This window comes from Zosterops lateralis (genome assembly GCF_965231275.1).
Source record: "Zosterops lateralis genome assembly, chromosome: 6".
In the NCBI taxonomy this organism is placed as follows: domain Eukaryota; kingdom Metazoa; phylum Chordata; class Aves; order Passeriformes; family Zosteropidae; genus Zosterops; species Zosterops lateralis.
Genome location: NC_139761.1, coordinates 5,171,546 through 5,315,724, shown reverse-complemented (window position 1 = coordinate 5,315,724; position 144,179 = coordinate 5,171,546). Strand labels below are relative to the sequence as shown.

At 44.4% G+C, this 144,179-nt stretch overlaps 2 protein-coding genes across 3 annotated transcripts in view; one reads left to right on the top strand and one right to left on the bottom strand.

Moving 5' to 3' along the window:
* Positions 1-900, bottom strand: part of LRRC9 (leucine rich repeat containing 9) — a gene marked incomplete at both ends in the record, with an annotated part of 12,502 nt that extends 11,602 nt beyond the window's left edge. The window contains 1 exon segment of the mRNA XM_083863984.1: positions 895-900. Within this exon segment, the coding sequence (XP_083720110.1) occupies positions 895-900 (6 nt within the window).
* A 25,808-nt stretch (positions 901-26,708) lies between these two features.
* RTN1 (reticulon 1) lies at positions 26,709-143,203 on the top strand (the record flags this gene model as incomplete). Of its 2 annotated transcripts, XM_083864123.1 has the most annotated exons (9): positions 26,709-26,898; positions 91,770-92,507; positions 96,188-96,973; positions 138,301-138,508; positions 140,111-140,249; positions 141,096-141,165; positions 141,555-141,601; positions 141,694-141,752; positions 142,535-143,203. In XM_083864123.1, the coding sequence occupies 9 exons, from the start codon at positions 26,709-26,711 to the stop codon at positions 142,575-142,577; spliced, it is 2,280 nt and encodes a 759-aa protein (XP_083720249.1). In that variant the 3' UTR covers positions 142,578-143,203. The 2 variants fall into 2 exon arrangements, with proteins under 2 accessions (XP_083720249.1, XP_083720250.1); XM_083864124.1 differs by lacking the exons at positions 26,709-26,898; positions 91,770-92,507; positions 96,188-96,973 and adding an exon at positions 125,559-125,801.
* Positions 143,204-144,179: the final 976 nt, after the last annotated feature.

Genomic DNA, 144,179 nt, shown 5'->3' with positions numbered 1-144,179 from the left:
TCTCTCCCCTTGTCTTTTTTGTTGTTTTTTTTTGGTTTTTTTTGGTTTTTTTTAAGGTTCACAGTGATTTGATCTCATTCACCCTTATCAGCATCCCCTGCTCTGACTGCTTTTGTTTTGGTATCAGTATCTCCCTCTGCTTTTTTTCCCACGTTCTCTCCCAAGGGAAGATGGACTGAGCTGCAGCAATTCCATCTCCCTGTTGGGGTGTGAAGAGTCAGGGAATCCAGAAAGCCATATGGTCTTTTCTAGGAAAAGGCATTTACACATTTCTTCTCTTTTTATCTGCCAAATTATTGATCACAGAGCTCTCCCTGGTTCTGGACCAGCTTCTAATTCAAAGGTTAGCGTGGGGGGAAAATAATTCTTCATAGGAGATTATTTGATATATAAGAGCCTAAGAAAAAGACAGGATAAAACTTCCTTCTGAAAAGGAGTTTATGTCTCCAAGTTATGCAAGAACAAAAAAAAAAAAAATTCCAAACAGACATAAAAACCCCCAAACCCAACAAAAAAACCCCAAAACAAAGCAACCAAAGAAAACAAAAACATCAACAAAAAACCACATAGCAATCTTTTCACATAATATTGAAACTGAGACAAAATTCTGCAGGTACAAGAGAAGTGAAAATTCTTCCTTTTTATTAGGAAGAATCTCAGAAAATATTTGGAAATGAACTGCTTATGTATATGCAGAAAACTTTGACAGCCGAGCAAATCCAAATAATACTCGGCCTTCATTCTTATAATTTAAAGTTACAATTTTTCGTTGTTGTTGTTCAACAGTTCTATAAGTTCCCTAATTATTAGACACATTTATATGCCATATTATTTAAATACCATACATTATAGCAGTTAGAATAAAAGAAATCTTAAGGAGGACATGAGGCTCACCTCCATATTCTTCATCAGGTTAATTTTCAACCAAAGTAGGTTGAACATTTTAGAGCTCCCAGATTTTCAATCCTGGAAATTTCACTGCAATAACAATAAATCTTCTGCAAAATTACACATTCTTGAAGACTATCTATTTTCTGTTTTCTCAGAAGAACTATTACTTTTCAGCACTAAAAAACAAAATGTCACTTTTTAAATCAAAATGTTAATAACTTTCACAGTAAGTTGTTAGGTAGTTCCAAATAATATGGAATTCCACCCTCTGTGGAAAATTCTGAGAAAAATTTTCAATTAAGGCAACAAAGTAGTAGAAGCTACAACTATTCAAGATAAGTAATTATATGCTTTAAAATAAAGTATTATTTTCCTTTAAGTGTCTTGTATCTAACCAGTTTCCTGCAGAAGGTTTCAAAAATATTGTTTCAAATGAGAGGGAAAAAAATTCCAAAAAGAGGTTCTAAATTACAGAATCCTCTAGTAAGTAATATTTGATCCATATATAAAATGGGATTTTTCAATACTTCAGTGAAAAAGTGTCAGATCCTTTGAACTGTGCCTTCTTCCTTGAGCAGAGGAAAGGAGTGATTGTGAAAGAATATGATTATTGTTGTAAGGTGCTGGAAATTGTATAAATTTGTCTGGAAAGGAAACTTATATTTACCTTCCCATTAAGCAGCACAGGAATCCGCAGCTCCTTGGGCAACAGGCGGGTCTGAAACCTTTGGAATACTTTATCCAAAAGTATATATTAAATATATATTTTAAAAAATTATAGACATATATATTTAAGGAGGATTTTGTGCACACAAACTTGGGATAATCTGAGAACACCAATTCTCTTTTTAGTCCCTCTTGATTGATCCTCGTAAGACAATCCATTACATCCGTACTGGAAATGCAAATATTATTCTATTTATGTCCATGATGTAAAGAATGCATTATGCAGTAGAACGTCTTAGTGCCATTACACCAATCAAAGGGAGATGATTAACATCAGATGTGTCTTTTAAAACTTTCCCTGCACTAAAATGTGCAGTGTTTGCAATTTTGGCCCCTGTTTAGTATACAGCAATTAAGTAGCTCTTTTTCTGCTCCCAAAGCACATTTGCAAAGTATTACAGGAGTTCTTTATACCTCGTCCCAAAATGCACCTTCCATCTAAAATAAATTATTTTACAATTATTTTGAAACATTTTTCCAAAAAATAATTTTTAATTATTGCATTGCAGAATCTGTATTTGTAATAGAATTACAATGGGGATTGCAATCAAAGAAATTTGACATTGGTTGTAATACTCCACTGCCTTTTTAATTAACTTTATTTTTCTTTTTTAGATTCCAAATATCCAGAAAATAATGTAGTAAAACCTCTTCTGACTGCCTTCATAAGTAAGGGTGAGGAATTGCACTCACTGATGGTTGGACTCAGTGAGATGTATTTACACAAAACATAAAGATGAAGTAAAAACAAACCAAAAAAAGTTCATAATTCCCAAAAAAACCTCAATAAAACCCCTCTGCATGTGTGAAAAAATCTACCAGAACATATTTGAGAGCATAAAAACTACTGTCAGAATGTTTTGAAGTAATCACACAGCTGCTATGGTTAATCTTCAGTATTAACACTTATTAGCAATAAGTGGGATCCTTAGATGAGGTGGTTTTTTTTCCTTTTGCTCCACTTTCATGGTGTATTACCCACACTACACGTAAACTACACCCTGAATAAACCTTCCACTACATCAGTGTCCTGGGTTGTAGTGTAGGATGTACACAAAATATTTATTCTATCACCATCTTCATGAGCTGTTAAACCAGGTGGGGCAGTGTTTTCCCAGGCCCCTCCTTTGGGCTCTTCTGCTCATGGCCCATCAATGCCTTGCCCAGGACTCACAGGGAACTCCCTCCAGGAGCTCTCTCTGTTTAATGGGCCATCAAGGACCCACTGCATGACTCCTCATCCCATTGGGAGATGCTCTGCCCAGGGGGAGGAGCCAAGCATTCTCACCTGGAGAGAATCTGGGATTTGGGACAGGACAAGCAGCCCTGACCCACTGGATTCCCAGAGGAGCAGAGCTACCAGACCCTTCTACAGGATCACTGCTTCAGGAAGAGCCCCTCACCTGGACTGCTCCCACCACCCTGCTCAGGTTGTGTTCTGACTCTGTCAGTAGTCTTTTGTGTTATTGCATTTATTTTATTTTACCTTTTTACCTTTCTTCTTATTAAATTCTTTTTCTGATTTGGAGCCTCTGACTCATTTTGCTTTCAAACCACGACAATCAGGTTGTTCCAAGCCCCATCCAACCTGACCTTGAGCACTTCCAGGGATGGGGCAGCCACAGCTTCTCTGGGCACCCTGTGCCAGGGCCTCACCACCCTGACAGTAAATTTCTTCCTAATATCCAATATAACCCTGCTCTCTGTCAGTTTAAAGCCTTTCCCTCTTGTCCTGTCACTCCAAGCCCTTGTCAAAAGTCCCTCTCCAGCTCTCTTGTAGGTCTCTGAGACACTGAAATGTTGTTTAAGATCTCCCTGGAGTTGGATATGGTGGTGGGTGGTGGCTGGGAGATTAAAAACATCCAGAGATTTGTATAACATAAGCTATTCTGACCACCTTCATGAGGAAAGATGAGGAATTGCACCTACTTCTCCATCCATTGTACCCAGTAAATAACAGAGTAAATAAGTCAGAGATAACTCTCAAAGCCTGTCTCATATTTCTGCACACATCTTCTCTGTATCTTCATTATTATAAAGTGAATTTTCAGTTTCCAGATTCTTCCTCCTCACAGATTTATTACTCCATATTTTACCCAACATTTGCAGATTGGCCAGTTCACGTTGCTCTCCCTGGGGCCTTCTCTTCTCCAGGCTGAAGTGCCCCAGTTCTCTCAGCCTCTCTCCATAAGAGCAGTTCTCCAGCCCTAATGGGACAGTGAAAACTGCTGGGTTTTTTAGCTCCTCAGCCTTGCTTGGCCAACAGTTTGACAGCAACACCTTGGAGACCTTCCCCACCCCTTTGCTGGGCTGCAAATCTGAGCTGCAGTGACATCTCCTCCCAGAGTGGTGGAGAGGGGCTGGAAAACTGGGTTGTGGAGTGTCAAAAAAAGAGTTAGGGAGTTTTCCTCTGTCTTGTGCCATGGGAGGGTGTCCTGTCTGTGGGGCAGGTTATCCTTGGGGGAAAATGGAGATTAAACTGCAGGAGTTTACTGAAGCTGAAATCAGTGACCAGTGTGAGCCTCAGCTAAAATAAGCCATTGCCAAACCAAAAAAAGAAGTTCTCACTGAGCCATTTATACTGGAATAATTTTATCGATGTAAGATCAATTATAATTAAATCACTATGTGTTTCGTTGGGATCTTTTTCCTCCCTCATTTTCTTGCAGTGAGACCAGCTGCACATTTCCCAGGGGTGGAATTGCTCAGCAGATTCTCACTGAAACAAAAGTCATCACAGATGCTCTGGTTTGCGAGGAGGGAGGTTAAATTTATTGAAAATTGGGAAAAAAATTTTTAAGTCTTTGCATTATTTTTTTTTTTAACATTTAAGCTGCTCAAGCAGTTCTTGCCGTTCTGCCAAGGTGGATCCTCTGTGTGCAGCTCATTGCTTGTGCTGCTTTTTCCTGTCACAAGATGTCCCTCCAAGTCTACATAAAGCAGAACCTTTCACATTTCTACCTTGCAGAAGCCGTTTCAGCTTGATCTTGGACTTTGCATCTACAGGTGCCTCATTTCACTTACTCAAGGACATATATATATATATATTTATGTTGAAAGGCATTGCTTCTTTTAGCAAAAGTCTGTAACAAGTCTTTGAGTCCAGATATGCTCTCTTGAATTAATACATCATGGCAAGTACAAAATGGAACAATTTTAATTTATTTTTTTTTAAAGGAAAAAGTTAATCATCTGAAAATTGTGCACATTTTCTAATTCAAGAAAAACAGCACCAAAACAATCTTCTACTCTGAGCGTCCTTTAGAGATATTTTTATGTAATTTTGCTTAAGTATTCTGTTCCCTTTCCACCACCTTCTGCAAGAAAGAGGATCTCGCCTGGCAAATAGCAAATTCTTTTTTTTTCCTTTCTCCTTGAAAGCAGTTTACTCCTTTTTTATTTCTTTTCTCATTGACAAAGAACCTTAGGGACGACCTTCTCTCTAAATTAGTTTTTGCAACAAGGCCAGCTGATATCTTTTTGTGGTCTGATATTTTTAAACAGTAATTGAATGAACAAGCATTAAAAGTGGACATGGCATCCAAATTCAGAGATTCATTGGTACCATCAGTAGCAAATTGGAACTGCTTTTGTTTCTGAGTGTCTGAGGGGATGACTCAGTACTGGCAGTGAGGAAAGCCAAGTGATCTAATTTGGGTGTAGGGATTTCTGCTTGACTGGAAAGCACTCCTGTCTTACCAGAAGGGAATTATTGCACAAATCAACACCTTGGCCCTTTCTAGGTAACTGAATCATCTCAGAGCGACCTGCTCTGGCAGCCTCAAACCTGAGTGCCTAATATCCTTAATCTCTTTAGCTGCACCAAACATACAGGGCAGCATTACAATATTAATAATTAACCCTGCTCATGGAAAGCTTGTAATGTTACTGCTAGATAATCTTGGGGTGGTTTATAAAGCCATTAAAATATATATTTGCATGGACAGTATTTTTAAAATGTCTGGCAGCAGTTGCTAGGTTTCTCTTCCAATGTAAAGGATTTTCAAACCTATCTCAGGCTGAATTAATCACTTTGAGTGTTATCTTTCACCTTCTGCTGCGGCACATTCTGCTTTAATTCTCCTAATGCCTCTTACTATAATTTGAAATCATTTCATAGCAGTGAAAGCAGCTGCTCAAGTGCTGATGGTGCTTTGCTGCTGTATACTTACTTTTGGAATTGTCCTTGTACTTCTGCTGACTGCCATGGAAACTTTTGAAACTGATGTTCTCCAGATTCTCATGGATCACTGTGTGTCACAGACAAGTGTTTCTGTCTCTGCCTTCTATTGGTGTTGATATTTGATGGTTTCACTGACATTGCTAAACCATCATCCTTGCATTTTTTTTGTAGAAGGGTCCCCCATCCTTAATAAAATACTGTTTGTAATCTATGTGTGGTTTTTTATCTGCTTCTGCTTTGTGTCTCGGGGGTATTTCTGACAGTGCTTCTGGAATCATCTCTGCAAACCAGTGTGTGTTTAGATGAAATGTCAGATTAAATGGCAAGAAGCAGTCATGATAGAGCTCATGTTAATGTTTAAGAGAAATTACATTTCAGAAGCTGGGCTCTCTGTGCCTTAGCCTTAATAGCACTGTTATCATTTAGCTTTTAGTATCAGGTAAGATATACGAGACAGTTTTTGGATTGGGTGGTTTTTCCCTAATCATTTTAGCAGTAGAAGTATTTTGGTATGAAATGAGATTATATCTTATAAGCATTTAAAATAATAGATTTACAGACACTACCTGGGCAATGTCACCCCTTCAGCTGTGACTGGAAGCAGGATGAGCACAGGCAGCAATTGGAAAACTGATTATTTACACTGATGCCTCCATCTAATAAAGCAGAGCCATTACTCCCACTGAGGTCGAGAAAAATATTACTCAAACTGATGCTGTGGAGTGGCTACCTAAAACAGAGGCTAGACAAAATTAAGAGAATAAAAGTGGTTATTTATTGAAGGCCTTCACCAGGTACACCTTGGGCAGTCAAAATCCTCTGAGAGGCTACACCCAACATGGACAACAGTCACCAGTTTTTCATAGAGTTACAAGTTTGGTCCATTTACACATCAGGGGTTAATCCTCCAATTACAGTTTCAGGTAATGAAGTAATTTATTCCAAGTTCACCCTCCCAATTCACTGTTGTTTCCTTCTTTCAGGGCCTGAGACAATAAGGTGTCCTTGAGTTTCAGGCCTAGAGAGGAATTGTTTTGTCTGGATAAAATGGGAGAAGAGTAATTGGCAGGCTATGGAGTTTTAGAGTCATGCAGGATCTGAAAAATATAAAAGCTAAATGCTAAGGCAACAAAACAAGACTTTGAGGGTTTGGTGCAGGAGTGGTGATGCACTGAGTGTGTTCACAAGGATCCCATGAGCCACAGGCACGGATGTGGTCAGAGGAGGAAAGCACTTGCTTGGTTTTGGCACTGCCAAAAATAGATATTATTTAGGGAGCACTGTGGCAATATCCCAAGGGAGTTACAGCCTCATCTTCAGGATTCCATGGGGTAAAAGTGTTTTGTGTCAAGTCTGTCACTTGCCCATGTAGAATGGGGCTGCTTCTTGTATTTGCAAAAGCACACAGGAAGGGTGAGTTATCTCAGATTACTTTGGGCATAGCTGTTGGGAGTCTGTAAGGAGATTAAACCCCCCTCTGAACAAACCAACAAAGCTTCACTAGTGCTTCTAAAAACAATAGGTAAGACATCACTTATAGAATGTTTTATTATTGCAGTAACTTCTTCAGCCAGCTCTGGGCTGGGTGTCGGGCTCACAGGCAGAAATGAGATCAGCATTGATCTATAAATTAGCAGTTGCCTAGTGACTCATGGTCCTGGCATGCTGGCTTTATGCAAACAAAAAATATCACCATGCAGTGATGGATGGATGCCAAGTTTTTGTTAGGGTCACTGTCCCAGAGCTCACAGCAATTTTCGACATAAATTTTGACAGGGAGAGTAGCTTGAAAATGGAAAATGTCAGTGGAAGCAGGGAATTGTCCAGAAACCATCAGCTAGGTAGCTACAGAGGAACGTTTCTATAAACAGACTGCAAGGGGAAAAGAACACACACACACAAATTATGAACCCAAATGTATGAAAATAAGCAGTGGAGAACACAATAGAATTTGCAGGGCACAAGTTAATGGTATAGGAAATTGACTTCACAGCATATCTCGAAATGGGGAAAGATAATTTTAAGGATTATTGATCAATTAAATAAAGCTATCTAATCATCTTATTGGCCATCCAAATGGGAGCATAGGTCCCTGCCAATTAAATCTGCAAACGGCACAGACTTCTTGAGTAGTAAGTAATGAAGTTATGCCCACAGAATTATTTGAATTACCTAATTAAAAGCTGATGGTCCAGCAATATGCACTTTAATAGAGCTAAAAGCTCTGACACACCAGGGGTGTATGGGCTACAGCTGCACAATGGGTATTCCCATCTTGGAATCCTTTGGCTCAGGAGAGGGATAAAGGGCCATCCACAGCAAACTGCTTCAGCCTGAGCTCCTGCTGTAGTGCTCTGCTTAAATTAACCAAAGTGATCCATGGGCTTATCAAGTAGATGAAGACACAGAAAAAGCCCAAGGAAGGGATTTTTCTTTGCTGTGCAGCACTCATAAAACGCTGTGATGGTGTGATCACTTATTCTGTCTGAGATCCAGAAAAGGACGCCACAATCTTGGCTATGAACAGCAAACCAAAGCTGATTGTTCACTGCTGACAGACCCTCACTGATGGATGCTGAAATGAATTGAACAGGAGCATATAAAAAGCTACAGAAAATTACAGCTGGTAGCAGAGGGCTTTTGAGTATGACAAGGAAAGGTGCAGCAATGTCCAGCAACTGCAGTTTGAAGTTGGCCAATGTACTGAAAAAGGCATGGGAAGTATTGTCAGCATCAGTGGGGTTGTGCTGTGTCAGTGCACCATTAATCATCAATTAATGATTATATTATATTAATAAATAGAATTATTTATAATTATATATAATAAATATACACAATATAAAATAATTATATTATAGTAATTGTATTAATTAAGGATTATATTCATTAATAATTAAACAATTAATTAGTCCTTCTGCACCATTAAGTTAGTGAATGCAAGAGAAAAGAGTGGTATTCTCAGTGGCCCTTTGATAATACATTAACCTGTGGATTTTCTATAGGAGAGCAAGAACCTGGAAGTTTCAAAATCTCATCTGACTGTGTCAGCTTTCTGAATTAATTGTGCAAATTATTTTTCCTTTATGTTGCCCAAGGAATACATTTCTTGTTCAAAGTCATTAGCTGAAGACTGATAGCAGGAAATGGAATAAATTTGCTTTTTGGCTTATAATTGTGATAGAGGAGAAGCCCTCAATTTAGAGTTTTGAACAGCTTAATATCAAAAAGCTTTTTAATCAAAACCTTTCAAAATATAAATATTGAAAACTTCCAAAACACAAAGCCATTTTTTAAATAATCTAACAAGAAATAATATTTAGATGTCACCAAGTCTCCACTGTAAAACAGTTGCAATACAGTCTAAAGAACTCAAAATTACTAGAAATATAGAATTAATAATCTAATTTAATATTGTGAATGAATCAGTTAACATCCTGAAGGCTGCTAAACAATGTTATACTTTAGGGAAAGGAAGACTGAGAGATGATTAGCTTGTATTACTATAAAATAACTTTATTTTTAAAAGAAGAAATTAAGGTTCTCTCTCTGTGTTATAGTTAAGTTGAAAAAAAACCCAGAAAAAAATAAAAGAAAGTGAAGAATTGCAACCCAGTTCTGAGGACCACAATTGATGTGTTTCTTTTGAAAAGGAGCAGCAAAGGGACGTGTGTCTTTGATTCCTCTTGTACAGCCATAGGTAAAAATGTTCCAGGACAAAAGGATTGTGTGTGAGTTTCTGTTATGAAGTGCTCTGACAGTTTGGGGTACTGATATTGCCAAGGCAAAGGAGGATTTTGAGAAGCCCAAGTGACTGAGTCCATCTGAAATGGGGAATGATTCCACCAGGAGAGGTGTCAGCCAGTGGAGCCCTGAGTATCAAGAGTCCTGACAATTCTCTTCAGTTGCTCTGGGAGAGAGATTATGATTTCAGAAGTGTGGCTGAAAGGCTGCAGTCACATTTCTGGGAAATTATTTTAGCTATATAACACACCAGTCTTTCTGGGCAGAATATAGAGACTAAACACTAAGGCTCAGGACACCCCAGTGTTTCATTTTTGGACTGAAGAAAATGCTTTTCTCTGATGCTTCTACTGTTTGTGTGACATCTGATGATGAAAAGTTCATGTACACACCTTTTCCAGACCTTCATCTTACCCCTTCTCTCATTATTTATAAGAAAATAGAAGAGAATGACAGAATAAAATTATTTAAAAGATACAATATGATAGAGTGATAGAACAAAATCATAAAAATTCATTGGAAAAAACCTTGAAGATTATCAAGCTTCAGTTCCCACTGAAGAATATTGTGACCACGACACTCATTTTGTGAGCACTTCCAGCCATGGGGCTCCACCATTTCCAGGACAGCCTGTTCCAATGCTTAACCATTCTTGAGGTGAAGAAATTATTCCTAATATCCAACCTCATATATAATATCCAATTCCTCACCTTCCCAAGGCATCTTTTGAACCTGAACAATTGGACATCTTTGATTCTGTAAACGTGACTTTTTTTCCTTGCCAAATTTAACTATAAAGGGAAGGATCAGTCTCTGGTCAAGGATGTTTCTCCCTTCCACTCTGCATACAAAAATCAGATTAATTGGTGTATTAATTATTATACTTCTTTAATTCAGTCTGGAGTTAATGATTTTTCTTACTAGCACAGGGACATGGGTGTGGAGATTTTGAAGGGGTGTGTTGTATGAATTTATTTGATTACTCAGAATCTATTAATAAGAACATGCAACAACTTAAGGAGGGCATGTCAAAAATTAGAATTGATGATGAAAATGGTCTCTTGGTGCAGCTCAAGACCATTTCCCCTTGTATTATCAAGAATCAGAGGTAGACTTGGATCTCTTGTGCTCTTTTAGATGCAACTGGAGAAAGAGCAGAAACCAAACATCTCCATCACCCCCTGCAAAAAAAGCAAAACAAAGCAAAAAAAGCTTGCAGAAAAAGAAAAATCCACACATGAGGTCCACATGGCCCGGTGCCAGTCTCTGTTCATTCCCAGAGTGGGGTAAGTCGTGGGTGTCTCAGCAGGGAATTTCCAGCCAGTACAACAAAGAGGAGAATTTCTCTCTTGGAAGAAACACAAACACTGACAGCATCAGGTGCTTGGCTTCCTGCAGAAGAAGGGAAATCTGGCTCCCCCAGAACATTGGTTGTAGTACAGCATCATATTCTTGGGCCAGCTGTGCTTCAAATCGTTTATTTCACTGAACTAAACTCTTAATAAAACCCAGTGGAGCAACAGCAGCAAAGGCTGGTTCGCTATCGACAGCAACACTCACATGTGAGCAGAGAAAATGCCTCCTGGGGCTACGAGGGACAGAAGACTTAATGAATTCAGCTGATGAGACTTTTTTTCTTGCTTGTGCTTCCCACAGACCAAATTAATTCCAACAGATGAGTAAAAGATGGAAAGACATGCTAATTAGCAGCTTTTTTTATGAACCAGTTCTCTGCTTCAGAATCTAATTAGCTTTCTAGATACAGCTTTGGGTGAAGTTTGTTTCTGCAGTGCAAGGATTATGTTCCTGTTTTTCTAGTGTTTGAAGAGAAATGCTTGGGATTGATGGATTTTTTTTTTTTTGTATATTCCTTATTTATATATTTATGAATTGTATATAAAGTTATATATAGTGCCTACATGATGAGGTTCCTCTTGGGAATTAAACAGCACAATAGATTCCTCCAAGACAGAGAAGGCAGAGGGAACACAAAGCATTACAAATTGTGGATAAATCCCTTTTACCAGAGTGATGGAGAACAGTTGTGGTTGTGAGACAATAAACTGAGGGAGAACTGAACAGGAGGAATCTGAGGGGAACCACAGTAAGAGAAAAAAAGCCAAAAGGAGCCCCTAAAATCTATTTGCTTTTCCTACATTTTATATGTTGAAGGAAGAAAACAGAAAATATTTAATGGAAAACAAAGATAGAGGCAAATGTGAAATCTAAAGAAGAATAATAAAAAAAAATAACTTAGCTGTTTAAATTCAATTGTCTATGAGGATAAGACAATCTCCTGACAAAAGTTCTGTATGTTTAGAGGGAAAATATAGCTATGATAAATAGTTGTGCCGGAAGAAATAAAGTCATAACACTCTGCTGTTTGCAGCCCAGAACACTGGACAAGCTCTGAGCCTCAAGACTACAAAAGCAGAGGACTGAGATGAATTAATTTGCTACTTGGTGTTGGTACAGGTCAACCACTAAGGATAATTTACAAAAGGCACCCAATGGCCCAGCAGCTTCTTGCAGTGTGAGAGATCTAGGGCTGTGCTGCCACAGAGGTAATAAAGACAGATTCAGGAGTCTGCTTTTCCCATCCAAAACTAGCTCACATTTCTAGGGACATACTGAAAAAAAAAAAAAAAAAAAAAAAAAAAAAAAAAAAAAAAAAAAAAAAAAAAAAGAGGAGAAACAATGAGAAAGATGTTAAATTTGGCTAATGAAACTCTGCATATTGAACTAGGATCAAGTTAGACTGATTCTCTCTTGCCAGGGAAATTTGATTGCTTTTTAAATAGAATTATAAAATGTGATGGAAAGAGGGAATCCAAAATTTCCCTTGTATTTGATGGAATGTGTATTTGAAACATCTCAAAACTTATTTCAAGGGGATTTAGAGGGGGGTGGGGTGGTAATACCTGTGTGAGACCCGGTAATGAAACCAGTCGTGATCAAGTGAAGTCTTCAGCTTTGCAATGAAACAATGACATCTCAGAAGCCTTTATAGGTGTTAGAGAAAACACAGTGCAGTGCTGCCTCAATCACATCAGTGACAGAGGGCACAGGAGTGTTCAGACAGTGCTGCTCCTGCTGCAGGGGAAGGAATGGCCATGGCTGATTTCCATACCTGGATCCATCAAACACAGCCCACACTGTCCTGATCTCTTCCATTTAAAGTTATGGCCAAATTAATCTGCCTGCACTACGTGTGTCCCTGAGGACTGTTTATGAGATTATGGTGCGAGAGACAAATCAGAAATTGGTGATGGGTGGATGGGAAGCAGCAAACTGTGCAATGTGCTTCTAAATTCTGGTGCAATGGTCAAAACACTCCCTTCTCACTGACTGTAGTGAGGTCTGGTATTGACAATACCCTTGGAAAACCAATTTGGTCTTTCTGTGTGATTTTAATGCCTCTGGACTCTCAGTCACCACAGGAGACACCAGAGGTCCAAGCTGGGTGGAAGCCAGGCAGAAAGCAACAACTTTTTTCAGCATTAGTTTACACATCATTTTAATCTCTAGAGTTTTGGGGTTGCAGTTGGATTAAAAAGATTCAAAAGATGGTTTTGTGGGTTAGATCCTATTGCCTTTTTTTTTTTTTTTTTTTTTTTTTTTTTTTTTTTTTTTTTTGGTCTGGTGTTTCACCAGGATTGGAGGAGATGGATGAAGCTCCTGTAAAGACAGTTGTGACAAATCCAGGCAGCCTCCACACTCCCCTGAGGAGCAGAGCCTCAAACCCAGAGCACACGAGTGGCTGGAAGGATCTCTGTATCTCTGTCACAGCAGAGCTGCAGCACAGACTCAGAGTTGTGAGAGGAATCAGCAAGCTGAGGGAGGGAAGTGGGGGGAGGCTCAGTGAGCTGTAAAAGAGTGGGAAATGATGGCTGGAAAGAGGAGGCAGAAAGGGCAGAGTGTTCAAAGGATGGATCCTCTCAGTAACAATCAGGGGGAACAAGTGCTGGCTTTGTCCTGCTCATCAGACCCATAAATGATGTGGAAAACAGAGAACAGTGACAAGGACTACAAATTATGTGGAATTAGGTTAGTAAGAACTAAAGCTGTCTGCAAAGAGTTGCAGAAGGGACCTCATAAAATCTGAGTAACTGGATCATGGAACTGTAGATATCAAACTCCACGTTGATAGCTGGAGGAGGAACAGGCATGAGTAGATATGCACCAATGAGCTCCAAAATAGCTATCACATCTCAAGAAAATTCATCTGAGTCATTGTGGGTAATTCAATGAAAATATCAGGTCCATATTTGGGAGCAATAAAAAAAAAAAAAAAAAAACCCAAAGAAACAGATAAAAAATTAATAACCAATGAACGGTGAGAGAAAAAAAAAAACAAACCAAACATCCCACTGCAGCACCAAATCTCCAGTGTACCAACACCTTACATTGTGCAAGCAGCTTGACCTTCTTCCTACTTCCTCATTGACAATTTTGGTTTTTTTTAAATATAGCTAGAAAAATCTCAGTGAAGAGTACTGAAAATGATCAGCAGCATGGAATATTTTCCATACGAGGAGAGGCTAAATAGAAATGCTCCCCTTGGAAAGGAGAGGAGTAAATCACAGAGGTATATAAAACATACAAAACATTTGTTATATAAAAATGTATTTTATATATAAATATTTAAAATATAAAAATATGAAATATATAAGATATAAGATATAAATATATATCTATCATAAAAGATATAAAAGATGTAAAATAAATAAATATATAAAATATGCTCCATACATGGCATGGAAGATGTATGGAGCATATTTTATGTATGGGGAACTATGGGCATTATTTCTTACTGTACAAGCACGTCATGAAATCGTCAGCAGGTCCTGAACAAACAGAAGGAAGTATTTCTTCAAGCAGTCTCTAATGAAATTGTGGAGCTCATTGCTACAGGATGCCATGGAGGCTGAAAGCATAAATGAATTAAAAATGTGATTAGACAAATTTATGGGTTTGCCTCCATCATGGCTGTTAAACAGAAGGATGTGGTTACAGTGTCTGACTCGGGAAATCTTTCAGCAAAGATTGCAGGAAATCTGCAAGGATGTACTGAGGAAGGAGGGCAGAGGATTTTCAGCCCTTGTGAAAGGAATCATTTTTGCTCCTGATTTTCCCCTGTGCATGTTCTCTAAACAGCTGAAACTGGATTGTCTCAGACACAAAATCCTGAAAAATCCTTTGGCTTGACTCACTATGACTCTTCATAATTCTTTATTTCATTTCTCCTTTCCCTGTATCTGCCTTCAGTTTTTATGACCAAGCCATTGGATGAACTAAGCCCCTCAGTAGCACAGCTGCTGTCTGACCAGACTTCACAACCCTTTTAGACTTGTGGGGCTGTTGGACAGTTTACCTGTGCCTTGTCTTAATGCTCAGCACCTGGAAAAAGCAGGAAGGATTTTCAATTATCTCCTGGGTACATGAGTCATAGAATTAATTTTCCTTGATGCACACTGGAGATGTTTTTGAAGACTCTGCTAGGCAAGACTGGGCAGATGTCTGAGGCACACCATGGACTAACTGAAAAAAATCTAATGAATTTCCATTATCTAAAAGAGTCCTTAAAAGCACAACTTGGGGAAAAAAAAGAAGTGTAAATGATCCAGCTCTGGAACAGGATGCAAATACCAACTGGGGGAAATAAATAAAGCAACTAGGAAATGGAATCTGGAAATTAGTTTTTAAATATTACTTCTTTTGTAAACTGATACATCTGGGAATCGTTCTGCCTTTCCTCTTCCCCACACTCCTATTCTCAAGGGGAGGCAGAAATGTAAATGTAGGTACATAGCAAAGCAGAGGTTAAGTGAACAGCAGCAGAGAAGTGAAATGACAGTGATATATTGAAATGGAAATGGGGGTGGTCGATTTGATCTGCTCATACAGGGGCATTATGGCAAGGAGCCTCTTGATTTACCACAGTACAAGCACATCTGTGGCACTGCAGCTTGTTTCAGAAAACTGTGAATAACAAAACCAGAACGAATTGCACCAAGTTTAAAACTCACAGCAAAATGAAAATAGGGAAAGACTGTAACAAAGCCATGAATGCATCAGCAAACAGGAGGGGGAAAAGTGGTTTAAGCTGAAGTACACTGTTGGCACAAGAACAAATGGCTGTAAACTGCTCATGAATAAATTTAGGCTGGAGATTAGAAGAATTTGTCTAGCCCTGAGAGGAGTGAGTTTTTGGAACTGCTTTTTAGTAGAAACAAGAGAGACAGAACACTACTTTATTTTCAAATGACAGTGAACAGCTTATATGATATTGTTGCCTGAAATAGAAAAGGACTGCGTCTGGCAAGCCAGGAAGCCCCTTATAGCTTCATATTTTAAGCAATTCTGTATTATGAGATGAAAGTAGATTTGAGATCATAAACATTTGAAGGGCAGGGAGAGAATTACTTTCTTGAGAAACTTCTGAGAGTGGTTATGCAATATTTTCTCAAAGGGACTCACGGATGACTCATCATTTGGGTTGTCTAAAATAAGGCTGAATAAAGCTGCAATCCAGGTAATTTCAAGATGTGCCAGCATGATGAACAAGTCAGTCTTAATTGTCACTCTCCATCAGGAGTCATGTCATGGGGCCCTGATGGTGATGCAAACCTTGGAGCTCAATGGCAAAAGTACAAAACACAGAGAGGTGGATTCTCTGAAAGCTGCTGAAAAGGAGGAGATGGTGGCCATAAGTTGTGAATGTTGGGCTGGGGATTCTTAACTGCTCACCCCAAGTGGTGTTAGGTTTGCATTTTGTTGGCATGAACAAGATCTGGATCCTAGAGGGGATCATGCAGGAGGAAACATTTCATGTGGAGGATGCTCATGGACCCTGAGGAGCCTGGTCTGGAGGAAGGTGTCACTGCCCATGGCAGGAGAGGATTGGAACTACATCATCTGCAAGGTCCTTTCCAGTCCTAGCTCTTCTCTGGTTCTGTGATTTCAGAAGGAGGGTCAGGACCACCAATTCCAGCTACACAGTTCAAAATGTCATAGAAGAACTTCATATTCTGAGGCCACTTTTCACTTTCTGAAAAGTTCACAAAACTAAGGCAGTAGCCATGAAAGTCAGAACCTTTAAGATCAGACCTCAGCTATAAGAACTGGCCAGTGCAGACTGCAAAATTAGCTACTAATTTTAGTTTTATATTTAAACACCTTACTACTCTCTGAATATGGCTTGTTGTTTTTTGTTTCTTTGTTTGTTTGGGGGTGTTGGTTTGTTTGTTTAAATATTAAGCTGTCATTTAACTTTGTGTTTTGCTTTGGGATGTTGGAAATGTTCAGTGATCCCCTCTCCTCTTTCTCAGGCACACAGGAGGATGTTCTGTTATCAGAATGACAAACATAGCAGAGGGTTTCTGTTCAGAGCTCATGGAACTTTCCAGATCAGTGGTGAAAATGATGGCCTGGAGATGCTGGAACAGCAGGCCAGAATGTTTTTCTCTTACAAGAAGAGTCACTGGTGCTTAGATTTAGTGCATTTTTGAGATAACCTGGAGCCTTTGTAACATATCACTGTGGCACTAGGACAAGGAATGCTTTAGGTAAATAATCACAAGGTAATGACTTCACAGTGGTGTTTTTAGCAAACTAGAACAGATCTGTAACAAGATGAAGTTCTAACTTCATTGATTGGCTGTTTCAATAGAAAAGAAGCCAAAGTTAAAGTAGACATGCTTGGGAAATTAAGCTCTCCCAATGAGTTTTGTGATTTTAATTAAAACTGCAGTTTTGGTTCTTTGCATTGTAAGCCTCATTTCCATATCACTACAAGGTCATTTAATTGTTCTCAGAGATATCTTTTAATCTACTCCCTTGAGACTTACATTCCTTGATTAAATAAATATGCTCTGGGAGCATTTATTATCTGACCATGCCCACTTACACATCAGATGCCAGGGCATTACCCTTTATTCTTAATATAAAATCAAATTGATAAAAGCATTGAAGTTCTGGGCTCTGTCCAACACCGACAGATGAATAATTAAAGTAAAAAAAGACTTCAAGTTCTCACATTTCTCTTTCATGATCTCACTTGATGCAGCTTTCAATACTGAGAATACCAGAGCTGGACAAAACTCTGACAGCAATACTTTCACCACCAAAAATGTAGGTTCAGAATCATTAATTATTTCCTACCAACTCTCCTAAACTGCTTCAGCTGGGAGATGGAAATGCAAATCCAGAATCCAAGGCAATGCTTTGAGATAGTGTCATTCAACTTCCACAAAAATGAACATATTGACCAAAATTATTTCCCAACTTATTGTATATAAAATGAAGAACATATAAAAATGTTCAGGAAAAGCCTCTCCCATGTGTCCAACATTAATGAGCACAAAGGGAAAAAATCTGATAGTTTGATACAGCTGCAAGTAAGAAATGCTAAGAAAGCTCTGAAAAGTCAGATAAAAAATGGAATGGCAAATAATTCCTCCCTGTTTCCACAAGTCAGGCCTCAAGCAGCATCATGCAGCTTTTAAGTTTTCAACTCTATCTTGAATCATGTAGTCACTTATTACGTGTTCATCTCACTTTGATTCATCATCCCTGGCTGGAGAGTCAGACTTGCCAAGATTCTGCCTTTTTTCAGAAGCCTCTTTGGGAATGTCACAGGAATTCTGTTGTGTGGCTTCCAGGCTAATTTTGTCCAGAAAAGGCTTGTGAAACCTGTTTTACCAACAGCTGAACAGAGACACTGCTGACCTGAACTGTTTCCTTTTAACATCACAACCCTTCTTTCATTTGGATTTAGCCTTTCTGTCCTGCAAGCCCAATTATCTCACTGTTTTCCCCCCCACAGAGTCCATCTCCATTTTTCTGTGCTGACTGAGGTCCTGGACCTCACAAAGCTCCTGCTGCCAAGGGTAGAGGACAGAATCCTGAGCCATGTGGCCTTTCCATCCCTTGGGGAATCTTTGGGGAAGGGTTGATAAGATTTTCCATGTATAAAATGCAGAAAATATTCAACTTCTTCCACTTGCTTGAATTTTTCTCAACATTTCCCCAAGCTGTGTGAAGGTCAAAAGCTCATTTGCTCTTAGAGCATCTTTCACTGGTTCTGGTCTGTCTCTGTCTTCTTGTCTATTTCTCTACCATGTTCAGCTGTAATGGGTTCAGATAGACTCAGATAAATTCAGATAAGAATTCAGATAAAGAAATTACAATGAATGGGGTGTTGTTTTTTTTTTCTTCTTGGACACAAAAAAAGGACAGATTCTCTGTGCTTTACTCTGGGAAACCTTCCCTGCATTGTTGCTCATGAGTTGTCACAGAGATGAGCTGTAATCTGCAGTTCTGTTTTCATAAAGATAATGTTAAAGGCCAAAGGTTTCATATTGTTGCAAACTCTGAACGTTTCAGGGCAGCTCTTCATTTCAGCGTTTTGAGGAAGATAAGGATTTCCTCACAATCCAGCAGAGGGCTCTGGATCTGATTTCATTTTTTTTTTTTTTTTCTTTTTTTTTTTTTTTTCTTTTTTTTTTCCACAATGGAGCTGTTCACAGGAAACCAGCTGAGCTTTGCTTTCAGTTCAGGTTTTGAGTTTTTTTGATAAAAGTTAAGTTACATTATGAAAAGAACATGGCACAAGTTAAAATAAACAAGTAATCAGACTGACTTACTTAACTACCAACTCCACTGGAAAGCACAGAGAATAAAAAATGATGATTTTAGAGGTTATTTATATCAGGGATTAATCCTGCCTGGCTTTGCTTTTTCAGCACTGACATCAGCTAGAATTTGGGGAATGTGGGCTTGTGTTCATTGCAGGAATTTAATTCACAAAATGAAGCCAGAGATGAGTAGAGCTGGTGAGAATTTGCAGGTTGTTCTCCCCAGTTTGAATATTGTGATATACAGAATGCACTACAAAGTGATTTTGAAATGCAAAACATTCATGTTCCCTTTGAAGGGCTGATGTCAAGTGCCAAATGATATATCAATTAAATGGAAAACAAATCCCAACCCTGCAAATATTGTACAAAAACAGCTGCTTTGAAGTCAATGGGACTAATTACAAGTGTAAAGTAGAGCCTGGTTGTACAGCACTTCTGTTAACTGGAGTTCAATCCCATCAATTTAACAAAAATAGATCTCAGAACAACTCCAGCTTGGCTTCACACTGACAAAGTGCAATTCCTGCCTGGCTCAGCCATCTGTGGGTCTCTGGCACCCAAATCCTGCAGGACAGGGTGTAACATTGCACTGCAGAACTCCACAATTCCCATCTCAGAGATGAAGTGTGTGGGCACCAAGTGGAAAAGGGTTGTGTCCAGTATTCCCAAATCCTCTCCTATCACACCCAACCTTCAGCTCCAAAGGGCAGCTGGACACATCCAGAATTTCCTGGTTTGAGATGGACTTGCCTTGCTCGGGCTTGACTGGGCAACAGGCATCAGCCTCTACCTCAGGTAACTCCTTCCCGTGAGCAATGTTCAAATGAAAAGTGAGAAATGGGGAGTTCTGAGCTGGATTTTGATTTATGGATTAGCCCCAGTGGATGCTGTAAAGCTGTTCTTAGTTCTCATTTGTATACAAAACAAGAAAATTAGGCCTGTGCTATGAAAATGGGAGAAAAGACAAATATGTAGCTCACATATTTGGGGGAATATGATTCCCAGCTATCAAGGTTACACCCAGGCAGCAATTGCAATGTTCATTTTTTTTTCCTTCTCCTCAGACCACTTAGATTAAATTTGATCTCTCAGGTTACCTATGAGCATTATATCTTTAGATGAACCAATGTCCTGCACATCAAAATCCTCACAGCAGCTCTTGGGAGCACACTGCTGATTATCCTCAGGTGATTATTGCTTAGAGGCATCTCTGGGCACAAAACACTGCTTTTACCAAGCATGTGTTCCCTTTCCCTGAAGTTTTGTCAATATTTTAATATTCTGGGTTCTGGGTCCTAGGAATGGAGGCTGTGCCTCTCAGTTACACCAAAAGGAGCAATCTCTTGGGTTTTGGAAGGGATTGTAGGTTTTATCTCCACAGGCTGAGCCTCTGGTACCCTCTGTGCCATGACAAATTATAAATGGAAACCATTTGAATCTCCTCCAGCTCACAAGCTGTAATCTCCAGTGTCCATGGGTTTCCAGGGATGTGCAAATGGTGCATCACCAATGCTCAGAGCCTGATAAAGGCACGGATCAGCATAAATCAGGTCTCAGAAGCCAACCCTTAATGGACTTGCCGAGGAGCTGTGGAAGTGTACAGAGCACTCTGTGCACAAATACCTCCTGATGTAATGCAAGGGGATGAGAATTCATTTTAAAAAATCTGTTTCTGCATCTCTGGCTGTACCTTTGGAGCACCAGCCTAACTGTCCTATAACTGACACAATTCTGGCCAAACCTTTGTCTCATTTTTTCAGCTTCTCCCTAAGCAAATTTGTGGATATTTTTATTGTATTTATCTTTTTGTTTGCTTTCACTGTTTTACCAGCACCAAACCATTGCCCATATAAACTTCTGGGATGATCTGCTCAGGGCTCACATGGACTGTGTTGTCTCATATTTTCCTTTCAGTTGGAGCATTAACAGTGCAATTAAATAGCACCAGACCCATTGGTGTCACTCTGAACATTTTCCTCAGTGAGGATTGGCCTCTGAAACTTCTCAAAGAAGGAAGTCCTGTTCCATGCAGCTGGGAATCTCCACAGGACAAATTCTAATGCTTCTTCTTTCAGTATTCCTGGACTGGGCTCCCAGGATGAGCACTGTAAAAGGAGGAAAAAGGAGTTATTGTTCTGAAGATGCTCCTGAGCAGCACTTGCAGTGGCATGCAGAGATCCTGCTGCCACATGGAGGATGTGCTTGCAAACAATATCCTCAGATAAGACCATGGATTCAGATTCAGACTCCTGGGCTCCAGGACAAGGAGTCATTTCAATAAATGTGCGTTTAGAGGGGAGTGCAGAGCCTTTCAGACACTTGGGTGGTAAATGCAGCTGAAACTAGGCCAGCACTGGATGTATCTTGGATATCCCACCTACTCACCTGTCTGCTCTGCTCAGCTCTCTGTCTCTACAAAGAGGCTGAAGCTGGGAAGGAGGGAGAACTGGCCATGTTCATCAGAGGCCTGTTGGGTTTCCTCCTCTCTGACACCTGACAAACTCAGCTCACAGGTTCCACAGTTTTGCTGTTTAAGCCTCTGTCAGTGGATTTCCCTGCAGAACCCTCTCTCCAGAGAAACAGAGGTAATCCCCAGTGCTGCTGATGTGCAGGGGATGAAGGGCAGAGCAGTCAGTCAGGCTTACCCAGGGCAAGCACCACCTTTAATCACATTGCATTACAACTGCAGGGCTGGAGAAAGCTGCGTGATGTAGGGAATTAAAGGGCCAGGCAGGGTCTCTGTGCACTGCTGTGATGCACCCAGCAAACCTCAGAGCAGTGAAAGTGAAGGGAGGTGAAATTACACAACATGCAGTGAAGATGCTGCTATTTAGACTCTGGTATATTTAAAATTGCAGTTATTAAAGATTTAGGTTGAACCACTCTCCCCATTTTACAGCAGGTGGTAAGAGTTGGACTATCCAGGAGATAATTTTAGAGAGCTGCAGTTTGGGACTCAGTACCTGTCTCATCTCTGAAGTTGTTCCTCTCAAAGGGAAGCACTCCCCACACAGCTATTTGTCTAGGAAAGGTGGGATCACACCTGCACTTTCTGTCTTTCCTGGGCTTGGCCCATGTTCCTGGCACTGAGATGTTTGTGCCGTCAGAGCAAAGTTGAGTCTAAGACCCACAGGCTGGTGCAGACATCCCAAATTCTAAAGCAGTCTGGAATTGGAGCCTGTGGTGGGTCCCAGGAGGGCCATGGGGAAGGTGGGGAGGTGGGGGATGCCTTGAGGCTCAGGAGTTTGGGGTACCTATTCCCAGAAAGACCTAAAACATTGTCACAGTTGTGGCAGTAGGAGAAAAAGATGAAAAGGACCTTGGAGAGGCTGCCTGGCCCTGATTCATTGCCAGAGCTTGTGGAGATGGAGAGGGAGAAGGTGTGAAGACCAAAGACCCAAAGGGTTCCCTGGGAAGGGTCTCTGGGGCTGAAAGGTGATGGATGGTCTTTGCTGTGGGGAGAGCCAGCAGCACCTAGAGGTCACCTTTCCTCTCAGGCCTTTTCCCTCCCTGTAGTGACAGTTCTGGGGGGTTTGGCTTGCCCAGGAGGAGTTGTTATTCTCACTAAGTTTCCAGACCTTCTTTGGGTGTTCTACTACCTCTCTATGCCTTGTTAGGTGGGTGTGTGGCAGATTAACCCCACAGCACTGGGGCTCCCTGGGCTCCTCCCTGGCTGTGTCCAGATGGGATCTGACATGCTGCAGAAGGGAATTCCAGCATGCTGGCCAGCCCAGGGCTGACACACACTGCCAGAGGTTTGCCCGTGGGAGGGTGAGGATGTGAGACACATGGAAAGCAGGTGGGCTGCAGTGCAGATGTATTGAACTGAAAAAGAGACTGTTGCTGCTTCAGTGTTGAAATCTTTTCTGTGGGGTAGGGGAGGTAGTTTTACTTATCTTCATTTTCCTATTTATGTCAAAAGCCTCTTTTTTTTTCCCTTTCCTTTTTCCTATTGAAATTCATTTATTCTAAAACCTCAAGACTAAATCCTCAAGAAAGAGGAGATGATTTTTTTTTTCATTGCTGAATCCCTTGATATACACAGGACCTGCCAGATCCTGTGCTCTTTGCTGGTAATGTTACATCTGAGACCACAAATCCCCTCGGGGTTCAAAGTCACTTTGTCCCAGCATTGTGCAGCATCCCCAGAACACAAAGGGCTCCAATGGAAAGAGAAACAATTTGTGTGTCTGTGTTTTCAGACTTCATACATTCAGAGGTTTATAATGTCCAAAGGGTAGATCAAGATAATTAAATACCAATAGGCAGAGATGGATGAGCCCTGTGCAGGTCAGTTTGCTACACAATACAATACAAACTACCAGCAGCTTTTGTAAATGCACTGAAAATAGAAAGAATTAATTTTTGTTCCTTGTGCCACTTAAACTCACACCTCTCTTAGACAGGTATTTGATTAAATCTTCATCCAGCCTGATCTTCCTGTGGGGACCTTAAAAAAAACCCTGCAAATTAACTTCATACAGGACAGCCCAGGTTGAGCCAAGTTCGAAGTTTTCTCTACAGTGTGAAAAATGGACTAATCAAGATTTTTGGGTATTCTCTTGTTGCTCCTGATGATTTTTTTTTTCAGTCATCCTGGCAAAACCAAAGCTTTGCTATCAGAAGTGTATGTACCACATCTGTGATGGTCAGTAGGAGCTCAGGGTTTGTGTCCAAGGTTTGAGATCAGACTTCTGGTTTCCCTTGCAATAAATACTTGCAATATTGCAATTAATTGCTCTGGTGATGAGCAGAGCTGATTGTATTGCATGAGACTATTCCAGGTCACCTGAGGACTGTACAGGAAATGGTGAAATAAAGTCTTGGGTTGCATTAGATCTCCAGGCGTGGTGACTCCACCACCTCCCTGGGCAGCCCCTTCCAATGCTTGACAACCCTTTCTGTGAAGTTGTTCCTGATGTCCAACCTGAGCCTCTCCTGGTACAGCTTGAGGCCATTTCCTCTTGTCCTGTCCTTTGTTCCTTGGAGCAGAGCCTGACCCCCACCTGGCTCCATCCTCCTGTCAGGGAGTTGTAGAGAGTGAGAAGGTCCCCTCTGAGCCTCCTTTTCTCCAGGCTGAATCCCCCCAGCTGCTCCTCATCAGGTTTGTTCTCCAGGATCTTCCCCAGCTCCTTTGCCTTCTCTGCACCAGCCCCTCAAGGTGTTTCTTGTCATGAGGGGCTCAAAACTCATCACAGGATTTGAGGAGCAGCCTCAGTAGTGCCCAGCACAGAGGGACAATCACTGCCCTGGTCCTGCAGCCACACAATGTTTGATGCAGCCCAGGATGCCACTGGCCTTCTCAACCACCTGGGCACACTTCTGACTCCTGCTTGTCCCCATTTCTATTCAATAAGCAGAGCACACACTCCTTCTCAGTCCTTTCCTGTAGCAGCCCTGCCTGTGCTGATGGCAGCAGCCTCAGAGCACGCTGACCCCTTTGGTGTGTGGAAATGAATCATCCCTGGCAGCAGCGGGGTGTGCACACATTCTGATGATGCTGCGTTATCACAAGGGCTTTGTGATGGCCCAGTGCTCACACAGCAGAGCTGCCAGGGGCTCAGTGCTCCCACAGGCTTCTCCTGAGCACTCCAGTCCACTGCACACTCACACAAAGGGACTCGTGGGACAGCCCAGAGAGAGCTGTGGATGCAAAAGAAAACTGGGAAACCCAAAAAAGGATGGGAATTAAGAACTAAGGGAAGACACATTTTTAAAAGCAAAACATACTGTATATTACTAATTTTATTAGTATAGTGTTGACATCATCAGAGTCTTCATCATCTGAAATCATAATCAGACACTGTACATGTCAAAGGGGGGACCATGAATTTGGAAAACTGATCTTCTTTGCAACCTGATGGGATGGGATTTGGCATTATAACCATGATGACTAAAGTCATTGCTGCTGATCTGCAGCAAACATGTCCTGTCTTGAAATATAGAAAATCTGATTAGCCTGGGCATGTTCTTGACTGTGAGGGGGCTGAGGCCCTGGCACAGGGTGCTCAGAGAAGCTGGGACTGCCCCATCCCTGGAGGTGCTCCAGGCCAGGTTGGACAGGGCTTGGAGCAACCTGGGATGGTGGAAGGTGTCCCTGTCCATGGTAGTGTGTTGGAAGTAGATGGTCTATGGCCTTTTAGCTTCTTTTCGTTCCAAACCATTCTATGATTCTCAGGCAGCAGCAGGACAGAGTGAGGACAAGGATGGCAATTCCCTGGGAAGATAACACAAATCCTCAAGGCCACTTTTGAAGGCTTTTCTTTTTGTACTGTGGTCTTACCCTGGATTTCCTCCCACCTTGTGTGGAAAAAGTGGAAACATGTTGAGTTTTCAAACCCAAGCATAAGCTTGCTGGAGCTGGAGAGGGTCTGAAGCCTGCCTAGGGATGCTGTGACACACAGATCCCAGCTGGAGATCCATGGCTGTGGCAGGCAGAGAGCCAGGTGGGAATGTACTCTTCTGGCTGGGGCAATTACACTGCCCTGTGTAGCTTGACCTGCCACATGACAAGAGAGAGGCCCTTCTACAAGGCAGGGGATTTGTTTCCTTGACCTGTCAGTGCCAGGACTCTGTGCAATGCAGGAATGATCCCATACCCTTCACCTGAGTCCATTTCCTCCTCTGTAAAAGAACAGCAAGGAAACTTGTTCCTAGTTCACCTCAGAAGTGGCCCAGATTCTGTGAAAGCGCAGATCCTGCCCTGTGCTTTCACCTTTTGCTGTATCTCATTCTGCTGCTGCTCTCACTGACAACAAAAACCCCCTGACATTTCTCATCGCTTCTGTACACACACACACACGACTTTCCTGAGGCAGTAAGCAAGCAAATATAATGGCACAAATAAAGAAAAAAAAAAAAAAAAAAAAAAAAAAAAAAAAAAAAAAAAAAAGAAAGAAAGAAAGAAAGAAAAAAAAAAAAAGGCACACAGACACCAGCTGTGAGTTTATTTTGACAAGTGCCAATAAGCTGCGATCATGTCTCCAGAGCGGCTGCAAACAGAGACTGGGAAAACAAACCCAGGGGTAGAGCGCGGCGGGTTCAGGGGCTGGCGGAAAGGGGCAGGAAAAACGGGGCGATTTTTCGATTTTTGGCTGGGCTGGCTGACAGCTCTGTGCCCCCTCGGTGCGGGAGGAGCCGTGCCCGCCTGCGGCGCCTGCGGGATGCTCCGGAGCGCAGGGATGCGGAGGAGGGGGAGCTGCGGGAGGGGAGCTGCCTGTGCCCGCCTGCCGGGGGGCATCTCTTCCTCCTCTCCCCGCAGCAGCCGAAGCGGTTAAACAAACGGGGGAGAGAGCGGCAGCCCGGCTGGCACATCCCTGCCCTGTGATATGCCAGCCACAGGGTGACGCAAGGGCTGGAAGGCTCCGACTAACCAAGCCATTTTCACCTGCGTAATAAGCGCTAGTGGAGAAGAGATTCAGCAGCAGCGGCGGCGGCTCCCGGAGCCCGCAGGCGGCCAAACACAGCGCGGCCGCAGCATCGCCCCCGCAGCCTTTCCCCGCTGCATCCGGAGAGCGGCAGGCAGGATGTCAGCCCCGCCGGACCCCCAGGACCTGCTGCTGGCCGGCCCTGGGCTGCACTGGGCTGCGGACGGGGCCGAGCAGTGCCCGGCCGGGGCTCCGCTGCGGGATGGAGATGGGGCTCAGCAGCGGGAGCAGCTGGGATTCGGCTCCGCCAGGGAACACCCGCCCGTTGCCATGGCGACTGCATCCCCAGGTAAAAAGGCGAGGGGATGCTCAACAAAAAGGGGCCCCCTTTGGCAGCAGCATCTCTCGGGTTGTCTCATTCCCGAGGCTTCCTCTGGTTGTTTTTTATTTTTTCTCCCAGCCTGGCTGCTTGGAAACATTGCTAACGAGTTAGTGAGTGCGTGTAGGGGAACAGAAAATAACCAGGGATTGCGGCCTTTGCAAATAGTTATTTTTTGCTGATGTGGGGGAGGGGGGATGTGCAGGAGCCGGCCAAGTTCCCTAAAGCTCTGAGCACTTTGTTGGGCACGAGAAAACCGGATTTCAGGCAAATGTTGAAAGGGATTTGATTTCACCTGGCTCGATGTGGATCGGTCCTCATTTGTCATACACCTGTTCACATCTGGAGTGACAGATCTCAACAGAGTTACTATTCCAGTTATTCCCTGCGCACCTGGAATTCCTGCCTGGCCCCTGATGTTATTGCAACACACAGATTTTAATGGAGTGCCTGTTCTGAAGTGTTTGTACATTTTGTGCATGCTTTTGGGACTTGTTCATTTATTTGTGGACTTCTTGCTTGCTGTGTTTTCCACCTTTTGAACACTGAGGTGTGTTTGACTTCAGGTGCAGTTCAGTTTAGGGGCTGCAGGTTCACTGATTTTCAGTTTCTTTTTGGGATGTGTTCAATTTCCCTTGGTTTAAAGTTGCTTTCTTTAGTAGGTGTATCAACAGCAGGTGTATGTCTGGTAATGAACCCCAGGAGGCTTCAGCTCCCTGTAGCTTCTGGTAGAAATGTTTTGGGGAAAATTACTCTCTTTCCTTCTTGGTGACAATTCCCTACTTTCTTTCCCATTGCTGTCTGTCAGAGAACCCAAACAGCCAGAAAACCCAGCTCTGAGGGAGCTGCTGCATCCCATCTCCCTGGGAAGGAGATGTTTCCATTACAGAGCCTGAAGTATTCAACTTGTCTTGAGTGAGCTGAGGGTCAGGGCTCGGGACAGGGATCGATCTCTGTTATGCAATAGCTGCAGGAGCATTAGGAGCTGCGTTTTTGGGCTGAGTCCCTTCTAATCCCCTCCAGTCAATCAGCACAGAGAGGAGCTGGCCAGGAACAGCACAGTCTGTGTGGCTGCTCTGCTCATACCCACACGCGTGGCCTGGCTGTGCCCCTGACACAGACATGTCCCTGCTGCCTCCCTGTGCCCGAGTTCAGGGGTAAAACAGGCTCTCTCACACCCCTCGGCTGATGTGGGAAATGTTTTGCTGTTTTGTAGCTCTGGGCAGGCAGCTCATCTGCTGATGTGCTGCTCATTCGCTGAGCCGAGTGTTGGGTTGTGGAACGTGACTTTGTGCTGGAGGCAGAGGGCTGGGGATGTCAGCCAGGCTGCTCCAGTGTGTGCAAAGAGGGGCAGGATTTGGGTCTCCAGGCAGGGCTGCCTCAATGTAATGACACAAAAAATTGGGGGAAAAGAATCTTGCAAGGTTTTTTTTGTTCACTGATGAATAAAAATATGGCCATGCTGAATCTTGGTGTACAGAACAAAGAGGGGTGGTCTCTTAAACTGTGTAAATCACCATTAAATGTGAATCTGCTTATATTTAATGGAGGCTTCTTCAGGCTTGACATAGCTGTATATTTACACTTAGAGAATGCAGAATAGAAAGAAAAGAAAAAGAAGGAAGAAAAGAGAAAAAAAAGGAAACAAAGATGAAAGGAAAAAAAAAAACCGCAAAGAAATTTTTCAGCTTTTGGAATCCTCTGCAAAGGGGTTTTAGATGTGTTTGTTGATGTCAAACTGTGGCAAGGTGGAAGCAAAGTGAGCGATACAGACCTTTCCTTTTGGTATTTGCTGGCTGGTGGGCTGTCAGGCTGTCAGCTCAGCAGTACCAGGAGAGTCGTAACGTGCTTTAAACATTTCCCATTTCGTTTTCTCTGCTCCATAAAGAGCCGTTGTGTGGCTGTGAGCCTGTCTGGCCGGCCATGGCAGACAGAGCAGCATCCCAAGCAGTGCAGCCCTGTGTGCACGCAGCCTCCCTGTGTTTGTGGCTGCAGCAGCTGTATTTCTGCTCCACGACTACCTAGAGAGCCACGACTCCCGCCCCCTTCACCGGGGGAAGTAAATAATTCCCTTGTTCTCTCCGTGTGACTAAGTATTCATAAGTTTCTGAATAAGAAGACTGTCATGCTGTTGAATATCTGAAACTGTCAAGCTTTTCTGAAAACTCTTTATTTCTCCTGCTCGGAGAGAGATTCCTGCCTGCTCCTGAGCCATAGGAATGGACCCAGCAGGAGATGCACAACTCCAGCTTTTTTTACAACACTGCCATAGTCTGCCATAAACTCAAACACTCCTGACACAATGGGCCATCTGGGGACACTTTAGACAAGGAGCAATCCATCCAAACAAGAGTGAACTGGACAGAATAATTTTCAGGTAGCTCCCCAGCACATTCTCTATCTTCCTCCACACCTGTCAGATCAGTCTTTTTTTTTTGTGAAAACCATGGTTATGCTCTCCGAGGTAAGAGCAAGGTTTGGAGTCTGGGAGATTCTCTCAGCATGAAAATAACTGAAAACAAATGGTGGGAATTTATCACAGGTTGTGCAGATATTTGCTTATACAACCTAAACATTTGCAAACTCTCCCTGATCATGGCTTTTGTTTTAAGTTTGAAAACCAGCCAGGGATTGTTGAAAGGTTCAGGAATATTTTCAGGCTGGCCGTGGGCCCGGCTTTGAGCCAAGCTGGCTTTGTGTCAAAACCTGGTGAGTGGTTTCTGAATGATGAAAAGCAATGGATTTCAGTCCCCATTCTTTGGATCAACCAAAATCGGCAGTGATTGAGACTGCAGGAAAAAATTCCCACGAGGAGTGGAAAGCTCAGAGATTTCTCAGGCAAAGTCAGGGCAACAGGGAGCTGCAGATCCCACTTCAGCCTCTCCTCTTGCAGGGCTCCAATGAAGATAAACTCCAGTAGCTTCTGGGCAGGGATAAGGCTGTTTCTTTTGTTTTATCCTCGGCCCCTGAATTTTACTGAAAATGTTTCTATTCCTCAAATGCAGAGTTTTCCTCCTTCCCAAAAATGAATTTGGTTCAGGGCTGAGAGGACCTTGCAGGCAGCTCTTGCAAGGACTGGTGAGCAAAGCAGTCCTCAAGGGCTGGTGAGCAGTTACACGTTGGTGAGGAGAGCTCCATGTCACCCAACACACCATCTGGTCACAGATTCTGTTATTTTATTTTTATACACCAACAGTGATTAAAATCCCTTGACAGGAATTATTTCCAAAAATATTACACACAGGCTAACAGGCGTTCCCCAGGATAAATACATATGGTTTCCTCCAGAGAAATGGCTAAATGGAGGAATGGACTGTACCTCCATGCTGGACACGTTCTTCAGGGAAAAAAATAGCAGGGAAAGGGCAGGAACTCATACAAGTGGTGATTCCTGTGTGAGGATCTGGGAAATTTCATGCAGCCTGGTGCATGGGTGGGTATTGATAGGGTGATACAGTCAGTGCTGTTATTCCCCCATTTCCATGCAGCTGAGATTGAGGGAGCTGTCAGCTCATGCTCACTCCAGGCCTTCAGGCAGGACATCCCTGGCAATCTTGGCCCATTTCCAGCTGCCTCCAAAGCCAGCTCACATGTGGGGTCCAAAGGAGAGGAGGCCAGTGCCACAGGGGGTGGCATTAATAACTGGGACACGTCTATGGGGACACAATGGGATGGTGAGTATGGCCCGTGGGAACTCTTCTGGAGCAGCATCCAGGGGTTGGTTGGGTTCCCTGGGGTGCCTCAGTCGTGTGGAAGCCCTGTGCTTGTGGGAATAACAGCACCCATTTGTGCTAGTGAGGGACACAGGGACTCAGAGCTGCTTGGATGAGGCAGATGAGTTGAGGAACAGCCCCTGAGGAGCAGTGGGAGATCAAATCCCAGGAGTGTTTCATGCTCTGATAGGTGCAGATGTAACACAGAAGACTGTGAGGGGTGTTGGCTCCCAGTGCTCTGTGATGAGGACAATCTCTAATGTCAGTGCTTTAACTAAAGCACCTTTTAAAAACCCTTTCTAAATTCACATGGCTTTCAGAGGCTGGGTTTGAAGATTGTGCTGTGTATGTTCTCACCATGAGCTAACCCACCACCAACCCACCCCTCTGCCTGCAAGGGGCTGCAGTGAGGTGCTCCTGCCATAAGCCTGAACTTGCACTGATGATGCTGCACCAGCAAATCTCAGTTTATGGTCTCTCTCCAGTTAGTGGCAGCTTTGCACCTCAGCATGAAAAAGATTTCTGATGGTTTTCAGGCAGGTTGAGAGCCCTGTGGTTCACCTGGGTGGAGAGAAGTAGACATGGACACAAAATGTCTGCACTGCTTGGGTTTGGCACTGACATCTCACTTTTTGGGATGTCAGATCATGGACAAATGCAGCAGATTCCCCAAGACACCTGGCTCTTTGTGGCCTTCCCACCCCTTCCCAGGTGTTGCTCTAGAAAGGTTTCCCTCTCCCCAGGTATCCATAGCAATTGTGCTGCTCAAAGCCACCACCAAGATCCAAACACTGATTTTTCAAGTTGCTGTAGAAAAGTGTTGACATGGTGGATTCACTGACCTAAGAATGACACAGGAGAGCCTCACCAGGTGTTTGGAAATATGTCCTGAACTGCCAGGCAATCCTGCTCAGATTGAACCACCTGAGGCCAGATTCAGTCTCACTTTGGAAGAGCATCTATTCATGCCAATTCTACTATCAACATTTTTAGTCCTTTCTGATGTAGAGAACTGAATTTCATTTCTCTCTGCTGTCTGGATTAGTCACTCCAAACTTCTTATCTAGTGCTGTGAGTGAAGGGGACAGGGATCATTTGGTGTTCTCCCCATTCCCTGGTGTTTTGTTAGTGCAAGCAGATTTTGCAGAGGGACAGAAAAAAAAAAAAAAAGCGGATTTCTTCTTGGATCTTTCTGTTCTTGTAATCCTCATGAAGCTCGAAAAAGTAGCCCAAGCCCACAGTTAGCAATAAAAAAAAAAAAAAAAAAAATAAAAAAAAAAAAAAAAAAAAAAAAAAAAAATAATATCATCCTGTTGAGCTACCATCCTTCATTCTCACTTGGGTAAAGTCAGAGCAATGGCTCCTGCTGGGCTTCTCTCCAGAAATGCTCATACATTTGAGGGGCTCTCAGAAGTGCCTAAAACTCCTGGTATAAAATCTGTGCAGCAGTGCAGTTCTCAACTCCATACAGATCAAAATGCAGCTGGTTTTCCCTTGCTCCTCACAGGGATGCAGATAGCTCTGTCTGCTTTTACTGCCACACTGATGAATTTTCTTCAGCCTTCAGAGTTGCAACTGGGTTGAGGAAGAGGATGAGGCAGATGAAAGAGCAAAGTAGTACCAGAGAGGGTGACTCACCTACCTTATTTTAATCTTCATCACTCAGTAATGAAATGTTTTATTTATAGGTGAGGAACAGAGGGGGAGAGTTTGGGGAGGAGGAGAATGGTGTGGAGGGGAGAGGCTTTGGATGTCCCAGTTACTGCAAGTGTTGGGTTTTGTGAGTTGCAGTATTTTCTGGGCTGTGAGTCTCCCCTGAGCTGGGTGGTTCATTATCTCTCACTGGTCCAAGGGTCCCAGGAGGCGCATCTGTCTCCTTTTTACTTCAGCTCTGGAAATGCCACTCAACGACATGTTTTATGCTTCTTTTTTTTTTTTTTTTTTTTTTTTTTTTTTTTAAACTAAGAAACTTGCATTGTGCAGGCATCAGTCTGTCTGGGAGCAGCAACCCCATAAAATGCTTGCATGTTGTCTCTGTTTCAGTCCTCCCAGAAAGGTTCAGGCAGATCCCACAGTGTGTTTATCATGTCCTCACAGATGATTCCATGATGGGATCCTGGCCCAACTGCATGTCCTGGATTGGCCCAGGATGCTCAGGATTAGAGTTAGGCTCTGCTTCCAGTCCTAAGGCCTGAGTTAGCCTTGAGACCTAATTATTTTCTGCTCAAGTGTTTTAGCTCAAAGTTCCTGAAACAACCAAGGAGTTGTGCTGCAGGTCCCCATCATCAGCAGGGAATGGAGTTTTTAAAATGTGTGACTTCTTAGGAATTTCCCTCACTCTCCCTCCTCAGTAGCTGGTACCTGTAAAATGGGCCAAGCATGCAATGAGATTTTTAATTTTTAATGTAGCATTTATGTCTATTCTTCATGTGCTATTCTCTTACTTATAAATCAGGAATGCTTACAAAATTCTGAGGGTTCTTGTTTTTCTTGAGTTGTTTGTTGTTTGTTTTTGGGTGGTTTTTTTCGAAAGAGAAGGTGGCCTCCACATAGCAGACCATGTTTCAAATAACAAAGCATTATTTGTAATTAGTTTTCTAATTTAGGAGGAGCTGTAGAGTTGGCATGATTCAGCACTCAGGAGCACACCTCACATTTAGTGTTCTTGTTTTTTTAAGACATTTCTTATTTATGGTCAGTCTATTCCTCCAAGAAACCTCGTACCTTCAACAGTGAGAATAAATTCTTGGCACTCACCTGCAAGACAAGACTTGAAATAGAGAGGACCTAAATCACCTATTTCAGTCCTCTTTGTCTCAATGAAGTATTTAAGATTCTAATTTTATGGAACATAAGTGCATTCTTAACTGCTATCAAAATTAGGATGGTCTTAAGCATATGCGTAAAGGTGAGCATGTTTTGTTTAATTTAGGGATAAATGAGGTAGAAGATATATCATGTATAAATTGGCTTTATTACCCATTAGACCAGACTGCTTCAGGACACTTGCATGTAAAATGGAAGCGCCAGCACTTACCCATCTCATTACAGCACTGTGAAAATTAACCTTTAAAGGGGTGGAAAGCTTAGAATGAAAATCATAATCATGTTGCTGTTGTTCATTTTGATCTATTGTGTGCGTCTAGGTGAGAATAAAAATTGTCAGAAATGACTACATCCTTCATAAGCCTGCCACTTTCAAATATTGAGGTGTTGACCTCACAAACATTGCCTTTGTACATGAATATTCTTTAAGAGCAGGCTTTCCCATCTTTATTTAAGGAACAGCTGATAAAAGAGTTATTTGCATGTTTCTTTCACTGCTGTTACGAGTTGCCTGCCCTTGATGCAGCCTCCTGCTGCCATGAGATCTTGTATGAGAAAAGGTAGAAAATTGTGATGAAATCATCTTATTTTTCAGAGATAAGTTCATCACAATTGCCAATTAACAGCTGCAGCATTCCCAACATCTCCCTCACACAGCAGTGCCTCCCCTCCTGGATGCAGTGCTGCAATGGGGTGTTTGCTTGGGTGCAGACGATGGAGCAGGGAAGATTCTGCACTGGGTTGGCTCTGCAGACCTGCAGAGTTTTGTCAGCTCAAGGCTTCTCTGAGCCATTCAGGACGTGAGTTATGTCTTATTTTTCAGCGGTGCTGAATTTATTAACTGCAGCTGATTTATTGCTGGTAGCTTTAAAGACATTGGAGGGAGTTATTAACTGTGGGCAGTAAAAAGCGAATGCATGGGGCAGCCTTGTCAGGCTGGAAACTTCCCTGCTTTCCAGGATCTTCTGTTTCTCATCTCTGAGGGTTTTTTTTTTTTTTTTTCTGTCCAGATTATCAATCCATGTCTTGGATGCCCATGTGGGTGCCCCTGGGTGAGCCCTGTGGCTGAGAAGGAGGAAACACCAAGTCAGGCCAGGGCTTTGTACCCCAAACCGCCCTGGGTGCTATCACTCACCCCATGGACATTTCAAAGGCACAAAAGCAGAAGTTACAGATCTCGATGACATCCCCAGCTTTCCCTGCACTGCATTAGTCACTGGCTGCATGATCAAACAGCAATCCTCAGGCTGGTCAGGTTCTGCAGCACAGCTGTGCAGAGAAGGGCTGCAGACAGCCTGAGCCATCTGAGTCTGTGCTGATGTTCTCCTGCTGAGCCTGGGTGCCTCCACACAGCTCCCAAACACTCAGGGGCACCTGTGAGAGAACTGCTGGAGGGACAGACTGCATTGAAGGGTTGTGATCAGCAAGAGAGTTCTGCCATTCACAGGCCTGATCCATCCCCTAAGTAGGTCCATATCCCCCACCCCCCAAATATTATTTTACATCTCAGGAGAGTTGAGACTCCCTCACCTCACACAGGTTTTAGTGCACACATAACCAGCAGAGCAGCTCTGCATGGGAATTGTTCTAATGCCAGGCTCCTGGGCAGCCCCAAGGGCTGGATCCTGAGCACAGCCTGAAGTTTGCCCTAAATCTGCCACCACCGTTCAGGTGCTCACCTGTATCCAGGTCAGCTGCATCCCCCTCCTTGTGTGAGGCACCGAGGCCAGGGCAGGGCTGGGAGGTGAAAACCTGCATCCAGCAGAGCTGGGCATCAGTGTCTCATCTCTGCTCTGAGCTGTGGAGCAGCATCCCATGTGCTTTGTGGGAAGAGGGAATGAGGTTTCACATTCAGCTCTCCACTGGCTGGGGGGTCTGAACTCCAATCACTCTTAATTGGGTCTTTCCCTTGATGTCCTTAATGCAGGGGCAGGAGAGATGCACTCGCTGCTCATGTGCACAGAAGATGTTTTGCATCTCATATTTTCATTCCTGTTGACTTCAGCACCGAAGCACGATGCAACACGCTGGAAATTAATTGTGCACTTCAGCTGGGCTGGAAGCTGAGCTGCTCCGTGCAGGTGGAGCTGTGTGATAGGAGCAGCAGTCATTTGTTATTTGCAGACTGATTCCAGTCTTCTAAAATCAGCCTGCTGATCCTGCTCCTTGCAAAAGTTACAAAAATGTGTATCACAGTTTGTTCATCTTCTGGTTAGTGCTATCTAAGGATGTAGCATGTTTTTCATTTTGCTGGGTTGGTTTTTTTTTTGTTTCTGTATTTTTTTTTTCCTTTTATTACAAAGGTTTATAGCTTTGGTAAACATCATTGAGCAAATGCTCTAAACTGCAATATTGCTGTGCACTAAATTTTAATTGAGAGTGTTGTCTTTGATGTAGGGCTAACCTAAAGCTGAGGCTGATTCCTCTCTTTGCAGCTTTTGCAGTTCTTTAAAAGAAGACATAATGCAGCATTTCTGTAGTTGCTGATTTCTCTGCTGCTCTAGCAAATTATCACTGGAGTGGAATATAGAATTGATGCCTCAGAACTTCCTGGTTATCCTGAAAATTTCTGTTTATAATTTGTGATTCTCAGAGTGTAATTAGTTTGTAGGAAAGATGTTAGGCCCAAAGGTGACACTTCAAGATGATATGTGAGAGTTAAAATCCCAGGGGAGTCCCCTCCTCTGAGCACATTGTTTATGGGAAAAAATTAAATTAAAATAAAATAAAACAAAACAAAATGGGTTTGGAACCTCTGGGCAGTAACTCTGTTTATCACTTTAACTAAGAAATCCTTATAGCAGATTGGCTGGTAAGTGGCATCGTTGTTGCTTGAAAGAAAGGATTTTTGTAGATCCCTCAGAGTTTTAGGTGGTATCTATTTTCCTACATAAAAAGTTCTGTGAGTGTTTAATGAGGGTACATTGAACACAGGACTGAAAAGTCAAACAAGCAATTAATTGATTGCATGGGCAGATGTGGAGTCATTAAGTCCAACCTGGATTACTTTTACATGGCTGAAATAGGAACTCTGCCTATGAAAATGCTTACCTATCTCTGCTGCCAGGAGAAAGGACTGAATATCCTGAAATTTAAATTATTTTAGAAATTTGTCATCAGGCCAAAAAAAAATTCTGCAAGAGATACATGCACTAAAATAGTATTAATAAAAATAGTGAAATCTTAGAAATAAGTGCATATATTTTCAAATTATCCTCAGATCAATTAATGTTTCACCTTATTTGGCTGTCAGCAGTGTTTAGAAAAGTACCTTTCCTTTCATAGGAAGACATTTATTCCAAATATACATCAATTCCATTTCAAAAGCACTAATTCCTGCCTGCAAAGTTCTTTATTCTGTTTTAGAATTGCCATGTCATGTACGTTTTTTTCTATTGTGATAATTTTTATTTATTTTTTTCTACTCTAAAAAACAGCGCTGGAGATTATGGAGGATTATCTGAGCAGTTATCATAGTAAAAACCAGTTGCCATTTTGGGAATATTTTTTTTCCCCCTCTCTCAAAGTCCATTTGACATCAGCCTTTATAATTTGGTGCTGTGTAGTAGGAGCTCAGGTCAGAGCTGAGGAGACAGGCCTAGGGATTAATGCTGTGTGAAATATCTGCAATCTCCTTCCACTCTGAACGTGCTAAGCAGACCATGTGTAATCCCTGGAATATTTGGTAGATCTGCCAGGCCTTGAAGATGGCATTTGTAATATTTCTCCAGCTACATGTATTTTTTGTCCCTCCCTGTGTCATCCAAACTCTATTCAAAAGTGAGGAGAAGGGGCTGAACAAAGACTGAGGAGTAAATGAACTGTTCCCAGGAGGAGATTTTAGAGTTTGGGTTTCTTTTTTTCCCCCCTCTCTCTGCTGTTGATTTTTAATGAATCGTTCTTCTAACCTACTTTAAATTGAGATTTTTAGCATGCTGGATGTTTTGCAGATGAATCATACTGTGCAATGCACTTTATGCATATCTGCTGTGCAAGTACATTGTCAGCTTGTATTTGGTAACCTACCAGCAAGCAGGATCCCTTTTTTCTTATGGAAGCTTGGGATGCTAACATCATTCTCCAAGTGAGAATAATGCAACTACTGCTAATAAATCAGCCTGGGTCTGGGGGTGTCTCACCACTCTGGCTGCATCCTTGATTAGCATTATCCTCAGGGGTATAAATTAAAGAGGAAAATATATAATCTGGGAAGCTTTCCAGCATCATCTTTGAAAATGAGAGCTCAGTGCTTTGCTGGGATTTCTTTGGTGGAGGAATGCTAATAGCAATGCTGAAGATGTGCCCTGATTGCACCCTAAAGAGCAGGAAGACGCACAGAATAGCTTATTTTTTTTCTTTTTTCCTTTGTCATCAAGATAACTTCTGATGTGATCTGCACTGGGTGAACAATTTTCTACACGGTTCTGTGAATTGATCCCAAAAGTGCAGCTTCAGTCACTCCCTTTTTACTACTTATTCTTTTTGTCTGACATCTACATAGAATCTGGTGCCTGTTTTCCCACCTCAGCCTGCAGACAACTGTTAGAGAGAGGGCACAGCCCCTCTGAGACATTGGCCAAAGCCTGAGCTTCAGCAATCAAGATCTCAGGAATTTCTTCTGACTGTTCCTACAAGGTGTCATCACAGCTGGATGGTAACTCCTGACACCTCCCTCCCCACCAAGGGGAAAAATCTGTGCTGCAGAATGTGCTGATTTGCAAAAAAAAAAAAAAAAAAAAAAAAAAAAAAAAAAAAAAAATTCACAGGGAGAGTTTGATTTTTGCAATGTTCCAGCTGTGCTAAATGAGCAGAAAGGGGAGTTTTCAGCAGATCAGCAACATCTTGGAAATGGAAATGCCACATCTTCCAGCACTTTTTGAGTAAGTTTTCCCCTTCCCTGCCCATAATCCACTCGGGTCTTTGGCATTGACTGGAACTTGGAGTTTGGCATGACTTGTACTTGGAGTCTTGCTGTCTATAATGTCTGCGTTTCTGTTTGCTTTCCCTGGGCCAGCTCTGTGCCAGCATCTTCTTTTGCTTTCCAAGAGATGGCAAAAAGCACAGAATGCAGGACAAAGCTGTTGTTCCTCAGGTTGCCTTTTGGGGAGGCATAAAGTACCTTTATTACTATTTTCTTGATGGAATATCTAACCCACAGGAGGGTGGAGGGTCTCACAAACAGCCCTCTGGAGCTGCATTTGAACTTGATCTGGGTCTGATGAGCCCTGGGCAGTGCCAGGCTCCTCCAAAGAGGTTTTGGCTTCACCATCAGTGACTCAGTTTACAGGGCCTTTCAGGCTGGAGACTCCAAAAAGCCATTCCTCTCCCCTGAAAAAAATGTAGGGCAGTTATTTTTACTCAGCTCCTGAAGATAGTTATTTTTTTCCTGCGTGTTATCACTTTTAAATTAATATTGAGGATCTCTAGTTATGTTTTATAAAGGCATTCACCCTTCTAGCTCAACAAAATAGAGGGAACACCATGTATTATTTGCCAGCCCTACTGACATTGGTAGATTTGCTGAAGCAACGTGTTTCAACATTTCCAGACATTTTTTTCCTGTGGAGCTTTCTCTTCCATAGAATGGTTTTCTGTTTCCCCTTGATTTGAGATGAAAAGAAAATTGAAAATAATATGAAATTTTCCCACAGGACAGAATTTCTTTTGCAGTAGCTCAGCTTCTAGGTAATGTCAGGCATAACACAAACCACTGTGATCAGTGTGCTTAATTTCAACCCTGCATTTATGACTTACTCCTTGACATTTCTCCCTGAAGAATAACCATACACAACCACACTTCACTCCCAGCTTGAAAATACCCATTAAAACTGAGAGCTACTGCAACAGCAAGTAGGGTTTGTGAGCATCTGTTTAATGCAGTCAAGAGGGTTGTGACCTGGGTTTTCTGTCACTAGAAATGAAATTCCCTCCTGGTCCAGCCCATCTCATTGCTGCTGTAACACCAAGCAGGTTATTTTCTCTTTATGGCAGATGACTCTGCCAGCACTGTGGTGAAGAAGGCATGAAGTGTTCCCCAAGCCAGCAGCTGCCCAGGGTCCTTGGATTTAAATATTTATCATAGAATCATAGAATGGGTTGAGTTTTAAAGACTACCCAGTTCCAGCCCCTGTGCTGTGGGCAAGGACACCTTCCACTATCCCAGGTTGCTCCAAGCCCCATCCAGCCTGGCCTGGAACACTGCCAGGGGTGCAGGGGCAGCCCCAGCTTCTCTGGGCACCCTGTGCCAGGGCCTCATCACCCTCACAGGAAAGAATTTCTTCATAATAACCTAAACCTACCCTCCTTCAACTGGAGGCCACTCTCCCTTGTCTCATCACTGCATATCCTTGTCCAAGGTCCCTCTCCAGCTCTCTTGGAGTCCCTTCAGACACTGGAAGGGGCTCTAAGATCTCCCTGGAGCCTTCTTTTCTCCAGGGTGAGCAGCCCCAGCTGTCTCAGCCTGTCTTTATAGATGTATTCCAGACCTGTGGGAGCTCTCTGCTGGACTCACTCCAACAGGTCAACATCACTGTACAGTGCTCCTTCTGCACTCACTTAAAAATGTGACTTGCCTGTTGATGCCAAGCAAGGGAAGGAAAGTGAGGGAAGACAGCAAATGAAACCCTTTCTTCTTAGTCTCTATACAAGAGTTTCCTTTTGGGAAAGCCCTTCCTTTCTCAGACTGTGTGAGCAGGAAAGCAATGCAGCTCCCCATGAGTGGGAAGTGAAGCCTTAAGGAGCCCATCAGGTTCCCTTTCCCAACCCTGAACTTGGAGCTGCAACCACAAGTGCTCCCTCAGGTTTGCTGTGCTGCTTGCTTTAGTCAGCTTTTCAGGAAAAAAAAAAAAAAATGGTCTGTTCCAGAAGTTTTCAACCAATTTCAGTCTCATTCAGCTGGATGGCAGCAATTTTAGAGCAGGTAAAATCCAAATCTTACCTGGAGTCTTCTGCTCCTGCCTGCTTCCAGCACCAAGGTTTTGTAACTTTTAGAAACAGAGAGCCAGATGTGAGCAAAAAACCACGTTGAGCATGAATTGCTCACTCAGATTTCTGGTTACAGTTGCTCTGCTGTGCCAGGCACAAGTTTCTGAGAGGATTAATCAAAGAAACTGGTTTCTAACCTTGTCCAACATAAAGTTGAGAGGGAAAAGGATGTTTCCTCCTGGTGCTCAGTGGAACTGACAGGAGAAATGAGCTACATTTAAAATCAGTGTAGGCAGACAGGTAAAATTGTGTAAATTACACAGAAGTGTCAGTCCAGGGAGGAGAGGAAGTCAGCACAGAAGGGAAAATGGATAGCAATAAAAGAAATCTCAGCTACTCTCAAGAGTTTGGATTTCTCAAGCAATGGATTTCTCACCAGTTTATGAAGGGATGCAGTGATGGGGGTTAAGCTTATAAATTCAGCAGATGCCTTTTGGTCCACGTCCCCTGTGCTCACAAGATCTGGAGGCGAAGTTTGCCTGCAAAACCATCTCCCTCCACCCTTTGTTCAGTTGGAGCAATTAACATAATTGCATTTGAGAAAAAAAAAATCTTTTGAATTGCATTTTTTGCTTCTCAGTTATTTCTTTCAGTCAGTTGAAAGGGCATGAAATCCCCATTCTTTAAAGCAGAGACAGATCTGTTGAGCCTTTCACCGTGTGAGTAGTACCTGGAGCAGTGCTGTGTGTTTTGCAGGGAAAGCCTGTCTTTCCTTAGGGGGAGTGGGTGAATTGACTCCTGCAGACAAATTTCAACTTCATATTCAATAAGTTGGACAAACAGCAAACTTCAGCACAAAATAACAAGGATTTTTAATAAATGCAGCCTTGCCAGAGAGAAATGATAGAAGATAAATTGTGCAGTGATAGTTGGATACCAAGAGCATCCAAGGAAGGAGGAAATGGAAAGAGATACAGCAACTACAGCCTTATTAAACTGATTTAATTAGCTGTGTTGCAAACATAAAGGTAAAGGGAAAATGGGAAGAGTGCATCATTGATTTATAAATGTGGACTGTGAAGACAAACTTGATGAGTTCAGTAAGAGATTGATTGTTTTCTGACAGGGTTTCAGTGAAGTGGAAACCCCAGCACTGCTGGGGAGACAGGCTGAGAGATTTGGGGTTGTTCATTCTGGAGAAGACTCCAGGGTGATCTCATTGTCACCTTCCAGTACTTAATGGGAGCCTGGATAAAACAGGGACAGTGACTTTTTATGTGGGCAGATAGTGATAAGACGAGGGGGAATGGGTGTAGCCTAAAAGAGGGGAGATTCAGACTAGATCTTAAGAAGAAATTCTTCACTGTGAAAGTGATGAAACCCTGGCACAGGTTGTCCAGAGAAGCTGTGGCTGCCCCATCCCTGGAAGTGTCCAAGGACAGGATGGATTTGGCTTGGAGCAACCTGGGATAGTGAAAGGTGTCCCTTATGTACCTGGGATGAAGCAGTGAAAGCACTAAGAGCAACATCAGAGAAAAAAATAGTTGAAATGTTAAATAACTAACTTCATTCTGATGTTTTTTGATTTCTTTTGAAACAGTTTTAATTCACTTAATTTTATGGGTTTTTTTAAAGGAAAAAGGTCCAGTATTATAGAAATCAATTTTCCCAGTCAATTCTTTTAAGTAAAAATTTTCCATGCTTCTGTAAGGGTGAGGAAATAATCAATGAGCATTGTTTGGAGAAATGTAGCACCTCTTCCCAGCTGTGCTAATATTGGTGAGAAAACAGCATTTCCTCAGACCAGCTCGTGGGTCAAATTTGGAAATTATTCCCTTAATACTTGGGCTCTGCAGACTGCTAATGAATATTAGGAGTGTGAGCTGTGCTGCTTAATTGTAGCTCCTTGTAGGAGCCACATGATTATTTAATGAGGATCCTTGATTGGAGGCAGGAGCAAACGCATCTCTTACACACACTTGATTGTGCCAATTTCAGGGCTCGTTTTCTCTTGGTGCTGATACGTAACACATTTGTCATTGGCCTGGACAAACATCTCTTTGCCAGAAAAAAATTAATTTCTCAAGTATCAACAGAAGATGATACATGGATTTAGCTAATATAAAGTGGGTAATAGAACAATAGAGTCATGGAATCATGGGAATTATTTAGGTTGGAAAAGACTTTTAAGATCATTGAGCCCAAGCATTGCCAAGGTCACCATTAACCCGTGTCCCCAAGTGCCACATCCATATTTCTCTTAAATCCTTCCCTTCACCACTTCAGTATCATCTCCCCTGTAACAAAATTAGGAAAAAACCATTAAGATTCACTTGTGAGATACACTTGGGTGGCAGCACATGTGTCCAGCTGTGGCAATTCTATAGGTGAAGTCAGAATTCTCTTCAGCAAAAGCTGATCCATTTGCTTTCTTGGCTCTGCTGTAAATTGAGATCTTAGTTTGGGGTGTGTTTTTTTGTGTTTCTGGTATGTTTAGGTTTCTCCTGGGCATGAGGGTGGTTGTAATTCTCACCTCAGAACATGAGTGGGTGTTGCAGCTCCAATATAGCTGCTCCAGTGCCACCCCTTCTGCCCATCTCCGGGTCTCATCCTCATCCAGCATTAATGGGGAATCACAAAGTCCTCAAAAGGTCTCCAAAAATCATAGAAAGGCTTGGGTTGGAAGGGACTAAAAATGTCATCTAGTTCCAGCCAGAGGAGATGGGTCGTTTTTTACCATTTGTGGTTCACTGCTTGTGCAACAATTTTCTCATGAAAGTTTGTTTGTTAAGTTTGGGTAAAAAAAACCCCTTTGTGTTTCCTGAAGACTATGTTAAAGCACACAGCTACAGCAGATTTCAGGAGAGCCTTCTCTGAAGTACCTCTTCACTGGATTTAAAGCTGTGTTTCATGAATATAAAACATGACATGTGTGATCTTCCCTCTGCCTAGCAGCAAAGGCTGATGCTGATGTAAGACAGAGTCAATGACCTGCCTGGAGTGAAAAATAATCTTCATTTTCTTCACTCTGTAAAGGTCAGTACAGTTGCATCAGGCCAGGATCCCTGACCTACTTGATTGCTGAAGTTACAGATTTATTTTTTTTTAAGAGTACAAAAATGAGATTATCTTTTTGGAAAGTGACTCCACAGGTACAATACTGTCATTTTCTCTTCCAGCTATGATTCCACCATTCCAAACACTGATGATTGTTTGCCACCTCAAGTGAATGTTGTAAAGTCATTGTGGTGGCATGGTTATTTCCAAATTTCCTTGGTCTACGTGTTGGTTTAAATTACCAACAAACTGTCATTTCAAACTCACTGCCAAGCCAGCCACAGCCCCTTGAACAACAAACATAATTAAAATCAAATTCTTTCCAAAACACAACATTGTTTTTTGAATAGATTCACTGACCAAAGGAATGACAGATTAGGGAAGAAAAAAGAAGAATAAATAACAGGATTTGAATTCTTGTTTATCCATGGATAGAGATAAACAAGAGGGATCATGGTAGTCCTTTGAGTATACAGAAAATTCACATTTGGGAATAAAACATGGAGAATGGTTAGGAAAACATCTGGAAGGAGTGGTGCCAGCTGGTCGTTCCCTTTTTGATCAGACCAGTATTTTCCTTATAAAACATGAAGACCCAATTTTCATGTTCTTCAATATTTACAGACCTCAGTCTGTCTATAAGGAGAAAAATAAAGTCTTAAGTAGAACTCTGTGCATGCTTAAAATAATCTTGATATTCTCTGCTTTGCTGACTCAGCCTAAATGACCTGAGATTTTGAAGTGCTGGGAATGCCCAAATCTTTTACCACTTGCTGGGGTGGGAATGCTACACTCCTATTACAGGAAGGATTCTATTTAGAGAGACAAACTCTGACCCTTTCATAATTAGAAGATTTTAGCTTATGTTCCCACCACAGCAAAATCTTGTTGAGCTGGCAGCAGGGTGGCAGTGACTAGAATATTTTTTCTTGATTTCTGCTTGTGGCTGGTGGTGCAGCACTTGCTTGAGAGATTTGATATAACATCAAAGATATTTTCAGCTGCAGGAATACACTTTCCCCTATCAACCACCATGAAATGCCAAGGACAAAATCAATTTTTAAAATAAAACCTCAGACTTTTGTTAGTGGCTTTGAGGTAGTAGCATTGTTTTCCCCACTTAGAAGGGAACATATGCATTTTATGTAACCTTGAGTAGCAATAACAGCAAATTATTATGTTTTCTGCAAAACATTTGTGTTTTCTTTCACAGGCCAATGGTCTTAAACTTGTTAAACCTGGTGTTAAAGGGGTGTTGAATTGTGGGTAGTTTTTCATTTCATTGTGTGCGATGCTGAAAATGTAAATGCTGGGATTTGTGTGGGGCTATAGTCAACATCATTATCCCGTGGGTCAAAAACATGATTGCTGAGGAATTTAGAGAAGTTCTTTTGGCATTTTCCACCTGGGGGTTTCTTGAGGATACCTTGAGGATGCTCCCATCCAGCTTTAATTTTGGTATTTTAAAACACATCAGAACTTGGTAGTATAACCTGAATAATGCATTAGTTCATGCAAATATTCTTGGGTACATTGAAAACACACAGTGCAATTGTTTTGCCTGAATGATGTGCAGAGGTTCTGGTGGTCAGTGAGATGGGCTGGAATGAGCAGTGTGGGCTCAGGGAACTGAGAGAAGAGGTTATTCCCTTTATTCAGCCAAGGGTGGATAGAAGGGAAATTGAGCTACCTGAGCTCACTTTAAAATGCCTCCTTTGAGCAGGGTTTGGGCTGGAGCCCTCCAGACGTCCCTTCCAGCCTAATTTTTCCTGTAATTCTGACTTTTAAGACTTGGTTTTATCATCTTTTTCTCTGCTCTTCTTCTGTCTGACTGTTCCTGACCACTTCCACCTGTGTTCCCATTATAGCTATGAAGGTAATTAGGGCTATTTTAAAAGTTGGCTGCTGGGCCTGGAGGCACTTCTGCACCAACAAAGGGCTTGGGTTGCTTCTCAAACCCAGCTGTGTGTCTTGTGGCTCTGCTGTTTAAGTCTCTTCACTCTTTCTGGTTCACAGACTGAATTAATGAAATAAAATATATGTATTTCTGCCTGAGACTAGGAATTTCCACTTTCCTCAGGAAAACAAACAAACAAACCAAATAAAAAGTTGTTTGTATTAAATCCCAGGTGTTCAATTTTTCTCCCTGCCAGTTCCTTTCATTTTGCTTTGGAAACTACTTATTACTTTTAGGAAAAGTCAGCTTGGGAAAAGACACTGCACAAAAATTGCAGTGCAGTCTGCCACAACCACTGTGCAACAAAATCTTTCTTCTTAGCTAAAATATTTGGCTGAATTTGGCAGAAAGTTCCAAAAGCTGGAGTTGATCAAGTTTGAGCTTTTTGACCCAATCACCTATCAAGACCCCAAATCTCAGAAATTCTTCAGTTCTGGCAGTGCAGCAGGGAATTCCTGCATCCCTTATTTGTCCTACAAAAGCCAAATTTTAACAGTGTAAAGCAGAGATCTCCACTGGTGAAGTTGCTGGTGGTTTCAAGGAAGAATAATCTGGCAATTGAGTGTTTTTTTCTTGTTTTATAGGAGTGAAAAGCCAGGCTGAAACTAAGGAGAAAGGTGAAGGTGCAGGGATGAGTTTTCTGTGAGGTGATTTGACTGGGCAGCTGGAATGGGGGCAGTCACCCCTTCTGTGCACATCTCTTTTCCTGTCTTTGTCCCTCTTTTCCCCATCCCCAGAGATGAGGGATGGTTTCCTCTTGGAGCTCCACTCTTTGCCAGCAGCGTTGTGTGCAGAGGTGTGGTGATAACAGAATAAAGGCAAGGTAGTGACAAAAGTGCTGATGTTTGCTCGTGTGCTGTGCTATCAGCCCATGGGTGGAAAGCCTGATTAACACTCGAAGTCTTGATTCCTCCAGGGGGAAAAGTGTTTGGCCATGAATCTGCTGCTCTGTTGCACAGTGGAGAGACCCAGCTCACAGCAGCTGGTTTGGGCCAAGGCAAAGGGATGAGAGCAGGAGTGTCTGGCCATGTCTCTCCTGCTGTGGGCTGGCTTGTTTGTTTTCTGGCCTAGTTTCCATGGGCAGTGAGCACTTTTCCTGCTGTTCTGCTCACTCCAAGGTTGTTACAACTCTTGAGCAAGGCAAGGAAGGAAAAACAAAGCACCATTATCCATTTCAGTCAGTAGGTGCTGACATTGACGGCATGCTGGAGCAAGAAGTGGTGCTCACTTTGCATTCCTCAGGGCCTGAATTTCTCAGGAGAAATCCCCTCTGCTGAATGCTGTGGTATGAGGACAGAGTGTGATGTGGGGTGGGAATTCCCAGGGAGACCAGAAGAAACAGCACAGTGGGGATGTGAGAGCTGCAGATGATGTGGTGGCAAAGCAGGATGTTCACACAGACAGAGAATGGGAAATTGCTGGGAGAGATGCTGTGGGCAGTTGAAAACAGGGCATAGCCAGCAGCTCACTGTGGATGAGCCACCCCTCCAACCATCCTGGGCAGTGCCACGCTCTGTGGAGGTGCCACCCTGGCCTTGTGAGCTGCAGTCTGTCTGTCTGTCTGTCTTGTGCTCTGCCTGTCTGCACAAAACAGGCCTCTCAGCAGGGCTGAGCAGCTGTGCCCAAGGACAAAGTGACATGGTGACATCTGCCACCATCCAGGCTGTAAAAGGTGGATGGGTTGGAGAACAGTCAATCTCCAGCCTGTTATGGTGACTGGCCTACAGAAGGCTTGGGAAACCAGAAACTCATCAGGATGTTCAGTTGTAGAGGATTACATGGAGATTGTAGTCAAGTGGAGGGTGGAATGGCACACAGAGGTTTGTAGGGCAGAGGGGTGAAGGTGTTGACAGAAAACTCTGCTGTGCTTTGCTGTTGGTTTATAGAAGCTGTGAGGTGTGCAGCCCTGCTAAATAATGTTTATTTCCTAAGTGTGGTTTTCCATAAGTCAGACTATGCTGCTGAGCCTTTATTCCTAAGTACTCTAATACAGTCTGCCCCAAATATAATCTGCTGTGCCGTTTATCTGCACAAAATAGTCTTCTTTCACAGCAGAAACTCCAGCAACCCTTAACTGGGTGGGGTGGATGAAAACATGTATTTGAATCCTGGAAAAATATGAAGCCTATTGTTAAGGCCTAAATGTATTTTGAAAGGAGGTCTAAACAAAGCAGAAATATTTACCACAGGTATTTACTACCTCTTTTTTTGCAGAATTGCCTCTCTGTTGTTCCTTTGGAAAATCTCTGCTGGAGTTCCTCCAGTAAGAGCAATGACATCCACACCACCTCTGTCACCCCTGCATGGGCTGTGCCCTCCTGTGGGGTCAAAGGTGACATGTGGGGTGGCAAACCTGGACCTTTGGCCACTGAAGCCAGCAGAGCTCCACTGGAGTCTCTTCCCTGGTTCTTTGAGTTCAGGTGGGCCATGGATTTGCAAAGGCCCATTCCAAACCCTTCTCTGCCCCAGGACTATCCTTGGGAAGGGTGAATCTAATCCCTCCCAGTTTGCATTTGGTTGAATTTTCCCTGCTACATTCCTATCTTGATTTTTCCAAGAACAAATTTGGCAATTTCTTGAGGGCCTTTGGGACTCCCTTTTCTGGATTTTTTTTTTTTTTTTTTTTTTTTTTTTTTTTTTTTTTTTTTTTTTTTTTTTGATTGCAGGCATGAAAAACTGCATGCACAATATGCTAAATACATTAATTTCACACTGCTTACGAGTTACTCTGTCTCCTGACCCCTCCCAGCAGCCGATTAAACTGGAGTTGACCTTCCTCTAATCTACAAACTGAGAAATGTGTCAGCTATATCCCTTAGTTATGAAACTGGGATTATTCCAGCATGGATAAAATCTGAAGGCCATCAACTGCTCTAGTTCAGCTTCTCTCTAGCTGAGAGCAGGAATACATATCCCCCCTACTATAAAACCAGCTGGGTGGGTGCATTGTTTTAAATGCTACACTTTAAGCCAGAATGTCCTTTGTTTATGTTCTGAGCAGGAAAATATATCCCTTGGCACTGTGCTGTGTTACAGTAGGAGTTAATATGTGGTCTGGTATCCAGGCCATTTCCAAGGAGATGTGATGTTTGCAGGCCATCCCCAGTATCCAAGCTTGTCCTACTTGCAAGCAACCAAGCAGTTCTGCTCCTGCTGGGGAATGTAACCTCATCATCCTGCTTGGTTTTCCTCCCTTTCTCTCCTGAGCAGTAGCTGGACATCCCTTTATTTCCTCCTGGAACTCCCCACACAGGAGCTGAATCACAGGATTGGTCCCTGTGGTTCCTGCTGATCCCCATGGTCCCTGTTGGTTCCTGCTCATCCCTTCTGGTCCTCATGGTCCCTGTTGGTCTCTGTTGGTCCCTGTGGTTGCTGCTTGTCCCTGTTGGTCCCTGTTGGTCCCTGTTGATCCCTGCTGGTCCTTGTTGGTCCCTGCTTGTCCTGTGATTCCTGCTGGTCCCTCTTGGTCCCTGCTGGTCCCCATAGGTCCTGCTGGTCCCTGTGATCCCTGTTGGTCCCTGTTGGTTCCTGCTGGTTGCTGTTGGTCCCTGCTGGTCTCTCTTGGTCCCTGTGGCTCCTGCTGGCTGGCACAGCCCTGGTGACAGACAGGCCCCTCTCCACCATCCCCTGCTGACACGGCGACAGCACGTCTGGGATGCCTCCCGCTCCCCTCCTTCCCATCTGTCTCCTGGGGAACAGCACAAGGAGCAGCCTTATCTGCTCTGACAGGCAGGCTTGTGCAGAGGAGAGCTCCTCCTGGAAAGCAGATGGGGCCAACTGAGAGTGGACAGGGAGATGTGCTAAATAAATCCAGACCAGCCAGTGCTTTGGGCAGGTGGTGGGGACAATACGTGTGCCAGCCATGGAGAGGTGACCACCATGCACAGGCCTGACTTTTGGCTGTTATAATCTGGTAAAACTCCCATGCAGGAGCTCAGGGACATTGTTGTAAGCATAATATTTACTGCTGTCTCTACTGAATGATAAAAAACCCTCCAGATCATCCTGTCGGATGGTGTTTCCCTTATGGGAGTGGCTCCAGCTGAGCACATGTGCTGCTGGGTGGGATGTCAGGATTTGCTCTGCAGCTGTGAATGTGGTTTGTGTGGCCTTCCTGGCCCATCTAGGCAGACACCTGTGGCTCAAGAAACAGTTAAATGCATCTTCAGGATAAAGCAGGAAAAATGAATAGTGCTATGAGCAAGTTTCAGAAATATTTCTGCTTCTTCCTTTAATCTGTTCCAAAGAGGAATGAGCTGCCATTTCTGTGTTTGGAAATAAACTGTGAAAAGGGGCATCCTTCAGAAGATGCTGAGCTATAAAAGGTGGACTCACACTGGGGTGCTGAAATTGAGGGAGAAAACCAAACCCCAATATGGCAAAATTCCCACAGGTAGACCCAAAGTTCTGGAGAAGGATCATTTTCCTGTCCCTGCTCTTAGTGAAACCAGGGAGAGTCCCAGGATGGTACATGGCAGTACCTTGTAATGTGCACTGGGTTGCTGACCTGGTAATCTTTGAAGGCATCAAAAAACATCCCAGTAAACACAGCAAGGGAAAGTTTTATAGGGAAAGCTCCTGGAGGTGTTTGAAGAAAGTGGTATATTTGCTATAACTTTGTTTTGACATTTTCCAGAACATTTCTCATGTTTGCAACCAGAAGCAAAAATCTCCAGGTAGTTATTGCTACCAAAAATTGAAATTCTTTGATCTAGGGCTGTTCAAAGCAACAGAGACACAATGCAGGACAGGGAGAAGGAGGAGGGTCAGGAAGGGGGTCAGTCTTCCTGGAACAATTTCCATGTCATCAGATAGCAACATTTTCATGCTCGGAATGAAAAACAAAAGGCTTTGACCCAAGAAAAAACTTTAAGTCCAGCCTGGAATAGTTTACTTTATTTTCTGTGTCAATAGGTTCTTGTCTCCATTCGTGTGTCCAGAGAAGGGCAGTGGAGCAGGGGAAGAATCTGGAGCACAAGTCTGATGAGGAGCAGCTGAGGGGGCTGGAGGGGCTGAGACTGGGGAAAAGGAGGCTCAGGGGGGACCTTCCCACTCTCCACAACTCCCTGACAGGGGTGTGGAGCCAAGTGGGGCTCAGGCTCTGCTCCAAGGAACAAAGGACAGGATGAGAAGAAATGGCCTCAAGTTATACCAGAGGGAATTTGGATTGGAAAATAAGAAAAAATGTCCACTCAATGCCTAGGGGTGGTCAGGCATTGGAATATATTGCCCAGGGAACTGTTGTAAATGCCATTCCTGTAAGTGTTAAAAAAGATGTGGATGTGGCACTTGGGGACCTGGTTTAGTGATGATCATGGTGGTGTTGGGTTAAGTGTGTGACTTGATGATCTTAGAGGTCTTTTCCAGCCTCAACCATTCTGTGATTCTGTTCCTGCTAGACTTTGAGCAGCTGAGAACAGCCACTGCATGTCTGTCTGCCCATTCCATGTCCAGCTGCTGCTCCATCACTGGGATGCACAAGAAGGAAACTGCAACAACCAGACCTCACAGGTCTGCTGGGGCTCAGCCCTTATTGCCCCATCCTGCTTTGGAGTCAAATGGTTCTAGCAGCCTGTGGAAACCTCTCATCCTTTTCCTTGTAAATCTGCTTCTTTATAAATAGCCAGGCATCTCAAGGCAGACAGGCAAACCCTGCTGGGATGCTGCTGTTTTCCCAGTCCTCTGGATTTGAAGCATTTGCTTTGTGGATCACCTTTAAAAGGACAAAAATGCTGATGAACCTGAGATCAGGCTGACCCCTGGTTACACTCTGGTTGAGTGGTGTTGATAATGAGAATCTTGCAAGAAGAACTAACAGAGTCCAGGGCTGCACCTCTCTGGGAGAATGGATCTCTGGGAGCACAGACAAGGATGGGCATTGCTATCTGCCTGTGGACATGAACCTGCAGTGATGGCCACTGACATTTATTCTGAGCACTGCTCCTGTTAAGGTCAATGGGAACCTCTGAAGGAAAATTTTAAATACCTTTTTAAAAGGAGTCAATTTTAGATCAACTGTTTTTCATTTGCCTTTTGGGCTGGTTTCCTGACATTCAGTGGAAAGAGGTGAAAATAGGAGGGGACTTGTCCCCATGGGTTATAATCCTGCTGATTTTAACACATGGTGGGGTTGCCAGGAATGGGGTGAATTATGTGAAAATAAAAACCAAAAAAACCCAAACAAACCAAAACACTAGCATCAATCACAAAATCAGAACAGATGACCACGAAACACAGGGAGGAGTTTTTTTCCACTCTTTTCAGTAGGAAAAGTGTCTTTTCCAGCAGCAGTTCTGCCAGATCCCCTGCAACCTGCAAGGAGCTGAACAGATGTAATAAAACAGAGATCAGTGGAAGTACATCCTGTACTTTTGTTGTGGTTTTGCCCTCATGGTGCCTTTGGACAACCACTCCCGTTGAGGTGAGAGTTCCAGTGCAGCTCAGGGACTGCCCAGCAGGGCTGGGCTTTATGGTCCCAGTGCATCTTCCCTCCTCTCCCCTCCCCACACGCTGTGTCTGTGCAGCAGGCAGGCTCTGACTGCTGCCTCTGTGTGGGCTGGGGGTTTCCAGAGGTGTCTGACATTCCTGACTGGCAGCTTCTTCTCAGCAGCTGAGCACGCCAGGCATTTCCATCACATTCCTGTTGGCAAACCCTTCAGTTGCTCTTCCATAGGATGGGCAGAGAAGGCTTAGGAGGTCAAATCTGACCCCCCACCACCCTAGCCCAGGTCTGAGGGGACAGGGAAATTGCAGAACTGTTCAGAGCTGGAGAGTGGGCAGTGGCAGAAATGAGCACAAAGGGGTTTTTTTGCGCTGTGCCACACAGGGGACTTTGTGCTGTTAGGAGAGCATCCTCCATGGGCAGTGGTGCAGGGAGGTGAAGCCTCCCTTTACTCATCAGGAGAGCTCAGCCCGGCAGGTTTCCCTGCCTCTGTGATACCCAGGGATGGCCTCTGCACCTCCAGCTCGTGCAATATTCATGCAGGTGCTCTGGTAAATGGCATGGGTTTTACTCTTTATTAGGTGGATGAGTGACCCCCCAGCTGTCCCAGCCACCATGGACCCTCCAGAGAGCCCTGTGGCTGCCTAAAGAGAGCTTGTGAAGCATCATTTCCACAGTCTTGTGCAGATGAATTGGGTTGCAGATGAATTGGGTTGCAGAGTTGCATGGTTTATGATTACATGAATAAATGCAATCTTGGGGCACACAGGTTAGCAGTGTTGATTGAGGCCTCATAAAAATCCTTTTGGGGCAAAGACACGAGTGTTTGCTGAAACTGTGCAGGGAGTCTGTTTAAGCACCAAGGAAGAGGAAATCCATGGTGAAAAGTGGCAGATATCTCCCAAAGCTTGGAAAATACCCGAGGAAAGAGGAAGGCATGGCTAGCAGGACAAAACCTTGTCTCCAAGCCATGATCTGCTGCAGGACTGGGGTGTCCCCTGAAAGCCCAGGCTGCTGCAGCCCTGCAGGGAGGAGGATGAGGAGGAAGAGGAGAAGAAGAAGGAGAAGGAGGAAAAAAATCTCCGAGGACTTCCTTGCAATGCAGTGGGAGGTGTGGGGAGGCCCTTCTGCAAGGGGATGTCCCCAGACTGCCAAAGTGCCTCTGGCACTTCCCCCTTCCTGTGCCACACTGACACCCCAGTTACAAACCAGTGCTCAGTCCCAGGCTGCTCCCTGCAGCAGCAGCAGGAAACTCATCTTTGCCCCTGCCAAATGTGGATGTGGGAGAGCCCCTGCCTGCACTGGCTGGGCAGGGACTGAACTGCTAATTAGGAGCCCAGGCTGAGGCTGTCAGGGCCACCCCAAAGAGGGATTTGGAGACATGCCCTGCAGTGGTTCTAATGCTGATAAAACCAATAACTACCTGAGCCTAACACAAGATTTCTGTCTGCATCCTAATCCTGGAGCTGGCTGTCTCAGGGCTGCCTCTCCTCTCTCTTGACAGATTTTCCTCTCTAGCATCTTGCAGGCTGCACCAAACACCTTCCAATCCAGCTTTCACCCCTGGGGAAATTCCTGGGGCTATTTGGTGTTGAGCAAAGTGACACACAGAGACCATGGCCCCCCCAAACATCCCATTTAACAGTGCACCTGAGGGGAAGGCAAGGAAGAATGCTGGATTTTTACTTTTATTTATTACGGTTCACCCATGGAACTACAGGCCATGAACCAGTTTTTTGTGTAGGCATTCTCCCATTTTTTTGCAGCCTGGTTTCATGTGACAGCTATAGCACAGATAATGTTGCTGCAATAACAATTTGTTGGATCCCAAACCTTTGGTAGTGACTCCTCTGGCAGTGGGGAGAGCCCCTTTTTAGCAGCACATGGAGAAATGTTGTCAGAGAATTTCTCCCCAGCAAGCAGAACCCTCTGAACCAGAACCCTTATGCAATTATGTGTGGTTTTTTGACTCCAGATCCCAAGAATGTCTCTCTTGAATAGCATGTTTCTTGCTGGTTCGTTCATCTGTGAATTTCCCTGGCAGGTAGCGTATAAATAGCTCTGAGACACAGGCGATCCACGAGTTCTTTTCAAAATACACCATTGAGTCATTTTAAAGCCTCCTACTGTAGCTCTTTTAAAGATTAACTCATTATTTTAAGTGTAAGATTTGTGCCTGAGGAAGAAGGATAAAACCCTGGTTTAAGATGTTCTTCCAACAAAGTTTAAAACCCACTAAATAAAACGTTGTGGGAGCTGGCCTGTGAAGTGAGCAGGGGACATCTGCCCATCCCCACCAGGCTGTTCATCAGCCAGAGGCTACACTGCTTTCTAGAGCCAGGAATAGAAACCAGAGTTCCTCATTCCCAGGAGCCCTCTGCCATGTAGGGCAGAGCAACCCAGCTGGTTCCCCCCAGCCTTTTCTCTCTGCCTGACCCCAGGCACTGCTCAGTTTTGAGTAATTAGGGCAGAATTAGGGCAAGATCCCAGGGGACAGAGGCTGCTGGAGCAGGGCTTGCACAGAGGGCAGAGCTCTTCTATATATTGAGCTGAGCCTCCTTTACCACCTGGAGATGTTGTCCAAAGAGAATTGGATGATTTGACACACTTGTACAGGTCTGGCATCACAGTAGGTTATAGCAACAGCTCTGCCCCTGGGTATCCAGAAATACCAGCTGTGTCTGCAGTGCAGATTCAGATAAACACCTGCTGTCGGTGCACTGGACATCCAGAGCTTCCACTGGCACACCCTGGAACAGCAAACAAAGCAGGAAAACCAAAAAGACATAATTTCTGTCATGCCATTGCTGGAGGTGTGCAGTGTTAGCAGCCTGAGGATCAATAGAATGTGCCTGGTGCTGACTGCACACATCAGATAAATAACATTTCATTCAAGCAATAGGAGAGCTCCCAAACAGACTAAAGTATAGTGCCCTGCTATGGAAACAGCCCAACACTCTTCTTCTCATGTGCAAAACACCACAGCACTGCCTGGGCCTAATTAGTTAAGGACTGTTTCATGCATTGTCTTTCACATGGATGTACCCCAGCACAATTTTTCAAGAGCTGGGTCAGGATTTACTTCCCCATTAAGTTAGACCAACTTTTTTTTTTTTTTTTTTTTTTTTTTTTTTTTTTTTTTTTTTTTTTAAGGGAGTTTCAGCAGGAGGGGCAGCTCTGGCACTGTTTGTAGGTCTGAAGTGGGATATTCGACCCAGATTAAACCTGCAAAGAAAGAGAGTTTCAGTAGGATACCTGGCTGGAATTTTCCTTTCTTTTACCATCAAAACATGCCTGACTGCCCTGCCCAGAGCTGCTGCCTTCTTTGCTAGATGCACTGTGCACATGTATATTGGAATTAGTTCTGTGCCTTCAGTCCATCCTCCTGCAGTCTGGCATCAGGATTCTGCCCTCAGCACGAAGTGCTGTAGCGACTTGTCCCTCCTGCAGGGTCCAAGAAACACAGGCAAATTCTGTAAACCATCAACATCTCTGACGTCTCTAAAAGTTCAAGGTGAAAATCAAAAATAGCTGTTTGATGCCTGAGACTTGTGATGCATCTTTAGCTTGTGGTTCTGCTGACAGGAGCTCTGTGAGTCACACAGTCCATCAGCATCCTGCTGTTTCCCAGAGCACTTTTAGGGGTCCTCCTTGGGACACTTGTGCCACCTCTGCTGTCAGCCAGGACCCACAGAGCAGCAAGAAGCAAAGGTGATGCCCACAGGGACAGAGTTTATTTGGGGCTCTTGGGCTGGGACAGACACTGTCAGTGGGAATAATCTGCTGAAGCTCAGGCTTTGTGCTGTGTTACAGATGGACCATGACAGGCTGAAGTTTGCAGCCTGAATGGCTGCTGATGCTATGATAAAGTCATATATCAAAGTCAACAGTGTTCCTGCTTAAAAACCATGAATACATTTGAATCCATCTATTATTGAAAAGGCAATAAGCAATATGCTGTGCTGGGTCTCTTACAGAGGCTCCCTAATGCATTAGTGCATTGCTCCTTGGCACAGGAGGTTGCACAACTTGAAATTGTAGTTACAGTCCTGGAGAGTTCAAGGATCCATAAGGGCTGAAAATACATAGGGAATTGTGGTGCATGTGTGTGGGCACTTGGGATACAGCAGAGTTGAGATGGAAGTGCAGGAGGAGGAGCACGTGGCCTTCTCCATTCACTGGAACAGTTTAATGTGAAAAGAGAAAAAAAAAGAAAGCAAAGCTAAAGATCGGTTGCACTTCATGGATGGAGGGTTACTGGTGGAAGAAAATGGTCCTCCTTGGATTTAAATCAGAATTTAAAATTGCATCATTTAATCTGACATCCTGCAGAACTCATGCTTGAAGATTTTATCTTATAGTGCTATGGCAAGGTCAAACTCACTCTGTCAGTAATTACTTTGGAAGTCAGAGTGTGTTTCTGTGCATGTCCACATTTAAAAGGGATGGGAAATAGAAGAAGCCTTTCCATCTCTTCCTAGCCTTTGGTATATTTGAAATAAGTGATTCCCCTATGTGCTGTGGTTCTTCAACACTTTTGATGGGTTCTAATTCACACATGCTGCCTCTTCCCATAGTGGGTGTGGAAATATCAAGGCCAAGTGAGTAAACAGATGGAGAGATTAAGTGGAGTGCCCAAAGGCACAGTCCTCTTCCCAGATGAGGCACAGCATGAGAGTTTGCAGCCCTGTGCTGTGTGCAGGCTGCCTGACCTCTGATCTCTCTCTTCTGTACCATCCACGAGCATGAAAACAAACAGAGATATGTTTATCAAATCCTCTTTTGCTCTGTGAAATGATTTCACAGCATTTCTTTTAATCTTCTTTGACAGCATTTTTGTTTTTTAAAAAAGGGGCTATGACAGTGGGATGAAGCATCTCTCACAAGTGTTTGCTGGAGTTCTGATCAGTTGCTGGGTGGCTCATCCAGCAAAGCTCCTCTTCATTTCTACGAAGCTGTTCCTTGATAATGTGGATATTTGTTATTCATAGTCTGCTGCTGGTGACTCTCATCGGCTGCTGAAGGAGACAACATAATGTGAGTTAATTGTTTAGTTCTGCAGCGTCTAATGAGTAGTGTATATATTCCAATATAACAATTTTCCATGGCTCCATGGGAGAGAGTATTAAGTGTTCAGCGACAACATGCAAATAATGAACGTACTTATAGAAAGCAGAACCGAGGGACAATAAAAGGGCTCAGGTTTATGGATCATTTATTCAAAACTAACAATGTGATAGTAAAGGAGATCCAGATTAAAAAGCTAGATATGCCATTTGGGAACTCAGATGTAATTCCTAGCTTTTTAAAAGTTCAAGCCTTTTACAGATCTTATTGAAAGCAGTGGGAGGACATATGAGAAATATGTGCTGTTCAGTGTTTGGTTAAAAGCAATCCAGCCTTTTTGTCTGGCACTGGTGATACAGTTCCCTACTAGAAAATTTCTTGCCAACCTGTTTTCAGCAAGGCAGTGCTTGATTCTTGCTCCAGCCCTCAGAAAACCACAGATCTCCGGTAAGCACACTCAGAAAAAATCTGTCTTATTATCACATCCATCTCATAATATCAATCAAGGTCAAGGCACTATTGAGATTGGTATTCTATGGATATGTAATAAGACAGATCCTCCCTCAGAGATGCACAGAACCAAAATAGTAAATGGTCCCAGTTCCACTGACATGACTTCCTTGTGTTCCCCATTTCTCCTTCACGTTCTGTCTCTGGCTTTTCTGTAGCCATTTGGGGCAACACTTTTTTCTTTTCTCAGCTTTCAGCATATAGAAGTACAAATCACTACTGGGGCTCCTATTTCAATTCACTAAAATTCAAATAATTGATAATAATAGTACATTAATACACAATAATGATGCACAACAGTAATGAATTTTGTTCCTGTGTGTAAGGTTCCTAGAGCCCTAAGGTACCAGGGCGTCAGATGTGCACCAGAGAGCCAGGTGACATTTTTAAGAACATCTCTCTTTGGAAAGTATGGCTTGAAAGTCAGGCTTGAACCTGTTTTGAAACTATTTTGGGCACCCTGCACTTCTGTATTCTAAGAACAGTGCTGTGTGGAGACACTGTAGGAGACAATAAACCCACCTGCAATGCAGAGTGACTGAGCATGAGTGGGGAGCCGTTGTATCTCCTCATACAGAGCAGCACCAGCAGTTGCTACTTCTCCACCTCTGCTTTTAGTGAGCACGACAGAGCCTTTGAAGAGCTCTCGAAATTCCCATGTTGCTTCTTCAGAGACAGGCAAGTCTTTGCAGGCTGGCTTTTTAAAAGGATATTTCATTGTAATTGTCTGTTAAATCTAGATTATTAGAGGTTTCACTGACCCCTCGGTGCAGTGATCAAAGCACATTTGCCACACTTGCTGGCAATGACAGCCACTGACTTCAAATAGAAGGACAAATGAATTAGTTGGGTGATAGATTTCTGTCCTTTAAACACCCAAGCCAGAAATCAATCCTTATAGTGACAAGGCTTAGTGTGCTAAATTCCCTTGGCATTACAAACTCTCTCTTTCTTTCCCTACCCTTAAAAAAAAAATAAATAAAAAAAAAAGAAAACAGGCAGCTCTAGCTGGTGCTGTGTCGCATCCCACGCGCTCGTGTTGCTCCTGCAGTCTGTTGCTTTTTGGGATTCACACACACATTTGCATTTGCAAGCGCCACTATGGCTCTGCAGTAAACACTGCTCACAGCTCTCTCCTCAGAGGATCCAGATGTCTTCCTCTCTGCAGGACTCTGCATTTTATCTTTAGGTTTCTCATCCCATCGCTGCACCCACTGGATGTTCTTTGCTCCTGTACAGAAACCCCGATCCTCATGTTAGGAAAATTAATCTACAAATGCAGAGGTTTGTGTCTGAAAAGAAGACAAGAGAAGTCTTTTTACTTTATTTGAATAAAGGGAGAGGCCATGGGGCATTTTCCCTGGGGTGTCTCAAATTTTGGAGGATGCAGCCTCCTATTTTATCCTAATTTCCCATCCACATTTCCCTCTCTCTTTCCCCACTGGCTGAGGTACTTGAGAGTTGCAGACTTCCCAGAGTGCCTGATACCTAAAATTCCCCTTTAATGTATAAACCCCCCTTTTAATTTTTAATTCTCATGGAATTTATGAGTTTTCTCCATTGTTTCTTTCATCTTTTAATATCCAATTTTATTTATCAGCAAACCTACAGTTTCTTCTTCTCTTCCATTTATCAATCAGTGGAATCCTTCCCATTGTTAATTTCTCTGTGCTAGTTTTATCTACCAGCAGACCCACTGCCTGTTTGTAGAGAAAATTCTCTCATTCCTCTCACTCATCGCAGAAATTGCATTTCGTGGCAAGGACGTTGATTGGGAGGGAAAGGTATTTATCTTCCAAAAAACCCAAGTTTCAATTTCATTCTCCTGATTCCATCAGGTCCCCATGGATAGGTCTGTGCTAGGAGCACTTTTCCCATGCAGCCAACTCTGCCTCCATCAGTTGTGTGCTCTTTGATTGCACATGGTACGTGCAGGAATTTGCTGGCTTTGGGGAGATGAGTAAGAGAAGGATTTTATTTTTTCAGTAGTTGAATTGGGAGGGTGGAAGGGAGTGAAGACATTCAGCTCATTTTTTTTTTTTTTAGCAAAGGAAAAGCAATCTGAATAAACAAAAGGGTCAAACCCCCCTGGTTGGTGAAAAAATGAGGAGCCAATCCTGAGCACACCCTGAAGCCTGGTGGAGTTTCCAGTGAGTGCAATGATCAGGATTTCATCCTAAAGTGAAATATTGCTGCAAGTTCAGTGAGATCTGGAGAAGGGTTCATGTGTTTACTGTCCCTCCCCCTTCAGCCCAATCTTGGTGGTGTTATAACACCACAGACTTGGCCTTCAGAGCTGTTTTTCTGTCAGAGCAGCTGTGATGGCCTGGGGACACATGAGGCACAACTGGTAAGGAGAGATAACAACTTCTAATGGACCAGCTAATGTTGGTAGGGAAAGCAGACAGCTCCCAGGCACCAGTGCTCCCTCATGTCTCCCCCTGTTTGCCAGGGGCTGTCTCCAGCAGTGTGGACATTCAGAATGAGGATTTGCATCTCCAGGGCACAAAGTTCCTGCTGACCAGGATAAGGGAGCAGCTCCTCAAGCTCAGCACAGGCAGAGGGTGATTGTTATAAGTGGGAAATTCTGTAATTCTGTTTGTATCCCTGGGTAGAAACCTTTTCTTTTATTTTTCCACATGATTTCACAAATCAGGACACAAATCAGGTTCAGATGGCTATTGGGAGCAGAATCATAAGCTGCCTCTTTTCCCTGTTTTGCTAAAGGAAAGGAGAGGGGTTTTAACAATCTTTAGGCTTTTACTAATCCTTCAAGGTGAGATGTGCAGGAACTGTATTTTCCCTCACCCCACTGGTGTGTCATCCTGCAGGACTGCAGTTATCACAGAAGAGTGGAAGGTCTAACGAAACAATAAAAACAACAGCATTATAAAAAGAAGCCAGATGAGTGATGGCATTGTGTAGTAGTCTGTACATTGTGTGTAGTCTGATGTATACTTGAAGAAGGTTATAAATACATGTTTATGAATGTACCAGAATTAATGTGTGAGAGACATGAGTAAGGAGAGGATCAAGCCAAGAGATGGCTGCACTCAAGGACATGGTTTTCATACAGGAGACATCTGCAGAGAAGGAGGAGGAGAGTGAGGAAAAAATAATATGTCCCTATTATAAGATTTTTGGCTGCATGCAACCACAGGCAACCTCAGGGAAAGCTCTGTGGAGCCACCAGGGTGATCCAGTCATGGAATGAGAAGAGGCTTTTTAACAGCCTCCTCTGTGGCTGGGAACAGTCCATGGCACACCCTGCTGTGCCCTGTGTGCTCCCTGACTCCAGCAGTGCCCCTGGGGCATCTCTGTCCCCTCCTGGGCTGCTCCTCTTGGCCCCCACACAGCTCAGCACCAGCCATGGGGTTGGCCATGCCACCAGCACCTCCCCTGCCTCACTTGGACCCTCTGCCTCCTCTCTCCAGAACTTCTTGCAGGAGGGAAATCATCTACCAGAGCTTGGCATTTTGCTGTCTTTTTTTCCAGATGTGGGTGGAGATGGGAAAACAGAAGTAAATTGATTTTTGATGCTCTTTCACCTTTTTTTTTTGTCTACTTTATAATCTCAATCTGCAGGAGGGGGGTTCCTGTAGGAGGAAAACCAGGATGACTATGATCTCCAGCACCAGGACTGTGTCAAGGGGAAATAGTTTAACCTGTAATTCAGGGAGGTTTTACTCGGAAAATACTCAATATCACACTACCAGAGGCCACTGTTTTCCTCCCTGCACAGGCAGTGACTCAGCTGGTCTCATGCATGTGGAAGATCAGTGGCTCTAAGGGGATTTGATTTAGCACGACCTGCTGTTTCAGCTGGTCCAAACAGCTTCCAGAAGCTCACAACTTATCAAAACATGTGCCCGCAACTGAGCAGGGAATTCACATCTCATCTGTCACTGCATTGCTGCTTTGCAGATGGGGGATGCTGTTGAGGCAGAGTGGCTTTGGGTGAAGATTTATTACAGGACAAAAATGCTGAAAGGGTAAAAAAAAAAAATGGGGAGGTGAGGTTTTCAGTGCATTACCTGTGGATGGGGCTGCTGACAGATAAAATGATCCATTTCATTGCTTGTTGAGCCAAAGCAGAGGGAGTTGACCTGCTTTGGCTCTGCCCTACAAAACCCTGTTCGTGCACAATGTACCTCAGTTTTGGTGTAGACTTACATCTTTATGTCTTAAAACATGGAACTTTCAGCCAGTGAATTTGAGATTTGAGGTTTGCATTAGCATTCTCACTCATGCTGCATTCGGAGGGTGGATTCCATACCCAACAGCAAGGATTGAGCTCTGGGTTATTCCAAGCCCCCCAAAACCATTCTGCCTCCTGCACTTACCAGGAGAAGCAGCTTCTTTAATGCCTGAAATGGCTGACTGCAGATCTCACTCTTCCCCCCTAACAATTACAGAGCCCAGGTGTTTCAAAGCTAAAATTTGGAAATTAAAAAAGCCTCTCAGATCCTTTACACCCCCCCGCCCCTCCCCTTTCTTAAGTGGTATTGAGGATTACCACATATGGTTATATAATAATTTCCCCTCAGCCTGAGCTTTTTAGTAATTAATTAGTCAGGGATTTGAGAGAAAATATGTCTAAAATGGTTGAATATTCGCTTACTGGTCCACAAATGTGCCCTATTTTTTTGCAGCTGCTGTTCTAAAAGCCTGAAAAAGAGAATTTTTTAAAAATGGAAAAAATCTACGACAAAATGTTTTTGCTTTTATTTTATATATCTTTATTAAGTGACCACAGGTAGGGAGGATATGGAAAGCTAACACACAGCAGGGAGAACATCACTGCTTGTGCCAACAGGTTATGCAGAGCCTCATCCACCCAGCCAAAGGTGATTCAGGTACTCCTCTTTCTCAAAATGCTGTTTCCTCGCTGTGTCTCTCAGACAAAACACTTCTGCAACTCCCAGCGTGGCTCGAAAAATTGCTCAGAGCAGAGGAGTGTGAGATCTGCTCCTTTCAGTGCCCGAGATCAAAACCATCCAGGTTGTTAACACCATCCTCTGAGCCGGGACCTGCTGTGTCAGCCAGAGCCTTTCAAAGCTGCTGGTTCCTAAAGAGCTTTGTAAGACCTTGGGCTGCTCTGAGGTCTGTGGGTGAAGAGTGCAATGTAAGGGCTGGTTTATTTACTGCTGTCTCCCCACCAAAAACCTTCTGGCAAGGAGAGGAGAAGTCACTGGGATTGTTTGGCTCAGAGGGGAAGTTTTCCTGTGAGCTGAACATAGAGGGTGTGCCCTGTTGCAGGTATGTACAGACACAGCTTTCAAAGCATAACTGTGGGGTTTTTCAGCCCTCCATATGCTTTGTTGAGATGCTCCTTATCATTTGGAAGACACCACTGCTTTTTCCTGCAACCCCTCTCCTTTCCCTGTGCTAAAAAAGGGCTGTTAGAACATCTTTGTCCCTAATAAAGATCCCACCGAAGGAGTGTTTCCAACTTTACGGGCTTCCCTTCTCATTTTCTGCCTTCAGACAGCAGCTCCCAGCAGTGCGACGAGTGGGTGCTAATTATGGAGAGCCACATTCGACAACAGAGCCCTGCTGCTGGTGAATACAGAGAAATTGCTCATTAGAGCAGCATGGTATTTAGTCAGATTGGCTTCCCTAGATATTAACATCCTGGCGTTAATGCAGCCTGGCAGCGTGGTACTGGAATAAAACCATCTCAGGGTGAGATGTGCAGGAGGGGCTGGTGGAATGTTTGTCCCACCTTGGGGGGTTTGCAGGGCATTTCTCCCATGTGCTGCTTTAGGAAAAAAAAACAACAACCAACCAACCAAAAAACAAACAAACAAAAAACCAACCAAAAAACCCCAAACAACCCCCCCCCCAAAAAAACCCACACAAAAAAAAACCAAAAACCCAACTCCCCCAAACCCCCCAAAAAACCCCCAAACCCCAAAAAAACCCACAAAAAGAAAAAAAAAAAAAACCCACACACAAAAAACCAACACAAAAAACCCCCCAAAAACCCAAAAACCAACCAAACAAACAAAACCCCAAAACAAAACAAAACAAAAAAACCCCAACGCAAAACCCCTGAAAAACAACCACCACTACCCTTGGATTTCATTATCTTGCAGTGCAGGTACATCCAGCTGATGTAAAAAAACCCAATAACCCCCCCAAAGACCCAATAACTCCCCAAAAAAACCCAAAAAACCACCCCAAATCCACAAAAAAACCCACAAAAAAACCCCACAAAACAAACCAACCAACCGACCAACCAAACAAACAAAAACATAAAACGAAACAAAAAAAACCCAACACAAAACCCCCAAAACAACAACCACCACCCTTGGATTTCATTATCTTGCACATACAAATTCCTTGGTGGTTTTTTCTTGCCTCACAGGACATGGTGCATCATACACATGATTTATTTTGCTGGAATCAAACAGGCTGTACTTGATTCTCTTTCTGGACATCCAACTTTTCAATGTACTGTTTGGTGTGACAGTGCTGTGTCCCTGGTGCAGGTGACAGAGCTCAATGGCCCTCTGTGCACAGCACAGTGTGTGTGACACTGAGGCCACCCTGGAAAATGCATTGTTTGTACCTGTTGTGCAGAGCAACTTCGTGAAGGAGGCTCAGCCAAAGCTGGTTGGAACACAAAAAGCTTCAGTCTGACTCTGTCCTCTGTGTGTGTTGGCCCCATCCTGGAAGGGTTTATTCCCTCAGAAATCCCTGGGTGCTCTCCTGCCACAGCTCTGGGTGTGCAGTCTGGGTGATGCTGCACAAACACCACTGTGCTGTATGCCATGGTGCTTGTGTTCAAAGATTTAAAAAAAAAACAAAACTTGTTTAAAAACCTTGTTCTAATGCAGGGAGGCTTTAGCATGAGGGTTTTCCCCTGCTGTTTTATAACCAGCAAGAAGCAAAGCTGGGGGGTGTGTGCTGCAAGCAGAGGTGCCTTTTCTTGTGCAGGGCTCCTTGTTCCTCCCTCTGCAGCATCAGGACACCTCCAGCTTGGCTTTTTGACTGGTTTGCAGAGCTGCCCACTCCTCCAGAGCAGCGTAGGGAGAGCCAGGGCTCTGGGCTGGTGTTGGGCTGTGCAGCTGTGGGAGCTGGAGCTGCTGCTGGAGCCACAGCCACAGGGAATTCTTGGATCCCACCTCCTGCCCTTTTCCACCTCCAGGCTCCCATCAGCAGTAACTGCTCCAGTGCGCAAATCCAAGTGCTATAAACACACAGAAAGAGGACAGAGCTGTTCAGCTCAGCCAGCAGCTCACTCTGACAGTCACACACAAGGCAGAATTTCCCCTTCCACAGCCCCTCTCCTCTCCACTTCGACTTGAACACCAGAGCTTGCTAATTAGCTCCGCTTTATCTAATTAGTACCCAAATGGGGGTGCCTCCCTCAGCTGCCTCTGCGCCTGCAAAGAAGCCAGAGCTGAGGATTTCCCTGGGGTTTGTATGGTGTGTTCTCTCCTCTGTGTCCTGGGGAGGTTTGTGAGCCTGTCCCTGCCCTGGTGGTACCTTGTTGGTCACTGCAGGAGCTGGATGTACCTGCACTGAATTGTCCCTCAAGTGCCAACCTGTTTCTTGCCTGTGACTTTGCTATATGGTTTTTTTTTTTTCCTTCTTTTTTTTTTTAATAATGGTCATGGTATTTTGCCTGTAGTTTGCCTTGGGAAATAGAGTGTGCCCTACATCTGCATCTATTTTAAGACTCTGCTCTATTGCCTGCTACCAGCTGGGGACATGGCTGGAAGGAGTAGTGGTTTTGTGTTATGAGAGGGAATACTGGATATTTCCAGGAGCCTGTAACTATGAAATGTGATTCTAGCCCAAGATATTGTGCTCTTAAGGAGAAGACTTATTTCACCTGGCTTTACTATTTTAAAAACTGGCTTATCTTGATGGAATAAGATCTATTTAGATGATGGAGAATAAGACACACCCAGAAAGCAAATTATTTTTTCTAATATTTGTATTTAATTAAGAAGAATATTCTTTTCATTTGTGTTAGTCCTGCTCTGATGTGTTTGGGTTTAGGGAAGCTGGTAGAGATTTTGTTATGGAAACTTTTAATTTTTGTGGTCTGTCCAGATTAAAGAATCTGGGGGCTACAGCAATTTCTTCCAAAATTAAAGCAGACAGAACCTCTGTTTGCCAGAAAAGCATGAGACTGTTTCCACACAGCTGAAACTCAAAGATTTGGAAGTAGATGCCTTAATGTTTCACATCTTATGTTTAATGCCTGTGAAGGTCCCCTAGTCCACAACTCTTTAGTTCCAAACATTGGCTCATTTTTATCCTGTCTGCTTTGTTGTGTGTTTTATTCAGTGAGTTGAGCAGCACAGTTTTAACTAAATCTCACTTTAGGCAGGGATGTGGCTCAGAACCAGTTCCATGTGGGAGTCCAGGGGTCTGACTCTGTCCTCTGTGTGTGTTGGCCCCATCCTGGAAGGGTTTATTCCCTCAGAAACCCCTGGGTGCTCTCCTGCCACAGCTCTGGGTGTGCAGTCTTGGGTGATGCTGCACAAACACCATTGTCGTGTGTGCCATGGTGCTTGTGCTCAAAGATTAAAAAAAAAAAACAAACTCAAAACAAACCCCAAATGGACCAACCAAAACAAAAAAAACTTCCAATAACCCCTAAAAATCCCTCTACATCCAGAGATGGCCAAGAGGAATCCCAGGGCAAGTTGTTTTGTGGTCTTTCTGGGTTTTTTGGGTGGTTTTTTTGTGCTTTGGCCTGAGTGAAAAGAGGGATGAGGGTGGATAAATGTGACCTTTTAACTCAAAGGTGAGGAGCTACTTGGTAAACCTCTCATAAACTGTTCCATGGTTCAGGGTGGCTTTCTCTGAAGTGCTTCTGTTGTGGTTAAACAGCTCTTTGCTTCACAGAGCTGGATAATTGGTGGGTCCATGTGCTGTTTGTGAATTCCCAGGTAACAGTCAGTTTTCTGAAGGGTCTTTCACTGCATTCAGTGCTTCTCCAGTTTTTCTTCTCCAGGGAGGTCCAAAACCACTTGTAAACCTGCAGGTCACCTCTGAGATTGAAGAAGAGCAGAACTTTCTCAGTCAGAGTTTTCCAGCCACTTCCATCTAATATTTAAGACGCAGCATAAAAGTTACAGTTTATGCAGTAGTACCAGGGAGTGAATTTTGTATTGATTTTAAAATCAGACATTTTTAGCTTACTGTTTTATGCATCAGAAAGTGGCCTCAGCTTCATTAAGAATGCTGTATATTATTAATATACATCATTAATTTACTCTTGGCACCGGGCTAGTAAAAGCACTTAAATCATAGCCCTGTCCTTAAAGTTGGACAAGGGAGGTAGTAATAAATGTGATGGGGAGCAAAGCCATTTCAGAAAAGAGCTGTTGGTCCCAGCCCTGCTTCCCTCTTTTTTGGGGAGGGGTCACTTGCATCTCCACCTGGGACTGCACAACAGGTGAGTCTGGGAGGTGCTGAACTCACCATCTGCAGGGCTGATTTTTTGGCACCCAAGCCATTGGTTCAGAGGTTGGGAAGCCCAAATAGTTGCTAAAGCAGCTGATTTGGGTTGAGGAAAAGGGATGGAGAGGGAATCTGTCCTTCCCTAGGACATTAGTGCCTTATCCTTGTTTTTAGGAGGGCTGAGCACAAGCTGCACCCCAGCAGGGTGAGTGCAGGAGTCTCTGTGCAGCCAACTGGAGATGGAAAGTACCAGTGCTACAGGCAGCCCTCCAAGGCAAAGGACCCAATTTCAGTCCCTGTTCTTGTGCTGCTTTATTTATAAGCTGTTAAAGATGTATAAAGTGATTTTTTGGAGCAGGCAGTGGAGCCTGTGCCTCTCTGCTTCCAAGTGGATGGTCTGGTTGACTGGTTACAGACTCCTGCTTGCTTTCCCTTGTCCTCTTTTTGGTGTTAGATTTTCCCATACTGGACGCTGCTGTTTCTCAACTGGCATAAAAATTGAACTTTTGCAGGGTATGGCCCCATCCTGGTAACCAGCAGCCCTTCTGTGGAGGGTGTTTCATGTGAAACTTCCCACCAGAATTACTGGTAGTTGAATTCCTGCTGACTGGACGTGGCTCCATCTTCTTTGACAGTTCTGTGGGCAAGTGGCACTTGCTAATTTAAAAATACTTTTGACTGAGGTCTTGTTTGGAAAAGAGCAGGAACTTCAGCATTAGATGTACGTTGATGGAATGGTTTGGGTTAGAAGGGACATTAAAAACCATCTTGTTCCACCCCTCTGCCATGGGCAGGGACACCTTCCACTAGACCAGGTTTTTCAGAGTCCCATCCAGCCTGGCCTGGAACACTTCCAGGGATGGGGCATCCACAGCTCCTGTGGGCAGCCTGTTCCCCATCACCATCTATAATTTTTTCTCCTAATACTTATTCCTCTGCTCTAAAATTGTTTTGCTGCTCACAATCTGCTCGCTTTTATGGTATCCTTAAAATGAACTTCTTTATCATTGTTCTGCTAATGCAATTAAAAGAAAAAATGTGGAAAGAGACCCTGCTGCATCTGATGAGTGCACTTGTTCTTCTCTGGCAGTAATCTATTTTACACAAATGTGTCATTTTGTAGCAAGGCCACCTTAAATATGAAATAAACAAACAAAACCTGCTCAAAAGCACTTTGTGGGCATCATGGTTCACCCAAGCTATTTGCTGAGGTCTTTTGTTGCACAGATATTGAAGTGTGACATCTGAGCTGGACTGATTCTGCTTTCAACTATCCCATCCTTCTTGGTGTTAGTTCAAGAAATACATTGTGACAGATGGCATTGTTTTAAAGCTCAAATGTGCTGTGCAAAGCACTGAAAAGCCCTGAACCTTAGAAAAAAGCAATTTTGTAAATTGGCATTCTAGAGGCTCTTTAGCCTCCTTAGCATCGCGTACAGCTGGACACATGACACATGGAAACCCTGTGGATGTGCCTTTAGGAACAGAAAAAGAGATCATTCTAAGCTCTGGGGTATTTGAGGATGTATGAGGCAGAAGGTATTGTCATCGCATGGTTTTATTGTTTTAAAGGCAATTGTAGTGAAAGTTATGGTAATCCCTGGTGTTCTGCTTCAAAGCCCCTTGAAGTCTGCAATAATGGCTCCATGAAATCCTCTGAGCCAGTGTTCCCATTGTGGAGTGGCACTGATCAAACCTGGAGCTCCAAAGCTCTCCTCAGAAACGCTCAAACTGTGCTTTCCCTGTTCTCCAGGCGCTCACAGACCCCGATACAAACCAGCATTTACAAAGTTTTCTCAGATCTGTTGATGAAAAGGACTCTGTAAGAGCTCAGTATTATTCTGCCATCACATGTCAGGTTAGTGGGTTACAAAGTCTGTGCTGCAGTGAGGAGCTTGTTGCCTTGGATGTCTGCATGAACCCATTTGCCTCCACTTTCATGCTCTGATGATGAAGCTTTCCTTTTGGGACCAAAATCTATTATGATCAGTCTTTGACCAAGCTCAATAAATGCCTCTCCATTGCTGCTGCTTTGTCTGAATGCAAGAGTAACGCCCTAAAAGAGGTTTTTAAATTTGAAAACATGCTTTTTTGGAAGACTTTGGCTCTGTTCTAACCATGGTGCTGCAGCAGGGCTGTGTGAGCCCCAGTGGTGTTTGCTGTGGCTGTAAGGAATCCAGACACCCATTTTGTGGGGTGAGCAGTGACCTGAGGTGGTCATTCACTTCCTTAACCCCTCATTGTGGCTTTGGGAACATTATTTAAATGTTCAATCTCACAATTTGTCACCTGTGGCCTGGGAAGGGTATCTCCTCTCCTAGACTCTCCTGGGATGTTCTGCCCAGGAACTGCAGCCCTGGAGGAAGCAGGTTGGAGGCTGTCCCTGCTCTGCCATGCCTGCAGTGCTCCATGCCTTAGGAAAATGGGATACAAACCTGCAGCACTGCCTTGCAGAGCTGTGAAATTCCACGCTCTGTTCAGTGCAGTGCCTAAGCTTGTGAGCAGCCCAGTGGAGAGCTTTGCTGCCTGTAGCTCCCTCAATGTAATTGTTCTGACAAACCCCATTATGGACTGATTGGGGAGCTCCTACTCTGCACTTAGAGATGCAGCATTGATTCAGTGCAGATCTTCCTGAGAGTGAATTTAAAACTGCTCTCAAGGAGCAGTTCCTCTCCTTGTTTAATAATGTCTGTAGGAAAATTCCCAGCACTTGGCACAGTCTTCCTGTCTGCCTGTGTGCTGCTCAGATCATCCCAAAGGGTCTTGTAGCTAGAACGTGTCTTTTTACCAGTTCTGGGCTGAGTTCTGTAGAAACTTATTAATTCCTCCTCTGGTTTGTTCCTATAGGGGATGGAGGTGACCTGCCTGAAAGCTTTATGTAAGTAGATACAATTCAGATTGGCTTTATTGAGCTTTCAGCTAGGTCTCAAATACATGAATAGCTGCAAAACTGGGATATCCATTCCTAAAAAACTCTACAGGTAAAAACGTAAGCTTTGTGGCAGACCAGGACTCAGTTTGCTGTGATCGTGCAACTGAATGTGGAGAGCAGTTTGAGTACATGGAGAATTGTCTGTTATCAGCTAAATATTGTGCTGAGGTCCTGCACTTACACCCAAGCCTGTGGCATTTGCCTTTCCATGTTAGAGACCTGCTGCTCCGGTGGTTCTGCACAAAAAACATCCCCAGACTGTCTGTACTGGGAGCAGAGGCCCTGGGGACTCATGGGCTGCTTTGGAGGACAATGTGGATACAGATGATACTGTGAGCAGCTTTTTATTTACAGCTGCTCCCAGCACAGCAGAGAGCATGTAATGAGAGCAATTAGGGGAAGAGGGGCCAACCTTGTTGAAAAGAATGTCAGAAAGGTGAGACTGTCCATGTCTGATGGGCTCCAGAAAGAGGAGATGAGGCTCTTGGAGAGAGAAGCAGGATGTATTTGCATCTTGCCTTTATTATGCATGGAAGAGAAAATACTGCATTAATGGGAAGGTATTGATCTGCCTCTAGCTGAAGCTTTTTAAACTGAGATAGGAGGAGAACTGGCCAAAGAGAATTTTGGGAATGGGGAAAGCTGAAATTGAATCCACTCCGGAAAGCAGAAGACAGAAAGGACTGGGGAATTGAGCAAACACTGTTGTGCTACTTGTAAATAAGGTAAATGGAGAAGGATTAGCCTACAGCTGAATGGAGTGAATGCTCTGAAAATCCACAGGGAGAGGTCACAAACTTGCTCTGAATTTTTACAGGTGATTCCTATCTCTGTCTTGTCCATTATCCCGTGAAGAAAGAAAAGCTGCCTCTCTTCTGGAGGCAACTCTCCTGGGTCCGCATCCCAGTGACTGTGTCTGCTCTGTTTGGCTGGTTTGCAGCTACTGCATTTGGGCAGGTCAGTATTTGGCTGGCAGCCTTTGCAAGCCTTTTGTTTAGGGATTTGTTTAGGATTTTTTAGGGCTTTGTTTAGGACTCCAGCTCCAAAGGTGGTTTCCAACAAAAAGACCTATGGATGCCTTTGAACATGAGGTTAGTGGCAAACATGTCAGTGAGCCTGGGGACCTCTGGAGCAAGAGAGCAGTGAAAATGGCTTAAAAAATAGTTTTTATTGAGGCTTGCTAGGGGAAGAAATAGCAGAGGAAGAGAGAACTTCAGAGAAGGAAAATTCTCTGGGTGGGCTGGGAGCTGGAGAAGGAAGAGCCTGAGTAGGACTGAATTATAGACAGTGAAGATGTGTTTATAACTCGTGAGTTGCAGCTTTTTGTATTTGCTATGATTTAGCAAAGCATGGGCTTGTATTCTGTCTATTCCTGTGTTTGCTGTTAAACATGTAATTAAGAGGTCTGAGTAAGAACCTGTGGGCTCTGCAGAAGGAAGCAAGTTGGTGCAAATGAAGTCAACAGAGGGAGAAACTCCAGCAGAAAGATTGGAAGCAGGAGCAGGATAGCACAGGCTGGGAACTGCAGCACACATCCACCTCCTCTTCCAGCCAGGGCTGCCACAAAACACTGAAAGCTTTCTGGGCTCTGATCTTAACATTTAACCTGTCTTGAGTTAAATAATCATGACAGGGAAAACCACAAAGTGCTCAAATCCAGGGATGGTGATAAAATAAACAGTGCCCAGAAGATGAGGGTAGTGGGTGGAGCTTGTGGTGCCCAGCAGAGCTGAGGGCCTGATTCCTGAGCTCCTCCTGTGCCCTGGATCTCATCAGGGTGTTGAAGTGACTCTCCTGGATGTGGGCTGGGCTGCTTGGGAACCTCCTAAAGTTTGAGATGTGAGAGATGGTGAGAAACACAGCCCACAGCTGGTCATGGTGCTCCCCAGCCACCTGCTGCTGGCTCGGAGCTGGATATGGGCTGGAGGGAATGACTTGTCATGGTGCTGGTGAAATCCTGTCTAACATGACAGTTCATCCTGAGATGTGTTTAACAAAATATGGCTGTGAATGTTGCACTGATCCCCTCTGCCCTCTGGAAATGGGATTAAAGGGAGCAGGGTGTGGGAGTGTGCAACAGTGGATGGGCTCCTGGGATCTCCAGGGATGCAGTGAGGGTGACAGGAGGCTGTGTCCCCTTGGGGTGAATGTCCCCCGCAGCTCCTGAGGAGGTGTGTGGGGCTGTGGAGCTCATGCGCCCCACTGCTGCCTTCCCTCCACGTCCTGCCTTCTGGAGAGCCAGAAGAGAAAACTCCTCCTCCACACACCTCAGGAGGTGACACTGGGGTCGCCGGGCCTTTCCCTGCAAATTAGCTCATAGCTTTGCCAGAAATGACATCATTTGTTAGGCAGATTTCTTCATTAGGAAGCTTTCTAATCTCAGGCATGAGTGGCACAGGAACCCTCCCTGCTCCCCAGGCGCCGAGGCTGCACTGCCAGTCTCTGCAGCACACTCTGCTTATTTATCATTCATGGCATCGTGTTTATTTCATGACAAATGAACTCAATCACCATTTTCACAGTGGAATACACAGGGAAAACACGCAGGATAACCATAGCTGCAGGTACAGAAAACCAAACTTAATTTAGAAAAGGACGTACAGGAGCAGTCTGAGCAGGCGAAGAATTGAATTAATCTAATAAAAAGATTCAGCTACACGTAATTCTTCATGCTGAAACAAAAGCCCCGTGAGATAGGATTGTGCTCAGGTTCTGCATTCAACTTTTTTTTTCTTTTGTGCTTAATGCTCAGCCAAATCATTATTTGTTGCTGAAAAGTGCATTTGGGTGTTGAGAATTTTTTTTTTCCTGCCTATGTCTTAAAGTGGAGGAGGGCAGGAATTGCAGATCATTTATTGATGCTCTGCTCCACTGTGGTCTTAATCTCCAACAGATGGGCCAGGATACTCTGGCTAATGTTCAGTGTGAGCCTGCTGACTTGCACAGAGCTTCCCTTTTCAAGCACAGTGATGCAGGGACTGGAAAAGGCACTCAGTGTAGTGGTCATCCAGAAATGCGATTCCAGCAGTTTCTGAGGCTGAGAATTAATCCCTATGCTTGAGAGAGAAGGAGATGTGCATGTGGGTGTGTGTGCACACATGGATGTGCCTTCCTATAGATGTTTTGGAGTAGCTGGGGTTTGATTTTTTGATACGGCATTTACTATGTGGCCATGCTTGCCAGGGAAACTCTGAGAACTTCTTCCTTAACTCTGGTAATACTTCCAATTTCAGCACCATTTCTGATCAGTATCAGTGTTTCCTCTTCCTTTCGAGATACCAGAGCAGAAATTATTAAGGTTGAGCCAGAAAGAATAACGCTTCAGAAACCACCCTACTGCTGTCAGTGGGTTTTCGTGCTGCTCCAGCCAACTGAAATAATGGTGTGAGCTGCCTGCACTGCAATAAAACACATCTCTGTGTCTAGAAACATCATTAAAGAGTGGCTTAAAGTACACAGCATTAAAGAAGAATTTAGGACAAAAAAATAAAAGAAACTTTCTAGAGTGTAGCACCAGGCATCCTAAAATCTCCAGGAGATTAAGTGTCCAAGGGTGGAGAGCTTTCCTTAGGAGAGTGGTGACAGTGATTTGTTCAGCCTGGCAAAATGAGAGCTCCAGGGGAGGGATTGCTTCCTATGAATATTTTCAAGGGGCAAGAGCTGGTGCTGACAGAATAACTAATGGATGTAGGTTGGTGATGAATAAATTTGGGCTGGAAATTTGGGAGACTTCTCAATATCGGTCAGGTTGTGTAACAACTTCCTAATGAGTGTAAGGAATCAAAAGCCAAATTGCTTTTTAAGGCAGGAATTGATGTCCTGAAAAGGGCCCTGTGACAGTGTTTGTCATTTGGCAATGGGATGGCTTTGCCTAGAGACCAAATGTTCCTGACTTTTAGCTTTGAATTTTGTGGAAAACCGGTTCCTTTGCCCATGGAGTGTCCTTAAAATGTGCTGGAAAGCAGCAGAGGCCTGTGTGAGGGAGCAGCTTGGTTACAGAAACCTGACTCCTTGGATTAAAGGTGTGGTGGCTGGAGATAAACAGGATGGCCTTGTCTCATCTGAAGACCCCAAGAAGTGGAGTTGAGAAGAAAGTCATGGAGATGTCAGACATTATGAGGATGGAAAGGGCAGGAACTCCAAGTGTATCACCTTGTTGTGTGCCAGCCCTTGCCTTGCACATCTGGAAGGCATTTCCCTGCTTCCATTTGTCCCTTTGAACAGGTTGCTACTCCCTCCCAGCAGCATCTCCTGCCAAGGACTGATAGGAAATAGTTTATTTTTGAGGGCTGAAGTGCTGATAAGCAGAAAGGACTTCCAGCCATTTCCAAGGCTGGCAGCAAGCCTCACATCTGAGATATCCATCTCCTTCTTCGAGTCTGGCATCAAGGCAGGCTGTGCTTGAAACTCTGCAACCGCTCCCATGTCTCAAACCCTCTGAGGGTTTTGTTCCTGCACTGCCTGTGCTCTGCATGGGGATGACAGGGGAGTATCACAGGAGAGACTGATTCCCATCTGGACACTTGTGCATTCTCCACCTTCTGCATGTGCATTGGCCATTGAATTCACCAGGAAAATGTGCTTCCAACCATCAAGCAGCACTTCTGCATCTCCACAGCCTCTGATGCTCAATTTCCACCCAGCTTCACCTTCCTGCCATCTCCCTGCATCTCTGGCTTATTCCTCTGGCTACAGGGCACAGCCCAACCAGATAAATTCATTAAAGCCATCTCTGCTCAGCCAGGCCTGCTGGAGCTCCAGTCCCAGAGACTTTGGGAATGGACCAGAATGGGGAAACATACCAATTTTTAAACAAGGAAATGTATCCTCAAGTTGTACATCATTTTAATGAGGATAAATTGTGCAGGCGCTCAGACTCTGATGCACATTACTGATATTTTTAGTGCCTGGACTCTCAGGAGGATGCATCTCTGTCAGCCCAGTTGCTCTCAGAGGCAGCTGAGTAAAGTCAAATTGCAGGTGGACCAATGTCTTCTGTTTTTACCTCTCATAAAAGTGATGCCTCCAACTGCCAACTTATAAAATTCACTAATGCCTCACTTCATAAACTTCCAGATGAATAAGGCTGCACAATTTATATAGTCAATAAAATCCAGCAGCCAAAGAGAAGGAAGAAAGAACAATTTAAAAGGATATCTGGAAGATTGTTGTCTGAGTCCTGTCAAAGAGTGTTTAGCTCCTGCATCTCTGCTCGTGGGTGTCCCCAGCCACCTCCCAGGGAGTGGGACAAGTGCTTTTCAAAGGAGGCTGAATGTACCTTATGGTCAAATGGTGTGGGGCTGGGTGGAAATGTCTTTGTGCATCTCCATGTGCTCCCACTTCATGTGGAGTAACAGGAGTGGCTCCAGCTGGAGTTAGGGCAGCCTTGAGGCAGAGCTCAGCCAGCCTCCAGCAGCTCTAAGGGGAAGAAACAGGAGGTGATGTTTCCTCAGAGTCCATCACTGCCTGCCTTGGTCGCCTACCCAAGAAGGGATGGGTGGTTTTTTTTACAAATTCTGGGTTCTTCTTCCTGTAACTGGTTAAATAATCCCCAGCTAATGCTTATCGTGAGGGGCAGAGCAGCTGTAATGGGCAGAGAACAGGACACAGCAGCTTATTTCACTGATTCAAGCACACAGATGACCCTGGGGGAAAGTTCAGCCTTAAATCAGCACATTTCTGCCTTAAGCTAATCCCCTCCCTGCCCAGAGTTTCCCACTGCAGCAACATCCAGCCCTGCTGATGAGGGTGCACAGAGCATCCCTCCAGCAGTGTGTCTGCTCCAGCCAAGGTCCCCACACCTGATTTGGAACAAAAATAACATCAGGCTGTAGGGATGCATTTCACACACCCAGCAAGTGTTTCCCATATAGGGAAAAGTTTAAGACTCACCCCTTAAGGTAAAGAACCAAGAAACTTCTTTGCAGTTCTGACAGGGATTGCCAAGAGAGAGGCATCTGTTGGACCTTGTCACTGTTCTTCAAACCCTGTATCTCTATTGGCTGCAAGCCAGGTTATCCCTCCCAAAACATTCAGTATTTAGGAAGGAGCACAAAGGAAGTAAGGGGCTTTTTGGAGTGTCTTAGCAAGGTGTCAGAGGTTTCTTGGACACCTGTGTGCATCTTATCTTTTGTTTTCTGTAACATTTGTTATTTTCCTTTATTAAACCTTTTGCTATACAAAACACCTCTGAAGAGCAGTCTCATTCAATTAATTTCAGCCACTTCTCTGCAAAGGCTGCACTCTCAGAGATTGATGCATTAGCACATGGTTGATAAGACTCTGGCCCCATGTTAATCTGTATCATCAGGCTGGTGCTCCTGCACCTGTTTCAGGCAGTCCTCAGGCACACTGGCATGCCCATGGTGCAAGAAGCTGCTGCACCAGTGCAGGCAGCAGGACCTGCTCAGCACCTCATGTGTTCACTACGTTCCTCTGCCTTTGTGCACATGTTGTTCCTCATGCTCTCTGCTGCTCCAGACTGGAAAAGCTCATTCCCTGCAGGGAGACAGGTAAAAATGCCTGAGGAGGCAGGTAAAATTCCATCCAGGGAGGCCACCACCTCGTCATTTACTCCCAAACATCCTCCTCTATTCTCAGAATAGCTTCCCTGGCACAGCCTCCTCCGCAGGAACAGCCTTATTTATTCATAGGCGTTGGGTTCGCTCTGATAGTCTTGCTGAATTTATTCTAAAAAGAGATCTGCCTTGTGCCTGGGAAGTGCCTGGCCCTTCCTCCAAAATGGAAGTGAGAAAAGCTCCTTGTGTGGTTTTTGTGCATGGTTAAAAATAGCCTCCCAGAACTGTGTGTTGGATAAATATGAATGAGGGAAGAACTAATGTAGTAACCTTCAGAGTCGGCAAATGGACAGGTGTGTGTCTATCCTAGAGTTCTTAACTTCCTTTTATCACTCATTTCATACTCCAGTCTCTGCTTTTTTCTCTACCTTTCTTTGTCCTGTATTCCCATAGCTTCATTTTAATTCTCCTGCATTGTTCATTTTTTTATTTAACTCTCTGCTCTGCCTATTTCTTTCCTTTCCCATGAGTGTCCTTCTCCCTGTCCTGCTTTCCATCCTGCTCCTCCACACCTCATCTTTTTCTTCTTTCCCAATACTTCTCCCTGGTTTTAGCCAGTTCTCCCTCTTGTCCTCCCTCTTGTCTCCTCTTCCTTTTCACTCTGGGGACTCTTGATCCCCAAAAGACAACCCTGACCTGGGTTGCCAGCACAGCCTTTGGCTCAGGAACAGGGATGGCAGCCAAAGGGATGTGTTTCATTGCATCCTGGGTGTGCAGACAGAAATACCTCACTGAAATGGCTGTTTACACACTTGTCATCCTGGTCAGAATCAGACATAAAATCCTCAAACCTGTATCTGATGTATTAAAATGGGTGAAAACATTAGAAATGAAGAGTCTGCCCATATGTTGTGAGTGTCTTACAGTGACAGACCTGGATGTTTATCCACATGAAGACCCTTTCACACTAGAGAACAGTGTTAAATGGCTTCAGGGTAAGTGGATTCGAGCCAGAGAGGGTATAAATAGCCTGCTGGAAATGCTCTTCATGCTGTTTCCTATCCTCAACTTCCCTCATCTCTCCCATTTCCAGTTTTTAAAGGAGAAAAAAAGTTGGTTTTGGGGATATTTCAGGTCAGTCTGGGAGCCTCTTTTTGTGTTAAAACCCCATGGCTGATGTGAGCATCTTCCAGGCTCGTGGGCTGTAAGGGAAGAGCCTGAGCCATGTGGCATTTGGATAGGAAAGCATCAAATGCTGTTTCAAACTTTTTGAAATCCCTGACTTATTGTGGAAAGCCATTGCTTAACCCATTAGTTGTATTTAACCACTCAAAGCCACTTTTCCTCTTGGAAGGAGAATTTAATGGAAGGATGTGGTTACCTCTGTTTTAGAGCAATGAGCAGCCTCGTTCTTCCTCCATCCAGTGCTCTCTGCCCATCCTCAGCTCTGTATAAATTTAATTTCATTTGTGCTGAGGAATGTGCACTGTTCTAACATTCAACATCATGAGGAAAAAAAAAAGTTATTGTCCTTAGTGAAAAGGAAGTGTTCAGAAAGTTCTACTGAAAAATTAAACCTCTGCAGCATCGTACTTTAAATTATTGTCAAAAAAATGGGAGGTAAAGGTCTGAGTTTGAATATGTTTGCTTGGGCTACCAAAAATCCTCATTGCCTGCATTTAAATTAGAGCATATTTTGCTCACTTCTAGAAACTTTGCTGTGAAGAGGCAGCTTTGGACAAGCTGCAAGTGGGATTCCTTTTGCTTTTTGCCCTCCACAGCTCAGTGCCACAGTTGATAGCACTGAGAGAAAACAGGACATGGTTAATTCTGGATCAACTGCTCTTGAGGGCAATGGGAAATTCAGGCAAAGATGTCTCTTACCCCCCCTGCTGCACAGCTCCTTCCAATAGATGGGATTTTGGAACAGCAATTTATATTAATGCTCAATAGGATGTTGCCATAGCAACTATATGATGTGGTGAATAATTTCATGGGCTTAAATCCAAAATGCTGGGAGCTAAGATGGGTCTGAGCATGATTTAGGACTTTGGTCATGTGGGTGCTGTGCTGGAATGATTTGACTTGGGGAAAAGTTAGAGTAGAAGATAAAAGATGCTTCTCTGGCTCTGAAGGGAGCTGTTGATGCAGCTGGGGTGTGGGAGAGTGAAAATTAAGGACACTCCAGAATCCTCCCTATGCACCAATTTGCTTGTGTGGCCATGAGGGACCCTGATGCACAGCAGTTCCCTTTTGGTATTAGAAATTTCCTGTAAACCAGATCTGACATTTAGCTTCAGGTCAAATTAAATTGATTTGACCTAGAATGATTTTTATTGGTTTGTTTTTGTTTCACGTTTAAAAAAAAATCATTAAAAAAAAAAATCTGTTACAGCTCAGTTCCAAGCAGAATTACTTCCCTTTAATTTTCTCTCTTGCCAAGCTGAAGAGTCTCTTAGTTGCCCAGTTTTCTTCTGCAGTGCTAAGTTAGAAGAGGCAAAGTCAGGCTGTTTATGGTGCTGCCAGAAAAAGACATTTGGAACCCTTGTCAAAGGGCAGAACTGGAGTTTATTCCCTCATCCAGATGTGCTGTAGTGGGGAGATGGTGTATGGGCACCCCTGTGCTCCCTGCTCCACTCCCCTGCCCTTTTCCATCGAGAAATATACCTTGACATGCAGCCTAATTCTATATATTAACTTCAAGCCACTTTTCCTCCCATCCTCTAAGTCTGTGACTAATTCCCTCCCTTCACTTACACCTTGAGAGTATTTATAGGCTGTGATCCTGTTCTCACCCTCCCTTCCCTGCACTGTGCAATAGAAATTTATCTGTTATTCCCTCCTCCAGGCTGGCCCCAGGTGTCCTGCCCTCCAGGGCTTGTGCCATCAGCATCTTCTGCAGCTTCTCTGCATCTTTCTGTTCTTGTCCTCCCAAACAGGGATAGCAAACCACAGAAATGCCCAACTCCTGGGTTTTTTCTGCTAAAGGACAAGGTACAAACAAATAATGAGTCTTTTCTCCCTGCCCTGTCCATCCTTGTCAGGGACTTTCTGTTTTACATTGCAGAGTTAGTCCATGAGCTCTTATTTGTATTATTTCTGTCCATGGGCTGGCTCTGGCCTCCTTTAGTGTCCTGCTGGGTGTTCAGTTGTGCTCAGGCTGCAGCACTGCACACAAACACTCATTCCTGAGGGAATAGCTGCATCCCTGAGCACAGAGCCATCCACTGATGCATTTAGACTACCCTGGCTGAGGTTTTTAATGCAATGAATGATTGTCAGTGTCTGATACTGCATGTAAAGACCTCACTCCAGGACATCTTTAGTGTCTTCATTGCCCTGTTATCACTTCATCCATCTGACTGATATCCTGTGTGTACATTTTTAAGTTGATTACCAGAGGGAACCAAATGTCAGAATTACAAGAAAAAATGAAGTTTCCCACACTCAGTATTTTTCCTGTGCTGCCTAAAGCCAATATTATAGCCAAGAAGGCTGTTAGATTTAAATTTTTAACACTTTGTTTTGTTTTGTTTTGTTTTGTTTTTTTGAAGCACAAGCCAGAGGCTGGACATGACTGAGCAATATGTGCTGGCAGCACAAAAAGTCTACTATGCCCTGGGCTGCAACAAAATCAGTCTGGGCACTGGGTTGAGGGAGGGGATTCTGCACCTCTTCTCTGCTCTGGTGAGACCCCACCTGGAAAGCTGCATCCAGCTGTGGAATCCTCAGCACAGGAAGGACACTGAGCTGTTGGAGTGAGTCCAGAGGAGGCCACCAGGATGTTCCAAGGGCTGGAGCTGCTCTGGAGACAGGCTGATAGGGCTGGGGATGTTCAGTCTGGGGAAGAGAAGGTTCTGGGGTGACCTCATTGAACCTCTTCAGTACCTGAAAGGGCTACAAGAGATCTGGAGAGGGGCTGTTTACAAGAGACTGACAGGACCTGGGGGAAACAGCTTTTAACTGACAGAGGGTGAATTGATTAGAGATCAGGCAGAAATTCTTCCCTTTGAGGGTGGTGAAAGCCTGGCACAGGTTGCCCAGAGGAGCTGTGGCTGCCCCATCCCTGCCAGTGTTCCAGGCTGGAGGGGTTTGGAGCAACCTGGGATAGTGGAAGGTGTCCCTGCCCATGGCAGGGGGTGGAACTGGGTGGTCTATAAGGTCTCTTCCAACCCATTCTATGTTTCTAATGCTTAAACTTATCTAGTAACGATGCTCTTCCAAATGCCCTCTGGCTCACTGACAGTGGTAGACTCTAAAAATGGACTTTTCCCAGAGGAAAAACTGCTTCAGTTGCCCTGAAGTTTTCTGGATCTCTTTGAAAACATTGCAGAAAAAACTGCTTGCCATATTTTCATATTCCCTTTGGACATTTTTATCATTGTGGTGCAAACCTGTGGGTGAATCAGCAATATCTGCAGAGATGTCCTGTCCAGAGCTTGTTCTAGAAGCTGCTCTCTCCTCAGCTGAAGTGCTGTACCTGGGGCATCTCCTGGGATGGAAAAGGTCCTTGTTGGTCATCACAGATGCAATTCTGACTGTTGTGTAGCTGTTTTCCAAAAGTAGCTCCTGCTAGAGCCTGAAGCAGGAGAAATGCCCTGGAGGTTGTGTATCTACCCTGTCTCTTCAAGCAGGAGCTCCTCCACTGATTGCATCTGAGAGTTTCTTCTGTAACTGCTCTCAAAAATTTCATTGCTCATGATCTGAAACTTCCTGGGCTGCACAGGGAACTATTCCAGTGCCTTCTGCCTCCTCTGGGGCCAGGGTGGCATCAGCTTGGGAGCCTTGGGTGTTTCACTGGGGGAAGGGACATTCTTTGGAGGAAAACAGATCTCCCTGTGTTATAAATGAGGAGGCTTACTCCTTTATTCCATTATCCAAATTAAGCAATTTATTAATTTTGTGTTGGGCAAGGCAGCTCTGGGTGCACGGGGAGTCACTGCTCCACCAACATGCTCACCAGCTATTAATTTTGCACATATTTATAAGTGTCCATGTTAGTAGTCTCCTCCCAATTTCTATTCTCTGTTATAAGGTTTAGTTTCTATTTTTCATTGTGATGTTTAGTTTCCATTCCTCCTTGTGGTATGTAGTTTTCACCCATTGTTGTTTCTGGTGGTCCTGAGGGCGTCAGAGTCTTTATCCTCCCTCCGTCTCTGACCTCTGGTTCCTTTCCATGGCAGTTTTCCCTTGCTTGCAGCTTCCCACAGTTACATCTTTGCTTAACCATTCTGCTCAGTGACCACAACATTTTGTTATCATTCATTTCACCTGGCAGTTTCCTAAAGTTTATCTTTGTATTGGTCCCATATCACAATCCCATCATTATATGTATTTTTTCTGACACCTAATTTAATTTCTCACACCTGTGACTGAGAATCTAAGTTTTCACTGCAGCTTTTCCTAGAAATCTCGCAGGGTGTGGATGAGGCAGCAGTGCTATGGATGGGATGATGGGCAGAGCAATAGGAGAGAACTCTCTGCTCCTGCTTTTCCCTGCAGCTTCCACAGGCATCCAGCACCTGAGCCGGCTCTGGGAAAGCTGCAGGAGGTTATCAGGAGCTGTGTAATTATCCCCTGCTGGAGCCAAGCCCTGGCTGTGCTGCTGAGAAGCTCCTGACAGGGAGGTTGGTCCTGGCGCTGCTGTGGAGCTGCTGCCCCCCTCCTGCTTTAATAACACACCACAGCTCCAGCAAATGGTTGGTTTGGAGCCTTGCTTGCTCTGCCACAGCCTCAGGAGCTTTCAGGAGTGCAGGCTCTGCTGTGGTTGACTCTGCTGAAGGCTGGGGTTTAGCCACCAGCCTTGGCTGTGGGGAGCTGGGTGCCCCTGCAAGGAAGGGAGGGAGGAGCAGGAGCATCTCCTGGGCTCTCAAAAAAGTGACAGTCAAACTAACCTGTGTTCCTTGAGATCTTAATGATGCCTCCACTCAGAGTCCAAACTTCCTGGCTGCTCTCCTGGGTGGGTGAACAGTTTTGGAGTCATGTATTCACAGTAAAGAGAGGGAAGGACTTGTGTTGGTTCTTCTGTAATGTAGAGTGAAGGGTGGGATAGGTCTAAAATACATCCTCCAAGGGAATGAGATGTCTGGGGAGGATTTTCCTGTCTCTGCTTGGAGTGAACTCATCTGTCACAGGAGAAGAGACACAGTGGCAGGTAAAGAAAGGAGAGACCTTGAAGGCAAGGACATTTCTAGCATTAGTTATAGCACACATGGCCCAGTCCTCCTCAAGCAGGAGCTGGAGCCAGCAGGTTGATGCTGATTTATGACTGCAGTGGCTCTGCCCCAAATTCTGCACTACTTTGAGAGGTTTAACTTTTAATACACTTTTGAAAACTTTCTGATTGACTTTCAGGCACCACCTTCTAGAGACAGAGAGAAATCACTTAATGTGCAAGGAAACCCCATTAGCAGTTGGATCAGAGTCTGCTGCCTCACCTGCCTCTGCAGAACCCCCCCACTTCTCTTTTTTCCTTTAAATATTTTCTGATATTATATATTTTGTGTCCTGCTCAATGCTATAGAGGGTCTTTTCTCCTGATGTTTCTGTTGCTGCCTGTAAAGGCAAACACCAGGATTCAGCACACCTGCTCCTCTGGCCTTTCTGGAGCAGGTCATGTTGAGGTGGGAAAACCTTGGGTGGAAAGAGAGCTTGATGATGATTTTTGATATTTCTCTCTGTCTGCCTGCATCATCCTGGCACTGCTGTGTCCTCTCTGACCTACATTTCCCTGCTGTCCCCTGGGCATCAGATTTGATCCTGATTTATGGCCAGCAATGCCTTGTCTCCAGACTCTATTTGTTGGCTCCCAGGGCCTCGTACTTCCTTCCCTGGTGACAGTTTTATGCTGGTTTAACTCTTGTACCTTTGGTGGAGTCACTTCTGATTTACCCCAGCCTTGCAGTGCCTGACAGCTGGTTTTCTCCCTGAATTACTGTGCCTGACACATCACTGGAGGTGTTAGGCATTGTCACAAAATTAATTTTCCTCTCGAGAGCCCTCAGTGATTTCAGCTGAACCTCTTTGCAATTGTCTCTCTGTCACCCTGGAAGATTCATGGAGCTGGAGTGGCCTCAGCCTTGGGGGATGGGGAGCCAAATCCAAGTGCAAGACAACCCTTTTTGCCTTTTCTCTCATTTTTTATACATGGCTTTCCGTGACATTTTCAAGATATTTTGTAGCAGATATAAGTGGCATAGAGAGAACTCAACAGTCCCTCCAGAGGTGTATCAGATTCTTACTGAAAAAACTTATATTTCAGCAAAGCTCTTCTCCAGTACTGGGTTTTCCCTCCCTGTGGAAGAGCTTGAAGCTGCAGGGCAGTGATTTCTGTCCCGGGTTTATCTCAGCATCAAAAGCAAGCTGGCATTGGAATTTCTCCCTTTTCCAGGCTGAGTTGGAACCTGTGGCTGGGGATTGACTTTACAAGCTGAATTTACAAGGAACTGGGACCCAGGAAAGAGGGGGCTGGATGGGCTGAAGGTGCCTGGGACAGGCCATTCCAGGGATGGAATCTGGCCAGGAGAGAAGGTGGTTCTGCAAGGGAGATTGGTGAACAACCTAGTCTGCTCTAAGGGATAAAGCATTGAGCAGCTGAATTTCCTGAATCATGCTGGAAATGGGATTTCAGTATTTTTAAACTTAAAAGATGAATGAGACTTAACCAAACACATCCAGATTTCGTGAGGTGCTTGGGAGTCTATTGCTCTAAAGGGAGTTGGGTCCCATTTCAGGTAATGGAAAAGCATCATTTAGGTGCTAATTCACTTAGTGCTTGGAGTATTTTTGTCGTGGAGCTCAGTGAAGTTTTATCATTCCAGGGAAAATGTGACTACGGTGAAATAAGAAAGAATTAATCTTATAAGTGGGCTTTAATTATCCTCAGGAAATTGCATTTCAAGGTATTTTAGGTAGTATCATGGTGTCATTGAGACCTATCAACCAGTCCTGTTACTATCACTGGAGTGAAAACCTTTTTACAAGAACCAGATTTTTGTTAACTCACTAAATGATTTTTTTTTTAATAATGCTGGACATCCAGCAGCATTTGCAAATTTGTGCACGTCTCAAACCTCCTTCTCAGGCCTCCTTTTGAAATGCTCTGTATTTTTCATGCTGTCACAGACTTTATGCCAGAGTTGTACTGCCAGGTCAAACTGGACCTCTCTGAGACCATTTATTGAAGCAGAAAGCCTTGGGGGCACATGGGGGTGGGAAATGCTGAATGATTTATGATGGGTTCACTTTGCACACACTGATGGTTGGCTTTGGGGCACCTGCTCAGCCTCCCCTGCCAGATGCTGTGAGCCCTGGAGTTCTCTGGATGCCCATGGGAGCTGAGGATATTCAACATCACCAGACCAAGCTCTGCTCCCCTGTTTGACTGGGCTTGGTCTGGGGTGCACCATGACACCCACAGTCAGCAGCACCAGCAGAAGGGTGGACCCTGATATCTTTTTGGAGAGGCACTGACAGGGAAACAGTAGCTGCTGTGGTGCAGCATCTGTGGCCGAAAAAGAGATGCTGTTAACATCTTGCTGGGATGGACCTTCTTAATCTTATTAAAAGCTCAGCAGTGTTTCTACACATCCCTCCCATAGATGAGGCTGTAGCACTCCACAGCAGAGCCAGTACCTGTTCCATGCCTGCCCAGATGTTGGAAGAAACCAGAAGCTGGCTGGGGTGACAGGAAAAACCCCAGGCAGGGCACTGGGGAGAACCATAATGTGATGGTGACCTGCTACCAGCTGCTGAGGGGAGCTTCTCAACCTGGCAAACTGATGCTCCCAAAAGTGTCAGGGTTGGATCCTGAAAGGGATTTGTCTTTGTGCTTACAAGAAGTTGGGGAATTGATAAAGGTTGCTGATCCTCAGCAGCCAAGGTTTTTAGGGGCTGGGATCCCAGCTGACCCCCATTCATTCCCCCAGGTATTTATCATGTGGAGGACTGAGATTGGGTATCCCTGCCTTGTTTACAATAGACAGCTAGAGCTGTGCAAAAGTGATGCAGCTGGGAGGCTGTAGTAACTAATTTCCTCTGTAAAATGACCTGGAGAAGTTTTACATGCACCAAAGTTTATCATTAACTTGTTTGAGTTTAGGACTCACTTCCATCTCAGGGAGGTGAAGAATTAGAATCCACCCCAATGAAATCAACTGAGTAATCAGAGTATTTGTAGGATTAAGCCTGTTTTTTTCCACACTGTCCTCCTGCCCTCCTACCTGTGCAGGAGGCAGCACCTGTGTTTGATGTGATGCTGGGGGATGTGGAGGGGAAAAGTGAATAACTTGCACAGCTGAGGCACTGAGTCACTCCTGTCCCCAGGAGCTGAGGCTCAGGCTGTCACTGCTGGAGCCTCCCTGCTGCTCTGTGTTTCCCCAGCACATTCAGGACTATGCAGAGAGAGAACCACGGGGAGGAATAACAGAAGTAGCATCATGTACCCTCCCCATACATCCGGTTTTCCTGTAGCAGCCCTTGTGCAAATGAATCCCCAAACCACTCTCGGGCTGTGGCCATTTGTGGGGATGGATCTTTGTTGTAGACAAGATTATGAGAGTTCTGGAGGAGAGGAAGTTCCCAGCCTGTGAAAGTGGGTTTGGGAATCCCGAGCTAAAACAAAGAGCACCATCTCCTGGCAGCTGGGGATAGCTGGCGCTGCTGCCAGGGATGCACGCCCTGTTGCAGTTCTCCTGCAGGCAGCTTGCTGCTCTCTGTCCAGCCCAGAGCATCTGGAGGAGGGATAGCTCAGGGCTGACAGCTGGCTCTGAAAAAATCTAATCCAGGGGACGCTGTGAGCTGATCCAGGGGTGTTATCCACAGCACAGTGATAGTCCTCAGCCATTTGGGTTTCAAGCTCTACTTGAGTTGACACACAATTGCTAAAGTACTTCTGAGTTTTGTTTGGGAGTGTTTGGGGTTGGAAAACTCACACAAGAAGAGTCTTGCAGAGCTGAGAGCATGACTCCCAGGTGGTACACTCAAATATCCCTGAAGGTGGCCAGATTATTTTGAATATGATTTGGGTTGGGGTAAGAGATGCCTCTGCCACTCGTGCAGGCTGCCCTTGCCACTGCCAGGAAGGTTCAAGTCAAGGACATTTGGAAATCAGGAAATTTGGAGATTTCCTGAGGTTTGGGTTGAATTTGAAGTCAAGCAGAGAGGAGAAAAGCAGCTTGGTCTGGATCCAAGAAAATGGTGTGCTTTGAATTTGGAGACAGACTTGGGGCTGCTGGTCTGTCTGGGTAGGGTAAAGAGGAGTGGAAAAGTGATGTAAGGATGAACATCTGCACAAAGCAGTGTATGGCTGCAGATGAGAGTGCAGTAAAATATGAGTTTTAAAAAGGAAAGTAACTGAGTTGGGGAAGTAAAAGGACACAATGAGACATCATGTATCAGGGTCAAAAAAACAGGAAAAAATCTTTCCCTTTTCCTCCCTCCTTTTTTAAATATAAGTGAGGAATAAAAAGAAGCAAAGGCTTTTTACTAGTAGCTGATGACAAAGTTATAAATTTGGTACAGAAAAAAAGGCAGGGCTGTTTAATAACTACTTTTGTTGTGCATTTGGAAGAAAGCATGAAGACACATTTTCCTAATGGTCATGGCTGAGTAATAAAAATAAAATTATATCTCTAATTGATTAATTACTACAGGTCAGGGATTATTGAAATGGGACAGGGTGAACCTGGATGGACATGGGAGAGAGCTGGGAAGACCCTGCTTCTGGGAACTTTCATCCCTGCAGCACTGGGGCAGCCAGTAATGACTCCTAAAGCTCAATACCCAAAGCAAAAAGTCAGAGCCAGCTATTTAAAAGACTTACAGGAATCTGCTGGAAGCTGTTTGCTCCCACTATTCTGCTTTTGTCTGAAAAGGTCACTGAAACCTTGATTCCTCCCATTGCAACCAAAAAAGATTTTGTCTTCTCTGCACAGCTCCAGGCTGTAAAAACTGCATCACCTAATTAAAGATGAGTTCTTCCCTCTCTTCTTCTGAAAAAAATATTAATTTTGAGCAAATCAATGACACACAATAAATACACAACCTTGCACTGAAGGGTTGCCAAATGTTTTGGAGAACTGAAATTTCATGTCACAGAATCAAGAAATGGTTTGAGTTGAAAGGGACCTTAAAGATCATCTTGTTCCAACCCTCCTGCTGTGGGCAGGGACACCTTCCACTAGACCAGGTCCCTAAATGTCTGTCTGTCTGTCTGTGCCAGTGAAGATCACCAGAGCTGTATGTGGAGCTTGACAGGTTAATAAGAAATAAAGTTATTTTATTGAGAGTTAAGCACAGTATTCTGAAATGATCAATTTTAATAAGGCCACGAATACTCTGGTTGGGAAAAAAAAAAGAATCAGTTTTATTTAAATCATCTCTTTTTCTTGACTGTGATCCTCAGCTAACTTTTTGTTCCCTGTTCCAATGTGCTGCAGCAGTGCAGCCTCCCTTGATCCAAATTGGTCTTCAGCTGCCTTTCTGAAATTAAGAGCTCCTCTGCGTGGAACCGATGATTTCTAAATTGTTTCCTGTGTCAATTGCTAAACAGCTCTGAATCCAGTTCCGTAGGAGAAGATTTCTGGAGCGTTCATTTATTCTGAGCAAACAAAACAGTCATTTTCCAATATTCTTTTTTTTTTTTTCTCCTTTGCAGTTGATGAAAGCACACATAACTTGCTGAGCATCTCAGCTGGGCTGCAGTGATTGAATCGGGCCCATTACTCCTTAGCTAATCCCAGGAAGTGAAATTATTTCCCCAGGGCTCGGGTTACAGGAAAGCACAACTGCTGCTCTCAGCAGCTGAATAGCTTTCCTTCACCTGAATTGGCAGGCAAGTTTTTGGGCAGTTTTGAGTGAAATCCAGATTAAAAACCCTCCCAGCCTTTGTAACAAGGGTAAATTCAGACCTGATAGTGTCATCTGTTACCGGTGCTATTCAAGGCTTCTCCTTCCCACGGATATTGAACCAAATAAACTTAAAAGTCAGAGAGGGCATTGCTTAATCACCAGGCTCTGAGTACACTATTCTTCAGCAAAAATCTGCTCAGCTATTATCAGTTTCCATGTCTCTAATAGCCAGTCTAATAGCTGAGAGATTCACGCTTCCCAAATGAGAGGCAGTTTTAGCAATGGCTTTAAATCAATCCCAGTGGAAATAGGGAGTTACATTAAATCCTATTAATTAGGCAATTTCAGCTGTCTTCAGTGCTTTTGACTCTGCTGTCGCCTTGAGAGTTGGGATCCCCATATGTCCTGCTAATGTGAACCTCCCTTTGCTCACATACTCTGTAACTCTCTCCTCCTCAACCCCAGTAGCAAATGCATATTCTGGTTTCGTTTTTATTTGCAAAACTGCTGCAGGAAAAAACAAAAAGGTTTATGATTGACAGTGATTCCATTCTAAATCAGCTCCTGTGTTAACATCTGCTGCAGTGCCAGGTTTGTACTATTTGAAAATGTGATGTTTGTGTCAGTGACTGTTTCAGGGGTTATTTTTCTTTCTGCTGAGGAATAACCTAAAGAATAGGATGGTATTTTCTCAACCTCTCTTTATCACTGTGGCTCTCCTGTGAGCTGCCCTGGCTCTCTATGCTATGAAGTACCTGACACAAATGCATTAGAAACCATTTCACTGCTCTGTTGATCAGCCTTGCTAAGAGCTGCAAATGCTTGTGCATCTGGCTCCCATGTACTGTGGACAAAGCACAAATGAAAGCTGTGAAAAGCATCTGTGGATATTGCCTTGGCAGTGGCTTCAATCTCCTTTGACTCTGTTTGTGCTCCCTCTCTCCCTTAGTGGGATGTTTGTAGGAATGGATTTTTTTACCCTCTGATGGTGTTGTGACAGTGTTTTCCTCGTGAGCAGAAAGTATCCCCCAGCCATCTAGAGCTGGTCCACAGGCACTCAGAGTCAGTGGGACTTTTCTGGTGAATTCAGTGGGCTTTGGATCAGGTCCAGAAGGCACTGAGGAAGCATTTAATAAAAGAGCTGCCCTGAAACCCCGTGATTCAGACAGCCACTCACCCAGCACAAATACTAAATTACAAACAGCAGATACTGGCAGCAACGGGCATGAATAGTCTGTAGTCAGTAATTCACAGTCTGGAATATGTTGGCGTAAACAATGCATCAGATAATTCCAGCTAACCAACACATTTGTGAAAATCCAAGCCTGTTTATGGATCATTTTCAAAAAGGCAAGTTCAGCAAGAAGAGCACTTGCAAGGAATGCAACCTTTCCCTTTTTGCTCGTTTAGAAACGTGTTCTGGGTATGAGCTGTCCTTGCAAGGAATGCAACCTTTCCCTTTTTGCTCGTTTAGAAATGTGTTCTGGGTATGAGCTGTCCTTGCAAGGCACTGGATGACCTCAGGTAGAATCTGGGTGTTGGGCAGCCCAGTTTATCCCTTACTCTGCTTTGGTTTTGCTGTGGTTTTCCACTTGGGCTTCATTCTCACGTAGCTTTGCTGTTGGGACTGAGTTATTCAGAGCAGAGAGGATAGGAGCTGCCTGCAGCAGGTTACAAAAGCATCTGAGTTTTCCGGAGCTGGCAGGAAATCAGAAGGTGAAATTTGGAGTAGGTAAATGTAAAGGTGCATAGATAGAGAAGGGGGAAATAAGCCCCAAATTCACATCTCCACCCTCACCACTCTGAGGCGAGGCCTTGCCTTGATGATAAATGTTTCTATGAAAAGTTCTATGCAGTGCTACACAACAATGAGAACACCCAGCTGAAGGCTGGGAATGGATGATTTTCCACCTGCTGGCTGCAGCACCTCTGTCTCTGTGCTCTCCTGTGGCAAAGGCTGCTACAAATCTCTGGCTGTGGGGATAGAGCTGCTGCCAGAACTGTGTGTGCAGGAGTAGATCAACAGGGAGGACTGGTGGGGAGCAGCAGCACCCAAATGGATGAGGACACAGGAACAGGTAGCACAGGGATGCTGAAAAGGAAGGAGTGGCACTTTTGGGTTGCTTTTCCCCTGTGCTATCAGGTTTCCCCTTGTAATAGGAGGGCATTTTGTTCCCAGCCTAGAGGCAATCCAGGGAAGAGTTGCTTGCAAGACATCACAACCCTGAACAATGCAGAAATACGATGAGAGAACTGATCACTCTGCCTTTGTGCAGGGCTTGGGGTGTGTGTGTGTGTCAAATCCAGTGAGGTTGTGCAGTAAAATAAAGCCTTCAGCTACAATTCTGAAGTATGACAGGGTGGATAGTACTGCTTCAGGGCTCACTAAATGAGCTGCACATGCCTGATGCATGGAGGGCTGTGGGGGAAAGCAGTTTAGAGATGGTATCCTTCTCTGTGTGTGCAAGGAGGAAGGAAATACCCAAATGCAAGCAGCTCAGGAGCTTTCTCATGGACATTTTCCAGCTTCTGGGCTTTGCAGCTGCAGCAATGTCCCTTTAGTATTATGATGAAGTCTGCACTGTGTGTTGTAGCCCAGACATGTGTGGAGCGGGTCAGGAGCCTCACCTCCCTTGCAGGTGATGAGCAGAGGTTGGAGAAAGCCAGCCAGCCCCTGTGATACTTCAGCACACGAGGGGTTAACAGGCTGCTCCCTCCCATAGGCACCAGCTCCTACAGACATTGGCTTTGTTCCTCCTCATCCCATTCCCTCAGCCCCCACAGAAATCCGTCTCTCCACCTCCCTCATGGGGGATCTCGCTGTTCCCATCGTCGAGTTGTGCTCGGTATGAATGCTGCAGAGAGAGAGTGGCTGCTGTTTCTAATTTAATTAGCATCATCCCCAGGAACCGAGAGCGTGGCAGGGGGAATTAGAGGCAGTGCATGAAAATGATGCATGGGTTTAACCACCTTCATGCCAGTGTGATTTCTAGAGGATGCACACAGGCTACAGCTTTCTGAACATGTGGAAATCACTAAATGAGGATGTTGAGTCTCTGCCTTGGTGTTTCACAAATTTAGGATGGCTGTTCTGAAGAGACAATGTAATCTTAATCTTTTTGCCAACTTTCCCTCTCAATTTCTGTCCAGCAGAATTTTTTTCATCAAGAAAAGTTTCCTTAGGATGAAATTCCTCCAGTTTTATGTATTTAAAAAGAAATATTGGTTTAGTATTGGACATTGGATTTCTTTTAAGGATATTTAATGCTGAGCCCCTGGGTTGGATGGTGAGGGATGTTGTGAGGTTGCAATCACAGGAAGTTTTTATTTACAGGCTGGGGCAACCATTGGCCAGGAATGCTTAGCTACCATCAGGATCCTTATAGCTATTTTAAGATGGAACAGCAGCTGGAAGCCTTGTGTGACAGATGTGCCACTATATATTTCCCAAAGGTATAGAGAGGGACAGTCCCCAAGAGCTTGCAAGCAAAGTCAAGTCTGGTTCACAAACCAAATCTAAAATCAGCAGGGGATGAGTGTGGCTTTGCAGAAGGCTTGATGCAGAAAGCATGCAGGCATTTGTGTCTTACTGTGCCTCTTTTTTGTGTGTTTGCTTCAGGTGTCACAGGCTCGTCACATCTCTTTGACTACGGCTCCACTGCCAACGGAGGGGACAACTCCTTCTACACCTCTCTGATCTCCGATGTCCACTACACCACCCCACGGGACTCCACCTATTTCACGGGCATCTATCAGCAGGAAAACACCCCCATTTCCTGTTCGGGCAGCACAGAGGGGTTTAACGCCCTGGGGCATCCTGTGCAAGACGTGAGTGGGTTTGAGTCCCGCGGCTTGTTTAGCTCAGACTCGGGAATAGAGATGACTCCTGCAGAGTCTACTGAAGTCGACAAAACCTTAGCGGATCCCATGAAAGTAGAAGGTTACAAATACATGGACATGAGTAGATCAGAAGAAATAAAGTACCAAGAAAAACATGACTCTGACTCAGAAGATGAGAGCCCAGGTTTTAGCGATAAATACCGGGGAACACCCGTGGGCTCCAACCACGCCGCTGAACCTCCACGGACGCCTTCGGAGAGCACAAAGGCAGCCAAGGAACAAGACCTGCTGGAAGACAGAAAGCCTGGGGGTCAGCAAAGTCCTTCTGTGGCTACAAGCCCCGTCAAGATCACCCTCACTGAGACAGAAAGCCCCAAGGAAGCTGCCAGCAAAGAGCCGAGCCCGACCCAGCCGGACACCGGCCTGAAGCCGAGCCATGAGGTGGTGCCAACGGTGACGGTGTCAGAGCCAGAGGATGACAGCCCAGGGTCTGTCACACCACCTTCCTCTGGCACAGGTAATGCTGGTGTTGGTGCAGAGCACTCAGGGTTTTGCTGTTCAAGAAGTGCAAATGTGCAAGTGTACCTACCCTGCACATTGGAGAATAACTGTGGGTGACTGTAACGGGGTGTGAGAGGGCACTGACAGGTCTCCATGCCCAAGGTGCTCTGCTCTGGCACCAGTTTGTGCAGCCAGAGTGACGGAGGAGGCAAACTGTGCTCTCCATCACAACACACTGCTCAGGATGTATGGGAAGGGATCCAGGCCTGCTGAGCCCAGTGATCAGGGATCTCTCCTCGATCATCTCAAATGTGCCTCTTGGTATCACTGGGATATCTTCATCAAGGCCATGTTTTGAGCTGTATCCTGGTGGTTTGGGGGTCTCTTGGTCACTCTGCCTGCCCTGATTCCCCAAGGGAGATGAGGTGTGTGAGATCAGGGCAATGCAACTGACTGGGTTCATATTATTAACATTTTAATGGCTAGCTTAGTATCTCTTTGCCCCTGCAGAAAATAAGGTTAAATTGGTAAAAATCAGTGCTGTTTACATGTCAAAGTGCTGCTTTTATAAAGTGCTGAGGAGGGAAATGCTGTCACCTCATTTACAAAGGGGCTGGAGGGAGAAAAGGCCAGTCTCTTTAAAAGACTTCTGATTGCTATTGGGGGATCACCCAAACCCCATATTTATACATTTTCCTACTGCCTGATTACTGCAGTAGTGCATAATACCTATTCCTCATTTCCCCTATTATACACTGCTAAAATATAAAAGTAGCATTGTCCTTTAAAAAGTACCAAAGTTCCGTGACAGAAACCAGAATTTTTAGACTGAAAATTAAATTTCAGTGTCCTGGAATCCTTTAATCGAAATCCTTGAATGATGAATATTTGACAAAGAATGTCCCCAAACTGAAAGTTCCATTGCTTCAAATTAATTTAGAAGGATTTTTTAAAAAACAACTAGAATTTCCTGAAAATGGCAGTCGGGCACCCCCACTAATACCTTCCCTTGGAGAAATATTTGGTTCCTACAGAAAAGTGAGAGAGCATTTGTGCACTTCCACATAGGCAAAGGAGATGGAGTCCACCACAGCTGTTAATTTATTCTGGAATTATTTAATGAATAGACTTCAGAGCCACCTTTTTCTTCTTTTATTTGACTGAGTGAAATCACACACTGCCTCTGAGACGTGCCACTGTTCATCAATTTACACTTTTTGCTGTGAGGTAATTAAGGACTTCAGGCACTGTTACTTACTGAGTCCAAGTGGCTGTTCCAGGCTGCCTTGGGGATTCTTGGTATCTGCAGCCCATCTAAACTTCTTATCCATCCTGCTAAGGAAAGAAGAAGGCATCTTCTTCTAGAGGGGTGATTCCTCTGGATTTTCCCCCTTTTCCTGCAGCTGGGAATGTTCCAAGCCCAAACCCCACATTCATAAGTGATGAAGAAATTTAAAACCTGCCCTTGCTATTCCCACGCAGTGGGAGTGAAGTCAGTGACCCAGTGAAGTCATGGCTCAGGTACCCCTCAAGCATTCTGGCAAAGCTGCCATTCACCTCCTGTTGGAATTCTCACTGAGCCAGGTGTTTTTTAGCTCCACGAGGGTCCAACACACTCTGAGGGTGTCCAGCACCTCACAGAAATGGCTTAAAGTAATTTGTGAGACGGCACAAACAAATGTGTCTTGAAAAAGCAAAAAGGTTTTAATTAAAGAAGAAAATAATGCAAAACCTAAGAACAAAAGCTATGCACAGTGTAGGGACAGATCCCTTACACCTGCTACAACACCCCAAAAATGCACCGAGAGGCCTCGTGCTCTTCCTTAAATGTTTAGAACGATTTAGGTGGGGTTTTTGTCAAACAGCCTAATAGAAAATTACATTTCTGAGAAACAACTAAGAGACCTATCAATGTTTTTGTCTTGGTATTGAGCCAATTACTGCCAGGAGAGCATAGAAACTTCTGGTGTTTTTCCCTTAAAAGGTCCCAGGGTGAAACTGAGACCCTTTTCCTTGTATAGAAAACATCTACCTGGTGCAGTACAACAACCCCCTGCTTGGATCAAGACTTTTAAAAACGTTTTGCTTTTAATCTCTGGACCTCATCTTTCTGGGGAAGGAAGAGATGCTCTGTCTCTGCACTGGTGCTGAAAGGCCGTGGGTATTTATCCCAGTGCCAGCAGTAAATGTGACACCCTGCTGCTGGCCACAAAGGACTGTTTTATTCCCAAGGTGAATGCCAGGGCTGGGAGTTACACACTGCCAGCACAGGGAGGAGTGGGGTGAAGCCCAGGGATGGTCCTGTTGCTGTGCTACAAGGGCTGGAAGTCACTTACCTGTTAGGATTTGTGCTGAGTTCAGTTGTGGCTCAGGGACTGGTGATGCAGGAGACCAGCGCAGCTTCCTGCAGCCAGAGAAGGATGCACGAGCTTCCAGTGCACCAGAAAATTCCCAGCATCCAGACAGGAGTGTGTTGTAACAGTGCCAGTACCTTAATCCTGTCTGTGGCCACAATCTGGGGTGCAGAAGGATTTTCTTCTGTCACCTGCAGCCACAGGGCTGGAAACCTTCCTCCATTCCACTGTGGTACCCAGCCCTGGGGACACCTGCAGGCACTGTCCTGTCATGGACCTCTTCACCAGCATCCACTGGAGGAAACTTGGGGATTTATTTTCCTAGTGGCTTTCTTGACTCCTCACAACCTGCAGTACAACTCAGTGACCCCATCACATTAATAATGACATTAAATTAGGGAATGAATACATAAATTAGGGTCCCAGAGGACAAATTTCCACGTGTGCCTGATGGCTGTTTTGATGTGGCTGGGGAATTGCAGTCAGAAAATGCAGACTAGGTTGTTAATCTTTTTGTTTTGTTTTGTTTTGTTTCAAATTTAGGGTGACAAGATAGTCATTATTTTTGTTACGATAGTTCATAGTGATATTAAGAATTGTAGTAGAAAAAATTGGTTTCATTCTTGGACCCAACTGAGTTAAAAGCAAACAGAGATAATTCACCACCCACAGCCTGAGAAAAAAAAACAAACTTCAAATTAATAATAATAATAATAAACTAGTCAACCAAACCAAGCCAAGCAAAACAAAAACAAACAAACAAACAAACAAAACAAAACAAAACCAAAACCAAACCAAACCAAAACAAAAACAAAAAAAAAAAAAAAAAAAAAAAAAAAAAAAAAAAAAGAGAGAGAGAGAGAAGTTTCTGATCTTAAATTTTCCACACCTGAAAGTTAAAGCTGGGCAAAACTACAAGGGGGTTTCTAGGATCAGCAAAACCCACCTGTCCCATGTGTGTATTTGTCTCCAGAACAGATGAACATCAGTTGGTGACAGTCTGATGCTCTCATGTGTGTCCTGAGCCCATGTTCCTCTTGACTGATGATTTTGCTGGTGAAAACCACATTGTTGAGCCACTGGTCAAGCAGTGACCAGCACTGCCTTGTACCTCAGCTTTTTCTTCAGTAAGTGATGCTTCTTCTATAAGGAGTACCTACATGGGAAATGCTGTGTAAGGTCAAGCTGTTATTACTGTTAGACTGGAAGACTTTGTGCCTATGCTCCCAGCCATGCTAGAGGGATATGTGCTGCTGTGAAACCTATTGTGTTTGTTCCCTAAATTGCTAAAAAAAAAATAAAAATTATTAAATATTTTTATTTTTTTTCTCCCGTACGGCAGAACCATCCGGCTCAGAGTCGCAGGGCAAAGGCAGCCTGTCGGAGGACGAACTCATCAGTGCCATCAAGGAAGCCAAGAGTTTTTCCTTCGAGGCCCAGGAGGCACAGAGATCTCCAGCCCCTCCTGCAGAGAAGAAGGACCAGCGGGCCAAGCCCGGCCGCCCTCCCTCCTCCTCCTCGCACGGCGACAACGAAGCCAGCAGCGCCGAGTCTGGTGACTCGGAGATTGAGCTGGTCTCTGAGGACCCCCTGGCCGCCGAGGAGGTGCTGCACTCCAACTACATGACCTTCAGCCACATCGGGGGGCCCCCACCATCACCCGCCTCACCCTCCATCCAGTACAGCATCCTGCGGGAGGAGCGGGAGGCCGAGCTCGACAGCGAGCTCATCATCGAGTCCTGCGACGCCTCGTCGGCCTCCGAGGAGAGCCCCAAGAGGGAGCAGGACTCCCCTCTGATGAAGCCCAAGGTGATGGACATTATCAAGGAGGAGAACAACTCGCGTGTTGACACCTCGGACTACGAGGCCGCTAAAATGACGGAGAGCAGGATGAACAGGGAGAACCTGGCCGAGTCCTCGTCCTACCTGAAAAGCTCCTTTGCTGCCCCAAAAATCGTCGCGGAGCCCCCAACCTCTGCCGTCAGCACCGAGGAGCTGAAGGAAAGAGTAATCCTGAAGAAACCCATCGAAGAAACTGTTGTTAACCAAAGTAAAGTGTCTTCCAAGGACTTTGGCAAAAAAAGTCCGCTGGCTTCGTTCCTACTGCCGTTTTTAAATAAGCAGAAAGGTAAATGCAGATGTTACGTTGGGTTTTTGCGGTGCTGCTGAGAGGAGGAGGAGGGAGGAGTTGCCTGCTCCTTGCACAGGAGATGTTTGAAGTGTGGAGCAGGAGGAGCTGCTGCTGGCACAGGATGCCCTCAGGTAGATTCTGGGCATCCCTGTGACAATCCACACATCATCACTGACCTGTTCATCCTCGTAGGGAAAAAATAAATACCAGCAAGAGTAATTTTTAGGCTTAAGCATAGATACAGGATGGTGCAGGAACCTCAGTACCATAAAGTTGATTTGTGCATCAGGCATCTGGAGGACAAAGAGGAACAAATGATCGTCCTCCCTTTTAAATACTACTCACCTTGTCCCAAGGAAGGAGTGCAGTAAGGGATGTGGTCCTGCACCTCTCAAAAGTGTAAGGATAAAGATTTTCAGGATGCATTTATGGAAAAAAAAAAAAAAAAAAAAAAAAAAGGAAAGAAAAAAAAGGCAAGATTTGGAGGAGAGGAGTTGGGTTTGGTGAGTCTGAGTGTTTCTAGAAGTGTTCAAGCCCAGGCTGGATGGGGCTTTGAGCAGTCTGGTCCAGTGGAAGGTGTCCCTGTCTATGGATGTAGGGTTGGAACTGTACAATTTTTAAGGTCACTTCCAAACCAAACCATTCAGAGATACTGAAGCTGGTACAGTTTAAACAAATCACTCTTGTGGTAGCTGATGCTCTCCATTCCTAATAATGAGGGTGCTTCCAGTGCAGGGAAATGGGTGGCTCGTCCCAGCTCTGCAGGACTTAGGGGACGTCCTGTGTGCTCCTCTGAGATCCCCTTCCTGAATCCAGCAGTGTGAGGAGGAAGGGCAGGACACTGGTAGGTGAGCTTAAGTTGTCTCCCCATAGGATCCCTTCAAAGCCAGTGCAGAACCAGCCAGGTCCAGGCTTGCTATGCCAGGCACTGTGATCTAACAGGACCCATCAAACTTTTAGAGACACCACCAGGTTTTAGTCTGAGCTGAGCCCTGAGGACCAAGGGGCATCATGTGGTCATTGCATGCTGACACTGCTGGAGTCCCTATAGTCTGTAAAGGTCACAAACCACACCAAAAAATAAATTATTCTGTGCAAGATGCCAGCTTTAAGTGGCACTTTGTGTGCCCTGGCTTTGTAGGCTGGTGTGGGAGGGAGAGACACTGGGACTGCTCCACACCTGCCCTGCTGCCCCTCTGCCATCCCCCTGGCTGGGCTGGAGGATAGTGACTGCCCACATCTCTTGTCAGATATTTTTGGAACTCAAAGAGCTGTTGCTTCTTTGCAAACATCTGATAGAGATCGGAGGAGAGGAAGAATCTCCCCCAACCTGCTTAAAGAGCATCTTTTTCCTCTGTCCACCTTCGTGCAGGCATGTCCCACATGATGGCACAGAGATGTGGCAGGCCTGTGTGGGTGGCACACTTCAAACCCATTTCCTCTGTGCTGTGAGCCCAAGCATGCAAGTCTGGTCAGGAAACAGCCTGAACTATCATGATGTGCTGAGGGCTGCAAGATCTGCAGCACAAACAGAGTATGTTAATACTGATTCTGAGTGCTAATGCACTAATGACATTAACAGTCTGAATAAGAAACATGATTATTGCTTGTAAGTGTGTTTTCCTGGCAGGCTCTCAGAGCTCCCAATGTCATGCTGTGCATCTCATTTCCTTCACAAATAGTCTGAGCTCAAAACATTTCTTTCCCACTTAGCAAATTCCCATTTTTCAGGACCAGACAAGCCTCTGCCCAAATCCTACAAGTTGTAGGGCTGATTAAATTAACTTTAAACACTGCTCTGTCAGTCTAGCATTGGGTCTCTGGAATCCCAGTGTGTGTGTGTGTTGTTCTAGACAGAACACTAAAAATTTGGTCTTGGATTTGAGAAAGTAATTGGAGACTATCACATGGACAGCTAGTGCTCTGTACCTAAATTTTGAGATTTCAGGATTTGTTACAATTTTTAGCACTCCTCGATCATATTCAGACTTTTTTTTGGCCTAAGTTTCATTACACTCTTTATTTCTGTCATTGCCTAAAGTGATGTTAACATACCTGTTCTCATATGGAGGTTGGAAAAAATCCCTGTGTACGTGAGCAGACTTTGTCCTTGTGTGCATGTTTCCTATCTTTATTCCCCTAGGACAATAGAGGCAGGAACTTTACCTCTCCAGACAGCTAATTACTGCTTGGTGGTGCAAAGAGGACTAATTCACTGTGTGCTTTTTTGCTCTCAAGACACTCTAATGCCTAAGGCAAGGAAAAAAAAAACAGAGCCTCTTGAGAGTATTGTCAGTGAAACTTGTGTATCTTTTTTTTAAAGCTGATTTCTATATATGGGGAGGTGAGTTCAAGATAAGAAAGTCTGGATGATGGTAGGATTCAGTTTACAATCTCTTCCAGTCACGGGTGTGTTGCTGTATTTGGGCAATATTTAAATTGTTATGTTAAATGTATATGGGACTCTCCTGGGAATGTAGAGCTGGTCTTTCTCTGGGAGAATCCACATGAAACCCACAAGAAATCCATGTGAAAGCCAGCACTTTATCAATTATCAGAGGTGAACTGAGGGATGTATTAACTGGCTTGGTGGAACCAGAGCATCCCTGAGTCCTCCCAAGGCACATTTCTGGAAGGGAGATGATGTGGCAGAGCACATCCACTGGGGCAGGGGCTGCTTTCATGGCATCAGCTTGAGGTCTTGGCAGAGCTTGACATCACAGCATCACATTTGTACCGTGTGCCAACTCAGAGGCACCTGGCAGGCATTTGGCACAGGCCACACTCAGCCAAAGTGACAGGAACAGGGGGAGAAGTGGCAGTGACACACAACAGAGGTGCAGCAGAGTGATGTCACCCAAAGCAGGGACAGTCATCATTCACTAATTAGAATTATCTTAGTCATACTTATCTGTCATTAAGAGAATACTAACAAGATGCAACTATGCACTTGTTAAATATAGAAAACCTTGATTGTTTCCTATTACCTATTTGTTACACAAGATCAAATGAAGCTGTTCAACACACCTGGCTGGTTTTTGACACCCTGCTGTAGATCTTTCCATGGCCCTTGGCCAGCTCATAGCCAGGTATATATACTTTAAAAACAGTCACTCATCAGTTTCAATGTAAACTATTTCAATGTAAACTATTTCACAGTGTGGCACTGTACTCCCACCAGGTGTTTTTTCACTCCTACCCATGGCATTAATGGATTTCGCATTGCTCATCAGGAGAGTTTGCTCTGAGCTGGCAAGACAAAAATTGATCTTGGGTGCAGGAAAGGCATGAAAAGGCTGTGCAAAGGAAAAGCCCAGCATTCAGCCCAACCCCAGGAACTCTCTTGCTGGTTGTGTTGCTGCCAGCCTGTGGGCTCTGCACCTCTCTGGTGTGTCTGCTGGGCGTGCTGAAATCACAGCCGCCCGCCCAGAACAACAAGGTGGAGCTCAGCAAGTGCGTGTGTGGTTTGCACAGTGATCTCTGCTTAACGTCTATTGCCATCCAGTGGCAGTAACAAAAACGGGCAGTGACTTCCCACCTCCATTTTGCTGGAGCTGTCAGGATTTGATGGAGTGGAGCTATTCCCACGCTGTTGATCACCAGGCAGCCCGTCCTGCTTTTCTGCATGGTCAGAACGGTGGCTTTGCTTGATGCACCCCAGGTTTGGCTTTGGCCTCAGATGTGCAGTTGTTGTTACCTGTGTTAGTGCTGCCAACTCCTCTTCCTCCTGAAGAGCACAGAGGAATAGGCAGAGCTGCAGCCAAGCAGCCCTCACATCACTCCTGCATGTCCTCCCTGGGGTGGGCACAGCCCTTATACAACAGTGCTTAGGGCATATCTGACTATGGTACTGCAGGAAGGGAAGGTGCCAGCTCAGTTTCTTCTTCCTTTTTATTATTTTTTTATTATTATTTCTTATGTGCTGGACTTGCACATGGCTTGGGCACACAGGGAATTTCAGAGAAGATCTGCTGTGCTGGAAACATGAATCCTTTGGCCTGGGGCATTTTGCAAGAAGCCCAAAAGAAGCCTGGAACAAGGCAAGCTGAGAAGGAGCCCTTTGGCTGAGTCCTTTCCTTTTGGCCACTCTCTGCCAGGGGGGCCTGGCTTACCTTGTGCTGGTGTCCCCCAGCCTGAGGACCTGGTCCCGGGAGGAGATCTCCCTTATGCTGCAGGATCATGTCCCCATCCCCACTATTAGAAGATTCCTTCTTCTTGATCTATTTAATGAAATGTGCAGCAGCTTGTTACTCTTCAGATGAAGTGCCTGATCTCAGGACATAAAAAAGAAAGAGATGTGGACATTCATAATAATGGTTATTTTAATTTTCTTTTTGCTTTATGGCAGAATTTCACTGAAGAACAGGAAGGCCCAGGCCTGGGGCTGTGGGCTGTCACTCACAGGTTGGCTGACACAGTGGGCAGGGCCCAGGCTCCAGGCAGGATCCTGTTGGACACACAGTCAAATAAAAATTAATCATGTCAAGTGCATTATTCTGCAGCGCAGTCCTGTGCCAACCTGCCATGAAGCATCTTGATTTTTATGCCTCATGAAAGGCTTTTCCAGCACTACTCCAGTCAGTCCCTTACAAACATGTGTCCTCACCACACACCCTTGGTGGCTGCTGTGGCTCTGAAGACCCATGAGGGACCCCAAGGTTCAGGGCCACTCATCCCTGTGTGGTACCCTGGTGTCTCTTAGGCAATGCCACAAGCTGCAGTCAGGATCCTTTCTGGTTTTGGGGTGGCAGTGGAAAATGCCCTGGGTTGAAGAAGGTGTTTTCCCTCCTTCTGCTGCCTCTTGTGCTGTCCCATCGTGTCCAGGGCTGTCCCACAGTGGACAAACACTAAGCAGGGTGGGCTTTTCCCCCGTTTGGTGTCACAGACAAACTGATTTCACAGAGTTTCTCAAGGAAATGGTTTTCCAGCAGAGATCTGGGAAAGACCTGAATTTGTTGGGAATGCTTTTTCGTTCAGCTAAACATCGTCTGCATTGAGTTAGCACATCCCTGCTGTTGGAGGAGCTGCTAGTGAGGAATTTTTCTGTGGGAAGGGGATGTTTGGTTGGGTGCTTTAGCAATCTGAGGCTCGTTTCTCATCTGCATGCTCTCACCAGGCTGGCTCTGCAATCAGCAGCAAGCCAGGCCAAGGCTTAAGCATACGGTAATGTTAGTTTAATATTTTAGTGCCATCTGCTGTAAGTGCCTCCACACTCTGGCCCATCTGTTTTCTGTGCTTCAGTTTGCTTTTTATGGGGCTCCGGTAGCTTTGCATCCTTTGGAAAGGCCCTGCTTGGAAAAGGTGTAGGGGAGAGGGATGTCCTGCCTGGGGGTGGAGTGTCTGCACCTCGTGATGCTCTAGGAGGAGTGAGGTAAAAACCTGTCCAGAGAAGTAAAGATGTGAACCTAGTCCTGGTCTTTCCATTAAATCTTGGATAGCTTGGTGAACCTCTCTGGACTTTTCCTCCTATGTGGAATGATTCAGGTGGGAAGGGGCCCCTGTCCAACCCCTTGCTCTCAAAGCAGTTTGGCCAGGTAGCTCCAGGCCTCCCCTGCCATCTCTGTCATCTCTGGCAAACTCTGTCCATGCCCTCAGCAAAGGCAGAGGTTTGGGGGAGCTGAGAGTTGGAGTCTGCAGGTCTGGGTCAGTCCTGTGCTGCCTGTGGGCAGAGCAGGGTAAAGGAGAGATCCCACTCAATGCAGCTCAGACAGAGTGGGCTGGCAGCAGCTCCATGAGGTCCCAAGAGCCCATCTCCTGGCTCACAGCCACGATTCCTGGTAGAACACTCCTGACAGATGCTTGTGACTCATTTGGAAAGGCCTCTGTTGGCAGATCCTCCACGAGTTCCAGGTGTCTCTCAAAAAAACTGTCAGCACTCTTCCATCCTGCTTTAGGCTAAGCAGTTCTGGTTTCTTCATTTTTATTTCCTCTGTGGTTATGTTTTTGAGCTTCCTGAGCTGTCTTGTTCCCTCTGTTCTTTCCTACAATTGGGCCCCAGACATCATCTGCAGCCACTGTGATCAGAGGAGTTTCCCCACACCAGCCCTGACTCTTCCTCTGCCCATGGAGGAGGAGAGGGAACTTCACAGACCCACATTTCTGCTCCACCTCCCCACTTCTGGCCATTTCATGCAGTTCAGCTGCCACCTGCCAGCTTGTCACCCATCAGGCTGTGATAACTCAGCCAGAGCTGAGCTGCAGAAAGCTGGAGAGATGTGCAGGCCATGGTGGTGGAAATGAGCAGTGTGCAGGATTTGTCCTTCACTCCTTTTCTTTTTTAGGAACCAAGGAGTGAGTTTGGCCCCTTCTGGCCTCAGGAGTGGTTGCAGTGTCACCTGTCCCCTCTGCAGAGGGGACACAAAGAGCTGAAAAATAGTCATGTGCTGACTTTGGAGTTCTTCCTGGAGTCCTGGTTTGATGGGAGCATAGCAGGGTCTCCTAAGGGAGGAGCAGTCACTTAGAGGAGATGCCTGCACCCAGGAAAGGATCAGAACAAAGCAAAGAACAGGGGATTTTCTCCCTAGATAACAGTTTGCTTGGGCAGTGGCTGGGATCAGTGGTGATTACTGCAATAATCCCTCTCACAGTGAGCACTATGTACATACACCAGAGCATGACCTTTACGTGACCTTCAGAAATGTCTCTGTAAACCTCACTCCTGTGAGATTTTATGGATAACACAACCTGTGTTATCCACAGCCCGCGTGTTTGGCCTGCTTCACCTCTAGCATCTCTTTCCTTCCCTGATTTTTGTCTCTGTTGGTGAAAACTACTCCCCATCTATTGGTTAAGGTCAAACTTTTAATGCACATGTGTTGAAGCATCTTAAACACAGCAACAGGATGCTCAGAGGGGCTTTGAAAACTGGGCATAGCTCTAACGTGGGAGGATCACATTTCTTCTCCTGGGACTGCTGTCTACTCCACTGCCTGTGAGTGTTAAGTACTGAGCTATAAAAAATTACAGGCTTTATCCTTCCGTTTTTATGTATCTTCCCTCTTAGAGAGCAAGGGACATCCTCTGCAGAGCTGTCATCAGTCCCAGCACTCAGACAGAAATGTCCCTTTCTGGCAGATATGGCAAAATGATGATATATGGTGGTGTTTATAAAATCTTCCTGCCAGATCAAGATTACACAGCAACCAGGAGGAAAACAAACAAACAAACCCCTGAAAGGTATTTGTTTAACTGCATGCAGGGACCTGATGGTTGTGTCAAAAATTTTAGTGTCAAGGCAATGAATAGCAAAGCCCAGGACAAGCACAGAGAGTTGGGAGGTATCTGTAGACAAACAAGAACCTGCTAAGAAAAATGGATAAAAAAGATGTATTATGTGCAAAGACTTGTCTCTGTGAGTCCACACCTTGCTATATCCATGTCTATGTCCATGCCACACCAAGCTGAGCACCCAGAGTTGGCTCAGTTCTGCTCCTGGGAAAGGCTGCAAGGACACAACTGCTCTTTCCATGAGTGATTTTTTCTGTTAATTCAGGCACACCTCAAGTGCAGAATCACTCATAGTTTATACACATTTTAAAAGCCCAAAATCTTGACACAGAGTCCCTTTTTGGTGTCTCTTTGTGTCAGGGATCAGTGACCCAGCTTTCAGAAAAGGCTGTGACATTGACAATCTGATGATGGCCAGATTTTGCAGATGCTGGATGTAAGGATGTTTTGCCTTGGATATTCCAGCAGATCTGAGAAATTTCATGGACAAAGAAACATCTAGCACCTATGACACAGCAACGATAGATTTTCTGTGGCTGACACAATATTTAGTGAGAGGCAATGTTTACTCTGGGCACACAGAAACAGGAAAAAACCCAAACCCCAAGTCATAAATAATGAAGGGGTGTAAGTTATACAACCTGTGAGGTTTTTTGTAAATTATATTAAAAGATCTTTCATGGAATCACAGAATGGTTTGGGTTGGAAGGGATCTTGAAGATCATCTTGTTCCAACCCCCTGTTCCAGGGATGAAGCATCTGTACCAATTCAAGGTTTTAGCTCAGAAGGTGTTAGGGAAGTTTATACAGTAGAATATAAATTAGGTGACGGAAAAATCAAAATATATTTCTTTTGTTAACACAGAATATTTTTCTTATTAATGCAGTTTTCTCATAGATTTAGTGTTTTGCAGGGAACTCCTGGAATGTTTTGTTTTCTGATCTAGAAATGCTGCTTCTTAACCTCTGCAATGCTCTGTGAGCTGGGAGTTATGTTTTTTTCACCAGTTTCATTGATTAATTAATTTGAAGAGTTTGGACTCATTCCAGGTTAGATTTAAATCTAAGATTAAGCTCCAGTGATACAAAATGTACTTGTAGGTCTCAATGAGAGGTGGAATACAAATTCCTGAACCTGTTGCCTCTAATTCCTCAGATGTTCAGCAGAGTAAGGACTTCCTTGGGTATTGCTATTTGTGTCTGGCAGACAGCATGAAGCTGAAATTAATGTATTTGACTGTAGTGAAGGGTGGGCATGTTAGATTTCCATTGGGAATAAAACCTGGAGGTGGATATTGATTTTCCTGGTGTTTTTCCAAGGGTACGCTGCTGATTGGGACATAACAGCTACATTGACTGAAAAGAGGATTAATTTTTTTTTTTTTTTTTTTGTTTTCCTTGGGGAGCTGCTGTGTTCATGTCAGTTCAGAACAATATAGAAATTAAGGAATGTTCAATGATCCAGCATTCAATCCAAAGGGCTTGAATCCCCCCTGAAGGAAGCATCTCATGTCCTCATCACTTTAGCTCTTAACCTTACCTTGGTTCCCACATTCCTTTGTTTTATTCCTCTGCAGTATATTTTTTTTCTATCTCTCTTGACCTTTACACAACCTGGGCAATTTAGCCTGCTCTTTTTTTTTTTTTTTTTTTTTTTTTTTTTTTTTTTTTTTTTTTTTTTTTCCAGAGAGATATCACAAATACCCTCTTTCCCCTCTGGCTCTGAGAGCAGCTCAGTGGTTTCATGAGAACTGTGGCAGTGAGAGGTTATTCTGGTGTTCTGGCTCTGCTGTGTTTCATTTGTGTGTGAGGAATACAAACAAGTATGGAAAAAAAAAAAAAAACCAAACAAAAAACACCTTCATGCACACAGAAGACAGATTGGTTTTGTTGCAAATAATCTCCTGCCCCCACCACAGGGCAAGCCTACCTTGGTGGGGGTATATGGGGATGTCAGGGTGGCTTAAATCAGCTGTAGAAATGAAGGTGAAGGTTTGTCTTTTTGGTGGTGATGAACAATTCCACAAGTGCTCTGAGTCTGGGAGGGTCCAGCTGAGCCTTGTTTCTGAAAATTTGGCATACAAAGCTCCTTGTGCTTCTGAAATAGGTGTTTCTCCATTCGGGATGGCCGAGTGATTGTTTCCTGCATGTTCAGAGCTCAGAAGACAAAAACCATGAGAGATTTGCAGCTATCTTACACAGCAGCAAATTTTTTGTGGGGAAAAAAACCCTGCAAGTTGGGTTGCTTTGGTGCCAGCACCTCTGTTTTTAGGGTTTATCTTCCTTGCAGCTTTTACTTGACTCACTGTTCGAGTCTATGCACTGACAGACCTTTGATATCACCTGCTCAGAGAAACCCTTTCCCAGCTGGTGCCAGGAGATTTTATATGGAATTAGTTCTCCAGTACTTTCCTGCAACTCTCCAACTTCACTGGAAAAGATGTACAGGATTTCTCCCAGTTCATATCGAGATAATTCACAACTCAGTTCATGAGAGTACAAACTACAGCGAGAGGTGACCTCAGGAGTCCTCTGAGCTGGGGTAACCTGAGAGGCACTAAAAGGACACAGATAATCAGTGTTACCTTTGCAAAAAAAGACATGTCTTAGAAAAGGAGATATAAAGCTTCCAAGGCAGCAAATTGAGCTTTACTTAAGGATTTGTCATTAGACTATCCAGATTGCCAGGTAATGTAGGAATCTCAGTAAAGACTGTCCTCTTTCAAACTGGATCCTAAAGAATAATTTGCCAGGGAAACAGCTTTTGATGTTGCTACATTATCCATTTGGGATGAGAACAACACATTTCATACAAATGAGCAAAGTGTAATTTTTAAAATAGCTTCTTATCTTTTGAATAGAAGGTGAGATGAGACTGCAAAAATTCAAGGGATAAAACTAATTCAGATTTCCAAGGTTTGGTCCCACCATGGCCTGGTTGGTACAAGATTAAAATCCTCTAACAATACCAGAGACACTGTTTTCTGAACAGCTCCCAAAAAAGCAGCCCAGGATCTCTGCTCCACTCAGTGTGTGCTGTTGGCAGAGGCAGGCATTGCACAGACAGGTTTTTCTGCTCTCTTTTAGGAGCAGAGACAGTTCCTTACAGAGGAGTGTGTACATGAGGGGGTCCTTGCAAACATCCTCGTGAAATGCTGAGAGCATGAACAAAAGCAAGGTCTGTATCTGAGCAACGAGCCAGGTAGGGGAGCCTGAAGAAAAGCCAGCAGAGATTAATAGGCAGGATTTCTGAAGGTCACTTTATCAGCTAATGCAGCATTGAAACACTGAAACACAAACAGCTCTGCTTTCTTGCTTAGGTGAAGTGTAAGGGTTGTTTCAAAGAATTGGAAGTTACATCCCAAAGAGTAGAACAGGCTGTTTTCCCTCTTTGTCTGGGATTCCTGCGCTGGAGCTTTGCTGCTGCAGAAACAGGGCCATGTTTCACCCCTTAGCTGAAAGTGAAAGGCTTATTGCTCCAACCAGAGAGTGATAAAATGAGTGGGGTTTAATAAAAGCCACAGTAGCAATTGTGCCTTCTGAAATGAGCACTCACCTCACCCTTTGTGTGCACAATTATTGCAGCTGGATGTCACACACTGACTCCACTACACGTGCGCACACCCCTTTTGTCTTGAAAAGCTGCTGAAAAAGGACTGGTATTGGCTAATTTATTGTGTAATTGATTTGTTGGGTGTGATGAATTGCTTTCACTGCAGTAACACCAGGAACACACAACAAAGCTGGGAAATTACCTCAGATCTTTTTTCTCTGAATTCTGGTTTGTGAGATCATCTCTATTCCATGGTTGTTGAACCTTATATCCAATAGATGTCCGTATAAAAAAAAAAAAAAAAAAAAAAAAAAAAAAAAAAAAAAGCTATTTTTTCCATCATTAACAGAAGCAGTGAGCAGGAGCAGCAAGGCATCCAGCAGAATGATTAGCAGCCCACCATTCCTATCAAAGAGGGAATTTCCATATATATTGTTATATTTCCATATAAGTGCAGCACTGTGCTTTTTACTTGTAGATCTTGCTCCCCCAGCAGCAACGAAGGGGAGATTATGTTGAAATGAAGTTTAAATGGAGAAAACCACCAAAGAGCTGATCCTGCTAAGAGCTGAAACAGCTTTGGCACGTGTTTAATATTGCTGAATTATTCATTGAGCTGCCTGAGCAAACTGACATCGCAAAGGGGAAATAAATGAGGGTGCTGGAGGAAAAATGCTAAAGGATGTGTTAGCCAAGTGTCCCGGTGTCACAGAGCTCACAGGGAATGGGGGCACTGATCCCTCCCTGAAGTGCCAGCAGCTGTCAGGTGCAAGCCTGTTGTAAAGGAGAGAGTGGATGTTTTGGCTGTGCATACAGACTTTAGTGATGTTTGTGGTCTCAGTTTGGGATGTGAGACCTTCCCTTTGAGGGGAGGCATTGCACAGAGCTGGCAGTGGCCACTGCTCAGGGTCGTGGAGCATGTGGAGCCACGCAGACTGAAAGATTAACCTCTGTCAGACTCACCTGTCTAGGGAGCAGGAGAGTTGCCATCTCTTAGCCCTTTTAAAGGAGTCTTGCTTCCTTCTATTCATGCATCCCTTGTTAAGTTATATCCATGCTTTCCCTCCCCAGGTGAGAGGTCCTTTCCCTGACCAACCTGTGCAGCTCTGCAGCTATTCCCCCTCTTCCCTCCACTTCAAATCCCACAGAAAGAGAGCAGCAATGGCTCATCAAGCTGTTCTGCATCACAGCACCACCTGTGAAGGGAGGGAGGGAACTGAAGGCTGTTCCTCAGCATGTTGGGATCTGGCACTTCTTGGGGACAGTCTGAGCAGGGGCATTGCCTTTGCAGTGTTTGATGCTTTGGGAAGGCTGACCTGGAACAGAGACTGGACGGAGCTAGAGAATAAAGTAGGTATTTATTGAGATGCCTTTAGGATACATCTTGGGCAGGACAAGAGCCTGACCAGGGCTACACCCAAGGTGGACCCAGAATGGTCACAAAATGGCTCACCAATCACGAGATCTTACATTTTTATAAGTTTTGGTCCATTTGCATATTGGGATTTAATTGCCCAATTACAGCTTCAGGTTGTGAGGTCTCATCCTTCTCGTTTTCTCTCTTCAGTCCACTGTTGTTTGTGCTTTTGGGCCTGAAAGTTGTACCCATTACCCTTCATCTCCAGCAGGAAAAGGATTTGTTTTGTCTCCCTACTCTGTGAAGAGAACTGACACTGAATATGAGGCTCAGAACTGCACCCCTGGGCAGCACAGAATCTGAAAAACATGAAAGCTCAAACTTAAGGCATCACATTCACTGCACTACAACCCACAGCAGCAGCTCTGAGGAGTGTCTGGATGGGCAGTGGTCACTTACCTCATGCTTGATGGTATATGAAGGGGGGTTAAAAAGATCAATGTGATAATCATGGCCTCACAGGCCTGTCTGTGCTGTGGTTTGAATCCTGCTCGGGGAGCAGAATCATTTCCTGGCATCTCTGTGTCTGCTAAGAGTAGAAATGTTGCCTCAAACATTGTGTAAATATCTCTGTTACATATAGCTGTGCTCTCCTGGGTATTCTGCAAGGAACTATTCAGAGCACTTGGCTTCAGCTCCTGTTGCACTGATTTGGAGATGCTGGCAGATGAGATTTTCAGGATTTATTCAGATGAGAGCTTTGCTTGCTTTTGCCCTGTGGGCAGGGCTGGAGTTCAGAGCTGCAGACTCTATTTGTGGATCTGAGTCAGGCATAGACCCAAATCATACCTGTGTGTATAACCCTCTACCTGCAGATTTGAAAAATCAGGGTTAATTGTAGGGGTTTGAATCTTTCCAGAAAGGTGAGTTTGCAAAACACTTTCAGCTGTCACCCCCACAGGATCTCACTTTTTGCTGACCAAAGTGAAGAAATTGTAAAACGCTGAGGCATCTCCTATGTATCCTTTTAGCATATTTCCACCCAAAATAGGAGGAGAGGGGATGTAAATATTTACTGGAATCGTGTATCAGAGAGGACCCAGGGATCTGCATTTGGATAATCTGCATTGCAAGGGAAGTCAGGGGAATAGCAGATGACTTTGAAAGGCCACAGTGCTGGATGTGTTTCTTAACACGCACAAATTGCTCCCTGATTTCTCAGGAAAAAGAAAGCTCTGGGCTCATTATTGTTCTTAGATCTTATTTTAGATGTAGTGCCTGGAGACCCAGTCAAGATCAGGATCTTTTGTTAGCCAAGATAAGAGCAGGCAGTAAGGTCCTTTCCTTGGAGAGCTTGCAGGATGAATCTCAGTGTGAGGAGGATTATTAAATGCAGGAATTGCCACCTTTTTGTGTTGTCTGAGGGTGAGCCCTGCTTTGCTTGGTGCCTGTTCCTTTTTTCTGTCCCCTCACAATGGTGTTACCCTTTGGGTGAAGTTTTGGATGGAAAGGTGAGAGAGAGAGGAGAAAAACGAGGGGTCTGGGGGGTCTGCTCTGCTTTGTCCCCAAACCTTTTCCCTACTTAGATGCATTTGAAAGGTGAGAATTGGCAAACTCATGTGTTAGTGAGTTACTACATGCCTGACAATGCCAGTCAGCCCAGTGTACCCCAACAGCACCAGTCCCATCTCAGAGAGGAAGGATGAGGAAATGTGCCCAACATTTGCTTTATAACAGCCATGCAGAAGTCTGCTCACTGCTGCTGAACTAAGAGATGTGTCTCTCCTCCTTTTCAGGAACTGTTTTGGCCCATTGCCTGCAGGTAACCTAAACACAGGACATAATTTCTCCACACCCCAGGTCTGTGATGAGTCTGGTTCAAAGCTGCTCCCATTCCCATTTGTTTGAACTCAGCTTTAAATATAGCTCATGGAGAAGGATGCAGTGAGGGTTTGGTAGGAGATGAAGCAGAGCAGTCCCTGTGATTACAAGGTTCTTCCTGCCACATACTATAAATGATGCTTCTGCTGTGCATCAGAAGAATGGAACTACACAAGGGCCTGAGGACCGAGTGCTCTGCTTTAATTATTCATCATTAGCAGTAGCTATTATTATTTAAGAGCCTGACGTATTAACTGCTGGCCAGTGCCTTTTCTTGATTGCTACCATCCAATATCCTTCTCTTTTGCTCTTGGGCCAAAGCAAAACTTCGTCATCAAGCCACCTTCACCCCTTTTCCATATCCCACTCATCCAGGCCCCCTGGACCTCCTCTCCAGGCTCTTGCTTGCAGTAATTCATACCAAGCCAGACAGTGCTTTGCTGCTGGTGTTAATCCCAAGTTTGTGCTGGGTTTCCCATCAATATCCCCCTGAGTGTGACTCAGATGCCTCATACAATACATTCATGGGAACAGTTCCCACTGGCAGTGCCAGCACGCCTTACTATCATCCCCATTTCTCCCTGAGAGGCACAGCCCTTGTTTACTCCTCTTTTAATAACACAGATGGTTTTAATAGTTCTCTGTCTTCGCCCCCAGTTCTTTCTCCTTGTCTGTAGTCTGTTTAATGCTTCCTTCTAAGTGATGGCTTTGTCACTTAATCTCATTAAAACTTCTCTCCATTGAACTCCGTGAGCTGCTTATCAGACCGTAAGCCTAATCTCCCATTTGTAATTAATTTGTTCTGTGCCTCCTACAATTTGGCATCATTAGATAATGGCAGCATCCTCAAGGTCACTGATACACAGCACGAGGTAAACACCCATGGCTCCAGCACAGGCTGCCCTGCTGGTCTCCTCCTTCCTCCTCCTCCTCCTCCCTTTGACACAGGGCTTGATTTTATTGACATGTTTCTCCCTTTCCCTCAGCCAGTTTCTGATGATGTTTCCTGTCCAGCCTGTGCTGCTGTGTGACTGCAGATCAATATCTCTGGCTGTCTAGAAGCAAATGCTTTTCTGACATCCTCCTAGTGCAGGCTCATCTGCACCAGTTTTCTGCTCACCTTTCAGTTCCTTCCTCCTTGGTCCAAGAATTTATTTGCAGTGTTCATCCTTTCCTTACATTTTTTTTTTTTTTTTTAAGACTTGCAGATCCTTTTCACAGAATACTAGAATCACAGAATAGTCAGGTTTGGAAGGGAGCCTAAAGATATCTCAGTTCCAACCCCCTGCCATGGCCAGGGGCACCTTCCACTAGACCAGGCTGCTCAAAGCCCCATCCAGCTTGGACTGGAAAACTCCCAGGTGGGCTTGGAGTTGGGAATAGGATACAGAAGCCTTTCATTTTCAAGCTTTTGGGCCCAGTGGACACTCAGTGGCTCACTTATCAATAGCATAGGTAGAAACAACCCACAAATCACTGTTATAGTTTATCAAATCATAATAATGCACAAACTGTTATTATGATTTGACATCCATATTTTTGGAAAAAAAAAAAAAAAAAAAAAAAAAAAAAAAAAAAAAAAAAAGGAAAAATCCCAGATTACCACAGTTCATGGCACCAGCCAGTACCACCAGGCAATTTCCACTGGTGAGATGAAGAATATGAAGAATATTGAGCACTAGCCAGAGACGAAAACCAATCCAGTGCACCCTCCCTTTGAGCCATGTGTTCACAGGCTTCTAAAGGAAGAAGGATACTTTCTGTGGTGCTCCCATCCGCTCACTGGGATGTGCTGGTATTGAGTTGTCTGGGACCTTTACAGGCTCTGGAAATAAGGTCAGTCCTGGTACAAGCTCAATCTCTTCATTTTCCCCAGTAGATTTATTTTTATCTCCCATATTTCCCTGTTTGCATGTAGTTTCTAAGAAACTCGAATGGATTGGATCCATTCTTTCAATCTTTGCTGTTCTCTGCCTGAAAACAATCTACTAAACTTAAGTCCTCGCTGCACACAGAGCTGTCATTAGATCATAGATATTGTTATTCAATGCAGTATTGACCACAGTATTCAGAAATTCAGCATTCAGGCAGCCAGAGAGAACAGCTCCAAATCCATTGCACGCAGAGCTGTGGGAAGGAAATCTTCCAAACACTAAAATAGTTAAGATTTTTAACTCCCTGGAGCATGCAACTCTGTTTCCTAATTGGCAGATTTTTTAAAGTGTTCCTAATTTCTCTTGCCTGATAATCAAGAAAGAAAAGACACTCAAACCTACTGGTGAGAGATTCTGCAGCCTTTTGGGACAAGGCAGGCTGCTGTTAAAGAGATATATGTTTTTCTGAAGGGGGGATGATAAATGCAGGAAGGACATTTTGCATTTAATCCTGTAATGGCTGCACAGAGCTCAGCCCTGGTGCCACACTGGGAGCTGGCACGAGGCCACCAGGTAGATCCAGCTTAGTCACTCCAGAGCAGCTACAATCAAGTCACCCAGTGTCACATTTTGGCCAAGAGGCAGCTCTTTAACTGAGGATAAATGGTCATTACTCCCAGTGAAATGTGCCTGGCTCAGCAGCAAGATGTATTTGCAACTGGCTTGTGAAGTGTTCGGAGCTGTGTGTTTTCTCTGGATGCCTCAAGATGCTCGTTCAAGGCCAGGAAAACTTCATGGTTATAGTCAGAAACAAGTTTATGCTCAAAGGAGATGGTGATAAGACAAGTGACTGACTGACAGGTTGACTTCAGGAGCCTCACTCCTGAGATCAGAATCAGGTTTGATCAACAGATAAACTTTTCCTAAGCAATCCGTATTTCCTAAACCATCCTTGGTTTGGTCTCTCTCACTCCCCCAAACCATGCTGAAAACATGTTTTGTATTCCATTTATATAACTGCCTTTGTGTGCTGTGCTGCCGTTCTCTGTGCTCACACAATCACTACACCAGCATGACCAACAAAAGAGCAAAAATCATTTTATTTGGCGTATTCTCTGTTTCCTCTGAGAATGAGCCCAAGTTTGGTTTCATTCAGCTGTGATGCACTTGAAACCCTGTCCCTGGAGAGAATGCTGCAGCACTAAATGCCAGCTATCTACTATCAGAAGAGATGTTTAAAATTTCAGGTGGTTTTTTTTATTATTATTTTTAATGATCCATTTGTCTTTTGAGGCTCGTGAGCAGGCAGGGAATTGCTGTGATTTGCAGCCACAGGCTGCCCGTTCCCTCCTCTGCTTCCATGGAAACACATGCAGGATGAGGCAGAACCAGGCAGAGACTTAAAAAGTACATGATTTCCAAACTATTTGCTTTTCCTTGCAAGGAGTCCTTTACCTCCTGTTTTCAGAAAACTCTGTGTGAGGGGGAAATCTCTCTAGGGAGAGGCAGCTTTTTGAGGTGTCTGCTGTTGATGCACAGGTTTGAAAGTATAATCCCTGAGCTTGTGAACATTCTGCTCAGAGGTGAAATGCATGAGAGACAGAGCAGGGACATTTTGGAGCTGGTGTCAGTCTGGCTGTGGCATTTGGGATCAGAAGAGTTCTGCTTTTATGTAAACTCTTTGCTTTACTTTCATCTCTTCCCTGGAGAGGTCAAGATTGTACCTTCTGCTCTTCAGGACCCCTAAGACACCCAATTTGCACATGTAACAGCTCCATGTGTTCTCTGGGCAGCCCCTCTCCTCCCTAGTAAAAACCTCTCTCCCTCAGGGCAAAACCCAGATTATTTGCAGTTTGATGGTAAAATGAGGCAGGGCTGGGGAAAGGGCAGCAGAGCTGCGTGTCATAGCTCAGTACAACTTTATGCTGTGTTTTGTGTGGGGAATTGATTCAGAAAGAAACTGTAGGAGAAAATGGAATAAAGTGACAGCTGCTAGCTCTTCCTATAGTTCCCATGCAGCAGTCCCTTATTAGAAGGTCTCTGACCCTGCAGGGACATCAGCTGGCTCTGCCACCCAGTGCCAAGCTGGACCTCACTGCAATGGGAGCCACATCCTGCTGTGGTGGCTGAGTTTGCAGCATCTGAGCCTCACCCCTGGCACACCTGGTATCTTCTAGTCAACTCCTGTTTGTCAGTAAGAGGAGAAAAAAGCCCCTTTTTAGATGTAGTGACTCTAATGAGGCACTGCAGGGAAATGAGTTGCTGGGTGCTACATTTGCAGGATGTCTTCCCTGCTTGGAAAAGAAATGCATTTTATCTTCCATCACTTGCAAAGCATTCATATTTTGAAGGCTGCTGGTGTCTTTGGCAGCCTAAGCACAAAGCAGGGCAGAAACCTTTTTTACAGAACAAACCCCAGGCCACGCCCTTCCAGCTGCAGGGAAGGATGGAAGCCTCATCACAAAGCCCCCCTCAGGCATCAAGAAGTGAAAGTAAATGTCACTCCATGCTGTCTGATGATGCCACAAGATTCACACTAATCAGAGCCCTTCATTAATTATTTAGCTTCAGGAAAATGTGCCAAAGGGTTCTGACACTTTGGATGTACAAAGTAATTGCCACATTTACTTCCCAGCTAAAAGGGAGACCAGAATAAATTGTACCTGGCTGAGTTGTTGTTGTGTGTATGGGCAGGGGCAGGATCTTCCTGCTCTTAAATGTGATTCCATCCATACCCCAGAGCTCACAGAGCTCCCCAATGTCTCAGAGGGCTCAGGGTTGTCCCCCTGTGTGTCAACATGGGCTGGACATGTCACCACACTCAGCCACAGCCATCTCCATCCTCCCCTCCATCCATCATGTCTCCATGTGCCTTCTGCCCACTCCAGGGCTGCTCTGGCTCCTGCAGACAACAAGAGGGCTGCTGCCGGGTTAGTTCTGAGTTGCCAGAGCAGGAGTGGACATTCTGTTTGGAGCAGTGCAGAGCCACATCCTGCACAGAGGGCTCTGCTCCCTCCCGGCTGCTGAACAAACCAGCAGCTCCCCCTGCTCCAGGATAAGTAGGTCTCCACTGCAGGTTTGCAACCTGAGAAAAACAAACAAATGCAGAGCAGCGTGGCTATATTTATCTGAAATTTAGAAGCTGTGGTTCACAGGGAACTTTGATCACTTTAAATGTCAGGCAGTCTGGGAAAAGAATGAGGCGGGGGAAAAAGCACAGTTAAAAAGAAAGTGTTTTGGAAAAGGTAAGAGCTGCTGCTGCTGCTTCCAAAACAAAGGTGTTCTCTTCTGGCCCCCAGTATTATTCATCCTAATCTTGAGGGCTGGTGTCTCTCAGCTTTAAGCTGGGGCTGCTCAGAGGTTGAGGTTTCCAAAGCCCAGCCCCACAGATGCTGAGGACCAGCTGGACTCAGAGTCCTGCCCAGAATCCAGTAAATTCACATTTAGACTTCACATCTACTGCACCTGTGAAAGAGGAGGCTCATCCAAAACAAACTACGACAACTGAGTTTGGGGGTTGGGTTTGGTGGGTTTTTTTTGGTTTTTTTTTTTTTTTTTGTTTTGTTTTGTTTTGTTTTGTTTTGTTTTGTTTTGTTTTTGTTTGTTTGTTTTTTGTTTTTGTTTTTGTTTTTTTGTTTTTTGTTTGTTTGTTTGTTTGCAAACCAAAATAAGATTGTGGTTTTCTTGAATTTGTAATAATTTGGAATTAATGTCATGCCATTATGGTTTATCTCTGATTCATCAGCAAGACATTAATTTTAAGTACCTGGCACTTGAAATTCAAGAACCTCACATGGGACACAAGGGATATTGTGCTATGGATCCCTGGGTGGATTTATTAAGAATGAACCAACTGATATAATACAATGAGGTATTTGGTGGTACCTATCTCAGTCAGGGAGTTTCATCAAAGCCTCATGTATTTAAATGTTTGCAAGGAGGAAAACACTTAAGGAAAGTAGTTCTGATATCCCAGCAGACCTTCTGTGAATCTTGCCCAGACTTATTTTACCGTTCTCTTTGGAAATCCCCCATTTCTGCAAAAGCCAAACCTGTTGCAAGGGAATTCATGCAGAATATGCAGTATGCTTCCTTCCACCTCGTGTGCAGTGCTCTGGGATACAGTTATTTCTGGATCTCTGCAGTTATCCTGAAATTCCTGATGCTTCTACCATATCCATGTGCTGTTACTCACAGCAGAGTGGTTAAATGTGCTGTCAATAAGGAAAAAACCTTCCCTTGTTAAGTTTTGTTCAGTGGACTTTCAAGCTACTCATTGATTGATAAATACGGAAAAAAATAATTCTAATTTTCATGTATATATTCAAATCCACCCTATACCTTCTATTTTGCTCACACTCATCCCAGGACAGAGAGCTCTCACTCCTTCTGCAGAAGCAATCAGGAAAATGTGGTTTGTACTGTTTAACAATATTGTCGAGGAAATCTGAATTCCTCAGGGTTTTTCATTTAGTTTTCTAAATGTGAAATAGTTTTGCTGATCTATCTTTAATCCTTTAGCCTTGAGAATGGGAAATTAAATTGTCTTTTCTCAGATACTTGATGTCAGCATCCAAATCAGGACTTTTCTTACTGTGTGCAGAGAGGGAGCGAGGTTATATGATAGTCAAGTGCTCAGAGATAGGATCTGTTCTTCAGAGGGCAACTCATTTCCACAAATGCAGTGGGTTTAACTGGGTTCTGTATTTTTTTTTCTTCTCATTTTCCTCATTTTGCATCTGTTAACATAAGATAACTGGTTTTAGGGATGACTGATCTTAAGTTCCTAATGAGCTAGCTCCAGGGTGTGGATTTCCATGGCATATTCTGCTGATTGGATGCTGGAAGCTTGCTTGACCTTGCTTATGGTACCTTCCATAAGATAAATGCATATAATCTATCCTCTTCCCTCTGTCCCCTGTGAGGGGATGTGCAGGGGCAGGGCCAGGCCCCCACTACTCAAACCATTTCTGCTTTTCTGTGTTGCTTCACTTCCAACCAATGTCCTAAAACACCACACAAAAACCATTTTCCCTGTTTGTTTCCCCAGCAAACACAACTCTGACCACTTTTCAGCCAACACTTCTGGCACATCATTTCCTGATCTAATTCTTCTAATTGCCCTGGAGGCCCATAATAACATTTAAAACTCAGAGTGCTGCTTTGCCATCCAAAGCATTTTTCTCCAGCCAGTGCCCACACAGACTCTCAACAGAACCCTGCCCTTGTTTTCCCCTTCTCACAGCCTTGCACTGGCACTTCTGCCTCACACATCACTATTTTATGTCCTTCACTGCTCCTTTTGGGTTCTTCCTCCTACTTTGTGCCATGTAGCACCACTGCAATAAAAAGCCACTCTGCCTCCTCAATCTCTTTTGCAAGCACTTTAGGCTGTGTTTGCCCAGGACAGGAGCAGCTGCTCCTTCACCTCCCCCTGTCCCACCTGTCCTTCATTTCTCTGCAACCTCAGTCAGGATTTTCCCATATTAACATCCAGCTTTCCCAGGCGAGCTGTCTCCTTGCAGAGAGCATCCTGGTACCCAGGTGTCTCTCATCCATGGAGCAGGCTGTTGAATCCAGCAGTGTGTCAATGATTTGCTTCTGTTTTTCAGGGAAAGCTGGGGTTGCCATGACAATTGTGTGCCGGTCAGAGCCGGTGCATGGCTGCAGTATCCACACACCTCCAGCACTAATGCCTTTTATCCTCCCTGCAGGGCAGGGTGGGGGATGTAAAGATGCCCTTGGTGAGATGCTTGAAGCAGCTCTGCAGCTCAATGAGAAGCTCAGGCATTCCTGGGGAGCACCTTTCCCCAAAGAATATTATTTTTGGGAGCATCTGAAGCTGGGGAAAGGGGCTTGATTTACATTAAATTATTCTGCACCTTCTCCCCTGGCCTGAACTGGGCTGGCAGCAGGAGTGCCAGGTACAGGAGCAGGGGAGCCAGCAGAAATGCTGCAAACCCCAAGTCATTCTCAAGCACCCCTGGCTGCTTATGAGCATCCCAAACTCAATTAAAGGCTTGTGGCACTGCTGAAAATGTAGCCTCAGTCTTGTGAGCCTCTGCTTGCAGGCTGTTGGTTTAATTTGCAGTCACATTTGCAAAATTTGTAGTTGCATTTTGCACTTGGGCAGAGCATCTCAACCCCTGAATCAGCACTTAGAGCTTCAAAATTTGGGTCTGATCCCAGCAGAGCCAGAGCAAAGGATGGCCCTGCAAGCTGGAAGCAAAGCTTTGGCATTTTTGTGGGAACATTTTTCATGGGAGTGCACCAGAGCTGCCTCAGCTCAGGACTTGGATGTGCAGAGGAGCAAAGGGCAGGACAGGACTTTCCCCTGGTGGCTTGTGGCACATACTAGACCTTGCTTCAAGAATTTGCTAAAAATGCATCATCATCGTCATCATCATCGTCATCATCATCATCTCTTTGGGGTATTCCTGGCCAAAGAGGAGAGTCCCCTGTGCCCCTTACACACCACCAGGCAGGATTTCCCCATTTGCAGGAGCAGGGCAACCCAAATTCATCTTCACAGCCTTGATTGATCTCCCCTGGTCCAGGAATGGCAGCCAGCAACACCAGCCTTGCAGGTTGTGGTGCAAAAATGAGCGAGGCTCCTTTGTTGGAGCCACAGATGTTGTGCTGGGTGCTGCAGAAACAAAGCTCAAAAAGCAGATGATGGCCCAAATTTAAATAGACCAAGCAGAGAGCTCAGAGAGATGATTCCCAAGGTCACACAGGAAGCCTGTGGCAGACGTGGGGACTGAACAGAGATCTCCTGAGGCTCAGCCACGCTGTGGTCTCAGCACTGTCTTCTCTTTTGTCTTCCAGTGCATTAAGAAGATCAGTTAATGAAATGGAATTAATAATGCCAGCTGCAGCACCAGCAATGCTGTAGGAGAGAAAAATTTCACAGCACAGGCTTAAAAACGCAAGGCTTGAAAACTGGGAATAAGCTGCAAGCACTTCCCTTTGTAATGGGGGAGTGCAGGAGGTCAGAGAGAGTTTTAGGGTCTCTTCAGCTCTACTGATTAAACCTTAAAAGAGGAATGAAGATGTAGCAACTACTTCCCCCAGAGGAGAGAAACCCATGATTTTAAGGTTCCCAGCAACTGAAAAAAATAGTCCCACTGGAAAGAATCAAAAGACTTTTCTAGGTCAATGGCAGGAATAGAGCCTTTATTTCTATGAACCTCACAGTTCAAAAATAACATTAAAGAACCGAGAGAAATTATCCACCTCTGAAGAACCAGGAGTAAATCAAAACTGATTGTTTATGTGTGAGTTGTGCTGCTGCCTGCAGTAATCAGGGAGCTCAAATGGCACCACAGGAGTCCCAGCCATCTCTGGGATGGCTGCTGAAGGAGCTCTGAGCCGTGTTCACTGAGGCACATCAGAGGCTCAAAACCCAAAATTGTTTCTTAACAACACCACTGAATGTAAGGAGTTCCCCTCAAAGGGCTCATTTGCTCGGATTCAAGGAAAGGCCACCTCGTTCCCAGGGAAGGAAGCAAGGACAAAGTTTGTGTCACCTGGGTCTTTTTACCCACTCATTTGGATTTTTGCTGAAAATCTTATTATAACAAGGCCTTATTATACAGTTATGTAGGGTTATTATACAGTTATGTAGGGTTATTATACAATTATATATGGTTGTTAACAGTTATATATAGTTATTGTACAGTCCTCTTATACAGTTGGGACTCTTGAACCTGGAGAAGGGGAGACCTCAGAGCACCTTCCAGTGCCTAAAGGGGGCTGACAAGAGAGCTGGAGAGGGATTTTGGACAAGGGCATTGGGTGACAGGAGAAGGGAGAGTGGCTCCATCTAACAGCAGGCAGATTTGGATTAGATGTTGGGAAGAAATTCTTCCCTGTGAGGCTGGTGAGGCCCTGGCACAGGTTGCCCACAGAAGCTGTGGCTGCCCCATCCCTGAAGTGTTCAAGGCCAGGTTGGATGGACTGACCAGCCTGGTCTAGTGGAAGGTGTCCCTGCCCATGGCAAGGATTGGGAACTGGATGATTTTTGAATTTACACTTCCATGATTAGATATATCCATATGTATCTATATACAGATATATACATCTATAATCTCAGCCTTTGAGCAAGGATGGGTATGAAGAACAGTTTTGCTGAGCAGAAACAGAGGCAGCAGAGCAGAAGCTTAGCACGTCTCAAAATCACACTTCTTGTCCTTGTGAACAACCCAAATATTTTGACTGATGATTAAAAAAACCCTATAAATCCAGGCATTTCAAGACTTAAAAAGAAATTGCAGAGAGGCTGGAACATTATGTAGCATGCCAGGACATGGGGCTTCTTTTGTTGTGATTGTTCAGCTTCAAACTTTAATTCCGCCAGTTTAAGACCATATTGTCTTTTTTTACCAGCTTATTGATTCCTTTTGTGGTCTGCAAACCTGAGGAAAAAAAGGTAATTCATCACTGCATTACATCTTCTAAGGGAAAGCAGCAAAGACCTGGGGCAAAAGACAGCAAGGGCAAAGTTGTCCATGTGCCTCCTGCACTGTGAGAAGTGATGGACCTGAAAGAGCCATCAGCATCTCCCAGCTCATTGCTATTCGAGCTACCTCTGAGCAGCTCTGCAGACCAGAAAATGTGCAAGAATGAGCACAAGACAGTGGAAAGGATGAGAGCAGAGCCAGGCTTTGGCCCATCCTTCTGCTATTGACAGCCTCCTCAAGAAAATGTAATTGCTGGCTGCCCTTGCTTGGAGTGCTCAGGCAAAAAAATTCCCCGTTGCTCTTTAGAGCTTCGAGACATATTAATGCAACTTTTAAAATAGCATCCCCTCTATTTTTGTTGCTAATGCTAAGAACAAATTATCTTAGAAAAATAACCCAAATGATCTCCCTTAATGCTATTGTTCTGCTAAAGTGCTAAGTGTCAGGATCCTTCAGCACCACGTTGCAGATCTGGTGTTGCCCTCAATGTGTCCCATGGAGCCTTGACGTGGAGTGATGCAGGAAAATGGAGTCAGTCCAAAGTGCCTTCAAAGTCATGGCACTCCAAACAGTGGTTTCAGGACTGTCTTTGTGTTTTTAATCTTTAAATAATCTTTGAAACCAGCTGGCTTCCACCCCTGCCCTCCAGCAGGGTTGTTGAGAGACGGCCCCGAAGTTTAGTTCCTGTGGAGCTCTTTTGGTCTGTTATGATCCATTCAAGTATATTTACCTAAAAAGCCTTAAATGTTGCTAACTCTGACCTCATCAGTGGTGCACAGCTGGGTTGGGTCACTGTGGAAGGACCTCTGAGGGAGACAAAGTGGGGCTGGAGCTCCAGTCCTGCTGCAGGATTTCCTGTGTCCCTGCAAGGAGCACAACCCTGGTGGCCACACACCGTGGCAGGGTGTCCCTGTCCTCTGCAGAGCTACAGTCTCATTTGGCCATCCAGAGGTGGATGCCCTGTACCTAGAATTGCTCAAGGACAGATTGGATGGGGCTTTAAGAATCTTTGTGTAGTGAGTGGCAATTCCTGCCCATGGGCAAAGGGTTTGGAACTAGATGGCCTTTAAGGTCCCTTCCAGCCCAAATCATTCTGTGATTCCGTGGTCTTAGATGGAGTTGGAGGCATGGAAAGAAATGAAGTGGACAGCAATGTGTTCACTTGGCCAGTGGTTTCAGGCAATGATCCCATGGGTTGGGTACCTTTATTTCACTGAGTCCTTACCCCACACATCCTGCACACACAGGTCATTATCTCCAGCAGAGCTACATAACAGGCAAGTGTTGATGAGCTCTATTGGCTTGTGGCTGTGCCATCAACACTGAGCTTCATGTGATCTCACCAACACATCTTAAGATCTGTAATAATTTCAGTAACACCCACAGAAGGCTTCCTATGGACAGTGCTCTGAAGGGATGCAAATTCCACTTATTACTTTTCATCCTGCTCCTGTTCACGATCACAGGGAAGCTCTCGTCCAACACTGAACTTTCCTGCAGCTGATGCCAAGATCTCTGTGCGTATCTCACCCTTCTAAGAGCCAGGCAGTGCAAGGTTTATTTGTGCCTTCCATCCTGCTCCTGGTTTAGTTCTGTGTCAAAGAAGCAATTCTTAACCTCAGGATTGATGGGCAAGTGCTAATTCCTAATTCTGGCTCACTACTTACTGGATGCAATTTAAAATCTCATTGTGGAAATGCATTTTTTATCAATGGCCATTTTAGTGCTGGATCCACCCAGCTCTGACTGGGATTTTGTTCAGTTTCTGTAGTCACACATAGAGAGGCTCCTGTCCCCCACCTGCCTCAGGTCCTGGAACAAGTGAGTGCACACTGGAAGCTCTTCTTAGCCCATCTGCATTTTCCAAGTGTCTTAATCTCCCTGTTCCACTTCAGTTCTGTTTCTGACACAAATGCAGTGTTCTTGTAAAGCGATGGGTTCTGGTGCCTGTGGACTAAAATAGTTCTAGAAGTAGTGTGGGAGAGTCCAATCACATGGGCCAGGTCTGAAGAGAGACTTTTCCAAAGGGAAGTAAGAATTTAAACAGGAACCCTGATGTTCTGGTTTGTTTTGGTAGCCTGAAAGAGGGAATGGAGACATCAAGTCTGAGGCAAGAAAAATTTCTACCAACAATGAAGACAAGGAGAAATCATCAGTGAGATGTTAAATGTACATGGACCACTCTTCTGTCCAAAGGGAATTCATCCTTCATACTTGACTGAGAAATTTGGGTTACAGTGAGACCAAACAGAGATCTTTTCCCTTCTCACTGCTGTGTTGCTGGTGGTGTGCACCCAGTAGCTGTGAATTTGACCTGTGCACCATGTTTGGGAGGTCTGTGGCTATTCCAGGGACAGGGATGTAGAATGTGAATTAGGTCTCTGTTTTATACACATTGCTTGTAAATACTTCATATTATGGCTTGGTGCTGGGAACCCCCCATTGTAGAGCTGCAAAGAGTTTGCAGGGCAAAATGTATCAATAGGGATATTTTCTGCTCTTGCAAAAAACAATCAGTCCATGCTTAGAAATCATCCCTTACCAACCTCTTTCTTCCTTTTTTTTTTTTTTTTTTTTTTTTTTTTCTTTTTAACAAAGCCAGGAAGAACACAAAATCCAGATTTGTAAAATTATAGATGGTTTAATCTTACTGTGTGCAATGAGAGCTGAAGCCAGTTCTGCTCCAATTGGTTAAGGATTTCCCTGTTAGACGAATGAAGACGCTGGGTTCGAGCCTAAGCAAGTGTTTTTAGAGATCTCAAGGATGGTTTATAAACATGAACAGCAGCTGTTGGCCTCTGCAATCCCAGCAGAGTTTCCTGGGTAAAGAGTAAGATAATACTATGGTGAATCTCCTTAAATTTTGGCTTTCTTCTATAAGATGAATTACCTGAGGAAAGGATAAGTGACCTACTACTGCCAGTTGGAGGAGATTTCTGTTAACTCAGGTATTAAAGACCTTTTATTTTTGGAGCCAAAAGATCAGAGAGGTTCAAACTCTACTCCCCATGTTGATGAGTATGTGACCCACTGTGTCTGTGTTGATGTCTGTTCCCACATAACAAAAGCAAAATTCAGTAAAACGCAGCTAAAGTGAAATTATTTCATGAACTGTCATGATCTAAAGGTTTAAATCCAGCCTCAGAGCTGAGAGGTGCCCAGCTGGGGTCATTCTGCCCAAAATGACTGGACATACTCTGATATACTGGTCACTCTTCAGTGAAATGGGGTGACTTTTTGGGGAGTTTCTTAATATTACTAGGCACCCCAAAATCTGAAAATACAAACAGGTTGAGTGGCAGAGGATTTTCTTTCTCCATGTTTGCCAAGTACAACCGTTGCATGGTTATGATGTCTCTGCAAAGGCTGTTCATAATAGTTTATTGGTGGGGAAACTGAGGCAGAGGCTGTGTCCTGCTAGGAAAGGGCTCATGTTAAAATTCAGCTATTTGTGGGCCTTACACAATTTTTCCTGTATTCCTGTACTCTTACACCTCAAACCCTGATTTATGCAGCGTTTTGGGCAATGAGAGGAGGCAGCCCTCATTCCCTGCACACCCAAACCAGGTGGGGAGTCATCAGCATCCTGGTGTAGCAGGGGTTGGCATGGGGGGGACACACGGGTCACCTCATGCCCCCAGGGTTTAAAAAAAAAAAAAAAAAAAAAAATATATATATATATATATAAATGTATAAAAATATATTTTACCCCTGTAAAATAAGGGTTGCTCTGCAAGGCTTGGATCCTGACCTTGTTTATTTTCTTGCTCTGCTCCCGACCCCACCCAGCTGGGCAGAGGAGGGGGAGGCATGAAAACCTGGAGGGGTTGGGTGAAATTTGGCCTTCACACGAAAAAAAAAAAAAAAAAAAAAAAAAAAAAAAAAAAAAAAAAAAAAAAAAAAAAAAAAAAAGGAAGAAAACACCAGATTCCATCACTGTCAAGAAATTTCTGGAACACGAACAGCCACAACGCTACTGACACACAGCTCCTCATCCCACCCCCCCACCCCCCCCCCTTTCCTTTCACCCGCACCCAATTTGTTTTTATTTCTTTACCATCAGGTCGCCTTAACCATTTCCACGGCTTTTGGGGAGGCTTTAAGCCGCCCGAGCGCAAGCTTTTGATTTGAAAAGGGACCCGCATCCCCTTTTCAAAGGGAGCCTGCTCCCCAGGGCAACCACATCAGGCAGCGCTGATTTGCTGCAGTGGAGACCGCAGCGCGTACAATATGCCCTCCCCCTCCGCCTGTGCCGCTTACAGCATCAGTCCTGAGCCGGGCGGGGAGACGGCGGTACCCAGCGACCCACCCATGCTCGGGAATGCCTGAGTGCTGCTAACGCACTGCCTCCGACCACAAGGACCGGGCAAAAAAAAAAAAAAAATAATTCCCTCCAGCTTCTCCCCCGAGATGCAAGCCAGTGCCGATTCTACCAAGATGGACTGTCTTTGGAGCAACTGGAAATGTCAGGGTATTCTGTCTGTTCTGGTGTTTGCATGCTAGGACTGCATGGCAGAGGAGGAGGCAAAGGCAGGATCCATCCATTTATTTTATTTTATTTTATTTTGCATTGTTCACCTGTGTGGGCCTTTTGCATGCTGTTTTCCTCTTCCCCTCCTCGCCAGAGCTTTTCTTTTGGGGGTAATTTAAGAAAGAAAATATTTTAAAAAACCCTATAATTTCTTGGAATGCATTTCTCCCGTCCCCAGGCGCCTCACCCTGAGAGCATCCAGGATCCAGGTCCTCCCTCATCCCCAAAGCATCCGCCCTTGCCCTTAGCGGCGTCATCCCTCACCCTCGCCTCTCTCCCTCGGGATATGGCTGGCATGGTTTCCTACCTTTGGGGGGCTTTAGGGAAGGCGGGTGACGGTGCCTCGGGGCTGCCCAGGGTTTGCAGGTGGTGGCTTTGAGCTCCCGGTGCCTCCTGCCCACGGACACACCCAGAGCCGGGCTCAGCCTTGTGGCACACAAAGAAAACGCAGCCAGGGATGGCCCCCCGCTTCCTACTTTGCTCTGGGCTTGTTGTTTTATTTTTTTAATTTAATTTTTTTTAAACCCCACAATAATCTTTTTATGATGCTCCCGAGCTCTGCTTCCAGGGGGTATAAAACACTGCGGTGATGTTGTCGCGCTGCCGCGTAGGCGAAGGGAACAATGGCATCTCTCCCCTTTTTTTTTTGTTGTTTTTTGGGTTGATTTTCAGCGTATCGGGGTAGTGTCTGCGCTGGGTGGGGCTGGCCACCTTCCCGGGTGCCTTGGACAAGGTTTTCAGCCATTTTTAGTCGGCTTCACACTTCCCAGCCAGCATCCAGCCTTTGTTTTGATAAAAGACAGTCTCTGTGACGCTGCTCCATGGGCAGATTAGAGGGAGAAAAGCCAGCGGCTGATCCTGCCCGGGCAGGCTGGGGCTGCTTTGGGCAGCCTTTGTTTGGATGTATTTTTTAATTATTATTATTTTTTAAATTTTAAGGTGCATGTTTAGGCTGAACAGTCAGTTCAGTGGTGCTGATGCTCCCAGCAGGGAGAGAGATCACTCCATAGCATCATCTCATTAAAGGCTCCAGGATGCTTGCAGACAGAGTTTCATAAATGCAGCTCCATGCAACAGAAGCTGGAAAACCTTCCTAAAGTGGTTTTTTTTGGAGAGGGGTGGGGTTGGAGAGACCTTTCAGACGCTTGTCTCTAGGGAGCTTGATATTTTTGCAATCTCAATTCAGCATTTAATTGTATTTAGGAACTGAGGGTTTTTTGGGGGGGAAAGATGAGTAGCTGGAAAGTAAACATGCACCTGTTAAATGCCAGGCTCCAGCAGCTCTGGTTTTCCACACTGAAATGAAGGGCAAGGCTTTTCCGTGTGTTTGTGGGATTCATTAAGCTCATAAGAGAGCCACAACCAAACTTCAGGGTCTTTTCATCCGAGCTTTGCAGATGAACTTCCTCCCAGGGTGGGGTTTGGGTTTTTCTTCAGAAATGCTTGGTATTTTTGCTTGTTCTTATAAAAACATTGACTTGCTGAGTCAGATTGCTGAACCACCTGTTTTTAGAACTAAACTGAGTATTTTCCTTCTCATCAGGAAAAAAAATTCATAAATTTAAAAAAAAAAGGGTATGCTGCTATTGTTTAATTAATAATTAATAGTGGGGTTTCTCTCCTTCAATGCTTTCCTTTTTGGAAGTGGGGTAGATTTGATGAAAATTGAATGGCACCAATATGTCCCATGCTGGTTTGAAAAAAAAAAAAAAATCCTAGGTCTGAAAAAATCGACGCAGTTAAAATAAATCACTTGCCTCACTTCCACAGCATTTCCATATTTTTCCTTTTCCTTGGGTGGTGCTTTATGATTCCAAAATGATCCTGCAGAAAACATGAAATAGCCATAGAATATTACTTCTGTCATCAAAATTCTTTGATCAGTCCCAGATAAAATAGAGGAAATTTAAAATTCAGGAGAACGAAGACTAAAGACGATTCATTGATTCCTTTAGTATCTATTATTCATGTTGTGTCTGTCTCAACCTGGAATGTCAGTTGTGTGCAAATCTGGAGTTGTATAATTTTGCCAGCTTGATTGTCAATGGAATTATGGTTCCTCCCTGAAAAGTCTGGAATGTGTCTGTGAGTGTAACAGATGCAGAGGGAATGTAAATACAGAGCATATTTTTATGGAAATGATGGAGATGCAACAATGAGGTTAACAAGAGTTTTGATTACTCAACAACCAAGCCTGCAACTAGCTGTATCATTGAATTGATCCTGTAGTACTTAGGGCTGGTGTAAAATTGGGTGGGGATCATGAGAAGCTGCAAAGACCCTTTGGTGAAGCTTTGACTTTGCCCCACTCTTTTGAGGTGCTGTTGTTTCCCTTGCAGTGAATCAATTGCTGTTGCTGTGCACATTTAGAAATATTGGTTTTTACCTGCCCATCCTGCAGGTGCAGCAGGATTGGAGCAAAGATAGATCATGATCCAGCCCTTGGGTGAGCAGGACAGTAAATTCACCCCTGCTGGGTGTTTGCTTCATTCAGAATATTAACATGGGTGACTTTGGGGAGTTGCGGAGACTTCCACGCCCAAGTCGTCTCCGCACTGGAGAAGGTGATGCATTTGAAGCAGGCTGGGATGGAGCCATGCATAATGCATGAGTGTGAGGAGAAATGTCTCCCCTGGGCGTGTTGGTGGCCTTGGAGGAGCAGCCTGCAGGCTGTGCCAGGCGTGTGTGTGACACGAGGGTGTGACAGAGTGCTCGGCTTCCCGCCGGGAGCTGCTGGGCGAGGGCAGCCTCCAGCATCAGGTGAAGGAGCAGGTCCCCCTGCCTTCCCCAGGGGCTCAGCTCAGCTCAGCTCAGCAGGACACAGGTTCACCCCTGCTAGAACTATTCTCTGGATAAGGCAGGACATAAAACCACAATTCACAAGATTTGTCGAAGTCCAATTTTTGATCCTCACCCCAACAATCCCACCCTGTGCCCAAGAGCATTGGCCAAACACTCCTTGAGCTCTGCCAAGTTTGATGCTGTGACCACTGCCCTGGGGAGCCTGTTCAGTGCCCAGCCACCCTCTGGGTGAAGAACCTTTTCCTGATATCCAACCTAAACCTCCCCTGACACAGCTCCAGCCATTCCCTTGGGTCTTGACACTTGGCACCACAGAGAAGAGATCAGGAGATCAGAGCCCAAGTTTTGCACCTTTGCACCCCAGCTTGGAGGAGTTGTTTGGTGTCAGTACACTGGTCCTAATGAATATTCCCTTTTCCACTCTTCCTTCTACATGCCAGCTCTTGGCTGGCCATAAATGTCAGCCTTGCTCCTGCAGCTTCAGTCTTCTGCAGGACTTAATAAAAAAGAAAAATGTAAAGATCCAGAGACACAGGCCTGTGAAGTGTTCATAGAAATGATCCTAAATATTCCCCACACTATAATTCTAACTTAATATGGGAAAGGACTGCAGACTTCATCAAATCCATCTAGTTGACATAACTCTGCTGGACTGCAGTTATTGATTATCATTTTCCTGGCAGCTGTTTTTAGAGAGCCAGCTTCCTTACTTGACTGACACACCCATTGGTTTCCAAAGGGTGATGGGATGCTGCAGCAACTGTTCATGGCCATGTTCCTCACTTTAAGACTGATAAAGAATTTCAATGGCAATAATACAGTTGCATGCTGTTAATCTGTAATCTTATTGACAGTTGTGAAGTCTGCCTAATTACAGCTTTATAATGACAATGAAACTTCAGCCAGTTGGTACCTTCAGTGCTTTACTGAAAATGTTGTGGGCTGATCTCTCAGCTGGGATCCACAAAGATTTGCCCCAGTATTTGGTTCTTATGTTGGATCTTGGTAGGGCTAAAACCTTGGTACCAACTCAACACCTGCTGTAACCAATTTAGCTCATAGTTTCAAAAAATTGTACCAACTTATGGAGAGTTTATTTCTTAATTTCACGGATGATTTCCTGTGAAGTTTGAAGGAAATTTGTCAAGATTGTTTACTACTTTCAGATTTGCTTGCTTTTTTTTTGGTCACTGATGCAGAAATTGTATCAATTCTTCTTTCAGCACTTTCCTGTTGATGGAAAAAAAAAAAATCAGTGAGAAAATGTGCTCTGAGCACCTGCTGTGCCACCACAGAATCACAGAATGGTTTGGGATGGAAGGGACCTTAAAGACCACCTAGTTCCAACCTCCCTTCCATGGACAGGGTTCCTTCCACCAGACCAGGTTGCTCAGAGCCATGTCTTTTAAGAACTGATGGACAATATTCTTTCATTGCCAGAACAAGGTGAAAACTCCCCCAAAGTAATAGTATATTGAGGATTAATTTAAACTCCATCAAGGTGGTGATGGTGGGGAGGGCAATAGCTGAAGACAGTGTTGGAGGGCTGCTTTTGTTTTCTTTAGGCCTCTGGGAAGTGAGTTCTGGTGAGGCTTTTATGATATCAGAAGAGGTACTTCCTCCACGTCATATTAAATTATAAATAACATAGGTCTGAACCCACTCATTTTGAAAATATGCAGATTTTGGAATGTTTGGATAGAGTCTGAGAGAGAGTCCAGGTCTATTCCTTTGGTCCAGGAGCATCTTGGGAAAATCTTAATATGTCCATAGCATTATGTGCACCCAGAGCCTGCATTCAGGGGCTCTGCTTGGTCTCCTTGGTTTCTGCCCATTTAAGGTGAGAGCCATAACATTCTCCCCAGAAACTGGCCAAGGCAGGCAATGATACAGTTTGATGAGCAGGAACTGTGTGTGTGTCTCCTGCTGCTGTGCTCAGTCGTGGTCTTGAGGCATCTCTCAAATGAACATGAAAATGACAGCAGTGTAATCATTATTAGCAGCACCAATCACATAATAATTAATAATTAATGGTAATAAATGCTACAATAGACTCATGAGTGGTGTGGTTGCACGGTTGATTTTTTACTGAGAAGCCTCTTTTACTGCCAGTCCTCTCCTGTCTCCCCAAGCCTACTCTGGTGCCTCACATAAGGGCAATCCATCAATACTTTTTTTGCTCACATCTTGACCTTGCAGATGTTGTAGGATATAACATGGAGGATATAACAACCTTGTATATAATCATTCTATATCAAAGTTTTCCTTTTCCCTGATCCTAGTCTTCTTCCAGGTCTCCTCTCATCAAACTCTGGGGACTAAGAAGGTCTGAACTTTCAAGTTCAACCTTGAAACAGGTGGATGATAAAGTTATAAAGCTGAACTGAGGACAGGAAGTTAATGGTCAGAGTGTGCACAAGAGGCAGAGGTATGGAGAGATTCCTCAAGGCTGGAGATGAAGGATCAGGAGATATTCCTCTTGAAGCAGCACAGATATTCTCTCTTGGCTCTGGTGTTCATCACAGCAGTCTCCTGAAGGCAGCAGACTGCTCATTAAACTGCGTATCCATCTGTATTACATTAGAATCAAATCTGTTGTGGGGAAGGGAGTGATGTCCACATTGGATCCTTCACTGGAGAGCAGAGGGAAAGGCTGGTCCTGCATCCTGTGGTTAAACCTGCAAACTGGGCTTGCTTTGAGTATGAGCAGTTTTGAGTATTTATTTCTACTCAAAACCGACAGCATTGGCTCATTTGTTGTCAAATATTTCTGTGACAGTGCTGTAAACAAGATTGTTCTTCTTAAATTGTTTCTTGTTTTTTTCACTCCCAGAAGGTCTGATAAATGCCTTATAAAGTCATTTATATTTATGAAGTTGTAATGTTACACAGTGTACAGAAGTAAATGCTGTGTACAGAGAGGTTTTTCTCACTTCTCTTAAAAACTATTATTAGATAGGAAGCAAAGCAGTACAAGCCCTTGATTTTTACCTCCTAAGCAGGCCTGGTGGTGCCTCCATGGTGGGAAGGGCAGCTTGATCCCTTCCAAAGGTGTTAGTTGTGTAGTACACAACATACAACCTTTTGTATAATCATCAAGGCCCATGAATTTCATTTGAAGGCTGGGTACCAGGGCTTTGCTCACACTTTTTCTACTGACTTCCATGGAAATGCTGCTCTTTGCATGATCATTTTTCACACAGTTGTTGCAGTAGAGGAAAAACCTTGCAAAGTCAGAAGGAGAGAACAGAGATTTTCAGAGGAAAAGCTGTGAAAGCTTTGAATTGTCCAGGTTCTGCTCGGTTGATCATTAATTTCCATTCTAAAATGCTTTTCTGTGAGACATGGCATGGAAAGATCCCCATTTTTCCTACAAAAATATTTTTTGGAAAACATAACCATGCAGGAGGATATTTTAGCTACAGGTTGGTTTGGATCCTCTATTCTCCCTCTGAGATCCTTGCTCAGGAGGCTGGACCTGCAGCTGCCCCACACCACAAGGCTTCTGGGAACCACAAAAACCCCCCAGTGTTTCCAGATCCTAACAAGAATGGATTCAAGAGCATTCTTAATCAGTCTGCTTTGCAATGCCCTTTCCAGCCCCCATATTTATCTTCTGGCATTTTGATACCAAGCACTGAGGAGCAGAAACAAACTGTGGGAGCTTTTAGGCACCAGTGAGCCATTTCTTGCTGCCACAAGCACTGCCTGCTGCTGCTGTTTCTTATATTTGTGAGGTTTAATTTTAGCTTTCTTATATTTGTGAGGTTTAACATGGTTATTTACCAGCTGTTCATATTAACAGGTGGTTTCTTGTATCACAGAGTTCACCTTTGCTAATCTGTGACTTGGCCCCGAGTGCAGGATCCTGTTAGTTTAGTCAGATAAGGTTCTGCCATAAAAGTGTGGCCTTAAAGCACTGGGGTTTTGGCACTTTTGAAAAATCTTGCAACTAGGAGACTGCTTGAGTAACATTTTGCAAGTTCTGCTGTGAGTTAAAAAGCATGAGCAGATAAACAGCTCATCAGACACTCTTCTCCAGAAACATTCTTCAAAGGCAGTGCCAGTGACCTGCAGTGCTGCTGTCTTAAAGATGGCTGGTAAGTCTTCCTTAATAAATGCAAATAGTTTTGAGTCTGAGGCTGTTCTGGCAAAACCCAGAGTCCTTTTATACCTCCACAAATGACTCAGACTTTTTGGTGAGTTGTACTGCTGAGAGTGCAAAGTGAGTGATGTTGCTTCCCTCCTTGCAGGAGGCTGAAGGGAGACCATGGAAAGCTACAGCAGAACAGCTTCTGCATGTTAATGGGCATGGGTAGGATTTTACAGCAGTGATTTTCAAAACAGAAGGAGCCTGACCCTCAAGTGAGGCCAAGGCTGATTTCAATGGCCAAGCCCCTTTTGCAAACCCTCGCTGCAAACTGGGTGGTTTGAAGTTGGCGTTTTGGCTCTCGGAAGTGGATCTGGCTTAGCCAAACAGACTGAGCCCCTGGCCAGTTGCATGCACATCACACATCGACAGCCTCACGTGGCACCAGCCGCCTGCCTCATGAATATTCAGTGTGCATTGCTCAGAATTGTGCCATTGTGGTGGGGTCTGGGCTGCACCCTGCACACACACATTAAAACACCCGGACCTTACACCGCACTAGGACTTTTATCCTTTCCCTTCTGATTGACCAAAGCAGTCAATTATTAAGTGGTTAATTCATGCTGTGAGGTATCCTCTTGTCCTCTAGTTTGTCTGGGGGATGCTGTGCCCACCTTGGAGCTGGGCTGGAGGCTGTCTCAGCCTGGCAGGGCATGGGGCCAGCATGTGCTGGCAAGTGGCTCTGCAGAGGAGTGTGTGTGTGTGTGTGTGTGTGAAAGCTGTGGCTCCAGCTCAGCTCCTGGCCCTGTCATCTTTATTCCCACTGAGTCTCCATGTGCTGGGGAGGCTGCTCTGAGCCTGGCTGGTTGTCTCTGCAGTGTGCCAAGGGAGGGGTACAGGCAGCTGCACTGGTTATGCTTAGAGACCTATTGGAAGGCATTAAACCCATGGGGTCAGAGAGAGTGTTTGGGAGGAGTTGTTTGGTATCCTAATCAGTTTTACATGAATGTAGAGTGAGATAAAACTCAAACCAGACATATAAATGTGCTGGACAACCTCATTTTTAATTTTATTCTTGTTTAGAATAAAAAAGAAAGGGTGTGAGGAGGGTTGATGCAAGTCTGGGTTCACCTGATGGTCAATGAGAAAACTTCTCATTCATTTGCCCCTTGGTCTCTATTTACAGCACCAGACACTGATGTGACAGGTACTTTGGCAATGGTGTAAATGGTTACAGGAGAAAATGGCACTCTGAGGAAGCCAGGCAAAGGATCACAGCTGGGGCATTCTGCACCCAGAGTGAGGTGCCTCTCCCTGCTTTTACGGGAGATTTCTTTAGGTAAGGAAATGTAGGAGAAAAATGTGTTTGACTACTGTCTCAGCAAGGAAGCCTTTCTTTACCAAGAGGGTGGTCAAACTCTGGAACTGGCTTCTAAAGAGAGAGTCAATGCCCCAAACCTGTCAGTGTTCCAGAGGCATTTGGAAAATGCCCTCAAAAACGTGCTTTAGCTTTTGGTCAGCCCTGAATTGCTCAGGCTGTTAGAGTAGGTTGTAGGTACCTCCCAAGTGAATATAGTCAGTTCTATTCTATTCTATTCTATTCTATTCTATTCTATTCTATTCATGTAAAAAAGTCTTTGAAGTGTCTGAAGCTGCAACTGAAAGAGAAAATGTGGCTCTGACAGGTGTAGCTCAGGTGTTTTTAGCAGCATCTAAATTCCAGGGCAAGTGAGACAGCTCAAACCCCTGAGGCCTGTCAGCCAAAGTCTTCCCAAGTCTCCACTGATTTCTAGTTCTGGATTCTCCTTCTTCCCCTTCCCTGCCCAAGGAGCTGTGAGGCTCACCTCCCTCTTGTATCACCTTTTGCAAAGAGGTTTGGCTCAGCCCCTTCTCCTTAAGGGAGAGAAGGAGGAATGGCTACAGGACATCAAATTCCACCCAAACATCTGGACAGGGCAGCAGTGCTGCAGCTCCCCATCCCTTCAAAGGAGATGAGGGGAAAGCAGATGTTCCTCCTGCCCTTGAGAATCCTGACAGACCTGGCAGGCCATGGGTGAGGGGAATGTGCTCCCAGGCTGGACCTGGGCACTGGAAGAGCCATGTAAAAATCATTGAACTCGTCTCTCTTTTCTATGCTGAGATTTTCCAACTAGCAGTTGGCGCTCTTTTTTTCCATGCACATGGGAATATTTGCCTCAGGTCTAAAAGACACAGGATCCCTCTCTCCCAGGTCTCCTTTGGCTGGAGAAAGAGGCCAGATGGTTTTTCATCTCCTCCCTCGTGCATGCACTTGTTCCCAGAACTGTGTCACTTGGCCTCTGTCCATCTCTACTCTGATCCTTTTCTTACCTGATACAGCTGAGTAAATATCCCAGTCATTCCATGGCAGGAACAGATGACTTTCAGGACATACACATACCTGGTCAAGTCTGTCTCGAGTAACTCAGCATCTTCCTTTTTTGAGGGGAATGAGAAAATGCAGTTTGGCATCTCTCTGCATGAGAATGCAGCCCACTGCCAGTCTGCAGGAGTATGAGTTTGATGATCATCAGAAGAAAAAGGCTTAGTTGGTCATTTTGGATCTTATTAATTGGGCTAAGGGATAATTGGACTCAGGGAACTCTATTGGAGTTCAGTTTGTATTTTTTTGGCTCAGTTCTCATTTGTTTGCCTCTCTACTGCCTGTGTCCCAGGGAGTGTTTTCCTGTGGCAAATGTCCTTTTTCTGCCATCAGCAGATGATGTGCCACGTACACCAGCTCACCTGTGCTTATTTAATTTAACACTGAGATTTTGTGTAATAGAAAACTTAAGTATCCCTAAGTAAGATTTGTGTAAATTTCCAGTACTTTCCTCTGTCAGAATTAATTTTTGAGCACAGAAAATATCAGGTTGTGAGTAATTACAGACTCATAGAATGGGTTGGGTTGAAAAGAACTTTAAAAATCAGCTCATCCCATTCCTCCTGCCATGGGCAGGGACACCTTCCAGCTGTTCCAATCCCCATCCAACCTGGTCTTGAACCCTTCCAGGGATGGGGCAGCCACAGCTTCTGTGGACATCCCATGCCAGGGCCTCACCCCCCTCACAGGAATTGTAATAGCTCCTGTCCAAATGCTCAATGGTGACAGCACCCAGTTATTATGCTGCAGGATTTTGAAGTACCTTTACTGAAAAAGAATATTTTAAAATGGCCAAAGCTGCACACTTGTGTTGTGGATGCCATTTTGTGAGGATGGTTTGCAAGGATGGATTTGCTCCAGCACCTTGTCACTGTGAGGAATCTGTGGAGCTCCAGCTGTGTCCTGCCATACAGCTGTGTCTGCTGCTAAACCTCCCCATCCAGGTGCCCTGATGATTCTGGAACTGCATTTTGGAGCATTCCCCACTCCCTGCCCTGAGGTTTCTGCAGGAAGCAGGCATGGGCATGTATCTGTAAAAGACTGGTCCCTGTTTGGTGGGGTCAGCCCCCAGGATCCCAAAACAGGCACCAAGGTCCCTTGTCCTGTGGCTTCCATGCAGCCCATGGGATCCAGTCCTGTGTGCTCATCATCACAGGTCTGGTGCTGAACACTTAAAATAGTAAAAGGTTATTATATACTGGATAGTGATGGAGAATGTAATTGGATGTGAATGGTGCATGAAGAGAGGAGAGCTCAGCAATACAACAGCAATTTTTTGCATTCAAGCCCATCTGTAAGGCAAGGCTAATATGTGTGATAGTAATGAGTAATATAACTCATTGACTCAAGGCAAGCACGCTGTGATGACTCAGAATTTTTGGAGATTAGATGATAAGGTCTAAGAGGCTGGATTAATTTTGTTTCTTTTAGCATGGGTGACTTTTTTTTTTTTTTTTTTCCCCCTGACAGATTGCAGCTTTTCCTGAATTTACTCTTTTGTTCAGAATGATTTGACAAGTGGCATCTCTCAAATCTGTTTGGCTGGTGGTGTGTTCAAGCTGTTCTTGAGGACTTGTGCAGTGTGTGAAATTAAAGCTGTTTTGTTTAGGTTGTCATGAGCACGCTCTCTGGCTGGATGAAGAGTCCTCTCAGAAACAGGTTGTGGGTGTAAACAGATTAAATTCACCTTTGCGGACTGGATATTCCACAATCCTTTTGTAAAATTTTGCTATTTTAGCAGCTGTCTCCGGTGCTGAATTTTTTTTGCTGGAGAGGTTGAAATAAAATGTACAAAGTGGGTGGAAAAACACTGTAAAAAAACCACTGTAACTGCTTTACAAATGTAAAATGCACTAGCTGAAAATGGTCTTATGCTCTTGTTTTGTTCTAACCAGCAACTCCCATGGACAGGGGAAGTTATGTAACAAGCAGAAAGGTTGTTGTTTTTTTTGTAAAGTATTTCTGAGATGGTTGAATTGAGTCACAAGAGATATTTTTTTCTGTCTTTGAAGGCCTTATCTGAAAAATGGTTTCCTACTCATGGACCTATTAAGCAGTAGTAAAACCAGGAGTCTTTTCCTTTCTCAAAACTTACGAAATAACAAAATTAAATTGTCAGAACTTTGAATGGGAAAGTGGTTTACTATGGCTAGCCCCAAACTTTCTCATCCCCTTATCCACAACCAAAACTGGAAAACACTTTGATCAATCATTTGGCATTTGAACTTGTGAAAAAGGCTCAAACCAACCCAAATAAAAAATTAGAATTTTCAGACTAAATGCAAGGTAGGTTGAAATCCTCCATACAGCCCTAGCAACAACACAAACCCCAGCTCGCACTTGCCTTGCTGCTGCAAGAGACCCACCCACCGTGCTGCAGTTGGAGATACTCACCCATCTTATCTAACCCAAGGAAAACAAGGATTTCAAGTAGGTCATCAATTGCAATTTCCTCAGCGCGTCACTCCAGCCCCTTCACTGCTCCTGCTGGAGGAGCTCCTGTTGCTGCTGCTGTGAGCAGAGATGTGGGAAACACTAAAAGTAAAAAGGATTTTTAGGAGCTGAAAGAGCAGGCCTCTGAGAACTCAGAATCTGCTGCTACTAAAAAGTTTGAAGCTAGAAAAGATACAGCAGTATAGCAAACAAGAACATGGGAAACAAAGGCTGAGTTTCTAGGTTTCGCTTGAATAAATCTTAACACTGCAGAAAATCTATGCCTGACAAGATAGTAGAAGGTTTTAAGCTTAATAATGGAATAATGTTTATTGTTGATAGAAAGCAAGCATTGTTTGAAGCAGGTGTACGTGTGCTGTCCATGATTGGTTAGAACAATTGTCTGTAGGGTATAACAATATGTTATTGGCTGAAAAACTTTTAAAATGCTCTGTCATGAAGAAATTTGGGGCTGCTACTGGCAGCAACTTTTCCCAGTTGTCTCTACCCCTGTAACGAGACTGAGATTTCATTGAAGATTGAGAACAGCTACCTCGGGGTAGCGTCTTCATTAAAGACTGAGAACAGCTACCCCAACCATCCTGGGGTACAGAGACATCCCTGCTGCTCTCTCTCCTCCTGGGAGGACTCTGAGGCTCACACAGAGGCCTTTCCAAGTTCCTGCCTTTAACAATTTGATCTTCTCCCCCCAGCTATCGACCTGTTGTACTGGCGTGACATCAAGCAGACGGGGATCGTGTTCGGCAGCCTCCTGCTGCTGCTCTTCTCCCTGACCCAGTTCAGCGTCGTCAGCGTCGTGGCTTACCTGGCCCTGGCCGGCCTCTCGGCCACCATCAGCTTCAGAATCTACAAATCCGTCCTACAGGCCGTGCAGAAGACGGACGAGGGCCACCCCTTCAAGTGAGTGGCTTTCGTGCCACACAGAATTCCCATTCTTGCTCATAAAGCAGGAAATAATAATATTTTCACAGTGTATTGTATGGTTTAGATCCTGGAGAGAGAGAGCAAAACAACACGTCGCAAAAATGGTCATCTTCTAAGACATGGGATTTTATTTTTATTTTTTTTCTCAAAAAGATACAGGAAATTTTAACAGAGAAGAGGGGTTTTTTTAAGAGCTAGAGGTAATACAGCATGCCTGCAAGGGAAAAGAGCATTTCTTATCGCTACAATTTGGGACGGCTCAAATAACTGTTGCTGTAGGACACGAAAGAAAGATGAGAGAGTTCAAATATTTCAGAAGGCAAAGAGCATAGAAAAAGCTTTATTGTCTAATTCTTGAGACTACCTTTAATAAGGTGTTCTGATACCTTAACATGGCTAAGGTGAATAGGAACTAATTGTTGGTGAATAGGAACGACACCTCTCTAATCCCATTGGTTAAACCAGAGACACAGCAAAACACCACCTGGAGAAAAATTGTTTTGAGAAAGGAGAGTTGTTTGCCAAAATTGTTTTGAGAAGAAGCTTTCTTGAAAAAATTTTCCTTGAAAAAAAGTTAGCAGCTGCTAGCAGGCTAAAATCTCTCAGACCCAGAAATATCAGGCACACAAAATAACAATATGTAGAACTCTGGTTTCTTTGGAGGGCTTATTATAGCAAAAGTTTATTGAAAGACAGACTCCTTTTTACAGTGTTTGGTACAATAAGTATTATTGGTCATTTAGAGCAACACCTCTTGACCCTTTCTTACAAGTAAACAACAAGTTAGAAAGACATCAGCTGCTAACAGTTTTCCACCTTAACGGTTTTCCACCTTGCAAGGATTGTTTTGATTCTTCGACTTCCCAGGCCAACGTGAGAAAGTTCTGTACTTGGCTTTCTCACATGCCCAAGCTATTGCCTGGAGCCTAAAAAATCTATGTTCTGACCACTGTCAGTTCCCACAGTTTCTGAGCATGATCTATTGGGCACAGAAGGAAACTCTATCTTTTCTCCAGCAACCTGATATCTAAGTGATGGTGGCAGTGCCAATGTACTCCCCACTCTCCACAGAGTCTGGAGGGTTTGCTTCATGAGAACAATGATCTCTTCTACTCTGCTTGGTAAACCAGGTCATGGAACTGGTGTGGTTTACAAACACACACACACACAAAGAAAGAACCTTGTTGGGGTGCTGCTCCTTCTGCTCCACTTGGGTCACTTCTGAGCAGCCACTCAGGTGTAGCTCAGAGAACAGCACAGAAATTTGTGGGGAAAACTCCCAGGTCAGATTTCTCACCTTTGGGTGAGAAAAAGAGAGAAATCCCATCAAGACCAGGCTCTGAGTGGGAAGAGGGTGAGGCTGGAGGCAAACAGCCCCAGCTCAGCATCACCCAGAGATATGGGTCATGCAGGATGAAGAGGTTGTGCTGGTGGCTCTGTGCCTGCAGGGAGGGGGACACGTTGCTCCAGCACAAAACAATGAGGTCTGGGAAGGAGGGAATGATGGGGTGGATGGGTATGAGCATGAACAGCAGGGGAAACTTCCCAGGTTTGTAATGGGACCTGTGTTTCTGGCAGAGCCTACTTGGAGATGGAGATGAACCTTTCACAGGACCAGATCCAGAAATACACAGATTGTCTCCAGCTATACGTCAACAGCACAGTCAAAGAGCTGAGGAGACTCTTCCTCGTTCAGGACCTCGTGGATTCTTTAAAAGTAGGATTGCTTTAAATATTTTTAACCCCTCTCTAGAGGATCAATCTACATTTCAAAGAGCTGCTTCCCATGTTGACAGGGTTGTCATGAAACCTAGTTTCGTGTAGCTCTAAATATGAAAGCTGCTCTGCTTTTTAATTTAAAAACTGTCTCCAGCACTTTAGAGGTTTGGCATTTGAACGCATTGATAGGTAATAGAGGATGTATAAATTTGCAGAACCAGCTTAGCTCCACTTCAGTTCTAGAAGCATTCCAGCATTATGCTTTCTATTGCTTTGCTATAAGATAATGTTCCCCTCTGTTAATCTGGATTTCCTCTGGTGGCATTTCCTGCTATGGAAGATCTTCTTTCACTCCCTGCTGAAATAACTATTGATTCTTAGCCTTACACTCAAGCAGGTGTCCTTTAGAGCAAAGGGAGGATCATTAAGAGAGCAGACATGGGTTAGGCTCCTCAATTAGTAAAGAATTGTAGGAAAATGTACCCATTTTTCAGGCTCAAGTGTTACCAGTCCCTGGGATTATCACTTCAGGGCTCTGTTTAACCTGTTTGGGATGACCTTTGCCATCATAAAAATTGGATGCAGAAATCTGCCTATGCCATTCTCAATGCAGAGTCTCACATGGATGCAATTTAAGCCCTAAGTAGACATGAAAGCTGGGCTGAGCAGGTGAGAAGCAGAACAGAGAATGGGGTTTATACACCTAGAAAAACTACCTAGTTCCTAATGTGCCTTAACCACTCCCTTACACATTACAAATGTGATGTTATGTTTAGCTAGTTAAGCAAACTACTTTCTTCTTTACTGGCACTGGAGGTGATCTAATGATCCATCTTTAATTTAGTTTGCAGTACTAATGTGGCTGCTGACTTATGTGGGAGCCCTCTTCAATGGCCTGACTCTTCTGATAATGGGTAAAAAATCAACATTTCTTTTAAAAATCTATTTTTAACTTGAACTCCCTCCGGATTTCATCTTAGACAAAACAGCCTATCCCTGTCACGCCTTCCCCTCAGTTAAACCACCAACATTTATTTCCCTTCCCAGTAAATATTAATTGCTCTGTTATGCTGTCCCTCCTTCTAGAGCTACTTTGCAGTTTATGGTTTTTGCAGCTCCCAGTTCCAGAGCGGTGGGGGAATTCCATATTTGGGAGGCTTGAGCAAAGTGCATTTTTAATACAAAGCTCCCTGGTGGATCAGCTGACCAAGTGGCACGATAATGTGTTTGCCACCAAAGTAGGTCTCCCCTCTGGAGGAATCAGATCCGCAGGAACATGACGCTGTGCTCTTTTTCTCCCCAGCTGTGGTGTCTATGTTTACTCTCCCCGTTGTATATGACAAGTACCAGGTAGGTCTGTCTGCAGGGTGCATTTTGGGGTGGTTTGGGTGGCTCTGCCTGGATGTTGCTTCATTGACTGGGTCTCCTCTTGCTCTTTGCAGGCACAGATTGATCAGTACTTGGGGCTGGTGCGGACCCACATAAACACGGTCGTGGCAAAGTGAGTTCAGCAGTTTGACTGGGTGAGGTTGTGGTGCCCTTGGGGGTGGCTGGGACCTGGCTGGTCCTGGGGACACTGTGTCCTATCAGTGGTGTCCTCTCCAGCTCCTGGAATGTGGGAGGTTGAGGGAGGGCAGATCCCTGAAGAAATGCAGACACTCCCAGCTGAGTGCAGACTAAGGCACTCCATCCTTCTCTCCCTTCTCCTGCCATTTGGGGGAATTGTGGACAGAGCAGCCCAGTCATGGACTGGTGTCCACACTGGTGCCTGGCCAGGACAAACAGCAATGAATGAAATCTCTTCCCCATTGGCCACTCCAAGCCTGGTTTTTGCATTCAGGGAGTTAAAAGCATTAAGGAACTATTAGGACACCGCTCTGTTACAGAAAGCACTTACCTGGAAGCACAATGATCTTTAGTTTTTAACCCCCCATGAAACAGGGAGAAGAACTGGGTGAAATTCTGAAATTTTGTACTGAAATTTTTTTTAGATTCCACTCCTGGCTTTCTGTAGACAGTAGACCATGGAGAAATAATGTTGGGGGGAGAATATCACTGAACATATCACTGAACAAGATTACATGAACCACCAAAAAACAGGCATGTAAGAATACCTAGATGGTCATCACTTCTGTTTCTCATGGCACTTTAATTCACCTGTTGAGACAACATACTGAACATGGACTAGAGATTATCCCTGGATAAAAGTCTGAGTGGGGAACTACTGGAATGGAATAACTGTCTCACCATATAATATTTTTATTTTTCTTCTTTATTTTTTAGGATTCAAGCTAAAATCCCAGGTGCTAAGAGAAAGGCAGAGTAAAGCAGACACCAAGAATTCATTGACTACAAGTAGTGCATAATGGGGAAATCTGGAGTGAAAACAGATTCTGTTCTTACACTTTACTGCAAATTTATCATTCTTTTTTTTTTTCTCCACACCATAATCTTAGAGACATGAAACTCGGAAGCAGTGCTCTTCCCCTGCTGCTTCTGCACTTAGAATATTTGCAATCACTTGTGTCAAGCACTAAAGTATAGTAAAGAGAAAAGTGTACTAGATGTGGTTTTTTGTGTTGCTTATAAAGTGCATGATGGTGAGAGCCTAAATAATATTGACCTCTTTATTTATTTTATTTTTATTTTTATTTTAGTGTTTTTCCTTCTTCTATTGGCATTGCTTCTATAACTTTTAATGTTACATGTGGCTAGGGGCTTTCCTGCTTAGCGCACTTGATGCAATAGTTAAAATTGCTTCTACGTCACTGGGTTTGCTGGTTGGATTCATCTTTATTAACTATATAGAATTGTAGACTGATGTTTTAGTGTTTTCCAGCACAAATAAAATAAACAGTAATCGGTACTTATGGTAATCAGTTTTGTATAACTCAAAAAGAACAAAAAAAAGAACAAAAAAAGAAAATAAAACCCAGTACTTTTGTCGTAAAGGATTGACAGGCTGATTTACATGTATGGTAACTGGAAAGTTCCAGCATGTTCAATTTATTACGATTTGTATTACATTCTCTGTAGTTCCTAATGGACTTAATTATGGACTCTGAATATTTGCACTTATGTACTTGATACCGAATGCAGAAATAAATGTTACTAAATGTAAAAAGTTCTCTTTCTTGTCACCACTGGGATTACCTTGACACTTGGGAACTGGGCACATACTGTGCAAAAAGGAGCATTTTCCCTCTTTCTCTCTCCTCTGGACATCTGCACACACTCTGCCCTTACATCATGGTGCAGTCCAACAAGTAGTACCTAACTAAGAGTAAGTAGCTAATCTAATATTTTTACATCTTGATGATCTTTCTTGGAAAAAAAAGGAAGATCTCTGGATATTTTTATATCCACACTGTTTATTTTTGTTGGTGATGTAGCAAATATCAAGTACATGAACAAGTGTCTCTTCCTGTGTTTTCTCACTGTGCAAACCACGAGCAGCACGGCACAAAGGGTTTTTCAGTTTATTTATCACCAATTGCTCTCTTACCTGAAACTGTTCTCTGAAATCTGCTTTAAACAGCATCAATACCAAATCCAGAGGCTGTACTCTGGTTCAAAGGTGAAGGTTTTTAAAAACTGGAATTTGGTGTTTGAGAAGCATCAGAGGAGAGAAACAGCTGTTGAACATTATCCAAAGAGCTTCAGAACAAACAGTTGGTTAAGTGCTTGATTTGCCCATTTGTGGAACACACCTGTGGAATTGTTGGGTTGGTTTTTTTTTATAAAAATGTGAACATCAAAGTATCTTCAGCCAAATTGCTGGTTTTCTCTTTTTCAATCACAAAGGTTTTATGAAGAATTTTTTTATACAAATACCTGGATTTTGAAACACACATCCCAACTTTTTAAATTTGAAGTCTTTCTTTAGACTCATTCATTGATTCCCCTTTGTCCCAGTTCCCCATGGCCA